Source organism: Platichthys flesus, chromosome 23, assembly GCF_949316205.1.
Source record: "Platichthys flesus chromosome 23, fPlaFle2.1, whole genome shotgun sequence".
NCBI lineage: Eukaryota > Metazoa > Chordata > Actinopteri > Pleuronectiformes > Pleuronectidae > Platichthys > Platichthys flesus.
Window position 1 is genome coordinate 9464818 of NC_084967.1, and position 144179 is coordinate 9608996.

At 42.5% G+C, this 144179-nt stretch overlaps 6 protein-coding genes across 10 annotated transcripts in view; 4 read left to right on the plus strand and 2 right to left on the minus strand.

Annotated features, from left to right (window-relative positions):
* Nucleotides 1–22562: 22562 nt before the first annotated feature.
* fgl2a (fibrinogen-like 2a) lies at nt 22563–33809 on the minus strand. The gene is made up of 5 exons (XM_062383016.1): nt 32977–33809; nt 31982–32186; nt 26579–26798; nt 24739–24909; nt 22563–24650 (listed from the first exon to the last, which is right to left on the minus strand). Exons 1-5 carry the CDS (start codon nt 33571–33573, stop codon nt 24335–24337), a joined length of 1509 nt encoding a protein of 502 aa, XP_062239000.1. The 5' UTR covers nt 33574–33809; the 3' UTR covers nt 22563–24334.
* A 5100-nt stretch (nt 33810–38909) lies between these two features.
* On the plus strand, nt 38910–64516 carry ccdc146 (coiled-coil domain containing 146). The gene is made up of 20 exons (XM_062383372.1): nt 38910–39142; nt 41976–42033; nt 44502–44584; nt 44805–44898; nt 45025–45098; nt 46016–46243; nt 46389–46478; nt 47081–47177; nt 48579–48671; nt 49089–49256; nt 50092–50180; nt 51181–51345; nt 51524–51599; nt 52002–52150; nt 52248–52476; nt 60482–60592; nt 60697–60834; nt 61377–61502; nt 62245–62367; nt 63854–64516. The coding sequence occupies exons 1-20, from the start codon at nt 38910–38912 to the stop codon at nt 64052–64054; spliced, it is 2625 nt and encodes an 874-aa protein (XP_062239356.1). The 3' UTR covers nt 64055–64516.
* A 2212-nt stretch (nt 64517–66728) lies between these two features.
* gsap (gamma-secretase activating protein) lies at nt 66729–103427 on the minus strand. Its single transcript, XM_062382861.1, has 32 exons — nt 103047–103427; nt 102248–102318; nt 93118–93174; nt 92310–92379; nt 91912–91959; nt 91696–91784; nt 91191–91260; nt 90410–90459; nt 89961–90071; nt 89389–89445; nt 89205–89251; nt 88960–89045; nt 88243–88320; nt 88040–88117; nt 87796–87888; nt 87342–87510; nt 86825–86915; nt 84961–85030; nt 84160–84239; nt 83937–84017; nt 83412–83519; nt 83061–83116; nt 81822–81853; nt 80400–80461; nt 78457–78552; nt 73390–73460; nt 73046–73140; nt 72118–72237; nt 70833–70894; nt 69458–69562; nt 68730–68826; nt 66729–68551 (listed from the first exon to the last, which is right to left on the minus strand). Exons 1-32 carry the CDS (start codon nt 103132–103134, stop codon nt 68451–68453), a joined length of 2589 nt encoding a protein of 862 aa, XP_062238845.1. The 5' UTR covers nt 103135–103427; the 3' UTR covers nt 66729–68450.
* A 3289-nt stretch (nt 103428–106716) lies between these two features.
* nampt1 (nicotinamide phosphoribosyltransferase 1) lies at nt 106717–128841 on the plus strand. 2 transcript variants are annotated; one of them, XR_009920091.1, is made up of 12 exons: nt 106717–106872; nt 112164–112320; nt 114862–114965; nt 116224–116352; nt 121258–121416; nt 121873–122009; nt 123922–124147; nt 124245–124364; nt 124470–124610; nt 124929–125063; nt 125180–127227; nt 127272–128841. XR_009920091.1 is itself a non-coding variant. In XM_062382684.1 (11 exons), the coding sequence occupies exons 1-11, from the start codon at nt 106819–106821 to the stop codon at nt 125291–125293; spliced, it is 1476 nt and encodes a 491-aa protein (XP_062238668.1). In that variant the 5' UTR covers nt 106717–106818; the 3' UTR covers nt 125294–128841. The 2 variants fall into 2 exon arrangements, 1 of the variants encoding a protein (XP_062238668.1); XM_062382684.1 differs by having other exon boundaries at nt 125180–128841.
* A 2993-nt stretch (nt 128842–131834) lies between these two features.
* Nucleotides 131835–139066, plus strand: sypl1 (synaptophysin-like 1). The gene is made up of 5 exons (XM_062382866.1): nt 131835–132044; nt 137144–137262; nt 137349–137553; nt 137639–137830; nt 138535–139066. Exons 1-5 carry the CDS (start codon nt 131973–131975, stop codon nt 138664–138666), a joined length of 720 nt encoding a protein of 239 aa, XP_062238850.1. The 5' UTR covers nt 131835–131972; the 3' UTR covers nt 138667–139066.
* A 4141-nt stretch (nt 139067–143207) lies between these two features.
* atxn7l1 (ataxin 7-like 1) overlaps nt 143208–144179 on the plus strand; it is a 26213-nt gene continuing 25241 nt past the window's right edge. The window contains exons 1-2 of one of the 4 annotated variants that reach the window (XM_062382460.1): nt 143208–143512; nt 144009–144077. In XM_062382460.1, the coding sequence (XP_062238444.1) occupies nt 143416–143512; nt 144009–144077 (166 nt within the window). In that variant the 5' untranslated portion in view covers nt 143208–143415. The remainder of the gene's footprint in view (nt 143513–144008; nt 144078–144179) is intronic. The other 3 variants (XM_062382456.1, XM_062382459.1, XM_062382457.1) reach the window with 3 other exon arrangements.

The window sequence follows — 144179 nt, forward strand, 5'->3', positions numbered from 1 at the left end:
GTTCCTGGTGTCCCTGTGCTGGTAAACCGTTGCGTAATTGTTTCCCATTGCACTGCATCTTGCCTATGTTCTCATGAGAAAGTGAATAGTCCCTCATTGGCTGGACATTCCTTATTACTTGTTGCTAACATGAACCAGTCGGCCTCTCTGACACAAAACAGCTCCCGCAGGAGTGGACTTGTCAAGCTAGTGAGGGGCGTCCAGCGTAATCCTGCGGTGCCAGGGGACGGTGATCCCCCGATAACCAGCATACTGCTGCCTCTCCTCTCCTCGGAGAGACACAGCTCCATATTAGGAACGCCACTCTGCCCCGTCTTAAAGGGTTTGTTTACTGTCAAACACTTCAAACTGCTTGAGGGTACTTGCAGCAGAGCAACTGTCCCCGCTGAGGAAGAGGAGGAACTGGGGGGGCTTTCTGCACAGGCTGTAAAACAGTCCGGCTGCCTGTTAACCAGGGGATGTACAGTAGCCTCCAGCACCTCACAAACCTACATGCATCACCTTTACACACCCATCCTGCAAAATGCATGCCTCCCCGGGCACCAGGAGGGGCTGTTATCAATGTGCCAGGCCAGCTGCGGTGCCAGTGGGGAGATGAAGGCTGTCAGCCTTGTTAAAAATGCTTCAAGCACATTCTTTTAAAAGGATCTGATTGATCTTTGAACCCTTTGCATCCTCTTTTAGGGTTTTTTATAGCATCTCTGTTTTAAATAAATGTTTCAATAAATCTTGAATGAAAGTGAAACGTGTCTGCAGATAAAACAGATTCAAAGCATGTTTATTCTTTGTTATAACCTTTAAAAACCAATGTCTGTGCTAGGTCAGACAAGCTAAGCAGACAAATCACTTAGTATCTAAAGCAAGTGCATTGATATGACTGAAAGCCATTGACTTCCTGGGAGGTAGTACATCTATCTAAATGTCTATATAATTTATATGCTTTGGATACTGCCTGTCAGTTACATAACGTAAACACAACAACTGCCCTCTAATTAGGCTCAAGTTGCATTTCCTCCGCTGCTTCCATCCGTCGCCACAGGGAAAACCCGATGTTGAGAATGGTGGCCGCAGTGATTTCCTGCCAATAGATCAAAGGGAGCGACTCCCCAAATCCCATTGGACAAACCGCACAAGTCCTCATTCCTCTACTATCTCTGCCTCGGCTGTCAAGGCCAAACGAATGAGAGCAGACGGGGGGGGGGGGGGGGGGGTAGAATAATCCCTCAAATCAAGTGTTTGTTTCGGTTCAACAGAAGATGTAAGCATCTTCCTACTTTCTATAATTTGTAAGGCCTTGACCTTCTATTAAATTGAATAACTCACTGTTTTTATTTTCCTTTCCCCTGGTTGCTGGCTCCTCCATGTTGGTAGATGGGACATGGAATAGGCCAGTTATAACGATTATGATCATGTATTAATTTAATGTGTGGATTTGGCTGGTTTAACAACTGAGGCTGATGCAGATAATGAAGATATTGAGATTTATATGAATTCAGAGCTTCTTTAATTTTAAGATAGAGATTATGGAAAAGGAAGGAGCAAAGTTGGGGGGTCCGAAACCCACTCTTTAATTAGGTGCATGAATGTTTGATCAGTTATCTCAGCTCCTCTACAGATGCTTGGTTTCTTATTTTCCATGTCTGTCTGTGTTTGGCTTTCTCTCTCGACGTCTGTCCGACTCCCTCCGCGTCCCTCCTCTTCCTCAGTCAGGGTCCCCCTGCTTCTCTGTCTGGCCCCGCTCCAACACAGGCTGAAAACACATTTGAGGAAGCCATGTGCACACAAACACACACTCAAGGACTGTTTAGAGAAACCAGATGACCCCCATACATCCTTCTACGGACGCTATAAACTTAAATCCGCTGAATCAAAGCCCCACACACTGAATCCCTCCTGTTAAAGTCTGTAGCACCGATTCAGTCATTGCACACATCCAAACTATAAATCACTTACACATTAGTTTTCCCCTCATTCGTTATCTTGTATTTTTTCCTCTCACTTTTGTTTCACTTTTTATGTCATCACTGTCTATCTTTTCACGCGTCTGTGTGTGTTTTGTTTGAGTGAGTGTGTGTTTTCCCTTTCTACCCTCTTTCCACTTCATTTGGTGATTTATTTGTTTTGCATAATTCCTCCCTCTCTCGCTTCCTCTCATTATTATTTACTTCTGTGCTTCCCTGAGCCTAACAGGGTAGAAATGAAGGGAACTGGACGAAGGGAATAAAACGATTTATCATTCGACCGTGTCACAATCTGTCAACCTCTGGTGTTGCGTTGCGACACTATGCAGAAATAAACTTTGCAATATATAAATAATAAATAAACACAGACAATAAATTATCATTGCAGGATTGGTCTTGCATCACATAGTAAACTGAATGTTTGTTACAGCCTTTCACTGGGTGTCATGGCAGATTAGAGGCTCATAACATATCCCAACAATGAGCTACATAGAAAAATGCAGGCTGGGTGAAGAAAGACTAAACAGAAAGAGATATTATAAGCTTTTAAGAGACATTAAAGAAGTGTCGAAGAAGAGAATCACCCATCTGTGCTGCGATGACGACAAAACGCTTTAACTGTAACTTTGTTTGGAGGAAGAACAGTTGTTTATCCAAGCTAAAGGGAGAAGTTGGAAGGGAGGTTGTTTGGACACACGTTTTTATCATCGACCGCTGTAATGATTTGTCATCCAGAGTGTTAGAATGAATGAATCCCATCATATAATGTACTGTAGGTCATCTGTCAGAAATATTCATCTTTTGAAAACACCTGGGGACCAGAGACATAACAACAGATGTAACCGTTTTTTTTTACGTTTTAATTGTTACACACATAGACAGCGATTTGGGAAATTTGGGAATTTGCTTGATTTAAGCGTGAGAATAAAAACAATCGGGGCAGACTGCCAGTGTTGTCAGCCGGTTGTGGTTGTTTGTTCTACGTCAGTAAAGCGCATACCTCCCAATCAAGCTGCACCAAGTTTAACACACGTAAGTATGACAGATTTTTTCATCAAGGTCCATGAATCACTTGCTGAGTAATCAGTGAAAAACACCCTGTCTCACAATGTTAAAAAAGTAAAAAAATTACTGGATCTGCCACTTTGCCCCGAAACCAAGCCAACATGTAATGAGATCCTCCTCAGCATGTTAGCTACTTCGTTCAAGAAAATATATTCATAGTTATGAAATCATTGCCTCAATGGTGACAAAACCATTATCAACAAGCTAGTGTCTGTTTTAGCCTCTTTCAGCTCGTTGTTTTGGGTCACTCAAGATTTTTTAAGCAAAAGAGCTCTCATCATCCGACTGATAAAAACTTCATCATATGGTGAATATGAACATTAAACATACATTGAGCACTCGGAATGCTGTATTACTGAATTTAATACAATGCTCTGATCTCTGCTGTACATGCATTGCAATTCATTCATCGTTGTACAACTTTATAATAGATTTATGATTATTCAACTTTGTGTAACTTCTCATCTTGACTGTGATGGATGTGTTGATAGCAACTGTATTTACAAACTGTGAAGTCAATGGTCTGTCCTGCCTCTAATGACCCACTCCTGTTTCTGAGTTATCACCATCACTGCTCGAACCTCCTCTCCCTAATGTGATAAAACAACAACCCAGTGCAAATGTCTTATCTGTCTCCCTGCATGGAGAGAGGCTTCTCTCTCAGGAGCCAAAGGGATCAAATTACACTGAACAGAAACAAGCTTTTTGTTGTAGAAACAGCTTTTGGGGAGTCGAGGGCGGAAAAGAGGATTAAATGCTTAGAAATATCACCACAGGAACCATACACCCTGCCATGTTCTGTAGGGCTGCACTACATAACATCAACCACAATGCCAGTATTTTATTTTAATAATCAAAATTGACCTCCTTGAACTTGAACCAACAACCTGTAGGTCAAATGTCATGCCTGCGTAACAGTTATAACGTTATTTCAGCCCAGAGGCTACGTAGCTCCTCCCTGTGAGGAGTTATCCACCAACGGACATTATCCCGTGCCAACATTATTCCAGGGAAGAGCAGAGTTTTCAGTGCCTGGAAGGAAATACACACGCACTCATGCAAAGAGTTAGGCTGCTTATGCAACTTTGTGTTGAGCTGCCGAGTCAAGAAAGAGGTCCCTTAAAGCAGAGCTGCCGGATATTAAGAGTTTGTTACATGGTTGGGTAGACAGATACCAAACAGAATAAAATGGATTATGGTATTTCGGTTTGTTGCTGTACAATCATCTGTCTTCAGTTATTGTATCTTTTCCCCATCCGGGATGAAGGCTTATATTCAGTCAGTCATAATTAACTCCAAATGTGTCTCTCATTGGAAACAATATGTATTTATTGTCCAATTAAAAATAAAAAGGAAATACTCATATTACTCAAACTAATATTCCATGGAAGTGGAGTTTTTAATGAATCACATTTTCTGAAGAAACAAGGACACTAACGCCAATTGTCTGGTATGTGTTGGGTTTCAAGAACCCTTAAAAGATCCCAGTTAGATTGAGGCTAAGACACAACTGGAATTGATCAGGGTTAAGATAGTGCGTCCTTAGGTTAAGAGGACCTTTGTAGTCATGAATGATGACATGATGATAATTTACGCATGGTTGAGGTTATGGGAGTAAAAAAAACAATGATGAACATCAGTGACACACAGGATGTACGCAGGGCCGATGGGCGATGCAATCAGGCGATGCTTTTAATGTTGTAATTAGGCCATTTCATGAAGACATCAATGCGGCACAAATCTTGACAAATCTGAACAAGCTGTAGATTGTTTTGTCCGACCAATATAAAGTTTAGATTGCGAACATATCTTCATGTAAGGGATTGATCCGTACCTTTCAACCATCAACTCCAAAAGGGAATCATCTGGAGATATCCCTCCAAGCCGTACTCTTCTGTAAAATCCGTCCATGTTTTGTTGAGTTGTTTTGAACACAAACACACATATAGGGGCGAAAACAATACCCGGCTAGGAAGCTACGTCAGCACTCAGGGGTAATAGAAGGTGGCCTTGTGTGTTTGATTGACCTATCACGCTGACCTCCTCCTACCACAGGGTTTGATGCGTCACCTGTGAACAAAGCGTAGCTATAGGACATAATGAGCTGCTTGCACACTGGTTGTATTTTTTGTTACAGGAGGAAAGTTTGGATCTTTTCTGCAGCTACGGCTCAAGGGACGTGTGCAATCTCTAATATCTCATCAGTCTCTATATCTTCAGTACATTTAGTACGCTGAGTAAACCCATATGACAGCATGCTGGAAAGAGAAAAAGTGAAATTAACATCTTGGCAATTTCCTCCAAGCATAAATGCATTGACTGAGGGATCTTTACCCCCTTTGCTGCAGACTGGATTGAATAAAAATCTGAAAAACTTTCCAGTAACTCAGATTGTTTTCATCCCATCATACAGAGCCAATGAAGATTTATCAAATGTATCCAAAAACTGTTTCAGTTTTGGACGTGTGTTCGATGACATCTGTCCCCTACTGGCAGAACTTATGTATTGCTAATGTATTTTATATGTGACCTACAGGATTTGTCTTATTCTTAATTCATTACATACAGATGTGTTCTTTGGCTCTGAATTGTCTTTTATTTGAAATAGTTTCAATCTCCTCAAGGATCCTAAACTTGTGTTCGCCCAAGATCAACAATAAATATCCCTATGTGGTAAATATCTGGTTCCACTGTTTCCAACCTAGTTTTCTGATGTCATGGCCGAATCCATAACAGGAATCGGCCATGAAATGGAAATCATCAACCTGGCCCCTCCAAACAGTTGATTCAATTTAGCTATGTGAGACCTTACGTGAGAATCCAGTAAAACACAAACCTAAACTATCTGTTTGACCTAGTGTGGCACAGTGGATGGAAAATTATGTCTCTTTTTTTCACTAATAAATTAAAAAGAGGGGGGGGGGGGTAGGGTCTCAAAAACTTGGTCTGAAAGTGGGTCAAACCAATCTGTGTCCTATGAGGGAGGAACTATTTTTAGCAATTAACAAATCTTGGGTGTAAAGTCAGCGAGATGCATTGGACCGTCAACAACAATGGTGGTTCCCTGAAGATGTTAACATAGATGCTGCCTGGAGCGTCAGTTACATTTGAACTGAAGAATCTATCTTCTCTAAAAGAAGTGGAAGAAACAGCAATGGAGGCATTTTTTGTAATGTATGAATGTGTTTTGCTCTTTCAACCGTCATTGGCAGACGTCATAGACAGATGGCTCATCCGATTCCCTGCCAAGAAAGCTTTTCGAAAGCTCCTGTCTTTTGTCCAAACAGTCAGTTTCCAAAAGACCTTTCTTCAAACCATCTGGTGCGTCAGGTGCTTATCCGACCTTCTACATCAGAAGAGTCTTTGGATGTCCCTGTTATTGATCGACAGATGGAGGAGGATGATTGAAGAAGGAACAGTGGAGAATAAATCACGTCAAAAGTTCCTCAGGGCCCGAATACTGGGTTCCTTGTTTATTTTTTCAAGTCATATCTTTTAATCATTTGCGTCTCTAAAATGATATATACATCTTTCTTTACGCTTCTTTTACTTCCTCACTTGCTTGTTTCTTTCCTTAGCGCCTGTCTATAATAAGTAATTAGTAATGAGTGAGCTCATGCTGCCTTTCTCTGGTTGTTTCACGTTGATCTGCTCAACCTCAGAGCTTGTCTATTGACGGTTCTCATCGTCCAGACCTTTTAAGTTTGTGGAAATCATTATTATTTTGAAAAAAAAATCCATTCATGTGTGAATTGCTCACTGCACTTTGATGTGTTTTTCTGTTTCCACTTGCGGCCAATTGGAAATAGTGTAATTAGATCTTTTCCCCCAGCTGCCACCATTACCAGCACTTTTCCATCACACTTTCACTCTATATAAAAAAACTATATCTGATTTTGTCCACTCGATTTTAGTTATGTTGCTCAAGTTTTGCATGTTCAATTTCATAAATGTTTGCATAAACCAGAGAATTTGCCATTTACAGTCTGTCTAACATTCAATGTGGTTTTTATCAAAAACACTAAACTAGAATCTGCCAAGGCCCATTGACCATTTTATCACCATATTACATGTTTTGAAATCAGGTGATGTCAGAAATCCTTATAACATTGAGAAAAAAGAAATCCTGGACCGGACCGTTAATCTCGATCTGCTCCAACATTTTATTGCTTCCTCCGAGGGTCATTTCCCCCCCCCTCAACAAAATTGAATGGTAATTGGTTCAGGTTCATAAACACACAAGCTAACAAACAAACCAACAAACAGCAACAGCAAAAAATCCTAACCTCTTTAGCAAAGTTAACAGCTGTCAACTTCAGTGTTCTTAGATGCAGCACCAGGAGAACTTCTATTTGAAAGTTAGTTGTCAAGTTGTCTTTCCAGGCACATCATGTCTATTCTTAGCTACTCCACTGAAGCCGACCCTCAGTCACCAGCCTCCGTCTCCTGATCTCTTCTGCAGCGTCGAGCTGGCTTCGCGAGCAACATTTAAACATCTGTGTAACTGCATGTTTCTTTAATTGGATCTTTAATTGGATCTTTTATTGAGTCTCTAGTTTCTTCTCGAAAGGCTTCAATCTGTGAGTTTTAAGAGGACAACTGCACCATAAACCTCAGCCTCTAATAGGGGCTGTGGTGAGTGTGTCACAGCGCTCTGATGCCGTGCCACTCTGTTAACGTCGCCAGCTGTTTACAGCATCTGTCACACAATAGCACAACGACACGTATACACAAACTCACACAGGTATAGTGGAATGCCCTCAGCTGGGATGAGGGTGTTTCCCCCTCGCTGTTACAAGTACCTTTCAGCTGCTCAACATTAATCACATTTTAAATTGAATTTAGGTGCGTATATGCATATTGGTAAATATATTCATTTAAAAATAAAAATTGCAAGTAGCTAAAAACTAATTGCAGGAGACATCAAAGGGAGGCTATTTATGTGATTCTTACAGTCGACAAATCACCCACCACTGCCGTGAATAGGAGCCTTATTGAAAGCTGACTGTGTCGACAGTAATGGAGCTGGTAAACAGCTCAGTGGATTCAAATGTTAGCCTCAAATTGATTTTATTTAATGCACCAACATTACATTATTTGTGCTGAAGTGTTGCATATTCTCCCAAGAAATAAAATCAACTTCAGCTTTCAGGGCATAAAATATTCTGCGGCCCATGAGAGCTGGTTTTGCCTGCTCTGAAATCCAAAAACGATCAAGTGTAAAGTCGGATATAAACCCGCTCACCATGCAGACAACATGTCATAGGTAGTCAAACCAGTGGTTTGGTGGGATTGGCTGGGTCGGGGAGGATATACCCGTTCAAGCCTTTGTGTCTCTTTCGAAATGGTCACGCTGCTGTGATGCAATCGGATAGACACACTGCCTATGACTCGCAGCCCAAACTCCCAAAATCCCCCACTGAAACCTCAGGAAGACGCCCCTCCTCCCTGTTGCTGGGTCAGGTCATCTAACCCGATCCAACGCCACTGTCCTCCTCAATCCACTCCTGCTCCCTCCTCGGCTTCCTGATCTTAGCGTGAGGAATCTTATCAGCCTGTAGACAGTGAAGTCCGCTGGGGCGGCTCCTCCTCCACATGGAGACCATCATCCATCTTGTCTTCTTGTCACCCTTCCTATGGTTTTTCTTGGCTTTCTTGTTCGTTTTTTTCTGTTCCAAACCGATGTCCTGGGAGTTTTTGGTAGTTCCTCAGGTTTTTCCTCCTCCCTGCTGCGGATGACTTGAAAGATGTGAGGACTTCAGCTGAAACCTGTTTTGAAGAGAGCTTCTCTTTCCTGTTCTGAGCTTCCAACACCTCTCTCCACATTGAGTATAAAAACTCACTTTGTCCACTTGTATTTCAAGCTGTTATAATAACACACACAATCATATTCGGATGTTATCCTTGCCCAGTATTCTTTTCTTGCAGGATTTAAACTTTTGTTCTCTCCTGCTCAGGCCTCTTGCTTCAGCTCATTAAAGAACAAAGATTATATATTTTTTGTTTTATAGCTTGTTGACAGTTTTGCATCATTCACTTCAATGAAATATGTCCCATTCTAATTCAGATTTAACTGCTCTAATCCAGTGTCTTTACCAGGTCAAAGGAATGACTGATTAATAACAAGGCTATCTTTCAAAGCTTCTGTATAAACCCAAAGTCTCCTGTCTTCATTCATCATGTAAAGTAAAGCCGAGAGGCCCCCCTGAGCATCCTGAGCTCCATCAATCCAAGATTTTTGGGCTGTGATTTCAAGCAATCGTCCAAAATGCATTTTTTTCTCCAAATAAATAGTATCACGTCAGGAAGATTTGTTTTTTCATTTATTTATTAATTAACATCTATCATATTTGGCGATAAAGGAAATGCTTGAGCAGCACCTTGAAAAAGTTGTGCTCCAGCTAATATTTGTCCTCACTAACAAATTTACAAGAATACTGTTAGTTACACAATCATGAAAAGTAAATTTACAATACATGTATGCTAGTTTGATTTATATTTTTGTAACCTGATGCTTCATCAACCAACTGTACAACAAATACGAATGAATATAAACAAAATATGATATATGTGTAGCCTGGTGAAAGTTAACCCTTAACTAACCCTTTTCCAAGAGAAATTCTCCTGATCTAAATCTTGGCTCATCTAAGACCTTTGAAAATGTTTAATATCTGGTTGATAACTAAAAATCCATCTTCTCTCTTCAATTCTTGGTGCAAATGTTTGTGATCGATGCTGTATTGTATAGTGTAGGGTTTTGTGAGTGTTATTCTGTTGTGAACACGTCCGCTGAGCACAAAGACGATTTCCCATGAAGGTTCCTATTCTCACTTGAACATCTGCTTTCCAGCACTGACTGGCCGAGTGGTGTTAATGACATGGATGGAGATATATGTGTGTGTGGTATCGACTCTGAAGAGGAGCCAGCCTCACGTCTCGCTGTCTGTTTCGTCTCTGAAGGAAATTTCCGTCTTTTGTTAACTGTCTGACAGCAAGAGATCTTTGCAACTGGAACGCAGACCTCCAAGACTCAACAGTCCCCTAATAAAACCACAGTTAAATTCAATGGACCAGGATTTTGCACCAAATTTACTTAAATCATATATATCAGTTCTCTAAACATGTCAGATTGTTTATCATCAAGTTCCATGAATTATTCTCAGTGGAAATTTCGAAAAAATACCATCTCACAATGTTAAATAAAGTTAAATAGATTCTGGAGCCGGCCCCTGATCCAGATCTACACCAAACGTTTGATAGGTTCTCCCCTGATCCACTCCACACCCCCTCCACCAAGTTTTGCGTAATCCTGGCAACAATCAAATCACGATAAAAAAAGAACCTCCTTGGCGGATATAATAAATCTTGTAACTGAAAAGCTCAGAGCTGACACAATCGATTAATTCAAAGTGGAGCGACAGAAGTTATGCAACTGTTTAGATCAGTTATCAATGGATTCAGAACTCACTCGAGGACCAAAAATACAAATCCTTCTGTGGCTCCAGATTCAGAAATATGAAGATGATCTGTTTTCAAACTTTTTATATTATATCAACTCCAGATCGTTCTTTTTCTTTTTGGTCGAACAAACAAAAGAATCTGAAGATTGAGCTGCGGGAACTCACGCAGAGATTTTTTTTTCCCAAACACTGAACAACTAACCACTACTACACCCGACTGACTGCGGCGGATGCGCTCTGTGCAGGAAGTGTGTAAGGAGCTCCCTGCAGGGTCTTATCGCTGCCACGCCACAGGAGAGGAGCTGATTGATCAAAAGGTGACGATGAGGTCAGAGCCCAAGTTTCCGTGCGTAATGACGAAGAGGAGAGAGGTAGATCTATGCAGAGGAAAGAAAGTGAAGGAATCTACAGTTGTTCTGCAAATATTATTTTGTTATTATGTTCCAACGGAGGCTTGTGTCTCATTATCTGAAGATCTGGTAACAATTTAAAATCACAGAAAGTGGGTGAAAGCTTTATTTTTAAGCAGCTATAAAAATGAATGTCATACTATGAGACAAAAACATCTGTTTGGGTTTGTGAGGCTGTCACCCATCGGAGAACGACAGTGTTACTATAAAGTCCTTTATTTGAGACTAGAGGCCAAAAAGAGCTCAATAAAAGTTCCTGTGATTTAAAAGTTGGACTCTCTCCGCAGGCTCCATGTGTTTCTACAGAAGATCACATCAATAAAGACACAAAAAGGAACTAGTCCCACGCTCTGAAGAATCTCTGGTTTTTCTCTTTCAAGGTTTATTCCGAAATCATTTTGTTGAGTTTGCAAAAAACATAGAAACGCACACGTGCGCACACAGTAAATTCTTCGGAAATCCCCGTCAGAAAGATCAATCTTAAGCCGAATAAACTTTCTACAGCTGTGAAACATTTAGTTCATTGATCCCAAATGAAATTTTACAACTATGAGTATCAATTAAAGATTTAATATGAATATCTTTTGTCCATTTAATTTAAATTAAGACAGTAACAGTATTTTCTTCACTTACTGTTGCTATTAAGCAAAGCCAAGATGTAAGATACATGATATACAATGAATCAATTTGTATATTTAAAGGCGTTCTTTATACTTAAGTGATCCGTTGGGAATTTCAACAACAACACTTACTGTCAGTAATGTTGTGTGCTGCTTGTGTACTAAAAGGAAAATTGCACAATCCACAGCCACTACATGTTCGGGCACTGACCGACATACCACACAGCTGAACGAGGGTTCAAAGGTCAGGAACGTCCGCACCCCGGAGCTGCTTATTTTCATTCCAGGATCTGAGCATCTGCTCCCCTTCACTCATGAACTGAAAGCGTTAGAAGTACTACAGAGCATCAGTGAATAAGAACAAATCTGAGATTTCAAGAATTATGTGGGAATACTAGAGTAAAGCCGCCATTGAGTTAAAAGTCATAATATTACAAGAAGAAAGTTGTTATCTGAGAAAGAAGTCGTAATATTATAAGAATAAAGTCATAGTTGAGAATAAAGTCATAGTTGAGCGGTCATTTCTTTCACATCTTTCAAAGTCCTGATACATAGATAACGTGGTGGTGATGTATCAAAAGATGAAGTATTTAGTTATTATTGGCCCTAATACTCCATCATACAGTAGCTACATTTTTAAACTTCCTCTAACATTGTCCCCATTTGGTTGCAGGTCTCAGCCTCTTCTTTTTAAGAGCTCATTAAACTGACCACATGGATGGTGGAGTCAAGGGGATTTGGGGAAAGAGGACTGGGTCAGTGTGGGGGGTTGGTTTCTAGCTCCAGACTGGAATGACTTCACTGAGACAGACAAAGTGAGTCATGACCTCTTTGAGAAGAGAAGTATATGAACAGATGTAGATACACACACACACTTTTTCTTTTATTTGTTCTTTTAACCCTTTTCTCTTACTTAAAATAGAAAAGGGGGCAATCACATTTTGTCCTTCGTGAATTTAAAGGGTTTCACAGGAGCTTTGTTTTCCTTTAAGGGCACAGACATCTCCTTCACCTCAGCCCTCTCTCTCTCTCTCTCTCTCTATACTCTGTAATTTTGGTTTCTGGGGTGTAGGCTACTCCCCGAGGACTCAAACCGAAAAAGTCTCCGTCCTGCAGAAGCCTTTCCAGCCTGGTGCCGACCACAAGCAGGGAAAAACACAGACACACAAAATAATTTATGGACGAAGCATATCATGCAATGAAAATCAAATGTGCCTTCTTCAAGAGGGCACCGGCGACCATGGAAAAGTATAGTCTGTTCCTGTGGTTTGAGCATTGAGTCAAACAGAAAGCAAAACAAAGGAGAGATGTAGGGATTTTGATATGGATTTGTTTGAATTCTGCAGATTTTATTGTTACAATGACTGTCTGAAAGTCATGAAACTTGGTTATTTTCCTGTTTAAAATGTGCTTTATTTCCAGGTATGATATGTACATTTCAGCCTGACAAAATCCCTATGACTATCAATAATTTATCAATGGTATCAGTTTTGTTTTTCAATACACGTTAAAACAATAATCATGAATAAAAAGTCCACATTTTGCAACATCTGTAGTATTTCTTTCTCAGCTGCACTTTCTGTAATAATCATGTGAAGTTATTGATATTGTTTTTCCTTCCTTTAAATGTCTTTCCTTGATGTTCTGGGTCCGAGCTAATTGATACCCTACTGAAAAACCACATCTTTTATTTTTATAAGAGTTATTACTGTATTATTGTGTGGCCACGCACACGCACGCACACGCACACACACACACACACACACACGCACACGCACACGCACACACACACACACACACATACACATACACATACACATACACATACACATACACATACACACAGACTTATTTCCACAACACTGAACACTAGTTTTCCAAGTGGAAAGAGGAGGCATGGGTTTTTTATTAATAAGCCTGAAATAAAAAGTCTAATTTTCCCCTGTGAGATTTTTCTAGTAATCATTTATAAGCGGTGACGAGTGACAATGTCTAACGTGTGTGTGTGTGTGTGAGAGAGAGAAAGAGACAAATAGACAAATGTAATAAAGAGAAATACATAAGATGGAAAATAAAGCAAAAAAAGCTGGATTAAGTAAAAGTATACGATAGACCCTACAGTAAAGATCAGGCTAGAAGTAGAGAAGGAGAAAAACGACACGGAGAAAGTCTGACGTGGGAGATGATTTGTTTCTGTCGTCCTGACCATCGTTACCAGGAAGGGCAGCGTTTGCAAGGATGTGGCTGTCTGTGGAGCGCTGTGGCTGGGATGAAAGGGAAGGAAGCCAGGCGGCACTGGAGGATCCCTCCCTGGATCTGTGGGGAACACACACACACACAAGCACACTCACACACAGAAACACACTCATACACAGAAACACAAAGCAAGCGTGTATGTAAATGAGAGGAGGCTTTCCTCTCAATCTGGTGATCAGATGAAGTTAATTGTTTCCATCCTACTCAGAGAAATTAAACTACACTCACAACACTTCCTTCCTTCTCTCGTTCCTTTCTTCTTTCTTTCTTTCTCAAAGATGTTAACACCTTCTGGATTGGTGATTAAATCTCCTGTGATGTGAAAACACCTGCACGTGCAATATTCTTGCAAAGAGTTGTTTCTTCTGCTGCAGGAACACAGATGAAAAGCTGGCATCTCTGTGCAGGGGTGGAATACAGAATATTGACTTAACTGATACTGACACAGTACAACAAGTCCTGTGGTTCCCCTACAATATTCAGTTGCAACACATGTCTTAGGGGTTTATTCCATTTCTTCTATTCTTTGTTTTACAATTGCTTGATTCAGTTAATTACTTACACAGAAAAAATTACTTTTAATTTTAATTTTGCGAGATTTTCTTTTTCGTCTTTGCTTTTTGGGAAGTCATGCAGAAGCCAAATATTTAGGGACGGATGGTGTCACTTCTAACAATGCATTATATTCTATAACCTTTGTGTTTTTAAATACAATATAATAACCTGAAACATATAACTGTAGTTTCATTTGAGTCAAATTTGCAATTGATGTATAGACATTTTGGATTTGCACGGCCTGAGGAGGATCCACCTGTTGGAGCCTTCGGTGGGTTGATCCTTACGGGGATTAGTTTAAATCCCACAGTAATATGGACAAAATGTGGAGGTTAAGTAAATCTTCTTTGAAACAATGGTAGCACTTAGATCAACTCTGGTTTAGTCTGAACCAGGTGTTTATGTAACATGAGTCTCAGTGAGGATCAAGTCAAACTGTCCCTGATCTGTTTGTTTGGATCCGACATTTTCTCATGTGACCCGTTTGACCTCTTCTTGGTTCTGTGATGTCGACCACGAGATCCACACAGTTTTGTGGGAAGCAGTAAAATTAGATCCAGGACCATCTCTTCTTTCCTCAGTGGAAACAGCACAGCGGTTGTTATTATTTCATCTAATCCCCCTAGACGTTTGCAGGGTGTCCTTGGATAAGTTCCACCTCAGAGGTCAGGGAAGTTCATGTACCTGCGATCAATTAACCAGCTGCTCCGCCATCTTTTCTGTCTTTTCAAAACACAAGCAAGGAATTATACTCATGTTTGACTTGATAAACAGCCTCTTGCTCGTGGCTCCACTTTGTTTTACTGGTTACAATCCAAAACCATTCATTTGAACAAAGAGTGATTCAGTGGGTTCCAGTAAACTATAATTAGACTGAGCATTTAAGGTGAAAGGCAAAGTTGATTTAGGCTTTTTGCATTAGCATTTAGCCTGCAACGTTTTTCTCCTCTAATGATTTGTAATTGCTCTTTAAAGAGTAATTCCCTATTTATTTCATTCTAGGTTATTAACGTTTCTATGAATTGAGTCTCAACGCCGTGGTTGTTTCAATTGTGACCAGGCGGGAGAAAAATGACTGATCGGAGAGAGAAAAATGTGTTTGGCACAGGCGCGTCCATCTTGGAGGCACAATTGAAACCAAGAACAGAAAATAGCTGTTGTTAAAAGAGAATGTAAACACGATAAAAACTTTCTAAAAGAGCTAAAATAAATGTGGATAATAAAACCTTATTAGTAGTGAAAAGATTTGACTGAGAGTACAGTATACATATATCCCATAGACAGTTTACAATGATGGACGACACATCGATACATGTGCTCGGCCAATCGGGAGTCAGTCCAAGCTGTCAATCACGATGTTACACCCCGTTTTTATAGCATCATATAACTAATAAAAAACCAAACTTACCAGAAAATGAAAGACTTGAAGACACATCAACAACTACCTAAAATGACAGAAACCATTTCTTGGAAGTTTCTATTTGACATGTACTTTTTAATCTTGTCCCTGTCCCATCCACTGACATGGAGAATGCAGAGTTATCGACCTTTACTGCAGCCAGCCACCAGGGGGAGATCGAGAGGATTTGGCTTCACCTTGTGAAGCTGTCACGTCGTCCATCTTTATAGCCGATCGGTGTTGTATCCATGCAACAGTTACATACATGAGCAGCAGCACATGTGCTTCCTTCAGAAGTGTCGAAGGCCACGCGAGCAACAGGCTGCAGCAAAAACCACATCAAATTTAAAGAGAAGATGAGATGCTTTAAAATACTGAGTCAAGCTGAGACCATGGTGAATCCATATGTGTCTGCGTATACTGCACACACAGGTTCTTCAAAACTATATCAGGCAGCATGCTTCCTAACCGCCACAACCCACAAGAATAGCTTCAAAATGACCATGAAATGCTATAAAATTAATCTGTTTAGGTTTTTTATAGCTTCCCTTTCTCATAAAACCTCCCGAAGGAGGAAAGATACGAAACTCATTACTTCACTCCAGAGGCCCGCACTGGCAAATCTCAGCAATCAGAGTCTTCCCATGTCGAAAGTTAGCCAAAGAATTTTCTCCTGAAAAAACACGTTTCTTACAACAACACACACAAATACACTCACAATATTTAAACCAGGTGTTGCTGCCATTTGGCTGAAAGAGATGTCATCCTATTAAAAAGGATTATTAAAGGATGGTAAATGGGCCAAACTAAAATGTCCAAAACATTTTTCTGAAAGGGCTCGATTGGTCGAACGTGTATATCAATCATTAATGGTAGACTCTGGCTCTAAATTACGTCAGCGGCACAAGATGGCAGCGATCGTATCCTGGATATTTTTGCCTATATTAGTGGGAGGAAGTGGGGACGTGCGCCGTCCATCTTTGTTTACAATCCATGGTTCAAACCACATGTTTCTTTCTTTTTTTTTAGTTAGACACACTTCAAAGATCAGCTTTCGTTCCAAATGAGTCAACATATCCCTCAGAAACAGTGCTCAGTTGTCAGGGGCTTACACACATGGCTTCGGTTGACATACAGGCACCGCTGTCTGCTGCATATGGTTTTTGGAGTTCAAGCTGCAGGGGGAAATTCAAGCTGCAGGGGGCCCCGAGAGAAAGATGGTGCCCAGGGGCCCCCCACGTCTGCCCACTGACACACTGTGAAACAATGCCCTGGACTCTCCACAGAAAATGACATCATGGCCTACGGTTTCCCAAAAGCTCTGTAAAAGATGAGTAATTTATGTTTCATAGTTTGATAAAGTTTCATGTTCGGTGGAACTAATTAATACCATCACATGTCCTCTCATCTAATGTTATAAGAACCCCATTCTATTTTTGAACACTGTATGAGGTAAAGATCTCTCGCAGACTTTTATTCTAAGTGCACGGACCATTCAGTCTGAGCTTCTATAAAAGTTGGTTTCAAGGTTTTAAGAGACTTTAAACATCCATTTATAAACTGTCGACTGACGCTTTGTCTGAAGGACAAAGTGGAGACGAGAAATCGTGGCAGCAGATTACGTGTGTGGAAAAATAACTGTGTGTGTGTATTCGTGTGTGTGTCAGTGTTAATTAGAGCATTTGAAAGAGTCTCCCGACCTCCAGCCACACGTGAAACCCAGAAACCCTGGAGGTTAATGTGGGGGGGGGGGGGGGGGGGGGGGGGGGGGGGGGTTGGATGTTGTCAAATTACCCAAGATCCCCTAAAGTTGCGTTTGTTGTGACTACAATACGGTAGGAAAAACAGAGATCCGGACAAGGCTCTGGGGGAGCATGGTAACTTTTTCCGAAAGTCTGGTTAATGCGATGGTGAGCAAACACACACATGCAGGACATACACACACACACACAGATACACTCACAGTCAAGAAAATTGTGTTAGCTCTGCCTACTTTTACATAGTGTTCATAAAAATCCATTCTTGCAGCAAAAACGACCCCTAGAATCTATGATATGATTCATAGTTGCAAAAACACACATGATAATAGCGGGATGTGTGAGTTGTAGCATTCTGTTGCCATCGAATATTTTTCATAGTTAGATTGTGGATATCTTTTTCTGAATACTTGTTGTCTCTCACTGGCTCTCAGTAGTCCCCTTAAATTCAAATTAAGCTGCACCAAATGTCACACACTCAGATATCAGTTCCCTCAATAAGCCTGTTTGTCCCCCCACCAAGACTAATTATGAAATCTGGAAAATGTGAAAAGAAGATCCCTGGATCCGCCTCCTCATCCAAATCCACACCAGAATTTAATGGGTTCCTCCCTTACACACTTCACATCCTTCCTTTTAAGTGTTGTTGAAATCCGTCCAGTAGTTCTAGTGTTGTTTTGGTCATAAACAAACACAATAACCAACGCACATTAAACAAAAACCTTGGCAGTAATTATATTACACTATGAGGATATGGCACCATAAAAGCCAAGCAATTACTTTATTAATAGTTAAAGTACTACAATGAAAATAATCAATCTGCTTACCTATATATTGTAAACATAGTACAGGTTTCGTGGCCTGCTAACTGCCCTGGTGACGGATTAAACAGGCATCAACATCTGTTATAGATTACAGAGCAAACTGTGAACTGCAGCAGAAAAAACTGTGGCTTGACGGGAAGACAAAGTGAAGCTCGGCTTTATTTCACATACAGATGGATGACAAATTAACGGAAAAAACAGAAAACGTCTGCAGGAACAAGATGGCAATGGGCCAATAGGTGTCAGTCACCGAACGGTTTGATGGGAATGAAAGTGATGTAGAACACCCATGGGAATTTCTTTGGAAGAGTGATGTCCGCCGCTCCGATAGAGTTCAGGCTCCAAGGAGCACAAAGACAATGTGAAACTCCTAAACTTCTGGAAGGATTTCAACAAAACCTGGTTGAACGATGTGCATTACTTTATATTCTGTTGCGGATCCAGATCAGGGAATGTCATCTATGATTTTCTAAACTCGTTCTTTAACATTGCAAGATAGGGTCTTTTGCCTTTTTTTGCCTTTATTAAATTTCCCAGAGGATGATTCATGGATTTTGATGAAAAAAAAAGAAATCTGGCAAGTTTAAAGGAATGATAAGGGCGTCTACAATTTGTTCCAGTGTGATTAAATTCAAGGAAACAGTTGGGCATTGGTGGAGATATGGGATATAGTGAGTTTCATTCTAGTTATACATACAGATGGGTGGAAAAAATTAAATGCAAAAATGTCAAATCTGTGGAGAATGTGTTGATCGGTAGGACGTGAGGAGTTCTATGCCTCTGCTCTTCTATTTTTAAAATGATCCTGGTCCTGCAGATCGTACCAGGTTTCCTGTAGTGAAAAGATAAACCAACATCCGAGTACCACACCAACAATGACCGAATTGGCAACAAATAGTAACCTGAAGCAGACAGGCTTTATTTATACTTTCAGCTTCTGTTTTTCATTATTCCCACATACTTCGACAAGTGCCGCTCCAAAAATAGCTGCAAAACCAGGGCTATGTTTTATTTAGCCAAAAATGGTAATACTGGGGACACATCAGGGGCATAGTGCTTTTTAAAAAAGTAACATATCCAGACTGGTGGAGAGGATTCAAGGTTAATTCTGAAAACGGAAACATAATTTCCAAAATGCACAAATGATTTGTTGCAGTAAAAAATTCTAAAGAAATGGTGTGGTAAACATTTGGTTGGTATCATAAACAGGCTTAATAAGAGGGTGTGTTTCTGAAATCAACTGTCTGCTCTCCCCTTTAAGTCCCACTCCTCTCCTAAGTTCAGAAAGGTCAAGTTTGTGTGTGCAAACTGTAGACTGTTTATAAAGACAGATGACCCATCTCCACTTCCTCCCACTATCCAGAGATGAAGCCCAAAATTCCCTTTACGAACGTCTTGTCTTGTAACTTTGAGTTTGTGTGATCAATACTGCCGCCTGCCACCAGGGGGGTGATCAGGACGCGTTGGCTTCTCTTTTGAGGAGCTAGCATGTCGTCCATCTTTGTAGACAAAGCTACAGGCAGTTTGCACATGTGTGCCTTGTCTTTGATCAGTGTGTTTGTGTTTGTTTTGTGAGTTTTTGCAGACAATAATTAGGTAACACTGACAACAGCCTTTGAAGCATGTGACTCTTTGTGCAACAGCCCGTAAACCCCAAGGTAAATCAGGAACATACCTCGACGCAAAACACCGTCTGAAACCTTCTCCCACAATGCATCACTGATAAAGACTCAAGGCTGCAGGAGGGGGGGAGAGAGATTACAGCCGCTTCTCACCCATACAGCATATTTAAGGAGTGACATCACGTCTGCGACACAAAGACCTAAATGCATCTCTACACCTGTCATACACATTATATGCTCACACATGTTGGCACCCACACATATACATCGCTGAGATAACCCAGCCCTGCAGCTGTTGCGGTATTGCGGGGGGGAAGCAATGCCCGGCTCCCAGGGTGCACTGTGGGAAAGAAGCTGACGGGAGAACAGCAGCGTCGCATCACCCCCGTCAGTTTCACCTTGGATTCAGGTCAGTTGGAATCCACGTCCATCTTCAGTGTGTTCAGCCAGATGGACCGTGACGCTGCTCTGCATGGCCAATGGAAGTCAACAGTAATCTGCAATTTAGCGTCATCTTGTGTCCAATCACTGCAAGCGAAGAAGGGATTTTGACCCAATAAGTGCACTTAAAAACAGCTTATACAATATCTTATTATTTTGTTATTGTCAATTTGTTGAGTGCATCCCCTCGTATGTAGGACAGCTACAAGTACAGATCAGGGTAGAACAACAGAAGCTGAGTCATGTGTTCGGTATTATTAATGGTAATGTTCCTAAATCCTTGTGCTTTCAGATCACAATGGCTCCTTCTCCTCCTGGTGGCTCTTAAATCTAAGAGGAGCTTTTCCTTGTTGATGTGGATTTATTTTCTTCTTCCTGATTCAATGGCACCTATAAGGATTTTAAGATGATTTTGTTTTTAGATTAAGTTATGTTTTTTTTGCTCATCGATAAATAGAAATCAATAAATCAATTAATTAATCGATCCATACTTTTTTGTTTCTTCAAACTTTAAGAAGCTGTAACTTGATCCACAATGTTTTAAAGTGCAAGATTTCACTTGAAGTTTCTGGGGAGGGCCTGTTGCGTCGTTTCTATGGGAACCACAACACTCCCGTCACCCAGAGGAATCAGTGCGTTGCTAACTTCAGATGGAATCACAGACTTCAGCTGGAATCACAGACTTCAGCTGGAATCACAGACTTCAGCTTGAATGACAGACTTCAGCTTGATTCACAGACTTCAGCTGGAATCACAGACTTCAGCTTGAATGACAGACTTCAGCTTGATTCACAGACTTCAGCTGGAATCACAGACTTCAGCTTGAAACCACAGACTTCAGCTTGAATCACAGACTTCAGCTGGAATCACAGACTACAGCTTCAGATCCAGTTGAAGTGTTCTAAGTGTGTGGGAGCTGTAGGTTCACAACACGAACACACGGAGGGTTGAAGTCTTGCACGGACTTAAAAGAAGTAAGACTTTTTTTTATTTATTTTAGAATCGTTGTTGTTTGTTTACGTAGCGAACCTATCATGTAGCACTTTAAGCTAGCTGGCGTTATGGCTAGCTTGTGTGATTTTGTGCATGTTTTTATTTCGCAGAGGATAATGTTGGAGCTGTTCGAGCTCATGTTTCATGCACGTGGAGAACTTTGATTGGGAAAATAGTGTTTTTGTGGCAGGAAAACTTCCAAGATGGGCTCTATCAGTCATTTGCAGGTGGAATTATTCAAAAATAATAAACCAATTTTAGCTGCTGCGAATATGACAGACAGTTGCAAGAGCTTTAATTAAAAAATTAAGAATTATTTATTATGAATAAGCCCCCAAAGTTAGTTTGAGCATAGGATTTACCCTGATTTTGACTTCCTTCTCTACTGCTTCAAAATAAAATTACCATCATAAGTAATCCCATTTTAGTATGTTTCTTTTTGTTATTCAAAACCAACTACAACACTGTTAAATTCAAATGAATCGTCCTCATACTGGTTTGGATCCTGTTTAGATAGCAAGTAACAAAGCATTTAAAAGCTCATAAGCATTAATGTAATTTTGCAGCTCATAGTGGAAGTGTTGTAAAATCTAATTCTGCCTGTTCTCTATGTGTGTCAATGAAAAACTATGAATGAATATTGCATATTGCTTCCATCGTGCATCCTGTTTCTGAACTGCATTGCTCTCTCTGGTCTTTCTCTCTAATCATATCCCTCTCTGTGCATCAATTGGTGGGTATAGTGAGTCTATCTGAGAAGCAGGGCAGTAGAGGGGAAGTGAAGGTGAAAGAACAAGAGGAGGAGGAGGAGGAAGAGAAGAGAATGGAGGAGGACATCCCCCTATTGGCCCTTGCACCTGATGCTTCGCTCCCAGAGGAGCAGCCCTCTGTCAGTGCTGATGTTCCTGATAGTCCTGCCTTCCGTTTCCTGGATGAGGTAAGACTCCTGAATGTTGTTAAAACGACGATGGAGGTTTTAAAATGGAACAGAAGCATCGGATTAGATGGCTGCAGCGATTGTATTTAATCTTAATACTGAAATCAGATAAGAAAATATTATAAATGCTTTCAAAAGATTATAAAGTGTGTTAGAGATCTAATGCATCTTTTTACAAACCTATTGCTAATGTATAATTCACAATTTTAATTCACAATTTTAACAAAAGAAAAGTACTGTACGCGGATTTACAATGTTCACCTTGAAACTTAAATTGTTTTTTAATGTTTAAACAAAAGAGAATACATAGAATTTGATGTAATTGCAGGAATTGAGCACTTTTTTATTAAATTGATCATCACATACAGTGTACAGACATTAACTGAACCGGCCCACATTTTCATCTTATGTGAAGTTAGTATGAACTCATTCTTTTGACCTCGTTGACCCATTTGTGATGTGCATGCAGCACCTCGTCCCTCCATAGTCACAGGCAGCCTTTATGCGTCCTGGATACAAGAAGCCAGACACTCCAGAGTTTCTCCTCATGCTAAACGTTTGTATACGTTTATTGAAAGGGGATTTCAATACATAGATGTTTTGAAAGTAGGCAATAGGCGTCATTGTTATTTAAAACTGCAAATGTACACAACCTTGTAGGTGTGACTTTAATTCATTTTTTGGATATAAAAAGTGCATATTATTTTTTTGGCATGACGGTTGAATATGAATGATAGAAAAGATCAAATTTGTACAAAAACAAAGCTCCAAGTACACACGCTATTTACGATGACGAATGGTCACAACAATGCACAGTCTTCATCACTGCTCCAATGTCAACATTCATTAGACTTTATGACCTATATTATAAAAGCTATCATAACCTCACAAAATAAAATAAATACTGTACACATCCTTAAACGTCTCTTCTTACCCCCCACACATCCTTCCCCCCCCATTCACAGTGTGTATAAAATGGATTAAATGATGCTTTACACTTTTCTAACACTAGGCAGCAGTATTGTACAAGTGGTGATTGAGGGAGGATTTTTTTTTTTTTTGGTCTTTTCTTTTTTGAATACATGAAAACTAGTGAATGGCATCAAGAGATGTGCAGTAGTTTAATACACCCAGAGCAATGGGTGGAAAAACAATTACGTCTCCCCCCCCCTCTTGCAGCAGTGTCCTGCTCTGTGGCTGTTGTCGAGCACAATTTACTTAAACATCCATCATGCAGAACGTACTGGGGAATGACCCAATAGAAATTTATCTCAGGCTACATTTTTATACTGGGATGCTTCATACTGAATTGAATGGCGATACATTAGAGAAGCGTCCCAGTGTAATTAAATAAACGGCACAGAAGCTATTCACTTCTTCACTGCTGGTGTTTTTCTTTTATTTTTAACAGTTTGGCTCTGACCCCAGCATGAATAATTTCGGAGCCACTCAAAACTGTATCATCAGCCCTCGTATACCTCACTCGAGTGGCTGCTGTTAATTATGAAACCATTTGGAGTGGAGAAAAAATGATAGCTCATTAGTTTTTACTGGGACTGTGTGCTGCGCTGTGTCCTGGCCGGGGTTTTTATATCTGGGGGAGGCGGCCCAACAGAACCTGGAAATGTCAGCGAAGAAAAGGTGAAAAATCTCTCACGTTAACCCTCCGTGTAATATCACAGCCCCTGTAGGAGTCTGCCCTTTACACTGTGTGGTTCTTTTTATTATTCCATTATCGTTAATAGTCCATTGTCCTTTTATTATTATGATTTTAATCCAGCCTTTTGTTCAAGGCCACACACACACACACTCCAGTAGAAAATAAGTAATGGCACATAAAACACTTTTTTCATCAATTAGTTGTCTTATAACTTCTATAGGGCTATAGCGCTTATAGTCTTTTTTTTCAGTGTGCATGTGTAAATGTGTGCCAATGCAGGACTATGCACATGTGTATGATTCTACTTGTTCTTCCATTTTCTTTGTGTGTTTCCGTCCATCCGTCTGCGTGAACACACTCGTTACCTGGTCCTCTTAAGGAGCGTAGTTCTTTGGCCGTATCATCATCTTGACCGTTTTGAAGGCCTGCCTGTAGTTGGTGGGGTAGTACTCCGTCGACATGTTGTGCCACGTCCCCCAGAAGATCCCGTTCCTCACCCCCTTGTACCGCTTGTGGTAGTACTTCCCGTTGAGGTTGGCGGACATGCAGGCGTCGAACCACCAGCCGGAGCTGTAGTAGGCGCCGCAGTTCCCGGAGGGGTACATGTCGTTGTCACGGTCGGGCGTGGAGAAGAACTTCTGGTCGTGGTTGAAGTGCTTGTTTAAGCTGATGGCGTTTCCGGCAGTTCCACTAAAAACGACAGGTTGATTTATTAGATGTTTTCATCCTTGAATTATTAAATCACACATTGAAACGTGCACAAAATCAAATATTATACCTGTATCCACTGATAGACAGCCGGTAGCGAAGGAACTCATTGGCCACGTAGAACTGGTCGAACTTGGCGTATTCCCGCACACCCTCAAAGTCTTCCAGCTCGATACGCAAAACCATATCTTTGGCTTTTGTTAGCAGGTGCATGTAGTCATTGCCCAACCAGAACTCACCTCTGCAGGAGAGAAGAAGGTAGAGGAAGGAAGGGAAACATAATAATTGGATAGTTTATAATGTGTATACACCTGATTAGAAGCTCGGGAGAGTCCCTCAAACTGGGGCTGCACAATTAATCATAATTAAATCGTCATCTCGAGTCCCACCTATATGCAATCTAATTTCTAAGTGAATATTGTGGGTCAAAGTTCACCAAAGTTGAACTCCATACAAAGCCACGCTGCGGATTTGGTTTGCCACTGCAAGCAAATGTTGATTCGCCTCCCAGTTTGCACTAATTGGAAATGAACAGAAGGCGAAGGTAGGCCACTGGTGCATGCGGTGTGACCGTGCCTAATGCTACATGACCTTTTGTTTCTCCCTCAACCGATGACACTGCGACATTACCTCTGCATAATGCTGAGTAGCAGAAAACCAGCAGTGGAATAAAGGAATAAAAGGGAGAGACGGCAGCAAATGAGAGAGAAAAGTGGAGAATAGTTTGTCCGAGATACAATCAAGTGAATCCAGAAAACAACCCAGCTGATAGTGGGAGAATCAGGATTCCCATATTTGCCAGAATCATGCTGCCCTAACTCAAACTGAATTGGACTTTAATGGAGAGTGCAGGAAAGGGAGTAGTGTGACGGTAAACGAAGGCTGAGAGGAGATGTTATTCTTTCAGTAGGAAGCACAACTACATATCCATATGAGGTAACCATGTTTATCTCCCATACAAAGCTCAATACTACAGTAGAAGAGAGAAAATAAGCTAAGTTATAGTGGAAGTACTGGATATAAAACAAACACAGAGTGAAAAGACTGAGACATATGTTGAAATGTAAAGTTTTAATTTGAGTGATTTAACAAAATCTTTTAACCCGTTAAATAACTTATTGTGGTGCACAGGTTTATTTATCTGTGAAGTGTGTTTGTTTTACTGGTGAAAACAGGCGTGCATCATTAGTCAGTGAGACTGGCCAATCTCAAGTTGTATCAGGTTTGTATCAGTCCAGCACACCCCCATGGCTGCCTGAGGACATGGTAGCTTTTAGCCAGGAGAAGCTATTAGATCAGTCACTTGCAGGTGACGGGTGGGAGAGGTTACAGAATCGTAACTCTGAATCAAAAGCTTAAGCAGAGGTTGTCTTATTGTGAAGTTCTTAGTGGAAAGTTTCCATCACCCGAAACGTGACTTAAGACCTTAGAATAATGGAAGGCATGGCGGCTTCCCACAGAGAAACCTAGCATCTTCTGGCTGGAGTGTAGGTCATAAAGCCTGGCTTCTCCGTATTAGTACGCATCACATACATTTTTTTCAAACATGGTTTCTGTTGCAACTCCGCGAAAGAACGTTTTCATCTGTGTTTGTTTTAGTCTCCAGATTTTGCAAAAGCTACTCAACGGATTTCCATGAAATTTAGTGGAGGGGTGGGGCATGAGCCAAGGAATAACACAAATGCATTTTGTTTTCCCTCTAGTAATGCGGTGTTGATTTCTCAGAAACAAAAATTATAGATCTTTCTGAAGAAAGGGGATATTTAGGGGACTACTACTTATGAGTGCAATTTGGTGAGGTTGAAATAAACATCAAATCAATTTCATAAGTGGAGTTGTGTCACCCATCAATAAGTATGCATAAGACCTATCACATATTTCAGCAAAACTTAATGAATGAAGACCAATACCTGAGGTTGCCGAAGCCCTTCTTGTACTCGGCCCAGGTGCGGTTGAAGCTCACAGACCCATTGAGCCGTTGCTGTATCACAGTCCATCCACCTCCGAAGGACTCCATGTCGCAGTACACGTCAAAGGTCCCGTTGCGGGGATCAGGGGTTATGCGATACACCGCGTTCTTCCTCGTCTCCAGAATGTTGTAGTCTGAACAGTCCCGAGGGGCTAACATGACTGCTGGGCGACAGGGAGAGAAGGAGAGAAGAGGAAGAGGGTACATATAATGGGATTTTTTCACAGGAGAACATTTGATGATGCTTTCACTTTGCTCTGGCATTTTTCTCTGCCCGTCGAAGAGACTTTGATGGAAACAGCCCCGGAGGCAGAGAAAAGCCTGGAAAAGGGAATGAGATGTCCTTTTTTTTGCTCCTAGACTGTTCCCCTTCACTTAACAAAACAATTGCTTGTGTGACTCACACCGAATTTCAGCATGTTGTGAAGCATAAACGTTTGTATCGCTGAATACTGTTTATCAGTATAGTCATTTCATTCCATTCCTTTGCTTCTCAGCAGGCGATCCCTCAGCCAAGAACCATATCGAGGAGTTCGACATGAAAGAACATAAATGAAAGGGCAAGGGGCACTGTCGGAGGATAAAAGTCAGCAAACCTCACTTGTGCTGCACCACAGGTTCATTTCATAGAGCTCCACTAACTTGTGAGAACCCCCCCATCCATTTTTTTTTATACCTTCCCCACTTATTCCTCTGCCTCTTGCTCCTGGGCCCCTGTGCCGCACTGCAGGCCACTGACCAAACCCAAAACCAAGGTCCAAAGGCCGCTGTCAGTTAGCATTTAGGGAACTGAAAGGAACAGACCTGTCAAAACGTGGGAAAGTGTAAAACTGGATTAGAGAGGCGTACCCCCTCCCTGCTCATTCAGCACCTGCGGCCTAAATCATCCTGACACTGGGCAGGCAGCATGTGGACCCCTCCGGAGTCTGACTCTCCCCCAGCGCTGATACAGTTTTGTCAAACTGTTAAATCTGTTCAGGGGTTTAGTTGACTATAACAGCAGAGGGGGGGGGGGCATGAACACAGAGGGCATCAGGTGTCCTGAGGTGTAGGGAGATGTCTAGACCAAATAGTGTTTGTGGAGTGCAAGGCTAGATGTAAAAAGGTGTGAAGTCCACGGTTGCTGTCATTATATAAGCGTCTCCTGTACCTGTCAGGTGCAAAATGGCTGCAGATGGTAAATCACTCCATAAACAGAGCAGTCAGGGAGTTGAGTGTGAGCTTGAAATATGTCCCTGTCAAGTTAGCAGCTTTTTGCTGCACTTGAAATTCAAAGTATTGACCTGCATATTCTGTGTCTCCTTCACTTTTAAGTATCTTGAAGTATCTCTACTTCATTCCTCCATGTCTATCTGACTGGGCTGCCAGTATCCAGAGACAGGCAAGAGCCACCTAACTCACTCACTCACTCTCTCCCTCACTCACTCACTCCCTCTGACACTGGGCTTGACCTAAATAACTCTAATATCAGCCACTCAATGATGCCCAAATGACTGATTGCTGATTGGCTGTTCAACTGTTAAGATGGCTGAGTCAAATTAGAGAGCTGATTGCTTTAAGTGCCTGCTAGCTCTCTCACTTCCTTAACTTCATACGTGCTGGCCTGTTCTCTCCAAAGGAGACCTATTATTTCCTCTGCATTAATATAAAAGTTCTACAAAGTGAAAAAGCTCAAATTGACCTCCTCTACCTTAAAGAAAACACTGCTCCTGAAATGCCCTTTCTGAAATCTGGCTCCTACTTCAGTCAGGAAGAAGAGGCAGGCCCAGAGAAGTCACTTCTGGATTGTGACAGTGGAGTAGGTTCTCGAAGCAGATCCAGTAGATGGCGCTAATGCACCTTGACATTGGTTGCCACCCTCCAATAAGCTGAACAAGGAAGAAGAAGAGTTCTCATAGTAACGCATCTTGGTAATATGATGCCCCACATTTGCCGAATGCACGCCTAGCAGCTTGTCTTTCACGTCCCCTAACAAAGCCTGGGAACCCATTCAATTTCAAAACGTTTTGCTTTGGTTCATGGATTGAACGACTTGCTTGCTCAAAATGGTGTGCAACAGGCTACGAGGTGGGTTTTCTTTTGTTTTGTAAGTGTGTCTGACGTGGCGCTAAATAAATCAATCCTGTAACTCCAATCGTATTTTGAAGTATTAAACATGTATTGAAGATTTCTTCCACAAGAACATCAAGCCTTCTCAGCTGCCATAATTACACTGCTTCTGTATCTCAATCGAGTTTTCAACCCACCACCATTTCCATTCAAATGCATATTTTGTTAGCTTGAAGATAGAACAGAGGCCAACATTTGTGAAGAGGAGCTGCAGCAATACAGTATGAACATTATAACTATGAACCTGAATATGAGCTACTGTCTCCTTTAAAAGCTGATCATTTAGATGACAGTGACAGACATGCCTTCACAGAGCTAGCTTTATCTTGGCCGACTGACCAGAATATGATATTGCTCATTTGACTCTTGACGGAAAAATGATTGACGGAAAGAAAGACAACTGCGTTATCAAGGAGGTGCGCCTTGTGACAACCGGCACTCGTGTGCCATCAGCACCTCTGATGGAAGGAAATGTGTTCGTGAGTGATAGTGTAATCTTTCCCCACAAACATATTTCAAATCTGATACTGCTGTCAGTTTTGATGCAGCGAAACTTTCATCAAGAAACAACACCCATCCTCCAGGAAGTCGTGTGAACACATCGCAGCCGGGCAGCTCCTGACGATGGCCGTGTGTTCTCGTTGTTTATAACTGAGTTAATGTGGCTGACAGTAACATGAAGTGCTGTCCATTCACCTCAAGGCCCAGCAGTCTTGCGGGAGTGAGAGTGAAGATTAGTGCTCGCAGCAGAGAGGCTGAAATGAATGCCCACAGCACCGAGAGCTGCGAGAGATAGAAGCTCCTTGACCAACGTATTATCAGTCCTGCTTGATGGTGAAATTGCAATCCCAAATCGGCCTGTGTTTTATTAGCTACACGTTCCTCAGCTTTTTTTGGCTTTAAATAAAATGGTATAGATAAGAGGATAAAGAGTTAGAAGAATGAATTTTTGGAGTGTCCTTGGATGCCTTTTCTGCACCCGCTATGGGTAAATGCTTTAGAGTTTAGCGCAGCTTAATGAGCTGTACCAGTGTGGCTGTTTTTCGAAAATCCCCTGGCATGTGATTGGCTAACATTTACTTGCCAATGATCCATCCCACCACAGCTTCCATCTAGACGTAAACACACATCTGTCTCATATGACATCTAAAAATGTTAAATCCGTTACTTGCTTGCCTTTCTTACAATAAAAACAGAATTTGATTCATGTGTTCTCTTGCAAATCTCTATTTAACAATTATATTAACTATTCAGCTACAATTTGGCATCTGGGTAGTTTTGTTGAGGAGTCAGGGAAACTATTTAGGCACGAATTACTTCACCGAGCTCTTTGGAAAATTTCGATAAACAACATTGTTTCATTTAAGGCGTATATTCATTCAGCATCTGGTATAAGTTTTTAAAGATTAAGAATGGAGCAAATTCACATGTTTTAAAATAGGAGTTAATCAGTATTTGTTCACAAACAATTTCAGTTTATATCAGTTTTTGTATTTACAAGGAATCGCTCGAGTGAAAATGCATTGTTTATACTCGTATTGTGAAACTACACAGGTCAGACCATTAGACTTTGTCTTTTGTCTACTTCTGTCGGAATCATTTCAGACATCATCAGGTATGATCTCCCTAAATCGTTCAAAGAATTTGCCGGCTCTTGAGCTTAACATGACAGATTGATGTACAAAGACAAGTGCTGCTGACCCTGCGCGCCATCCGTGACTAATGTTGAGAAAGCTGCCGGCATTACTTCTTGTGTTGTTGGCAAGAGATAATGAGAGGTAGTCAAGAGCATGACCTCCAGAGGGAGAGAGGTGGGGGGGGGGGGACGAAAAGGTACCGGGAAAAGGGGATTAAAGAGAGAGGGAGACGGGGCAAGTTGTGGTTAAAGAAGATAAAAAGAAAAATGACATGTAACAGGAAAAGAAGCAGAAATGGGGAGATGAAGAGCAGATGCAGCTTAGGAGAAAGGCAAGAGAAGTGCCATGAAATGAAGGAGAGTCTGAAGGAGAAAGAGGCAAGTTTGGTGGATGGGGGAAAAAAACCCACAGAAGTCCGAAAAGCTTGTATTCCCTTCACACCACTGTCCCTGCTAATCTACTTAGAAATAAGCTCACATCGGTTTCCACATAAAAAGCCCCAGTATGGTGTGACATTCACTCACGCAGTGCAGGGATATTATTCAGTTCCCATCTGAAAAGTGGCCTTCCGCTGCATTTCAGCCATGCTCTCATCCAAATAAGCTTTTACGTCACTGTTAAGTGGACTGTCTGCAAAGCTTAGTTTGGGATCTCTGCTGGTAGGTTTTCGCACCGTTGAGAGATTCCACTCCCTTTTTTTAAAGTTTCATTTTTAAATCCTACGTTGTTCTACTGGAGCCAAGCATCTGTCCCCCTCTCTCTTCTCCCTTTTGAGTTTCTCCATCTGGAGACAAGTGAATGTCAAGGCACTTGACTCAATTATATAAGAGGTAAAATGAATTCTCTTATTGACCCCAGCTCCCATATTGCTTCACTCTTGTCCATCATGACCTCAACCTTAAACTATTTTGTTTTTGTAATTTTTTTTTGCTATGGCTGAAGTGAGTAGACAGGCTCTGCTGTCGTGATGTTACAGACATGGGAAACCTCACTCTCACTAGAGTATTTTTCTTAAGGTGCTGACATGGTTATACAACTCTCTGCAAATATGTAACGCTATTCTTATCGGTAATGGATAAGACTTGTTACAACACGTTTGTTTTTAAGGAGGCCATTGTCAACCTGGACGATTTCATTTTCCATTTCCCAGAAAGAAGGAGCTCGTTGGGTGAAGGTGACCGCCCAGAGTTGGGTTGTTTGTCACTGTGTCCCCTTAGGCATGATTGTACACACTCCATGGCAACCCGAAACCGCTGGATGGTGTGTGACGGGCATTCATTACCATAACAACATCTGTGGTGCATTTGTGGGAAGAGATAAGGAGAGAGAGAGAGCAGGTTGCTTGATCGTGCTCAGAGAGATTACAGAAAAATGCATGAGAGGAGGAGCATTGAGCCGTCTTTGAAATGGCGAAAGATAGCACAGAATAGAAAATAACACAATAGAACACCCAGAAAAGGGGGTGTTCAGAAAGTGAGAGTATATAAATACCTGCGAAGATGGAAGATACATTTAAAGGACATGGCGGGATGGAATAGTAGAAGTAAACATGAGAAAAGAACCCAATGAGAGGGATCTTCTAAGAAAAGCAGGCTTACACGCAGGGGTATTGTGCGAAGGACACCCGGTGGTGCAGGTGGAGCTGAGCTTGTCGATCACCCCAGTGATGTTCTGCACCCGTCCGTCCACCATCGCCTTCACGTTGTCCATGTTGAGCAGGTTGATTCCCTCCATGCGACCCTGCAGGGCCGAGATCTGGCCCCGGGCGTTGCGCAGGCTAGCCGACATCCTGTTCAGCTTCACCTGGGAAGGGGCCAGAGCGGAGGGGGGAGTGGGGGTTAGTGGATTATTTCTGCGCACCGAATACAAAGCAGGTGGATTAAGCGATGTCACCCGTCTCCTCCCCGTTGGTTTTCATGGCAGCCAATTTGAATTTTTCAGAACAGCAACAGAAACGAATCCGCGACGGCGTGATGGTTGGCCGGCCGCCAAAAGTGGCTGCGAGAGTCAACAAGCTTACCAGACAAAGCAGAATTTACTGCCATTGGGTCGGCTTCTAAAGCTGATCACCCCCCCCCACCCCCCAATGCCCTGTTTACAGTACCAGGAATTTTCCCTGGTGAACTGTTGCCAGGTAGGACTTCATGGATCCAGCTTTCCTTCCAGTTGGCTACATTTGAATGGGCATGTTTAGATGACTTTGTGTACACGGTGAGAACATTTTTTTTTCAGTATGATTAGATCAGTGTCACTGTAATCTCCACAAGGCTGACAATGATACTGGTCTATGGGGAATTTGCTCTTCAAAGAAATGTAAAGGAACTGGTGCAGTGCCACTTTTGCCCTTTTTGCACAGACAGTTCTAAAATTATTTTACAGTTAAAAGAACAAATTCTGTTTTCTCTGAGTATCAAACTTGGATCAGGCTGACATAGCATCCACTTAACTTATAGTGACATAAGCAATGAGAATGTAACAGTTCTGAAAAAATGATATCTAAATATTGACCTGGTTTCCTCTTTGCACTGAACCAAGAACAGGCTTCATAACCCAGAATGATTTCATTTAAAGCTGAGACTCAGCTGCCTCTTACCTGCATCTCCTGCATTGAGCTCGGGCTTGGTGTAATTTTCCAAAAAACAGAACCTTGTCCCAGTCCAGCACCATCCACAGTAGCTCCAGGCACCATCCCATCTCCCCTCTCCTCGTGACTCAACCCACCTATCACCTCCTGTCCTGTCAGGTCCAGTCTCACTTCTTCCCCAGCATCCTTCTTCCCTTGATCAGCCTGCTGGTGTCCCGCTGCCCCGCTGCCCCGTGCTCCGCGGCACTCCTGGCACCCGCTCTTCAGCTTGTTCACCACCTCCTTCAAGCTCTGCAGCTCCTTCATTGTCTTCTCCAGCAGCCTGAACTGCTTGGGCAGCTGGATGGTGAGAGGGGGCAAGGTGAGCTGGTATGTGCAGTCCTCGCCCTCCTCTGCCCCGGCTCCGGAGCTCCCGCACTGGCCAGAGGGTCTGAGCTTCATGGGGCAGGAGGTGGGGGTGCCAGAGTCAGATCCCAAAGTGAAAGGTCCTTTCGCGTCCCATCTCTGGTGTGAGTTGACAGGGATATCCGCTGCCTGGCTGATGAGCGGCACCATGGTTGCCGTGAGCAGGAGGCTGGCACAAACGCAAAGCACAGTTGTCCTCATTTTTTCTGCTTCAGATTTGGAGAGGAGAAATATGTGTAAAGTGAAAGTGTGTCCAACTGCCTCTGAAATAAACTCCAGCGAGTGGAACTATGTCTTAAATAGTGTGTGTTGCATGTGTGTGTGTGCGCAGATTATCTGTAGGTATGGAGTATGTGAATGTGTGTCCAGAATCCTATTGGTTTAAGAGTGTGTGTGTGTATAAGCGCAGCCTGCAGGAGGGAGAGAGAGCGCAGGGGAACTGCTGCTGCCTCAGATAGCTGTGTCATTAATATCAGGACGAGTGAGGGAGGGAGGGGGAGAGAGAGCGAGGGAGAGAGAGAGAGAGTGCTGAGTTTTGAGGGGATGGGAGGGGCGGCACTGTTGCGTAATGCAAAACACCATATCAGCAGCATTGTGGAAAAACCACAAAGATGAGGGGAGAGAGGGCGGCAGGTCCTCCGCCTGCACTCGCTGCATGGTGCCTTCCTGCCTCGCGCCCCATTCAGGTCATTTCCCTGAACTGTGGAATGACTCATTACGCAGGAACCATCCACTTTCAGCTGACATTATGTTTTTTTTTTTTGTGGTTGGGCACAACATTTTAAATTCTTTGTATTGACACAACTCCCGATTATGAGGTCCCGTTGAAAACATCTATTTGACTCACCCTCACCAGGAAGTGTCCCTGTCCAAATTATAGTCAGGTGGACACAAATACTGTGAAATCCTCCGGTGTGTGTGTGTGTGTGTGTGTGTGTGTGTGTGTGTGTGTGTGTGTCACAATGATAGTAACAGCCATGTAAGATGCTGAAATGAAAGTTAAACAGCCATAAGTATTTAGCACTTACTGAATGTAATAGTATAGTAATGACAGCTGAGTAATAGTGTAGTACTGACAGAATATGCATTACAGTGTAGTGATGATGAATCCCCGTGTAGTAATGGCTACCCAATACATTATGTTGCAGGTTTGGGTAAATTAAACCAATATAATATGTATTAACAGCAAGATTAAGTTAATGTTTAAACCGAAAAAATAATGTGACAGTCAATTTAATAATTATTCATATTGACTGATGTTAACATCTTCCCATAATGGCCAAAAATTAAGCAATGACTAACGAGTTCTCACGGGTCGATGCCTCATATTGACCAGTGAATAGTCTTGGGTGATCCCATCACAACAACAGCCTATAGGCTTCTGTGGATTACACCCGACTTGCTCAGGATGTTGCAAATTAACCATAAGCTTCATCAGAGACCTACAATAAATCAGTTTTCCCTGATCCACATCCTTGAATACTAAGTGCCTGCAGATACACTCTGTTCTCTGTCCTGATCTGATTTATATTTTCTAACTTAATTCACCTGCGGAGTGCACACCTCACTCTACATAAAAATGAATGCAGCTAGTCCAATTGAGATAAGACTCGATTAGTGCGGGACCCACAGGGAGACCCGTATCAGCCACAATGCCTGGGTTGTGTGAAGAAAGTTTGGATTACACTTTTAGCCTGTTCGTCTGTGGCTTGAACAAAACATGGAAATTTAGTCAGATTTATTAATTGTTGAAATCATAAATTCTTGTTTTTCCAATAAACACAAGCAAAACCATTCCCTTGTTTTTGTATATTATAATGATTTCGTAACTCTTGGTGGTTTTTTCTATTGACATTTTAACTTGTCTGCTCCCGTAAAATCCATTAACGCTTTGCAAATTCGTGAAACTTGTCATAAAAATGCTAAGGCAATGTCCTGAAAATAAATAGTTTCCAGACCTATAGCAACACCATACACTTTGACTCTCTCAATCTAGATGTCACCGTCCTTGGTGTCTTGTTAGAAAGTTGTTGTTTAATTAACTTGGCACTTGATTATGTGCTTGTGGGCCACAGCTATTGTTTCAGTACATAATGTGATTCAGAACCAAGGGTCCTGTAATTGGATTCTTTTCCCGAGGCGTTATAGATGTCTCATGCACATGTCACTTTTCCACAGAAGTGACACAGTTAGGGTAATTGATTTTCATTTCCAGAGGTGGCTCTAAGCCCTGATGGAGGAAAAGGAAATATTAAAGCTGGAGATTCTTGTAACTACGTGATTCAATCTGGCTCCAGGCTCAACTCCAATTCAGAGTGTGTAGACACGCACACACACACAGAGAAAGATGGTTCTCTCCATCGCACAGTGGAATGCAGCGCTGTGGCTCGTGGTGATGGTCATTACTTTTCCCCCTGAGGGCGCAGAGCGTTAAACCCCACAGCTTCTTTTTTGTTGCACACTTCGCATACCAGCTGCACCACACACACACACTCATATATATGTACTGGAAGGTTTTTGTGGTGGAGGAGTGAACTGACAGGTGTGCGTGTCTATGTGCCTGCATAAATATCTCCCGGTGATTGTCTCTATCTCACTTCAAAGATGCTCTGCCACATGTGAGCTGCACACAGCCTCCAACACAGCGAGAGATAAGTCTTGGCAACCGAATTTAAAACCGCTGCAGCTTCAGGCTGCTCCTCTCTGATAAATTCCCAGTGTATGGGAGAGGATGTCTGTCCGGTCACTGGTGCACCATGTGTGTTGCTTAAGACATAATACTGGCATCTTTTAGCCTCAAAATTCCTGGATTCCGCCCCCATTGTATCGGTTCTTCCATGGCCCATACTGCATCCTTCCACCAACCTTTGTGGTAATTCTTATAGTTGTTATTCTAGCTAACTAACAGTAGCACAAATGGACACATTAGAACAAGGTAACTGGGACCAGATGACTCGTAGCATTTCAAAATGTGAGGGATCTAACTACACAAATCATGTAATGCTGGTCAGGTGTTTTTCCTTGTAGTGTTGTGACCTTGGGGGTCGGATAACGCAAACTGGTAGGAAAACATAGGAATAAATAATATTAGCAGGAGGGCTAATCTATACCGTTCACGATATTTATAAACAACTGTCCTTTCAGCCCTTGGAACGTGGTCTTTTGACAACGGCAAGATAAACATTTATAATGGAATAAATAAAAAACATAATCGTCTATCCCTAATGTTTGAAGTTGCGGGGAGATATCAGTCGGCGTGTGTGTCTGTGTAATCAGGGCATTTGTGTGTGTTCAGTGCTGTTAGATTACCTGCTCCAGTCTGTCCTGAGATAGTCCTGCAGCTCTTTGATACAGACATGGCTATCCCTCATTACTCCCCACTTTACCAACCTGGCTCTGCAGATAAGAGGGCAACAACACCTGCCCTCTGTTTCTACAACAGTTACACCTCACAGAGAAATCTCACAACCGCTCTTACAGATCATTTACAGAAAACTTTTTACGCGCTTTATCTTTTTCTTTTGCTCGTTTTTTCTTGTTTTGTCTTTTACCGAGGTTTCACAGCTGTGATCCTTTATTTTTTTTATCATTCAGGCCTAATGGTACTTTTTTTTTAATCTCAAGAAGTGATGTTTCTTATCATTATATATGGGCTATTTTCAATAATTTGTCCTCTCTCCCTTTGAGATTGCAGATAGCTGGAGGTTTGTTTTTTTATGCTGATCGCGATAAGGTGTTCTGATGCTGTGGCTGATAAACGTGTATTCGGCCCAAAGTTGGTTTAAATCCCTTTCTGGGAGTTTTCTGTGGTAGATTGCACTTTGTGTCCTTGGGTCAAGACAGATATAAAGGAGACTTTCTTTCCCCTGAAACAGAAAGTCAGCATATTGGGGCAGAGACGAAGCAATTTTTTGTCAAAGATTGAACCATTATGATATCCAAAACAATTCTAGGGTTCTCTAGGGATTTAGTTTTCAACTCCTTAATTTGATCACAAAACAATATGACACAAAACTGCCTACTGGTCAGAAATGTGTCTGTTTCCCAGCAAAACTGCCCCATTGCATATTTTGGGGAACAGTGGATTTCCACAGAATTTGATATTCTATTAATATAATCGTTTTTCATACAGGCAGCTCTGGGTCAGATCAAACTGTGAAAACTGAGCTGGCACGCTCATGCAGGAAGATTAGTAGCAGACTTAGATGTATGAAGCCAAAGATTTTTGGGATGCTGTAATGTCTGGATTGTTCAGATGTGGAGGATTGACACAAGGAGAATTTCTATAACCCAGCCATGCTTATATGCTAATGAGTTTGGAAACATGCTCAGGGCATGGTCAAAACATATTTGAATGCAAAGTGAACATCGTGGGTCAGAGTTTACTGAAGTTTAACTCCCTGTGAAGCCACTCTGCGATTTCCTTTGCCACAGGATTTAATGGTTTAATGGTTTCTTTCCTGACCCAGGCTGCCATCTATCCTGTGGTTGTTGAGTAATCTTGGCCACAAACAAACAACCAGCAAACAAACTGACAGAGGTGAAAGCATTAAGAAACAAAAGCATATGGAAACGTTATTTGGAGGAGGTAATTATATCGTTTTTAATGCCCATATTATTTGTATTATTACTGGTTTCTGTGCTCCTCAGTTGTTGTCGTTGGGAAAAATCAGCCAGTCCAAAGCTACCAGACTGAAATCCAGCTACAGGCGACTGAGTAACACTCTGAAGAGGTAGGTTTCCCTCTGTTCCTTCATGAAGCAAGTGAATAGGGGCTTGTTTGACTCCAGAGAAAGTACAACACATAAGATCTGTGTTGAAGAATCAAACTGAAGCGTCTTTGAAAAATACTTAAAACCTCCATAACACATCCTGTTTTTCTCCTCTTCCGACTGCTGTAAGAAGTCGGAGGTAGCATCTGTGGAACCAGCCGCCAGCTTCTGAAGGAACTTTTTGATAAACTTGCATTTCTTCTTGTTCAGTTCTTAGAGCCAAAAATGAAATAATAATTTGAACAAAAAAAGGTGGCTTCCAATGTGTAGCAGAGGCTCAAGGTACCAGCACCACGAGCAGCTGTAATAGGCTGAGGTAGCTGTCTGAGACATGCCCCTAGCACTTTTTCTTTTTAAGCTTTATTAAATCCACGAACAATGATTCTCATAATCCCCGCCAAGGCACATAATAGAGGGTATTAAATTAACTTTTGAGACCCCAGTTTCCTGTGAAGACGAGGGGAAAAAATCTGAATGTGCACATTAAATTTAAAACGCTCAGTGCTCATATAGTCTATCAGGAGAATCAGCAGATTTTGGTAAGTTTATATTTATATAGGACCAAGAAGTTTGTTTTAAAGATTTTAAGATGTGTAGTTACATTATTACGATTTGCTCTATAAAGGTTTTTATTGATTATTTAAGTTAGAGGTTTTCAGGACGGAAGAGGCAAAAAATCCAGATTATCTTGGTCAAAAAAGTTATATTAGTTTTACCATCAGTTAGCTTGTAGTGTTTGTACACTGCATACCACACAGGTAAATCATGGTTTCATCTCACAGTGCCCAGGACTGTGAGCTCCAGCGTTTGGGAGAGGCTAAGAGGACTCGTGCCGAGCTGGAGAGGCTACACACTGAGCTGGAGAGAACAGAGGAGCAGAGCATCTCCGTGGAGCCCGAGAGCGAGGTCAAAGAACTGAGGCAGCAGCTCCTGCGGGCATACAACGAGCTGAGGGCTGCCGAGAACACGCAGTACAAGACGCAACTCCGACTGAAGTGGTGAGCCGCGCAGCACACGCCCAACCACTGCAATGTATCGAATCCAAATTAATCCCGAGAGAGGAAGCCTTTAATCGAAACAAAAACGCCCTCTTCGCATGCAGCTTCGTCTTTCTTAGAAACACCAACTACTGACAGGAACCAAGTAACATGAGAATAAGACATCACAGAGAAGTGAAACTAGTGGTGAAGCAGAAGTTGAGTACAGTAAGAGAACATACGTGGGAATGGACACACGCACATAGTAATGACACTGTTTTGCTTAGCCGGCAACATTTTCTTCTTTACTGCTGATGCTGTTTACACCATTGACTGAACATGAAGGTAGACGACATGACCGCTCCCCAAAAGTGAAGCCAAAGCAGCAGAGTAGCTCATAAACCCTACCTCCACCATGTTAGTGGCTTCGACATAATGATAATATCACTTATTTATTCATATAGCACCTTTCAAAACACAGCTACAACGTGCTAAACAAGTTCGAAGGCCAACAATAGGAAACTATTAAAAAGCAATTTGAAGAAAAACACTCAGCGATAGAGAGCATACAGAAATAAAAGTTTTAAAGCACACCGATAAAAAAGTGTTTTTAGGAGAGATTTTTAAGAGGAGAAGGAGTTTGCCAGATGGATCTCCTCTGAGAGATTGTTCCAAAGAGTGGAAGCACTGAAAGAAAGGGGGGCCGGTCCTCAGCCCGGGATTGTGGAATGGCGGGCAGGGCCTTCGCTGAGGACCTCAGGCTACGTCCAGGCACATATGGTGTTCTTAGGCAGTTACATTGAGCTCTCTCAAGTTGTGGGAAGAGGAGAAACAACTGCTCTGTATGATCTGTTTCGGTCAAAGCTGGTGCGCTGATAGGTGCTTCAATCTTTTTCGATCTAACTGCACAGGCAATTTGCTGCGTGTTATCAATTCAGTCACATTTTCTGGTGCCTGGTTTGAATTTGTTATTCGATGCTACAAAAAGAGGCAAAACCCCATGATTGGCAGCTGAGACTGAACCCCAATTTGGTCAAGCATGTGAATCAATGGGACGTCGCCACTGCAGCTACATCCCCCAATCACAACTGTGCAGACTCTACCCCACAAAAGAGATTATCTGCAGCGTTCTTATCCAGGATATTTTGGCTTCTTTTCTGGCTAGTGGGAGGAAGTGGGGACACGTCGTCCATCTTTATTTACAGCCTGTGGTTTACACACTTGAGAGTAACAACAGGAATAAAAACTATTTGAGGTTTTACTGCCTAAATGTTTTTGTGGCAGTAACCACATTTCCTCAGAGTTTCGTCACAAGGGGTTAAAGGTTGATGCACAACCAGTTTCTAATGGATTTTTACATTTCCTGAACGTGTGATGTTGTATTATCCCTTCACCCTGATTAGTGTTTTGACATCTGTTCTGCCTTCCTGCTCCCTGCAGCCGGTTTTCCTCCTCTCTTCTGCCGGTTTTATCTTTTCCCTTCCCTCGAATCACTCAGCACCCCCAGTCAGCGTGTCCAAAGGGTCAAGCACACCCACAGAGCTGGAAAAGAACGCACTCGCTCAAGCGTCTCTCTCCTCTCTGTACACAAACTTAACTTTTCAAGGGCCAAAGGGAGGTTATCGGAACATTGCTAGGCAACGCGGTAACACACGCCGGTGCTTCCCAAAGCGCGCTCGTGTCGAATGGGAGTTGCATAAACAAAACACTTAAAGGAGTAAGTTAAACTGACATTTAAGGGAATGAAACAGTTCAAATGTCGATTTGTGTCGCAGTTAAGATTTCTGTTGAGTTTGAATCCCCAACGATGAGATCATTGCAACTCCCCACACAGTAAACGTCAATGTACGAATTAAACAGACTGTGAAAGGACAGTGATACTGATTACTGATAATGTATGGAAGGAAACTAATACAAGTACAAAGGGCAAGTGTGATCAAAGTTTCGGGGGTTAAAATATTAATGAGTGTGAAAAAGTGAAAATATTATACCCCCTAAATAATTATTGTGGCTCATATTTTTGGTTTTAGCTGCACTGCAATTAAAGGAAAAAACCTTGGAAAGTCAACCACTCGTATCACATCAATTCAGCGGCGTATTGCAAAGATACGATCTAGAGGATACGCTGGTTTTAAGCCTCACACTGAAGCAGAGAGTTGTGGCCGCAGCGGTAATTGAAATATTAAATGGAAACACTTAAGGAGCGTTCCTTGAGAGCATTCGTGTGCGTACATCGTGTGCAAGAGCTGATCGGTGCTGAGTTCTCATCTTCTCCTCGTCTTTTTCTTCTCCTCTTGCTGCCCTTTCTGCCTTTCACACTCTCCAGCCTAATCTCCCCCCCACCCCTCTTTCCGTCTCCCTCCCTTGTCCACATGGCTACCGGTCTGCATATGATCAGCAGATGCTCCCCACTTAAATATGCCTTTTAACATCTTTGCGTCCTTCATCTTGAGCCAAACATGCACAGAGGAATTCCTCAGCGCCTTTTCCAGTGGCATACTTAAGCATCCACGCAGTTTTCTATATATTTCTTTGAATATCCAATATATCGACTTGTCAGCGAGATATGATGAAACAAACAGCAAAATGATATGATGTTTTTTAAAGGTTACAAAGCTGAGCTGAAACTGTTTGATAGAAAGCAGCTCAAGCGGCTCAAAAGAGCTTTTGCCACAGGGAAATAAGAAAATAATACAACGGTTGAACTGTGTGTGGCACTTGACTATGATTCTTTATGTACAGTATGAAAACTCCTTACCTGTGTCTAAAGTTCGTAGCAGCGTCTGACATTTCTATCCGAGTAATCAGATTTTCTTTTTCTCCTCTTACCTCGGCTCACCTCGACGCTGTGCAGTCTGTGGGAGGAGAAGCGCTACCTGGAGAGAGAGAATGAGACTCAGCTGGAACCTGCTGTAAGTTGCACCATCCAGGTCGGGTTTCAGAGATGTGGATTACCGCTGCAATAACTGTCTTCAGAGGGGATAAATATGAGTTTTACTATAAGCCTCCACCCAGGCCTAATCCCTCCATGTGATGACTTGCCATTGGCTCTTTTTTTAAGGGCCCGTTAAAGCAACAAGAAGCCCAAACGTTTTATATTCCACTCTCTCGTCTTCACAAAAATATGATGCATGTGCTAAATAATTTTTTATCCCTCGGAGGGAGGTTTCTCATTCTGTAGGCAAAGCAGGAAAAATCAAGTTAGTCATCATTTAAAGCAACAGATTTACAACGAAAATAATTTATAATAATTTATACATTCACAAATCTTAATAAAACCCCTTTATCCACTTGCTTCTGTTTGAGTCATACACCACAGTTCACTTTATCATGCTGCAGTGCATATTAATACTGTATTACTTTTATTATTCAGAGTGTCAGACATCTACCACAATGTAGAGCCTTTCCAACACTTGGATGGGCAAGACAGTCTCTAGCAGCTGATGAATCAGCGGCGCAAACTCTCAGCGATTGTGTCAGAAGAAGAATACAAACGTAGAACCCGTAAGGCAGGCGGGAGAATGACGTGAACAAATCACCAACGCCGTAAAAATTCAGTGAAATTATTTTCCAGGCGCCAATTAATGTTTGATTACTGTTTGCAACAACAAAACATTCCGAAGGTGCTTGTGCTCTGCTTTCATGCCTCCGGCTGCGAGTGATGGCGTTCATGAGTCAGAGAGGCTCATGGGTAATGACTAGGGACATTTGACAGACTTACCTTCTGCTCACAAAGGAATACATAATCAAATGTGACACAAGAGACAATGTGTATTAATGGTAACCAATGTCTATGACAAACGCTGAGTTGCAGAAATGCTGAATCAAGCTGAAAAATGCAATAGGAGGATGCCACACTGCCAAGACCGAAGGCATGTGATGATTTCAACATGTCCTTGCGTGATGTCACATCCTAAAAGCCTCTGACACCTGTTATAAAACACATACATTTTATTAGTTCAAAAATAGTTTATAGAAGACACTACATTTACCTCTCTGCGGTTATATGCCTCCGACAACCAGTCCAATTTCCGGCCCTTCAGGTGTTCCTGACAAAGTGCATCCACAGTTATATGAGGTCTACACAACCTGTTGATGTCTGTCCATTTATTATCCAATAAAAATAATGAATCAGTTAACCCTTGAGTCCAAGTGACAACTGGCCAAAGTGTGATCTAATTAGAAGGATTCCCTGAACTTGATCCCGAGACAAAGTGTGATCTGTGAGGTCAAGGCAACGTTGATCTTTGACCTTTTACCACCAAATTCAAATCGGTTCATCCTCAAGTCCCAGTGAAGGTTAAAACCTAATCTGAAGAAATTCCTTCAAGAAGTTTTTTGATACATCATTTTCACAAGAATGGGAAAACCAGAAAACATAATGCCTTCAGTCACTGACTGTCAGTGGGGTGGAGGCATAAAATTAGCTCTCCAGTGTCCTGAATGAGCCGAATGTTTTGAATGTGGAAATCAGTTGAAGCATGCAGGAGCTGTCGGAGCCAGAAGTCCCACAACTGCAGAAGAAGCTTAGTATTTCAAAGAGTAGTAGAGTAGGAGGAGGTGAGAGAAGAGAAATGAGAACAGGAACGTCCTGAATAGCTGAAGGTTTTGATGATGAAATTGATTTGCGTATGCTGGGGTTGCAGTCGACCAAAGCCCCCCCAAAAATTAGGACTATAATAAAGAAACCGTAAAACTGGCAGCTGCAACTGCATGACAAGACATGTGGGCAGGAGCCCTCCACTGTGAACTGGTCATATTGAACCGACAGCATTAAGTGTTCTCTTCAGCAGGATGAGCCACACTGAGGGCGGTTGAATTCTTCTTTCTCCCTGTCGCACACAAAAACAAAAACATGCTTGTCATGCGTGATTCATGAACTATGTGTTTCATCGCTGACGTCTCAAATGCATTTCTAATTGTTTTCCCGAGGAGCCATAAACTAAATCTTTACGGCGCATGACACTGAACAAGCTGAATTGATAACGGCTGGTGGAGTTGCAGCTGATTTACTTTAATGGCGACGCTTTGTGAAGTTAAGTCAGCGTAATGCGACAGTGCTGACTGAAAAACACGTGTGTGCGGTGCAGAAAACGATGAGAATTAACATTTTTGCATGAAACTGGATCCGCTCCAAGCACCGCCAAACGGTTTCACCTCAGTGATAGATGCTCAACTTCAGGTTCATCAAATTTAAAATGCAAGTTTGGAGTCGTTTAACGTGGGTCTAAATCAAGTGCTGAATCATTCACCGAAACATGAACCAAACAAATGCGAAGCAAAAGAGCTGATTTGAAGTGTTTCTAAAAGAAAATGTGCAAAGCAAAGACTTCGAAAACCTTGATTACTGATCTAATGTTCATGTTGGTGGGTCGTCCAGGAGCTGGAGAGCAGAATCAAAGCCCTGCAGGATAAAAATGAGGATCTGAGGATAGAGGTGGCTCAGAGACAAGTGGAAGTCAGGTACCTCTCATGACCAAACCTCTTTTCATCCAGTTGGTGTTATTTCCCATGTCTTTTATTTGTTCATTTTAGTTGTTTCCATTGTTTGTGTGCTCTTGCCTGTTTATTACAATGAGAAACCCTGCAAATGATTCCCTTCAGTGCTTTTAATTACCAGTTTTAAGAAGCAGGAACTTGTGTGTGTGTTTGTGTGTGTGTGTGTGTGTGTGTGTGTTGCCAGAAATCTCACTGAAGATGTGGAAACCCATGAAGCTCAGATACTGAGAGAACAGAAAGAGCTGGAGGACCAGAAGGAGATCATAGAGCTCAAAGAGGTTTGTGTGTCTGTGTGTGTGCGTGTGTGCCCCTGACTGACTGAGCATAATTTACAGCACACCAACAATAAAACAACAAAGCATGTTCTTTATTACATTTTTGTGCGTGTCTCTGTGTGTCACCAGGCAGAGAAAGCCCAGCTCATCAGCGTACCTGACCAGATATCAGAGAAGATGAAGAGGAAACACTCCAAGAAGGAGTAAGTGCATTTAATCTATAACTTTACAGAAAATAAAGTGAGCGAGTTCGCTGAGAAAACACTGAAGAGGAAGCACGATAGAAACTAATGGTTTTCTCCTGGAATTGAACAATTATCTGAAAATCAGATCCCAAATCTTCAATTATTCTGTTATCCGTGTTATTATACTGCACTTTTCATAATGTGAGTGTGTGCTGCTAAATAATAATGATAAAATCTTTATTTATAAAGCCCTTCTCAAGGTTATAAAGGACTTTATGGATAACTACAAACAAGTAATTAATACATACAAATTAACATAAGAACAAAAACAGTCACAGAAGAAACAAAACACAAAACGTGAGAGAAATCTGATCCAATATAAATAATTTATAAGGTTTTATTTAAATTATATTTCCTCAGTGAAAACTTTTAATTAGATCTGGGCAAAACTCAAGCTAACTATTCATTTTAATCCTTTCTCTGCAAAGAAAATTCAATATCCAGTTCCATTTGTGGTTCAGTTTCTCCTCTGCAGCCTTGCTTGCGTATAAGTAGAAAAATAATGTTGGCAATCCCTCTCTTTTAATAAAAATGACAACCATATGTGTTAAGCTCCAGTCAAAAGCCCCTTAATCACCAGAGGATAGCTCCACTTGGAGCCGCGCTGCAGTCTCTTTTAATGTTTACTCCAAATTAATACTTGGCTCTGTAGCGATGCAGCGGAGCCGTCTGCATGAGCCATGTGAGCTCCAGTACAACCTGCAATCTAAAATTCACAAAGCTGAGTGGCACCGGGAGGGGGGGTGTTAAAGATGGATGCACACGCTGTTATTTCATAAGATCTGCACTACTACAAAGCTTGTGTGATGATTAAACTCTGTGTTGTGCTTCTTTTGTCTTTATAATACTCTGTCCCTCTCCTCCAAACACGCCAGAGCCGCTCTGAAGGAAATAGAAGCCCTGAACGCCGTGATCTCCGAATCGGAGCAGCAAGTGCAGGAGGTGGAAGTACGAAACCGATCCCTCAGGAGGAGGAGGGAGGAGGTGGTGCAGAAGCTGGAGGCTCTCCAGGCCCAAGTCGAAGCCAGTCAGAGAGAGTGCAGACAGCTGCTGAAAGAACAGGAAGTCAGCAGGGAGGAGGAGGTGGAATTCATTGGGACCAGGTACAGAACTATTAAAACAGCCAAAAGTGGATTACATGGAGAGGGCGTCTTAAAAAGGACGAATGTGGATATATGAATATATTAAGATGGAAACACAGTGGTTGAGATGTTTTCAAATGAGCTGCTGTGTGTTTTGTGTCACCAGAGGTATCCTGGAAATGAAGCTACAGAACGTCATGTGTGACAGAAAGCTCCTGTTCGAGAGCCAGTCTGTGCAGCTCCAGGAGAAAAATAGGTAGAGAATGGAAACTGAGCTCAATGACACATGTAAATGAGTATCCACATATTCATACACATGTGAATTTGAAATTTACAGAAGGACACATGTAGTGCGTATATCTAGAATGTATGTATTTAGATCAGATACATCGGGGTCGATGTCTGGAATCTACAACAACACCTGTTTGTATTATTTTACATTAGCACAGTACAGATGCCTGTTTTCTTCATAATTATTTCTGAAGTTTTTTAGATCCAGTCATGCACCCGCATCCGCACCCTTAATGGAATCTGCTCCAGAGGTTAATGGATTCTTCCTCAGCCTATGCGCCAGACCTCCACCGAGTTTCAATAAATTGGGTTCAGTAGTTTTTGCATAATAACTGGCAGACCGATAAACATCAATGCAAACATAACCTCCTCGACATAGGTGTATACTCCAAAGCATTTCTTCAGCTACTTTCTTGCCACAGTTAAAAAACCTGATATCATAACAAGAATTGCTCATCTATATAATGAGCCAAGTTTGACAGAGTGAACTTCAGCCGGTTGGTGCCGCATACGCAACCTTCTGATGATGATAAATATTTAAAATGGTGTCTGTGTTTTTCCCTTCAGGCAGATGCAAGCCCTCAAGAGGATGGAGCACGCGTTGACCATGGCCACGGAGCAGCTAGCACACGTGCAATCGATCCACAGCGAGCTGCAGGCCCAGGTGAATTGTGGGTCGGTGCTTTCAATGTCAGCAGGAGAAACCTCTGCTCCGATTTGGAGCGGTGAAACGACATGCATCCAAATTCTCCCTCACAACATTAAACACACACCCCTCATGGTTTTTGAGTGTGGGGACATTTTTTGAATAATGTCACAGAGCCAATAAAAAGCACATTAAGTGTTTAATCTGTATTACGCAGGGAGCATTTTGGTTTCTCCGGCTTCCTGTAGTTTTACTGATGTTCAAAGTTTTTACAAAGAAAAGTGGAAACAGAGACGAACAGAGCGAGCGGGGTACGGGAAACGCATCAGCACATGTCACAAGCACATAAACAGTATGGAAGGAATCCATTATGACACATTGGGGGATTGACACACACGTAGGACACTTTGAAAACAAAGCAGTTGCGCAACAGGATTTATTCATTAATCTGCCAATCATTAAATAAACATTAATATAACTGTTCAGACGAGGATTGAAAAGTCTCCAGTGCAAGTCAAATAAGATGTGACTGATGGGTTTAGTATTTACCCCAAAGTCCACACATTCTTTACTGAGGTAGAATAACAGAAACTAATAAAGCACAATGTTTGTTTTGCTGCTACAAAGCTTCATATCGAACAGAATATGATTTTTGTATTTTTAAAGATTGTGTGGATTGTGTTATCGTGAACAGTAATAAAGCAAATTCACTTTCATTTTATGAAAAAAGCTCTGCACACAACTTCCAGCACACAATCAATACAAAGTGATGTTGCAGGACTGTTTGAGGAGGACTCACTAATGACAAGGACATATTCTGAAGTAGCTCAGGATCAGTAACGTTTAGAACAGGCACCGCACTAGTATAACATGTACTTTACATAACTGCAAAAAGCCCTTAAAACCGTTTCATGTAGTTGCCCCCCCCCCATCTTCCTTGGACTAACAATCTTTAAATATGGAGCACTGTAGCTCATACTTCTGAACACGAGGCCTGGCAACCCTGCGGAGAGGTGCAATCCTGCACGCCCGGAGGCATTCAATTTTCATAAGCTCCTGTGAACACTTTTAGTGTCGCTGGATCTAAGGGCTATCAGAAAGGCCTCAGGGAACCTCTGATATATAGTATTAATTATTTTGCGGCCAGTGTTTTAATGTGGGATTGAATATGCACTGACCGAATTTATTATGAAGTCTGGTAATCTTTGTACCGACTCCTTGCGGCCCCTTCACTTTCACATCCCCCAGATTGCGAAAGTCTAAAGAACTGTAATCAGGGAAACAATTGATGCTAATGTATTTTACGCGCTTTGTCTAAGAGTCTGGAGGGAACCGCGGCAGATGTTCAGATCTCCTCTTGCTTCGCTGGAAAGCCCGAGCGCACGTTTGATGTTTATTTTCTGAATTGAACCTTCCAAGTTAGACGCTGTTCCCAGAAGAGAGGCCGGCGCTCGGCAGAGGATGGAGCTTCAGAAGGAGGTGGACTCTCTTAAAGTCGGCTTTGAAAAACAGGTGAGAAACAATGTGTGTGGGGTCGACTCGGTACCATTAGCAGCTCCATTAACAGTCGACAGCAGTAGCCACCTAACAAGAGAAGCCTGTAGTGTTTCTTTCTTTCTTTTTTACACTACACAAAGAAGTGAATAAACCATATTTCAGTTTTAAAGTACTTTAATGTCTCTAAACGTTTTGTTATTGTTTGAATGTTTTATGTTTGTTCTTTTTGGTATATTTCATATTTGGAGTCTTATCTTCCAAGTTTAATGATCCCTACAGGGAAAATGCTGGACTTTGCACCAAAAAGGTTTCAGTATTCATCCTCTTCTTTCTAAAGAGACTTTTAGTCCATATTCCAGTCTCTCACTGCATCGAGTAAACCCTTCAGTTCTATCCAAAAGAGAACATTCTTAAATGTGTTCCCTCATCCAGCTCTCCGTGGCAGAGGAGGAGAGCCAGAAGAAGCGGCAGTACGGGATGATCCAGGAGCTGCTGCAGGAGTCGAACCTCCTCAGAGAGGAACTCCACCACCTCAGATGTCTCACCAAGATCAAAGTTGAGGAGAGGGGCCAGAAGCACCGCGAACTGCTCAGGGCCGAGGTGCAACACAACACACACACAAACCTAACACACCATCAGGAATTCTATGTATATCCAGCTATGACGTCTCCATTAGTGTGTGGTTATTAACACATGCACACACAGATGTATATGTCACAGACCAGGACATTTTGGTTATGAGAAAAAAATGCCCCTTGGCAGAAATGACTCTTTAAGAGATCCTGTCTTCCTACTGATATCAAAACCTCTTTCCAATCCACTTCACTTGTGACCGAGGATTGATTGAGTCTTTTATCTGATCAAATGATTTGGATATGAAGATGAATGACAAGTGATCACTGTCAAGAACTGACTGCTGAATGACAGGAGGGAGAACATTTGCAGCTCACAGGGGATTGGCTTATGGCAAGTGTGGAGCTCAGAGGCAGCAGGGACAGTGCATTTGATATAAGAACACCGTCTTCCTGACTGAACTAAACACTTTGCTTAATTTGGGTGTAACAAGTTTCCAATACTGATACCAGCCAGTACGTTTACACTCCAACAAACCCTTTTGAAATAGACATTTAAATTAAAATCAATTTGCATCTGTTTATTCTCCAAAATAAAAGTTTTTGTTTCAGTAAACATAAACACATATACCAATATGTTCGTGACAATCTCATATCAGCCAGCCGCCAAATCAATCAGGCTTCAACCAGGACGGCTCGATCGCCATTTGAATTTGTTTGTTCATTTATTCGGTGTCGGAACAGAAGCTCCCACATCATTTCAAAAGAGATGTGCTCCCACAAATTGAAGGAGGACGCTTGCGAGTACACACACGCAAATGGACATGATGAAACTGTGGTTGTGTTTGTGTAACTCTCCGCAGCGACTGCACCAGCTCATCCAGTACGAGCTGCGAGAGAAAGACCTGATCATCATGGACCACAACAAGCTGAATACTCTGCTGCAGCGCAGGTGTTATTTCCTCCTCTGTTTCTTTCACCTGCCACCTTCATTAGGTGTGTGTGTGTGTGTGTGTGTGTGTGGTGAGGAGAGGATTTTGATAACAGAGAAGCTTCTAAGCTGTTAATAGCAGGCATTAGAGAAACCTCTGTCACTGTCTTCTTATTGTAGTTTTTTTGCATTGTGGTGATTCATCTTGAAACTTCACAGCTCGATTCAAGATCTCTAAGTTAATTCCAGTTTCAGCAGATGTACAGATGGTGTTTCTGCATCTTAACTTAAATACGCCGAGAGTCTTAGCGGTCGGTCTGCATCGCTGAAATTGAATTCCTATACAAGGAATATTGACGTAACCAATTCTTCAACCGATTATTGATTCTGTAGTTGTGGTTTCCTCCCCCGGGCGATTCAGCAGCTGGGATCACAATTATCTCAGACGTCTGCACATGTTGTCTGGGTAGAAAACCAAAACGGACTAATTGGTCATACTTCAGTGTTCAGACTTGGACCGATGCCTCTGGCACCACCCAGAAAACCCAAGCAGAAACTCGCACAGTGCGATGTTACGAACGGATGAGGCTGCACCCGACACTAAATCTGCAAAAACGCACCCGCGTCTGGCAAAACAGGACATGGATGGTTCAATATTTTGGTTCCTCTCATTGTTCAGTCACATCGTGTAAATTTAGGAATAAGGAAAGTCTCACACTAGTTGAGTGTATTTGCGTCTTGCATGAATATTGTGTAAATATGACATTTCTCCCAATGTTATCATTCTTTAGTTCATATTTTAACACCTTAATGTAACATTGTATTTTCAACTGTCATTGGCTAAAGATGCAAACCCTGCGGTATATAGATTGTACAGGACCTAGCTTGATGTTAACAAAGAGAATAAAGCCGCCTGTTTCACAGCTTCTGATCTTGACAGCAGCCACAAGCCAGACTTTGTAACGCAGACGCTTCATCGCTTCATCGGTGTTTTTCTTTCTTTTTTTTTTACCCCTGTCAGAATATCACAGTATTCTAAACTGTGCGACATGTTTACGGAGGAGAAGAACAAGTACGTCAAGCTGAAGCAGCTCGCCTCGCAGTCGTTCACCGAGCTGACGGAGCAGCTCAGGGTCCTGGAGAACGAGACGGAGATCCAGCACACCATCGCCGTCAACAAGGACAGGTGCGTGCACGTGCGTGTTTCCTCGAGGGAGTGAACAAACATCACGTACGCACAATCGCATCCAGAAAGTCTCGAAACAAAAAGCTTCATCTGTAAAAGTCATCATCTCTTGTTTGTTTCACAAGCGCATTTGCTACCACTGAAGCTTTGCTTGTCTGCATTTACGTCTCCATCCCAGATTCCTCACAAAGGCTCGTATGAAGCTCTCCAACTGCTCCAAAATGAGGGACAAGCTGCGCAATGACATCTCCAAGGTCCACACAGACACACACACACACACAAACACACACACACAGAGATAGAGATGTGATCAGTCAGCACACACTGACGGGAAGCTGGCTGGGCCTCCTCTGTGCCATAAGCCAGTATCACAAATTTAGCAGTTTATATAAACAGATTAAATATATCACAGAGGGTGATGTGATTCACGGAGCCCAGAGCTCGACACAATCGGCCTGTAGATGAGTTGTTTTTGACTGGGTTCCCGATTTGCAATCCGAGCCCTGAAACCTTGTTTTCCACCACCGCACACACCCAGCTTCCTCTGTGTTTGTGAACTTTTCGTGTCATTTACAGTGGAATTCCTTGTTTGGCTTTTGAAGTTAAAATCATAAATGTGCATCGGAATGTTTTTTTTTTAACGTAATTTCCCTCAGGTTGCATGGAAGCACCATCAGATCAGTCAGGATGGTGACGACCACAAACTGGAGCTGGCGAAACTCACCCAAATGATCAACCTCCAGGAGCAGGCACTTCTGGAGATCACCAAGAACCATGAGACGGCTGTGCAGTGTCGCAATTGTCTGTAGGTTACAAACTTGACAATCTCACAATTTTACTTTTATGAGGATCCAATAATAATGTTTGATACTTGTGTGTGTGTATCTGTTTGTCACGTCCAGTGGCATCCAGCTGCTGGAGCACGAGGAGGTGTTGTTCAACTACCGCGGGAAGGTGAACGTCCAGGAGGCGGCCATCGGTAACGGCAACGTGGCGCTGGAGACGTTGGAGAGGGAAATGAAAGATCTGCAGTTGGCCATCAGTGAGGAGAAGAGACAGATTGAGCTGAAGAAGAAGGAGGTGCCCCTGAATAGAAAGCTGGAGGGAGAGATCACCGTGCTGCAGATAGAGGTCAGAGAACTCGGACCTTTGCTCTCGTGCACATCACACAAAGACACAAGCTGTGGTCAGCGGAAGGTCAAGGGGGATATTTGTGTAACTGTATCTCAATGTTTCTGTACACATTTACAAATCTGAATATGCACACGCGGAGTGAATAACGGCTACACAACTCTCCACACACCCAAACAATATATTAAAGAACAGTGACAAAAAATAAGCAACGAAAGAAGTCATCCCACCTAACATTTAGACCCGCAAGCTAATTTGCAAAAAAGTGTAGGTGGTCGGATGAGGGTGGGTAATTCATTTACATTTTTTAACTGAAATCTATCATTAAAAATTATATTATACGTAAATATATATTTAAACGTATATATATTATATAGTAAACAGTGATGACAGTGACAGGCTCCCAACACCCACTTTCCCGTTGTCTATCGATGAACACACTTCTTCTTTCTGAAAACGAACACTTTGCTTGATGTGGCTTTGCTAAGGCAGCTCCCAAACCTTGGCAGATTGGACCTTTAATAAACTGCTGTCCACATTTCCCAAATGTCCAATCTTAGCATTCCGTCTGCAATCTGTCTGATGTGTCAATTAAATAGTTTTCCCGGTGTGATTATAAAATTTTCCCTGAAATGGCAGATGTGTGTATCGGCAAAGTTGTCCTTGGAATCTTGAGAGAACATGGCCAACAGTGCCTCGGGCGACTGTCCAGGCAGTAGTGTGTGTGTGTGTGTGTGTGTGTGAGAGAGTGTTGCATTTCATTTAATATAAAAAAAAAAGATCATTCTAGACATTTATGTGATTTATATGATGTCGGAGAATCCTCATAGGATCTCAGTAGGCAGAGGATTGTGTGAACTTGTGAGTCGTATGTGTCTGAGGTGTATCTTAGCTAAGATCTCCAAAAAGAACAGTTGAGAAGGAGCTTTTCGATTCATGCAAATACTTTTAAAGCTTCATCTCATAAGCAAACTCTTGAAAAAACTTTCTCAAAATATTGAATTTATTCACTTTTCCTTTACTCTGTAAGCTGACTTTGATATTTACTAAAGCGGTCAGTTTCTCAGCCTGGCTTATCGGAGCCGATCCCCTCCCGCCGTGCTGCTGAGGTGAACCGAGTGAGGATGCACACACTCAGAAGTTTGAACAGAAAGACAGACACCGATATTTTCTGTCCCTGACGAACTCGTGCAGCAGGAGGATGAGAAAGAGGAGGAAGATGAAAAACTTCAAACAAGCGCACGTTGCACACGTTTCACAGGAAACAGATTCAGACTCATGAATAAATAACACAAAAACACAAACATGTTCAAGGGAACTCTGCGTTGCAAAGAGAATGACAGACATAGAAGGAGAGAGAGAGAGAGAGATTCAAGCGATGCACACACACACACGCACTCAAAGTTTTCCCAGCCAGCGGGGGTGTCGAGGGACTGGGTGTGTGTTGTTGCTCTGGATCAGAGCGATCAGAGCTTCTCACTCGCTGCTGGACCAGACTTTTCTCATCTGAGTCTTGTGCTCTGTTGGATGAACACAGTGCTGGAACATGCTTCACCATGTGCTGCTCTTCTGAATAACGCCCCTGTCCCTTTTCTCCATCTGTTTACTCCTTCTGCTGTTTATCATTTGCAACAACGGTGGCCTGGTGAGGCCATTTCTATTCTTCTCCTTGGTTCTTTCTCTCATCATTAGCTCTTAACCCTGTTTTGTCCTCATCTTATTCTGACCGTTCCTTCTTTCCTTGTCCCCTCAAGGCATTCTCAAGGTTTTTGTGTTTCCTTCGGTGTAACTTTATCTGCCCATCCCTGTTTCCAGTACATTTTCTCTCAGCTATTATCCTTTTTATTTCTTTCCCGTCGACTGACCTCGTATTTGGCAGTACATTCGGTAAATTCATTTCCTATTTTCATAAGTTTGTTCACCACTTTCAGTTCCAAAACTGAAATATATCTCAGCAACTAGTGGTTGGATAGCCACAATTCAGACATGTGTGGTCCCCAGAGGATGAACCCCGCTGACTGGTGACTTGACTTTTCATGCAGCACCGTCAGCAGGTCACAGTTTCCACCTATCCAGTGAAATGTGTCAACTCTGGCTTCACATTTTTTTCCTGACATTCTTTTCTTTGATCCCCCAAAAATGATTTTAATGCCACCATGAGTTTGGTCCTATGGGTGCAAATGCATTGCTATTTAAGCAACATGCCTGCTGGACGGAAAAATGACATCAGTCTACTCAGGGTATACGATTGGGCCATTAGTCCTGTTTTAATACACATGATGCAAAATCTGGAACTTTCTAATGATTAACCACTTCCACCCCTTCTAAGTGTATTAGTCCATTTATCTTTTCTTCCATCCATCCATTCATTCCATACCTCTCCCTCTCCGTCGTGTGCAAAAGGCAAATCATTTTCTAAATCGCCATTTTCCCCTCTCGCAGCAATCAAGCTCCTCTCTGTACAGAAAGTGACTCACGGGGGTCTCAGCCTACTGCAGGAGACCTGGCAGCTCGAGTCATTTCCCCCCCCCCGAATTCATTTTCTATGCGAAACTCAATCTCCACGCAAACTGCCTCGCCGCTGATTTATCCTATAGTGTGTATTTGTATTCATCTGTGAGCAGTTTATCTGTTCATTGCAGAAGAATCCCCCCCCCCTCGCCCCCTTCCCTTTTGATGGGATATTTTGACAAAGATAGATCGGGCCATCTGTGACACTATTGAAGTTCAATATACTCTGAGGCTTTCATTTGCAATGAGGAATTTTAATTGCGGCAAAATAAACAGAGGTTGGTGTTGGATTCTGAATTTACTACTTGTTTATGAGCTGCTGGCTCGTCGTCATCGCACGCACGCACACACACACACACACACACACACACACACACACACACACACACACACAGGCACACATACAGGTACACACACCGAGCTCAGTCCTGTTACAATAACACCCTCGCAGCTACATCTGACTATCGTTGAACAGCCTTCTAATGGCGAACTCGACTTCAGTATCCCAAAGACACAGACAGCGATGCAGTGTATTTATGGAGCGCTCACACAGTGTCAGTCACGGAGGGAGATTTATTTCAGGGTGGGGCTGATGACATTCGGCTCTGTCCCTACAGTGGTGAGTCACATCGCTCGGCTGTCTGTCTCTTAAATCTTGGTCCTGACCTGTCTGGAACTTATTACTATGGGGAAGTCCACCGTGAGCCGCGTCTTGATGGACAGCTTGTGTGATGAATGTGAGAGAGGAGGCAGACAAAAAGCAAGATCATTTAAAGTCATTTAGCACCTGAATCACTCAAAACAAAGCCAGCACCTGACTTGTGTTCTCTCCACTATAGTTTGACATTGACACCAACATTAATCCGTTAACCAATCCCACGTGTCTCCAATATTCTTATGTAGAATTCAAGTTCAATACATGTATTTTAACATCTAAGTATAGATTCAATTCAGATTTAGTGCAACCTCCCATAACCTGATATGATTCTTTTTTTACCTTCTGCTTTCAATTCCTAACCCATTTTTGAGGAAGTGCTCTATAAATAAGGTCATTACTTATCATTATTACACTGTTAAATATGCAGTGGTCCGTCTATTATGTGGCTTTTTAAAGCCGTCATGTTAACCACGAACTGAGCTGAGATTATGTTAATGGCATGCAAATTTCATTCTGCCCTGATGCTGTCATATATACAATGGTTTACACCATTCATGAGCCGGGACAGCAGCTGCTCTTTGTGACTGTCAGATGAACAAAACAGAGACGCAGGCAGGGACACTGACACAGAGACAGATGAATTCAAAGGGAAAAGACAAACACATGCGCATGTGAACAGAGGAAGGAGGAGGACGAGGATAAAAATGTTAAAAGTGAAGGCAATAAAGACAGAGAGAGAGAGATGGAAAAAAAGACAGATTGAGGAGCGGAGGGGGGGAAGAGAAGATAGACGTGCTGTATATACATCCATCATCTGAGGTTTGAATGGCTTTGGGTGGCTACGCATGAAGGTGGAACACAGATCAATCAGATTCAGAAGCACTGGGCACACACTCATCTCCTGTGGATATTTGCAGATTTTTTACGTCTGGAAAAAGTTCATCTTCATTTAAAGCTTTGAAGTTCATAAAAATGCCTTTGAAACAGTGACGTTTGTTTTGACTGAATTGAACCATTCATCAATTATTACCTGTTTATCCCTCAAGGTCAAAGTCAAACTGAAATTAATTAATTGCAGCATTTGTTATGACTTGTGCACAGAATTTTAAATAGCAAAATGAAGAAAATTATGTTTTACTAATACTCCATACCAATACTCCCACGTTTTCTATGTGGGGTGGTCACTTCCAGAAAAAGATGACGTTAGCCGTTGCTTAGTCTCACCTGTGACTTGAGAACTTTCTCTCCTTGAATCAGTCAAAAGTCCCAGCACGTTTCCTGCATTACAGTCTGATCATTTGCCATCAACACAACTGGACCAAAAAAGATATACATCTCTGTCAATCTTGACTTTTCATCCCGTTTTTATATCATCAAATAACATATAAATAAACCAAGACCTTGACAAAACTTCAGTGTAACAGGAACTTCCTGCCAGAAACCAACTTTTCCTTTCAGAAACCAACTTTGCGAAGAATTTGATCTGTAGTTTTAAGTTTGGTCCATGTCCCATCAGCAAACATGGAGAAGGCGGGACTTATGAACTATACCGCCGCCAACCACTTGGTGGCGATTGAGAATCTTTACATACAGTCTATTGGTTAGCCTACTAACTTTCACTTCCTAACTGGAAATGAACTTTTAACAACACTAAAAGTTATAGGGACATTAGTGCAGCTTTATAAGATCAAATGAAGCAGAAGAGAAAATGCCTAGCCTCAACCACGGTATCATATTTTGAAGTTGGGTGACCTTAGGTGGTTAGATGACCTTCATTTGTTCATTCAGCCTTAATTGGAAAAAAAATGTCTATGTTTCTTAATTTTGACTTCGAATTCACCCCTTGCATCACGTTCTCACGCCATGAGCAGGATCCTCTTCTCTGAGTCAAATTCTCTGTGAAAACTGCAGACAACCTTGATCCCAGTTGATCGGCTCCAATTCCTGCTTCTCAGCGTCTCTCGTCTCCCCAGCTCTGTCTTTCATGTCTGATTCTACATTCGATCTCTCATTCCTTTTTCTCACTCTGGGCTTCATGCTGTCTTCCCTTTGCTCCTCTCCACTTCATCTTCCTTAGTCTGTCAGTCTTTTGTCAGCCTCCGATCCGCTCTCATCTCCTCAGTCTATGAGCTCAGTGTTTCTGCCTCTCAAGTTCTCTTTTTAATGTCATGCCGAGCCTCCGTGCTCCGAGCCTGACAAACACCTTTCGTTTAATCACATGGCAGCCATACTATCCAGTTAGAAGTCCAGTCATGTGATGTTGAGCGAGCAGAATCTTTTTTTAACCGGCTCAACACTTTTAGTCCGTCTGATCAAGACCCGCTGTCTGTTTGCGTAAGCGCGGCTTCATTAGTCTCTTCCGCGGCGGGGGGGGGGGGGGGGGGGGGGGGGGGGGAATGGGATTCATCACTTTGTTCCACGCCGCTCTGGAATGGCGGGAAGCTGCTGTTTCATAACGCAGGTCATGCCGGGTCAGACCGCCCGTGTGCAGCAGTTTTTCGCATGCTGTTTTTCACGTGAACGCACCCCCCCGCCCCCCCCCCCCCCTTCCTTCCTCTCTCTTTACAGTCTGCCGTCTAACCAATCGCTTCCTCTTCACCTAAATTTGTTTCCCTTCGCTGGCACTATTAATATTTCCTCTGTCATTTGATTTGCGTTTTATTTCCTTCATTCTATTTTCTGCTTAGGTTCCTTTTACGGTCCCTGTCGTGGCTGCTTGATCATCTCGGCTTCATATAGTTTTATATAGAGACCACCTTTGTGTTGTTGTCATTGGGTCCAGTGGGTATTTGCATTCGCGTTGAGATTCTGTCACTGCTTTTAATTGCTCCTTCCTATCAACACTCCTTGCACCTGACTTCTTATTTATCTTCGTCTCAGGATAATAGAATCATTTTTTCATGAAATAGTCTGATCCCATGAAGCTGTGGCTCCATTTAATCTTGATGGTGGTTAAATTATATGGATCATCATTCTGTTTTAGCTAAACTAAAGTGCAGTGTCTGTTTGGAATGGGCTGTCCTGGGTTTATGCTCCGCGGCTACCTCAGAGTTATGCCTTGTGATTAGTGAGTCCACCTCTCACTGTTTTACAATGCACTGTCACTGTGCAGTCAGAGAACTTTGTGTTCATCCTACCTGGATTATCTGCACTGAAGATTTTATAATTGATGTAAGTTTAAATGATTCACTCAACTGCTGTTATTTTTTGACACAATCTTATTCAACCCAGATTTATTCAATGAATCACTTGAGGCTACATGACCTGTTTACACAATGTTTTCTTGGCTGCACCCTTCTATCAGCTGGAAATAGTCTGTGTCTCATTTCCCCGGAACTCCATCCAACATATTTGGTATTCCATAAAAAGTTGTTCTCTGGAATCTCAATGAACTTAACTCAATGATTCAACAACACCCAGGAAACAACCACAAGTTTGTATGGACTGTTCTTCTATGTTGACAATGATATAAAACACAGGAAATCAGAAGATGTAAATATCTGAAGTTTGAATCATTGAGAATTTACGCATTTGTGTTACACAACAAAACCCATTGTGTACTTCATGTCTAGAGAATATGCAGGGGAGCAGACTTTTTCTTAAATATTTTTAAAACTATTTTATTTTCATGTTACGAGCTTGAATTTGTATTCTCTCCTGCCTTCGCTGTGTCACTATCTTTAATTAATGTCTATGATGGTATATTCAGCTTTATATAAACTATTAAGCAATAAATCATGTCAGCTGCAGCATCTCAGTGTCGGCTCAAGGCGCTGTCCTCTCTCCTTCTGTCAACGTCGTCTCTCGTCCTCCCGGCTGCATTTGGTATCCTCTCTCTTTTAACTTTGTGTGTTTTAAGTCGTGCATCCTCTCCTTCGCTGCTTTAAGGGCTGGCACAAAAACAAACAACACCACCATAGTACCTAAGAGGAATCCTGTGGTGTTTTTAAAATTTGGTTTCTCTAATCGCACTTTGCCAGGGACTTGTTACCAAGCAGGGAGTATAGCTCTCATCAATCGGAACCACATTTAGCTGAGAAATGTGTTTTTTGTGAAATCCCCAGTGAAACAAGTATCTTAAAGGCCTGGAGGAGAAGACACAGACAGAAGCACAGCAGTTGTAGATTTCCTGCTTTTATACTTTTATATTGTTTACTCATTCATTTGCGTGAAGTGTGTTGTCCTGGGGGAAATTAGTGCATTATCTTCATTACTTGACAGTGACTCAATCGGTATTTGGGTATTAAATTTATATATATAGAAAGTTCCACATATATTGACTAAATTCACAAAAACTAATTTTCTTTAACTAAATACTTGCTTTTTAATATACTTAAAGTATTATGAGTATATGCATGTTCATATGAGAGTAGCGTGCTCTACTACGTCAATCAGGACAGAGACTTAAAGAAAGTATTTCTGATTGAACAATACTTCTCTCACTATTGATTGTTTTTTGAAATTCCCTATAAGTAATGTGAACAAGAATTGTAGAAATGTGGGGCAGCGTACAGCTCACCTGGTGGAGCTGCCGCGGGCCGGGATCGATTCCAGCCTGAGGCCCTTTACTGCATGTCATCCCCCACTCTCTGTGCCCCTCTTTCACCACTAAACTCTGTGTCTGTCCTTCATGTCAAATAAAGGTCATAAAAGATATTTGCTGATATAAGTATTGGAGTAAAAGTGAAATAAACCCGAAAAATATTATTTACTTGATAACAGTGACGAAGTAAATGTACTTCTGCATTTATGGTATTATTGAGTACAATGTACTTCTTTGTGTACTGACTGGAAGTCTAGTCTTTTACTTTGTCTCTGATTTCCTCCATGTCTCAGCTTTCAGAAGCCAGGGACAAGACAATTGAATGTCTGAACCAAACCGTGGCTTACAAAGAATTAAAAGGCAACGACCCGACGTCCAAAGAACTGGTCAGGAAAATGGAGCAGGTACCGGACAACACTGCCAAGATCTCAAGTCTTTCATTCCAAAGGATTCCTAGGATTCTGCAAGGCAACAGTCATTGTGTCTCTTTCCACGTGTGCGTATTTAGCTCAAGGTGAATCTTGCCGAACGCGAGAGGCAGCTGCTGGAGAAGACGCTCCTCGTGGACCAGGTGACCCGTCTGTCGAAGCCGCTCAGCGAGCAGGATGAGAGCTGCCGGCAGGACCGACTCTCGCTGGGGAAGAAGGTAGACGACAAGATCCTCTCGCGCACAGACAGAGACAAAGCTTTTAATGCTGCACAGACACAAACAAACATAAGCCCCGGCACAGATTAACACACGGATGTTATAGCGTTCACCGGTTTATACACAGTCTAGGGTTTTACCTCTCTTTCTCTCAAACACAAACACACTTGCACATTTTGTGAGGAGCATGTGCGGCCCATGTGAGGAGCATGCAGAGCGAGCGTTTAGTTCACCGAGCATTAGAACTTCCTCCACTTGCTTGTCTCTCTCTCTCTCTCTCTCTCGCACGCGCTCTCTCTCTCGCTCTCTTGCTCTCTCGCTCTCTCTCTCTAAAGCTCCTTCTCTTGCACAAACTATAAAAAAGCCTGTGGAACAAGGTTCATTCCATGTAACTCAGGGCAAATCTGCCTCAACAGTTATGTGTAACAAAACAAAAGGAAAACCAGTTTACAAGGGGGAGTATCTAAACGAATCAATATGAGATTCCCCTAATGTGTGTGTCTGTTTGTGTGTGTTTGTGTGCGTGTGTTTTCGACCTCCAGCTCAACGAGATCCGAGCTCAGGTAATCGAAGCCACCCACCGACTGATGGCCGTGTCTGCCGAACTTTCCATGAAGCAAGCTGCTGCTTTGTCTCAACAGCAGGAGATCACAGAGAGAGAGCTCCAGGTCAGAGGTCACACTGACACGCACACTCTCAGCACAACAACAACGTGACTCTTTGCAACTTTGGACAAGATGAGTTTTCACTGCGTCACATCTTTCACCTCAAACCTGCTTATTTCCACCGAGGTAAACAGAGAGAGAAACTAATATTCCTTCAGTCCTAAATGAAAATGAAGAAAACAAAGAAACTGAACAGGAACAAATCAACGAATAAGAGGTGACGGAGAAGCTTGAATTCAGACACGAGAGATGATTATTCCCTATTTCTGACGGTGTTGGGTTAATGTTCGTTGCATTGGAGAAGACAGATACAGGAATGTTGAGTTTATACAGCTCTCTGTGAACACAGCTTGTTTCTTTCCTAACATGTGCACAGAATGCAGCGAAAGCATTAAAGCCATCGGCTAAAAGAATTATGTAAGCAACACATTTTGAAAGCGTGACGCTGGTTTGGGCAGAAACTCTGTCTTAATAAAATATTTAACTAATAAAAAAAAAATGGGAGGATTCCCCACGTGCCTCGTAAATGTTTCAGATGCCGTGTATTAATAACCTGGAGAGTCCCGGCAGCTGATGTGCCGACGCCGTTGTAGAAAATGCAGAGGCACAACTATCGTCCAAATTCTGACACTAATTCGAACATCTGCTTTTTTCGGGCGCAGTCAGACCCGAGTCGAGCCAGGAGGGCGCAGGGTGGACGGAGTGACGGGAATACAAAGTGAACGTCTCTCAATCATTCTTCCAGATGGACATGTGCCAGCGGCGGCAGGAGCAGGGCCTGCCACCGTGCCCTGAGATGGAGGAGGAGTGGAGGCGGATGCTCCGGAACAAGAGGAGGCGGCAGAGGGACAAAGAGGAGAGAGAGAAGGTAAAGGATCGCACACAAAGATCCTGGCGGTCAGGAGGCCATTAAAGCACCGAGGGGGCGAGAGTAGAAGACACAGTGACCAAGAGATAAGAAAAGAAAGAGCGGAGGGACACCAGAATCGATTTGGAGTCTGAGGAACAAAAGACACACACAGACTGAGAGGAGGGAGTAAAAACTATTAACACCCACAAGAGCCCAGACAGGGAACTGAAGTGTGCACATCACAGGGACATGAAGGGCAGATACACTGACAAACAGAAGTGGAAGCTGTCCTCACAAGAGCAGCACAAACACAGGGATCAGTGGCGTCTGAGTCCAGCTGTCTCCAGCTTGTCTGCGCTCACACTCATCGCTACTTTCTCACCCGATTCACATCTGCGGCCTGCATTTTCTTTTTACTCTTTTTATGTATCCTTCGTTTTAATGTTTTCTCATAAGAGGAATCTGTTTTTGTACATATTGTTTATTTTGTTCCTGCCGTTATTGCTTGTTCTTCTGTGCACTCTTCAGATCACATGCCAGCAGATAAACTGTTCATACGCATGAGGGGAATCAGCTCTTTGAAGCCTCTGTGACATTTCGGCTCAGTCCGTTTCCATGATGTAGTCAAATGAAAGTTAAAGGGCGGAGTGCCGCCCGGTCCACACTAACGCGGCTATGAAGAGATTTGAACAAATTCCTTTGGAAAGTGCAGATTTAAAAACTCTAGGTCGTTTTACAAGTTAGAAGCTAAATTTAGCATCATTGCACGGCTGACAGTCACAGATGTGTGTCTCGCCAAATTTGACGTGGAACCACAGCATTCGTTTCTGGTAGTTGACGGATCTTTGATGTAGATTGTACCGCCCCCTACTGGCCCGATCTGCTTTATGAGCATTTTCGTGTCGATAAATATATTTTGTAAAAAAGAATATAGAGGCGTGTTGACAGAGAGCTAAAATATTAGTTTGAAGGCAAATGACAATTTGACCCATCAGCCTCATGGATGCAACAACTGTCAGCGTTCATATAATTCAAGTATAGTTCTACTACTGGTCTTTATTTTATTCATATAATTTAAAAACCTTAGTCCTTGAACTAAAATTATAACTTAATTCCTCCTGTTGTGTTCCAGTCTCCTGCGTCTCATCACCTGTCAGTGAGTTAAATGAAAATATGCAGTGACGGTGTCTCGATGGTGTAAAGCGCCGTGTCTCTCTGTGATCGCTCTAATATGTATTTTCACTGATGGGCGTTTATATGAAAAAGAAAGATTCATGGATCAAATTTTAAACAGCCTTGAGATCCCGAGTGCCACTGTTCAGCGATGCCCTTGCACTCGTCTTTAAAAAATTGTGGGAAGTAATTATTCCATTTGCGTGATTAAAATTCAGGGAAATTGAATTTTAACTATTTAGTTGAAGGTCGAGCGGACTTGCATCAAATATTAAAACCTGCCTTTGGTGTGTGTGTGTGCGTGTGTGTGTGTATGTCTGTGCGAGCGCAGCTGGCTCAAGAAGAAGAGTGGAACCAGTTGCCAAATGGAGAGTTCACCACAGCTGAGAGCCGTCCCAACGCGTACATCCCCGAGACCGACTCGCTCCCTCTGCCCAGACCCTACGGAGCCCAGCCGCCGTTCAAGCCCTCGCAGCCAGGGGGCAACATGAGGCACATCCGCAAACCAACGCTCAAACCCATCGAGATGTAAGAAACAATATGTGCACCTTCAGGAAGGAGATATACTTGCTGTGAACTACGCACACATATCATGGCTGCACTAATTTCATTAAAGTGTCCCTGGGAGATATCTAATTTTTACTCAGGGGAAATTAGGAAATCAAGAATCTAACGTTTTAAATATATTTTCTAGTGGATTTGGCAAATCAATAAATGTGTATCTGCACCTCCCTGCTCCTCGTGTGTGTTTTCACCCTCAACTCACCACTGCTGTTTCCTCTTGTTTGTGTACTTGACGACTGCATCTGGTTATAATTTAGTTCCCTTTTAGTTTTTTTTTACATTTCCTGGTAAGAGTTTACTGCAGTCTGCTAACAGTAACACTTAGTCCAGTGAAAAACAGGAAACGTGGGAGATTGAATTGTCTCACTACCTTTCTTCTTCATTCCACAAATGTCTACGGGTTCCTTGTTGTTGTCCCTCGCTCTTGTAATCTTGCGGCCGATGAATAAACGGCAACGTGTCTAAGCTCTTAATGTCTGGGACCATGAATTTAAATATGGAGAGGAACACAAGGCTATAAAGAGCAGAGAGAATGACAAAGAGAGCAGAATGAAGAAAAAGGGAGTTGTGATGGAAAATGGAAGTTGAGGACGGGTTGGAGAGTACAGAGTGAAGACAGAAAAGTCTCCCAGGGGATCACAGCTTGTGAGCATGTGTGACACTGACGTTATGCACCGTGGCTGATTCTGAAGTTAACGGTTTGAATAGTTGAGATAATTAGCTCAAGCTTAAAGGATGAGCAGTTTAAGTTATGCACCAAAAGAAATGGATAAATCATCGGAAGAAAATTAAGATTAATTGACGCCTTAAAATGAAATTATTAACAGTTAAATAGTTCATGTAACGGGTAGCTAGCTAAACGTCGGAAGCAGTGAGTTAATTTGTGAAAAAGTAATGAGTAAAACCATTGACAAGATGGACGACATGACAGCTGCCCAAAAGTAAAGCCAAAGTGTTTCTGTCCCCACCTGGTGGCTAGCTGCAGTACATGTTATAAAGCTGGTCTCCTCCATGTAAGTGGATTGGACAGGGCCATACCAAAAACAGATAAATGCATTTAAATATATATTTCCTCTAGTTGATGTTCTTTATCACACTGATGTTCAAGTGCTCATTTTTTTGTATGTTTGTTATTATTTACTTTTATGTTACAGCTGTAGAACTGACCCGCGATTGGTCAAGCACGTGTATCGGATCCATCCCCCGATCCCTAGCGCTCATAAAGTTTTTACCACCCACACAGACGGCCAGACCTCCTAGCTTCAGCTGCAGTCGTGCGTTTACGATGCAGTGCTCGAACTTCTCTGTCACTCCAAAGTCAGTGGACCTGTCACTCAGATTCTGAGCGGCCGTCATGCATGTGCACGTGCACGCCTGCTGCCTCCATGGTTAATTCTGTGAGAACCACCGCAAAGGAAGAGGCAAAAAGAAAACTGGATTCTCCGATTTATTCATATTCTCTCCAAAATTTTTGCGGAATCCTGTTAACTAACAAATATAAAAAAAAAAGATTTAAGATTAAGATGCATTGATTATTCCCAAACACATGCACAGACATGCAAAGGCACACTCATGCAGGTAGGGAAATTTAACCTCTGCTTTTGACCCATCTGGTGCAGGACACACAGAGCAGTGAGAGACCATGTACGGCGCCCGGGGAGCAGATGTTGGGGGAGTAAGGTGCCTTGCTCAGGGGCACTAGACAGGGTAGGGAGAATCCTCTTGGATTTTTGGACAGATCAATCCAGGTTCGTCTTTTGTTGTCTCTCCGTGGAGTCGAACCAGAGACGAACCAGAGACCTTCTCTGCCCATAGTCCAAGTTTCTGCCACTAGACCAACGCCTCTCCATAGCAGAGGTTATTATTAGCGATTCTTCCCAGTAATGATTTAACAGTTGAATGAACACTTGACAGTGATGGTGGAGGAGTTGTTAAGCTCGTCTGACAGAGATGAGTCAGACAGAAACATTAGGAAACCATCAGTTTGCTCCGTGTTGTGCCAGGTTTTGTGATTCGCAGTGTTTGGGTCAACTTCTCCGAGAGTTTTCGAGAAGGCGGCGGCGGCGGCGGCTTTGACTTCTGATTTCCCAGCCAACCTTGTCCACCCAGCGGCGTGATGTGTGTGTGTGATGATCCATGGCAGGCTGATGGCGAGAGCTGTCAGATTAATTTAACCCCCTGATTGTGCTTATTAGCCGGCTACATAACACCGGCTGCATACCAAAGAGCGGAGGAGGAGATGGAGCGCAGAACGAGCGATTAGGAGGAATTCCCTTCCAGACAAATGATGTGAAGTGAAGGGGGAGTCGCTCAAGGTGGATACTGTGAGTGTGTTCAAAAGCATGATGGGTGTGTTCCTCCCTAAATGTGACGTGTGTGTGTGATGACTGGTGCTGAGATGATTTCCTGAGTTTAGTGTAAATCTGTCCGAAGCACTCAAACATGAACATGACAGCTCACTTCCTGTTCCGCAGAGCTTTTCAGGCTACGAAATATACGACTGCAAACTCCCATCTTTTCCTAACTCGAACTCGAGGCTCCACTTCTTCGAGGTTCAAAGGAAATTCATCGGAAAAAACGAGTGAACCGAACTGTTCCCATGTTTTTGGCAATAACAGAAAGGGGAAAAAAACAAAGAAAGCTTTGAGAAAAAAAAATCTATTTATTCACATTTCATCGTACAAAACGTTTCTTTTTGTGTAAACATAAGAAACATGAGGTTTTCCCCCCCGAGAGGATTGTTATGTAATTTCTCAAATGAAAGCATGACATGAGATCGAAGAAATGTCTGGTATTTACTCTTGTGTGGGGGTGCAGGGCAACCGCACAAACACACACACACTTCGAACACATCCCACACAAGTACATTACCGCTCCATCCCAGGAATGTCTCCACTTACAGTTAGAGCTGAGTCGTGATCTATGGCACAAGTTTGCGCAATACGAACCAGATGTCTGAGCGGGCGTGTGTGCGTGGTGAGTGAACTCTATTTTTGTTTGATTCCGTGGTTTGCAGATCATTTTCTGGTTGATTTAGCATTGTGACGTCGTCATAGAGCAACATCAAGCTTGAGTTTGCTAACGTTAGCCACAGGTTGTATCAGAGCATGTAGCACTTCCACAGCGGCTCAACTTTTTATTTGTAAGAGTAAAAACGTGTCACTTTATCCTCTAAAGGTAAAATAATCCCATAAGATAAACTTTGTACAGTTGCTTGTGTACGAAATGCTGTATTTTGTTATAAACACATTTATATTTTATCCAATTTATAGCATTTTTTTTTTTACAAAGAAAGTGTTGACTCTTCTTTTAAAGTTAAAATGTCTAACTTTAAAATCTGAATTTAACGAGTTGTGGAAGATCTTCGTCAGCGAAAGTTATCGTATAGTAGTTAAACATCTCTCTAACATAAGGTCTGTTGTACTGAACTGAAACGGGGATTAGCACGAGCATTAGCATCAAACATTCTAAACTACACGTAGCCCTTATCGTCCTTATGACAGCCAGCGACAAGTGTGAATTTCCCTTAATATCTCACACATATACCTGATATTAAATGTTATTTTTGGTTAAAGTATCAACACTTGAAAATCCTTTACATTTGGAATAAAGTAATAACCATCATATTAGCAGTTAAGGCTCGATTGTACATTCAGTTCACGATATTAAAAAGTAACACAACGACTAAATCTCACTTATTTCCTGTAGAGAATCCGTTTAACTCAGATTTAATGCGACGTATCAAGGCACCGGGGACACAAAGCTTTTGTCGGTGTGTAATCAAGTTGATTGGCTGCGGAGGCGTTAGAGGAAACACGGGAGGACAAACAAGTGTGTATGATTTCTAAACGCCGAGCGCAGGATTTGACATTGATGTCCATAAATTGAGTGTGACGCGGTGGAGAAGTGTGCGACTCACTGGAGAGAACAGTCGCTGCCACGGATATCGAGTTCGTATAAATAGCTGCCAGCGTTTTTATGAATTTGAATGAATATTTCGACTGAAGATTTGACTGTGTTCCCTTGTGTTTTAATGGTTTTGGTCCTGTTCATACTGTCCCTCACGCACCACCAGGACTGTTTTTTCATCCTCCATTTCCCCCCCACTCCATCCATCTATCCCCTCCGCCCCGCCCTAATTTGTCATCAACCAGCCCGAGCTTGTTTACGAGCGCTCTGCCTTTCAATCTCTCCGTTCATCCTTCACTCCTGGCCCTCCACCAGCCACCCATCTGTTACTTGTCCTCGAGGCCCAGTCGATGATGACTGTGCTCTCGAACGCATTTTCCCCCTCATCTGTTTCTCCCAAGATCCATCCATCCATCCGCTGTCCCTCCCCCCTCCCTCCCCAACCTCCGCCTTCTTCACTTTTCCTCGAAGCCCATCTGTATCAGAGTCTGCTTCAGCGCCGTTTCCTCCACGAAGCTGGCGTCCACGTTCTCCTGCTCCTCGAACGGGTTCAGAGCTGCAACACGGGACGAGGAGGAGATTGGAGCTTATTATAGAAGCTACGGCAGCAGATGTAAACACACACAGAATACACACACACTCTGTGTTAATTCCTCCGGAGACGTCTGTATCCGCACCAGGAAGGATATACACTCACAGATATATACACACACACAGAGACACACATACACTACCTTGTTCCTCTATATCCGTGAGTATTCTTGCCAGGTAGGTAAGAGGCAGAAACTCGGGTGTGAGACCGGGCTTATCTCCGCCGGTGAATGCAAATCCCTGAGGACGAAGGAGAAACACAAAGACACAAGTTTTCTGCACAGTCGAGACAAATCTGCACCAAATCCATGAACTTGTCGCGTAAACTCGATTATTTTTTTAACTTCAACAAAGCTGGTTTCAGATTTAACGATTGAGGCCTTTAATTCATCGCACAAAATAGCTTTGTATATTTAGCTTCATGCTATGTGGACAGTAAGGGACACTGTTTTTAAACCATAGACTGTAAACAAAGATGGAGGACGTGACGGCAAAGTGAAGCCAAAGCATTGCCTCCTCCATGTTAGTGAGTGGGACATGTCTAAACTTAAAAGTCAAAGTACACGTAAAATAAATGAATAAATGACAAATTCATGTTTTTGTCAGTAAGTTTGGTTTTAATTATTAGTTATTTGATGCAATAAAGATGGTGACCTCATTGACAGCCGTGACTGACAGCTGAACAGTTTATTGACTCTGGCTCCAAATGCGCAAGATGGCAGAGTTCGCAGCCAGGATATTTTGGCTTCATTTCTGAATAATTAATTAAAGGGTCTGAACAATTTAGCATTTTACGTGGGGGGGAGGGGTCATGTACAACCTGTTCAATAGAAAAGCCCATGTTTTAGGATTTCAGGTGTGTGTGTGTTACCTTGTTTTTGTTGCGTTTCTCCAGCAGAGTCCTGACGTACTCTCTGGAGATCGAGGCTGAACTGACGGGATGATCCCACATATGGTGGATCCTCTGCTCCATAGGCTGACACACACACACACACACAAACACACACATACACACACACACACACATACACACACAGAGGAGTTTACATTTTACGCATGTAGCTCATGTTGGCATAAAAAACATGTTCCCTGGGGGATGTGAACATCTGGGCTTTTCTGTGTCGCCAACTGGAACTGGCAACCATCCCTGTAGAGCCAACTGCTAATGACGGATTCCAGAAAAAACCTTCAGTGTTGTGAGAGGAACAACACGAGTGGATCCAGAGCTGCTGAAACACTCTGTTCAAGTTCATAGGAGCAAAAATCGTCTACTTGCATGAGGATTAAGACTCAGTAACTCTACTCTTTCATACACACACTAATACACTGCATAATCAGGACTTATTGTAATTAGTATAGTAGTAGTAGTATAAGAGTTTTGGTGTAGTATTATGACTATGAGTAAACAAGCAGGGATTTGTGTTTTTAAGCATCTGTGTATCACTTCAATAAATTCGAAAGAATTCAAACATTTACGCCTAGAAAGCTGAGAGAGCACCATCAACATAGAGGGATCTATAAATCTTTAAATCTCTTGTTCCCCTATACATCGTGACTGAGCTGCACCAGGTTCATCCATAAATCCATCTGTGAGTTTGTGTTTAAAGTCGTGCCTACGTTCTTAGCAACAAATAATTCATAATGTTCCAGTAAACTTAACGTCTAAGCTGTGAATAACAACTGGTTAGTGTGTGTTTGTGCTTGTGTGTGTGATCGTGTTTAGTCTCGTGTGATGTCTCTTTCCCTGACTGCAAAACTTACCAAACAAATGTCTGACAGGACGGAAACAGAACGGAGACACTAAACAAAAAACTAAACACTACAACATTCTCTGATCACACACACACAAACACACACACAAAAGTGCTATACTGTCTCCCCACAGGAACAACAGCTCCATCCTGAACACACACACATACACACTTACCAGCTAATAACACAGGTTATTTGTGATTGGCTTGAGGCAGATGAGACTCAAAATAACTTGCACCAGAATGGGAAGTTTGGGGAGAGAACTGTTCAAGGAAAGATGGAACCCCCCCCCCCCGCACTTACAGACAGGATGATATTAGCCACATACATTATTTTTACTTCCATCCGTCCAAGCTGAGAAACTCACTCTGGACAGGGACCTGTCCTCCAGGTCGTCTCTGTCCTCCAGGCTTGTTCTGGTATATACTGCAAAACTTCTCTCCTCACCCTGCATTAGAAATGTCCCCCACAAACACACACACGTATGGAAGTACCTCAGGTAGTCTCTTAAGAATGCTGAGCTTGAGTCTCTCGTTGACGTCACTGTTGTCAAGGTCTAAGCAAAAAGAAAACAGAGAAGAAAATTGAAAAATACCGACGAAGCAAACACTGATTCTTCTTTCCAGAAAGACTGTATGGTCAAATAAGATTAGGTAGTGGTGAGCAGAGGCAGTTTGTAAACCTCTTCCTGTTACAACAGTTCCTCCAAATGCTTCTGCTAATAGTATATCTATTGTGACTGGTAACCATGAACAGAACAACATTGGAAGGATGCTTCACTTTGATAGAAAACAGACCTTTTATCACAGATCTTTTGTTGATCAAGGCAAAAATAATCGCTGTGTCCCAATTCAGAGGACTCCTCCTTCTAAAGCTACACTTCAAGACCGATTGCGTCCCAGTAGCGCGACTCATCTTTCCCATTTCAAAAGGCTCCTTCAAATGTGGCCAACAAATGTGTCCTTCAATTCCCGGCCAATGAAGCATCCAAGGGCCAAACTGGTGACACAGAGAGGACGTGCTCCCTCTAATATCAGCTCTAATCCTTGTGTTCTCACTCCCCCTGTATTAGGACGCAGCTCATGGTCCAGTGCTTCGGTGGCATGCGTGTTTGTTGTGTTGCAGTGAGAAAAAGAAAACGGGCCCCGCGGTCCTTTGATCTCGGCCGACTCCACGTGTTCCACAGATAAAGTGATCTCATCGGCCTCAGCTACTTTTTCCTGTTTCTTGCGCAAATCAGGAAAAACTAATTGTAGATGTTGACAATTAGCTTTGGTTTGATTTCACTGCTTTAAACAAAGGACATGTGAGGAGTGAATCAGGAGTCTGCACCCAGGCTGCAGGCGACCGATGGGCTTGAGAAGAACTGGAACACGAGAACATGATTGTGTTGTTTTGCAATGAGGCAAAAAGAACAAGCCCAGCCTAATACGCTAAGCCCCCAAAGATTGGACTTTGAAGTTTGAAACCATTTGGACTCTGGCCCTTACATTCACTTATTCTCTTCATGAGAAAGATCAACAACAAGATCAAGAGCAACAAGCAAAGCCAGATATTTTGTTTATTTTTACATGAGTGCCCAGTCTCAGGGTTTGGACATGGACAAAGCACATCCTAGTCAGTGTGACCTCCAACCCCTCTGGGCCAATGACAAATAAAGAAAAATACACTCACACTGGCTGAATGAAAGAAAAAGACAGATTTCCCATTCACTGACAAACCTTGCTAACAAACACACAACTTATCAGTGTGTGTTTGGTTATCTGTGTGTTAATGTACCTGTCATGAGCCGAGACAAAAAGGTTTCGGTGAGCTGCAGGAAGCCGTGATCGATGTACTGCAGGAACGTGTGATGAGGGAGGCAACGCACGGCCAACACGGCCACAAGGGTGTGGAAGCCTGGAAACAGAAACAGAAAGAAGAGACTTCAGTTTTTTTAGTTTATAAAGATGGACTGCGTGAAACTAAACTTTGTGGAAAAACATTAACACTTGAACCAACATCAATGTGATAAGATCAACCTTAAAGAAACTTAAAAGTGTTTATCCCTTCTGCTAACATGGAGGAGGCAGGGTGTATGCTCTATACTGCAGCCAGGACCAAGATGGCTATGGAGATGTTTTGGCTTCACTTTGGGTAGCTGACATGTCGTCCATCTTTAAATTCAGTCTGTGGCACGACGCCGTTCCCTACTTGGTTATATACACTAAACATGACATTCAAAAAAAGCCACTAAAAAAGTAATTAATTATGAAATGTAAACCTGACAGCAGTGTGTTAGTCATCTGTTGCACTGCAAAGGTTTCAATGCTTCCTGTTGTTTCAACAGACCCACTCACACATTCATCCCTGCAGCTTCACTGTTGCCAATGTGCTGCCTTGCTTCAGGGCATTTCTCTTTCCCTGTCTCGCTCCCGGACAGTTTAGGATTCAAACCCACAACCTGTTACTCGTAAAATCATGGGGATTGTGCAACGGGGGGGGGGGGTCACTGGCAAATTAATTCAAATGATTTAAAATGGATTCACACTTGGCTTTACTCTGTGTCTGCACTATGCTAATGTTTAACATATTTTTGGTTACATTAGTGCAGGCGAGAGTGTGTCGGTGCAGACACGCATTGTTATTCCGGGGGAGACGGAGACAGACTGGATTATGACAACTGAAAGCATGTGTGTGTGTGTGTGTGTGTGTGTGTGTATCATACCAGGTGGGAGTGGCAGGCAGAGCCCCCTGGTGGCTTCCAGGATGCGAAACATGAAGTGAAGCACGGACCACTCGGCTGGACTGCCCTGCTTCCTCCTGGAAAACTCACACACATAAACACACACGTCCAAATGCAGACGGGGAAAGTTGCCTAATGTCACTGCACACGTGAAGCGGGGTCGTCCACGGTTTGCCCATGTGGACCCACATGCACGGCGGGGAGCGTCGGGGGGGGGGAGTGGAGCACACATGCGTGAAGGTGAACCCGCACATTCTGTCAGCGCTTCACACGTTACATTAGTCACGACTTTGAAGGAGACAAACTGACGAGGCAGGAGTACTCACAAGCACAGAGCACGAGGGCCGAGCTTGAACTTCAGCCAGACTGACTCCAGCATGTGTCTGACGAGCTCCAGCTAAACACACACACGCACACACACACACACACACACACACACACACACACACACACAAAAGTTAGTGCTTACGGAGGGAGATGCTCAATTAGATTCAAATGAAACACTTTCTTCGAACTGCAGCTTGAGTCAGGGGTCTGGAAATTTTGCACAACACATGCACTTCAGACTCTTTTCGATTTTCTCTGGGAGATGAACACTTGCTCGATGATCAGTTTCCTCACTTCCCTTTTTGTTTTTTTACTACTTCCCATTTTCATTTCCACTGAACAAGAGCATTGAAGTGGGAACACACACACACAAACACACACTTACACACACACACACACACACACACACACACACACACACACAAATACTCCCGCTCCAGCACATCATTTCAACACACATCGGACAGCATCCGGAATCAGTGGAATGCACTTGACTCATCTGAAGTGTGCCCAGTGCATGCTAAAAACACACACACACACAAACAAACACACACACACACAAACAGACACACACACACAGACATACACACACTCCCATCTTTCCACGAATGACCACTCTCTCGTCTCCTGTTGAATAACAGGAAGGCGACCTGCCTCATTCACATCCTGAGCGCCGGTGGGAAACCCTCCAGCAGCCGTGTCCTCCTGTGACCCCCGGGCGGGAGTTTGAATCGGGCGCAGGCTTTCAATTAACTTTATGTAATGGATGTGAGGTGTTGGAGACAAATGTCATAATAGGCTCCTCGTTTTTTTTTGTCTTTCACTTCAGCAAGATCTTAAAAAATGGCATCTTTCAGACCCATTGGAACCCCAGGCCCCCCCCAGGCAAGAGGGATCTTGTCATGAGTCGTCCCCTTTGTTGAACCTTTGTTTTATAGATTCGGATTTTTTTGTTGGACTCAGTTGGACTTAACCTTTTTTTGAGCAGGCCAGTTTCGTTTGGATACCACTGCTTACCAGTCCACCTAACTCATAAGTCTTAAAGATGTTTTTAGTTTAACACACATGGGGTTTGAGACCAGACCTTCCCCTAAGAAAGCGTAATACCTAAATGATTGACATTCAGCTAAAATTACAAAGCTTTTGTCACAAAGCTAGTGGCACTGGGCCTCGTTCTTTGCCAGTTGCCATTTTATAAATTATTTGCAAACTTGGTGTGAATATTACATGTGTTTTTTCCACTCTGTTACCTTTCGGACACTCCTGCATGCCTGTTGCGAGAATGTGCAGAGCAAAAGCGGTGTCTTTCAAGTTTATGCTGAATCCTCCCTGGCCGCTGAACAAAGTAAAATATTTATGGAAGTGTTAATGGTCACCGAAGCGGGTAGGAATCATCCCGGGGCCTGCTGATGGTCAATCTCACATGACAGGCGGGCAGGGAGAGCGGGGCAAAGAGTGCTGTCTTGTTCTTTTCGATGCCATTAGGTTTAAAATTTAAAAAACCTAGTGTGAATCCTGTGATTTAGTGATCAGTACTAACTATAGGAAGCTCACCTGCACTCACAGTTATCTCTCTTAGGGGTTTGGGGATGATAGAGGATGGCAGAACTGAGAAGTTGTTTTAAAGGGGATGGTTTCTTGGTCACTTTAGTTTACAGGGGAGGGAATCTGTCAACATCAAATTTAACTGGCTTCTCACATAATTGTTGTTGCTTTGGGATCAGCCATTCCTGGGAAACCCTGTCTCGGTTTTGGGGCCCCTGGCAATTGCCTGCTTTCCCTACACCCTGTTGCGACGGCCCTGCTAATGAGTGAAGCCGACTTGGTTGAGAAAAGTCTCACGTTGGACTGAAGCCGGCCCGCTATAGTCTTCACTTGTTCCTGTTTAATTGTTTGACCCTAAAGAAAGCGGTGTTTGGTCAATACCCGCTCGTCTTTTTAATCAGGCAGTCACAATAAATCAGTTCAGGCTTTGTAACTTTACACCTTAACAAAGCAATGTGCCTTGCATTTTATGGGAATCCATTCGGTCTCGGGTGGTCAGTGGTGACCTGCCCTTTGTCCCAAGGAAACAGAGAGGGGGGGGGAATTCTAAATTCAGACATCTCCTATTGGCGGCTTCTGTAAACACCACAAATATCAGAAACTGCTCAAACAGCTCTTCCGCTGGCGTGCTAATGGGATCATATAAATTATTCAAAAGTCTAATTTCTTTCTTGCCCAGCTAACACCTCCTGTGCTTGCTGCTGATGTAATCCAAGCCCCTGACAATCAGCAAATAGGGGAAAAAGATGTTTTTGTGCTGGGAAAAAAACAAGCGGCTTAAAGCCACAGATGAATCATGTGCAGTAATCCCTGTGTGGTTTCTATTACAATAAAAATCTAGGATCAGCGATTTGTCTTAATGAACCTGACAAAGACACTGCATTTGTTTGGTGTGGGTCCCCTGCTGGAAAAAAAAAGTTGAAGAACCTTGGGTATATATAGAATAACTTTTCTGCTGCACAATTAAAACTATTCCTGCCAATTGCAGGTCATTGCAAGTGGTTCATATTCATATATAAGTTGGTTTTTCTTGGCTCTGACATTGGCTGCGTTATTTAAGAAAAGGCATGCGTCTCAGTTTTCTGTATCGGCTGCGACGGCAAATAAATACATCTGACAATAATGTACAATGGAGCTGTAATCTATCACAGCAGGAGTTGCCCGGCTCTGTAGAGCTGTAATCTCCTTCACCTCACAACTCCTCACCTGTGTCATCTCGACCATTCGTCTCAATAAAGCGCCGACAAGACTTTTCTTTGCAGAAGAGTCGACCCGCTTTGAAACCCGATACGACCCTGAGCTTTCAAAGTATGAGTCAGCCTGATGCTAGTTCAACCCCGCTGGTGAGTTACTCAACTGTTCTTCGACTGAGTGAAACATCCGTGACGGCCGTTCCTAAAAAACTTTTTCACTCTTCCTCCGAGTGGAACAGATTCAGTAATCGCCTCGTTGCGGGTTAACAAACAACAAAACGGTTCCAGATTCGCACATTTCTTTTACTTTCACTCTGAGTCTGAAGGTTAAAATCACCCGGGCCATCGACTGATCCAGCTGTGAGCAGGGACTTTCATTTTCAATTCCATAAAGTCCCAAAACGTCAAAGCTTTTCTATTTACTCCCAGCTTTACCCTTGACCTGATTTGATACCGTTGTGTTGACATTTGCTGTATGTCTGCTTTCAGGGACACGTAGCTGGGAAGGGATTTACCTCCCGGGAATACTAATGGCTGACTTTACAGCAGCGAGAGCCTCTGTATGGCGCTGAGTGGTGACATCCCTCGACTTGGTTATGTAGATCCCACCTGCCTCTCTGTGGGAGGATAATACTGAGGGTGTGGGTTTGGTCTGAAGTGTTGGGCATGCAGAATTAGGTGATATTTATATATATGTGTATTTAAATATATGTGAATTAATCTAGAAATTAATTGTTTTTGTGCTTTCTATAGTGACGTTCATGCTGCCTTAACAAAATGTTGTGTTCACAAACAACGCGGAAAAACTTGATAAAGCCTCTGACCTAAAACTTATCTCTAAAAGCCCTTCCAGATTTCTTTCAATTGCCTTCAGCTGTAACAAACACTTTCCAATAGGCAAAACATGACCACATTTCTTAATTGGGGTAATGAAGTTCTTGAAATAAGTTGTTTTGCACATTTTGGTCACTTCCTGTTTTATTTTGTAGTCATCGTTATCTCTCGTTTCACTTCCTGTCTGTTTCCCCACCCCCCTGTTGATCACCTGCCCTTCACTGTGTCCACCTGTGTCTTTTAAGCTCATGTACTAAAACCCTGTGTTTCCTGTCCTTCCTCTTGTCAGTTTGTGTCAGCAGCACTTCCTGGTGTCATCTCTTTAGACAGTAAAGACTGTTTTTATGAACTTTGACCCGTGTCTGAGGTCATCGACTCCTAACCTGTGTCCCAGTTTAACAGTTATCGTTCCCAAACTTTTCAATGATGTAGATCTTTGCTCTGAACCCAGCAGCCAGCACGGCACAAATCATTTTTGAAAACCTTAAGGCTTTATACATTTGTCTGGGAGCGTAAAGAAACCTCAGCAAACAAATAGGCATCTTTTCTTAAATGAAAACACTGTTCACTTCCTCTGATAGAGTCCTAACAGACGTTTCTGTTTGAGTCAGCAATTTTTTTGCAGGTTTGAACTTTTAAGGCTTAAATTGTTCCAAACGCCTCATGTGGAAGGAAATACATTCACCACTTATGTTAGATCTAATGCAAGGGGCTGGATATGAGAATCACTGGGGGCTCATGGGCTACACAGAATACATGTTCACTAATTGCCAAGAATTAATTACATGTGAAGCCTCAGAGGGAGAAGACAGAGAATCAGGTTGAACAGGAGCGGATCAAGTCGAGGCTGATAAGATATAAAGAAGTCGGCCTGGTTCTCAGGCTGTTGAGGCCATAGACATTTTCAAAAGGGCCGTATCTGACCAGCAGGCCACTAGTTGAACTAACGGATCCAGACTGAATCGAAATAGAAACTCTGTCGAACTCCTCGATGCTCGTGGCTGAACAGTCACATCAGGATGTGCAGAGAGATCTGAGTAGAAGAAAATCCACCCCGAAACTGAAAGTAATGGGCGATGGCAAAAATAGGATTTGGAGAAGCGGGGAGGGGAATACCTCTCGCCGCCCACACACGAGTCCCCAGGTGCAGCTAACCGCTCGCTGGATACACAAAGCAAGGTCACACATCTTAACAAAAGAGCCGATGTTTGTTTTGGAGGACTGAAGTGGCGACCTAATGCCTCCCAGCAACCTTTTCTAAACTTAAAGAGCACGTACATCCCATCTGTGAGCTCTGTCGAACCAGTCAGAGGGAAACAGTGGGACAATCGCTGTGAGTGCCACTATTCCATCCCAGAAAAAAAAGAGGAAGAGCAAATATTAAATAAATAACTGTGAGAGCTACGCAGCTTGAAAAGAATCGTGTTCAGAGGGAAGTACGGAGCTCCTCGTCCTCTTTTTATCTTTTTTATGACAAACACACGTGGTACCCACCAGTTTGGCTACGTAGCAGACAACCAGCGAGTCTATCTTCTTCTTCCCCAGGCGAGGCAAGTGTCTGTTGAGATGCTCTCGAAGCTTGTCAACCGTCTGCAATGCAAAACAACAACACACACACAGTGATTATTTCCTGTGAGTGTGTGTGTGAGTGTGCGTGCTGGGGCTCAGAACAAACCCTTGTGTACGTGTTTTGTGCGTACTTTGTTGTGCACTCAACGAATGTCAAATTGAGTTCACCTAAGTTTATTCCCCCACTCGACTACAGCGTCCCCAACAATGGATTAAACCATGGAGGAGCAGAGGGGTGAGGAGCGGGGGTGAGGGAGAGTCCTGTTGATGTGAGAGGTGGGAAATCTACAGAGGAGAAGTGAAGATCCACGCACGGTGCCAAGTTCACAGAATGATTTGATACCCTTCCGGGAGAGGAGGAAGAAGCGGACGCGGAGGAAGCGGGGAAGGGAGCGAGCGGCGAAAAAAGCGGGAGAGAGGAAAGAAGAGGAAAGAGAGTGATGGAGTAAAGAGAGGGAGAGACAGGAGCAGAGGGTTACTCTAATAATAGCTGAGCGACTGCCACCATCTCCACTGAACTCCATTACACTGCAGCTATCTGCCGCTTCACAAACTGTGCTGAGCGCAGGGAAAACTGGAGGTTATGAAATTGTCCATCAAACACAGTCGGTAAAAAAAAAAAAATACAGGGCCGGGACCTTAAGATGCCCCTGTTTTTTTTCTATTGTGTCGACTCATGTGAAGCGTAACACCTTAAGAGATGACTATGGCGGGAAATAATCAACGGTCAGCATTTCACAATGGATGTTTAGCGGCGTGTTTATCGGTTTTAAAAACGAATCCATCTCCTGCAGCTCTAAAACCGTTGAATATCAAAGGTCCAGGATGCTTTTACTGTGAAGCCTGATAGCCTCTTCTACTACGTCTCAATCACTTCACAGTTTTTGATGGTGGAGAGAAAATTCACACAAGGTGCTTGTTCACATTTATTCATTGTAAAAAAAGATCTGACATCAAAGCCTCTAGGAACACTCGAAAGCTGCTGATAAACAATCCAGGCAGCGGCTGATTCGTTTGATTCTTTTCTATTCTGCTCCTGCTGCTTGGTTTTGACTTTTTGATTGTCAGGAAGTTCAGTGTTGTCTCTTTAGCGAGCTGCAGGATCCTGCTTTTGAAGCATCCGCATGTGTTTTTTTGTCAGGAGCGACTCACGGACTGATCCTTTCTAATGATCCTTTCCGTTGGATCCAACCATTCGACTGTAAATAAAGATGGACAACACTATCCAGAAATACAGATTTCATACCAACATTGGAGATCATGTTTTCAGCCCTGTCCGTTTGTTTGTTTGTGAACTGGATGACGCAAAATCTAAAGAACTGATTTTCACGAAACCTGGTGGAGAGGTGGGTCATCATCTGAGGGAGAACTCATAAACTTTTTCACTTTCTGTATAATTTTTCTGACATTCTCAACAAATTCCAGATAACTAATATGTGGAACTTGGTGAAAAAAATAAGAACTATACAGGGAAGTGGTGTATGCAATTTACTGGGCCCTGATTGAATTCAAGGGGAGAGCTGGGCCTTTGCAGAGGTCTACGCTCCGCTGAGTAACTCGGTACAACCGGGAATTCGTTTTGACTTAATTAAATGCTGAGATATACTCAGGGCCTGATACATTTTCTGTTACTGTTGCATAAGGTAATTAAAACCAAATTCAATGAGTTTAGTAGCAGCGCTGTCGACTCTGTCATCAAACTACTGTCTGAAATTGTCTTGGGATGCTTTCTCACCTCTTCTCTCTAATTTGCTATCTCAAAAGTGCTTCTGACCAAATGTGTGAATGTGAGTGTGTGTATGTGTGTGTGTGTGTGTGTGTGTGTGTGTGTGTGTCTGTGAATGTACTGCAGCTTAGCACTCTCTCACCAGGCCGATGAGCACCCTCTGTTGATGGTCCTCCTCCTGGAAAAGGGGCACCAGCTTCTTATCTGGAAGACACGAGGCAATGGAGAAAGACAGTGTGCACATAAAAGAGACGTATGAAGACAACCTTGATGCCGCAGCTCGGTGAGGACTGAAGATCACAGGGAGTCTGAGGTGTGTCGGAGCAGTAGCATCATCAAACAGTTGAAATGGAAGAATCCCCCAAAAAATCCTGACTTGTTTATTACTTTGATAAAAAGAGATAGGAACGAATCTAAGACATTTATAGATTCTTCTGGGTGGGGAAGGGTGCTTTAAAAATACAGGCCAAAGCTCAGGGGGTTATGCCGCCGCGATCCTGCTGAGGTATGTGGATGACACAGAGAGGGGGAGAGGGAGAGAGAGAGGGAGAGAGAGAGAGAGAGAGAGAGAGAGAGAGAGAGAGAGAGAGAGAGAGAGCTGCAGATGGTTACTTTTAGATGAATTATTAGAAACTCACACACCGACACATCTTTTGATCGCACATGCAAGACGCAGGCCTGTGATGTTCTTTAGTGTCGCACTTTAATATGTCCCAGATATAAATAGAGCAAGGAGGGTGCAGTGGACTGACAGGCCGTGCCGGCGGATTCATTATATGCTCGTTAGCAAAATCAGAATCAATTGCTTCCAATTATAATTTAAAAAACCCTTTTGGTGGAGATCTGGAGTTTGAGGCCCTATTTAGGGATCAGCTCCCCTGAAAAAAGTCACCATGTTGTTGATCCACTGACAGTACAAAGCGTCTTTAATACAAAATGTGCCGATTTTCAAAAAAACAATATTTCTTCTGCCCTCCGGTGAGGCAGCAGCTTCTTGCATGAGCGCTCTCGTCTGTGTGTAAAGGTCGTCGCATATGAAAGTGATCAACACGTAGGTTTTTCAGAGTAAGAGCAAAGGGAGGCTGACGGTGCATGAGATCATGCATGTGCGTGAAATGAGGTAAGGGAAGGTCCCGAGTTGCGTCTCCACACAAAACAGCTGCAGCAGAGTCACGAGAGAGACGGACATAAAAAGAGAGGGGAAGGAAGAACCTCAATCCCCGCTGTTATATAAGAGTATACTTTTTCACCTCTCCTCTTTTTTGTATTCTCCCCCTCCACCCCCTTCCTCTTTTCTCCCTCGCTTCACCTCTTCTTCTCCTCAGCCTCTCCCTCCAAGATATATTAGTGTGGCGATTCGGTTCAGCTGAATTCTCCAGTGGGCATGAAGAATGCGACCCTCAGAAGAGACGCACAAACCCAAACACTTTCACACACAATTTCCAGCTCCATTACGGTCCCAAGGTTTTGTTATTTATTCTCACTACTCCCATTTTTGTTTTGTTTATGCGCCTGTATGTGTTGCATCTATAGAATTATGTCGGTGGATGTTCGGCCGTCTTACCGAGACACCAGGTATCCACCACGGACAGAACCCTGGAAAACAAGCAAAGGAGGTTTGTGTGAAAACAGTCACTCAAATGTGGTGTCTAACTGTTGTTTATGCTGCAAACCGATGCAGTTGGGAGTAAAAAAATGAATATATCAACATATATAAGCAAAATAGTTTTTAAGCAGGTGCCGGAGTTTGGCCTGAAGGAAGAGAAGCTAATTATAATCCCCTCGCAATACAGGACAAGAGTTGTTTTCATCAGTGCTGCGTTCAGGTACGTGCCCGTCATCGAGTCACTTATCACAAACTGCTGAGGGGGCCGTGGTTGTTCTCTCGTTGTTAATTCAGAGTGGATATTTTATGTTCAAAGAGAGGAATGTGAGGGCAGCAAAAATGTCACTTGTGCCAGTAAAAGGGACGGCGCTGGGCTTTAAAATGGGGAAGTGGAAGACAAGTCAATTTGATAGAAAGCGAACTGTGACATTTATATCACAAGCAGACGGGCAACTGACATTTCTGTTGTTTACACCCACTCTGCTTATAGAAAGACTCAAGGCTCCCTACAGGTCATTCAAATTATGGAACAAGTTTTATTTTGTTTCAAGGGAGCATAAATCAATTTACCATTATTAAGACAAATCAAGGATTTTAACTAATGTTTCAACTGTCAATGTTTAAGGAAAATAATTATGCATTTTTTTCCATGAACACGTATTTATGAGACATTTAACATTTAAATATCCAGATAGTATAGTTCTTTCTGGTCTTTACATGGGATTTATTGACCACAAGAAAAATGTTGAATTACACCAGTTATGTCTTTAAAAGAGGAATAAATCTGAGTGTGCGCCGAGTCAGTTTTAACTACAGCTGTTTTAGGCGTCTGGGTAATTTACAAGGATGTGGTGGAGCAGCAGTTCTGCAGCTATTGTCAGTTTATGAGAGTGAACATTTTATATGTTGTCAGACCTGATTCTGACAGCCACGTATAAGTTGATTGGCCGATCAACCCCAAGCTTAAAAATACATCTCAACCTTAAGTACGATTAAACCTTTGTTAATGCAGTTGACGGCTTTTCAAGGTTTAAAAATATGATGCTATAGACGAAATTATGTAATTTTCACCAACACTGGAACAGATTGCAGAAGTGCAGTCACGTTTTCCCTCCCTCCAGTTTCACGACTGTGTGTATCTGTGTGTATCCGTTTGGTAAGTTTCCTTAACAAAGCTCCAGTGGGGGGCAGACCTACTTCTTTGTGTTCTCCTCGATGTGACTCATGTGGCTGGATGGTCTCCTCTCGAACCTCTGAAACGACCAACAGCGCGATATGTGAGGATGGGAGACATAATATACAGACACATACTCACACACACACACACACACACACACACACACACACACACACACACACACACACACACACACACACACACACAAACACACACACAGACACACACACACAGACGTTATCTTGTCCCTCACGTCAACTTGCAACTAGCAAATCATTTCAGGCGATCAGACTTCCAATAAAGAAGTGATGATTATATTATATCATATGTTTATACATGAGATGTTTCAGTTGACACACACACACACTCACCAGTTTATCCCAGTCGGCCTGTATGTGTGAGGCTCTGTATCTGGTGTTGGGAACAGCGTCAAGATATTTTGTCCTCTCCGTGTTCCACTGCAGCTCGGTCCAGAAACCCTGGAGACACACACACACACACACACACACACAAACACACACACACAGACACACACATAAACAAGCAGATCAAAGTGACAAAACAAGGACACTGCCGGAAAACAACAGAAGAATAATTGCATCTGTGCTGCACTCGAGCAGAACCAGCAAATATAAAATCACACTGTTTTGCATCTAAATGTCTTTCTAATGCCTGAATACAATGCACTTCTGTGATTGTCCCGCAAAACGCACCTTAAACCTGTGAAACATGTTACACAACACATGCGTTGTCTCGATTTAATCTGCACGCTGAAGATTTATTTACTGCTTATGATATTCGAGCAGAACAGCGGGTCATAGTTAGACTCTTATACATATTGAAACGAGAACTTTTATTATAATAAATGTGTTTTTTTTAAAGGAACATGTAGTTACCTTCCCTTTTATGACAGACTCAATATGCAGCTCAGTGGCACACACAACACCAGGGATCTCCAGCAGACACACTGGCACCTCCTAGAACACAGGAAGACAGATGTAGTGTGTGTGTGTCTGTGTGTGTCTGCGTGTGTGTGTCTTCTTTGCGTTCCTATCCACACGTATACAGATTTGCCTTTGTGCAAGTGAAGACATATGTGTTTGTGTGTGTCTGTGGTACCTTCTTGTCGAATACAGAGGAGTATGGCAGGACTTTATCCAGGCTAAGAGACTTCTCATAGCTTATTCTGTACAGGGAGGCTGCATGTGTGTGTGTGTGTTAGTGTGTGAGTGTGTATGGTGCATGTGGGGGTGAGAGATAGAGAGAAACAAACAGTCAGAGGGAGCGTCCTCCTTTTAAACACACTTGAGTTTTAAATATACATACAAGACAAATGAGGCTCTCCAGTTCATGTCCCACCGTTATGACTGTGATATATCAGCGAGCACAGGTTACGGATGCATCATTAATTAGGTCAACATCATTGACTTCATGCACTGAACAGAAACATGAACACGACCTCTGCATCTCGGAAGGAAGCTAAAGTCGTTACTGCCGCACCGATAAAATGCTAATTTATGCAGCAAGGTGCTAATGTGATCATTTCCTCTCCGGCTGACGACTGTTTACCCACATGTGAGAAATTAGCATCAAGCACTGTTCTCCTTATTTTACTTTAACAGACACGCTGGGACAAACGTACCCGAGCTCTCCAAAAAAAAAGCAAATCTATTTTCTGACTCTTCAGACCCGCGTGGGGGAGCCCGGCACAGTCGTGCAAGAGGGAGATTGAAGAGCCAAACAATTCAGGGTTTTGCAAGGACAAAAATGAGTGCAGTCTAGGAACCATGAAGAGGAAGGAGGAATAAAAAGTAGAGAGAGAGAGAGAGAGAGAGAGAGAGAGAGAGAGAGAGAGAGAGAGAGAGAAGGTGAAGGACTAATAGTGTGATTTGCATCTCCCGTGTTTTACCTGCCACTCACCTAGAATGAACTCCTGGATCTGGTCAAAGGATTCAAAGGCATTTATGTGGTCACACAGCCATTCGATAATCTAGAGGGACCACAGAGGTGAGTTAAAATGACTTCATCATCCTTCATTTAAAAGCAAATTGAAGGGAAATATTTACTTTTAAGAGTGGTACTTTCTACAGCCACATATCTTTAGACGAATATCTTGTTTGCAATACCAATGATAACAGCTCCAGCTCCTGATAACACATTTTTTTTGGGGGGGGATGATACAGCCTCAGCTGTGCACTGTGCTCGGCTTACATTACAGAAATATGAAATATTAATGATGCGCTCAGAGATAGACCCAGCAAATCTTCCAGCCACGGCGTGTCAGAGTGAAAACTCATTTTCTGCCGCCCCTTCCTCTGCAGTTTGAGGAAAAAATACAGCGAGTCTCTGCCACGGGTCAGACTCGGAGCAGAAGTATTAAAACATAACAATAGCTATTACACGAAGAGGAACAAAGGAGAAGTAAAGGTAGGAGTTGAAAGACTTTCGCATGGTGTTCTTTCCAAATTACAAACTTCTACTGAACAAATGTTAACAGGCAATCACCTGTGGTAGAGCAGCTGACTCATTAACAGACCCGACGGAGAATACAAAAAGTTCCGTGTGGTCTGATATCCCAGCGCTCGCTGCAATAATGAAGCCGGTGACTCATTTAACCTCTGAAGAAAGAACTTATTAGAATCTATCAGAGCAGCTGGAACATCTTAATTTAGGTGAAGCACTAATAGAGGCTGAGTCATCGTTCAGCGCCGAGCCCAAACAAAATATCTGTTCCTTTTTCTCTCCGTCGTTCTCCCACTCCGTTTGATCTCGTTCCACTTGTCGTCTCCGCTAAGCTCATCTTTTATTTCGCTCGCTCTTCTCTCTTTCCTTCGCCGTCATGTCCCTCCATCTGCTCTCTCCCAACTCAACCAAATTTACACAGAAGTGCAGAGAAACATGGACGTTCTCATGTGACTAGCTGCATTCTCTCTTTTTTTTAAGACTTCTTCAACTCAAAGAGATCTCAGACCTGGTATGAACCTCTGTGATCCGTTCACAAGTAGTCAGCGCTCGGTACAGGCTCCTGAGATCTGGTCTCCTGGGTCTCTGACTGCATTTGGCCACATTCTTTTTCACCATGTGAACTCAAATGCCTCCTGGGTCACGTATGAAGGAGGACCTACTCGACTCACAACCTCTGACGCTAACTAAAGTATTTCTACACCACTCTGTCCATAGGTTGATTTGATTTTCTTCACTGCCTCAATATCAACACTGTCCGCCACAAAATAATTTCAATTTTTTTCAAAAAGGGTAAATAGAGATTTCAAGGGACTTTGGGGGGCCTCTGCCAAAAGGGAGGTCCTTTAAGGTGGTCCTACACAATTCTTGTGGCGGTCTCTGGGGGCCCTTCCCAAAGCAATTGCCTGCTTGACCTACTCTGTGGCAGCGCCCCTGCTCCCTCTGTCCTCCGCTCGTGCCGACACACACAGACACACACATTTATATTGGACACATTTGTAGGTTAAAACTGGGTACAACATCATTTTGTCTTTGCTAACACCACTGATGTATCTGTTCCTTTGTATATAGAGCACAGAAGTGAGATCCGCTCACAAAAGGTCACAGGAGACACTTTCAGGACGCATTTGAACACCAGGTGTGAACAGACAAATTTAGCGCTGCCCACTTGCGACCGGATCACTTGGGTGATGTTCACACCAGCTCTGACACTGAGTTGTATAAAAAAAATTGTTGTGGGCTCAGAGGATGTGCAGAGACCTTCACTGTTTCAGTAAATTTGCATTAAATGTCAATATTCCTCTCCTGGCTTCATCTGTACCTTCAGCTCCAGGTTTGGGTCGTTTCCCATGTAAACCAGCAGGCAGTGGAGGGCGGCCAGGTGCTGGGGGGGAGCCCGACTGCTGGGACACCTTGGATGGAGGTGACATATCATGAATACACCTTTATGCAACATAGGCATATACAAGCAGGGAGGCAGATGCAGAGGCAGACAGCCAACAGTCAGGTGCCGCACAGTGATATATGTGCAGCTCTAAAAAGGTGGACTATAGCTTGAAAACGAATGAATACATGAATAAATGAAGTCGTTTAAAAATGTCTCAGAGCTGCATTGTTATTGCGCAAAGTGGTTCAGTCCATGGTGCGTGCTGGCAAAGGGTCAAGAAGTTAAATATATTTTCAGGAAGGCTCGGCAGGTGTAGGCGCATGAAAATGACCTGTCAGAAAATAGCTTCCCACCTGTCCGCCTTCCTGCCTAGTGCCTACATATATTCTCCTACGCTCTCTCTCTATATAAATATGTGTATATAGGGTGCTTTAACTTCCAACAAACTCACCTGGAAGACGCATGTGATCGCAGGATCTGCAGCAGGTAGGCGGGGCTGAGCTCAGCACTGTAGATCCTCCCACTGGCCACATCCAGCAGACTCCCACACGGCTCCTCCTCTGTGTGCAACACTGTGATGTCAGCTGACTGACACTGCAGGCCCAGGTCAGCATCGTGACCTTAGGGGTTGCACAGACAGGGAATAGCACATGGATTAAAATTGGATTTATAATAGGGCCACCTGTTTTTTCTGAGAACAGACAGCAACTGGGACAAATGTGTCAAAAGGTGTGGAAATGTCCAAAAATGCAAGATCTAAATTTGTAGAGGTTCCCTTTTTTTTTATATAAAATAAAAACATATAGAGAAGAAATCTGAGCATGTACTGTAGCTGAGAAATAGAGAAAACACAATAAACTGTCACCATGAGCTCAGACATGACTCGTACAAAAGCCTGGTCTTACCAGAGAGGAAGAGCGAGTGACAGAGCATCTCCTCCTGCCGGGTGTTGATACAGTGGAGGAAATGATCCTGCAGATACACCAGCATGTAGTAACCTACATACAAAAATAACACAACATCACTTGTCTGCCTGTGTGCTGTACGCACACCAGACACCATGACGATACACACACTTGGCTTACTTTATGATGGTGTGTGTGTGTGTGTGCGTGTGTGTGTGTGTTAAGTTTCAGTGTGTTCACTGACCCATGGGGATGATTAGAGGATGGAGCCTCGTGGCTTCCTGCTCGCCGCTCAGAGATACTCTGAACGTCTTGCTGCAGTCTGCGGAAAAAAGCAAGAAATCTGTGGCCCTGTGCTCAGGATAAAGAACGTCACAGTGACAAAGTAAAGGAGATGGCAGGAGATTATTCTGAATAGACAACAACAAATAATACACACACACACACCTTTGTGAACTAAAACCACCGTGTACATCAGCTCCTGTTTGTCTGTTTGAGGCTGGCTGTAGCACACACACATGCTTCCTAGAGATAAACCAAAGGACAGAGCAGTTAAGGACACAGTCAGGGAACTTCCATGACAACATTCATGATAGTAGCTGCAAAATTGCATTGGTTGTGTTGTGTTTTAATGGAGAATCACAATTTAATATATAACATTACAATTTTGAAAGTGCATCAATGATTGATAGGAGGGAAATTACAGAAATTTTGATTTTAGGGTTGGAAATCACAAAATCAGGAAAGATTTTAATCAAACACAAGCCGGCAAGAACCAATTTAACCTAGTGATTTTATGATTTAAGCAATTAATGTTTTAGATAATATATATTGTTCTAATGTCAACATGTAAATGTATTGTATAATCAATATGTTGGATTTGTGGAAAAATGGTAACAGTGTCAAGCACCTCATTTAGTAGTAAAACACTTCCAACAATCATGTTATCATTGTGATGGATTTCCTGATCAGTTTCTGACGTATGACAATTACTTACTTTCTTTTGTTTTTACATAAAGAAATAAAAAACACATAAAAAAACATTAGTTTTAAATACTAATAATAACTCAAGTAACTAGAAAACTACTGTTTCTGTGCGAGTGAGAGGATGTATACGTGATACCCATTATTCATGCAGTGTGTGTATGTGTGTGGATGTGTTACCTATTCTGTTTGTGAACACCTCCATGCTAACGAGCTCCTGTTCTGGTCTCTCTGTGTGATAGTGGTCGAAGCCCAGGCCTACAAACCTGCCAGCAACACACACACACACACACAAACAAACACACAAACACACACAAACACACAAATAAGTACACTCAAAATGTATGTGTATGTGTAAAGCAAACTAATGAGTTGCAGTGAACAGGACGTGTAGAGGAATTAAGGAGTCGTAGCTGTTTCCTTACTTGACTGTGGGGAAAGGATTAGCAGGCAACTCTAATGGGAGCTCCATCTGTTGGACAGGGACATAGAGCAAACACAAACATTAAGAAAGAACAAGTAACACCAGAAGAAACACAGTGATCAGGGCAGCAAGATAAGTATATATGTGAAGTATATTATATATAAAAAGACATGGCATTGACTTACCACAGTTTCACAGTTATGGTTGGGGTAGAATTGAACACATCGCAGCAGGAACTTGTCCTATCAAAGACAACATGTGAGATTGTGTCAAATGAGCAACTTGTGTATCTGAGTTGTTCAGTGAGTTAACGTGTTTATGTATATATATTTATGAATATATGATAGTGTGGTCATTTAGATCTGCCTGTGTTTTAGAGACTGTATATGAAGCTGGAGGACTTGTCTCCACATCTTCACACTATACAGAAATTATGCAGAAATGTCCTGGATACACACGCGGCCATCTTGGCCTAGTGACGTCTTTAGGAGTCACACTAGCTCGATCAATCACAAGTCAGTCTAAACTGTCATCATGACCTAGTACCCCAGGTCCCCGGCATCAAATAACTAATTAAAACCTAACATGACAGAAACCATCGTTGAGAATAAGTTTACTTTGCCTTTTACGTTTGTTCCACATCCCATGCACTACCACGGAGGAGGCAGGGTTCAGCCAGCCACCAGGGAGCGATTGACACACTTCAGCTTCACACGACCTCCATCTTTATATACAGTCTAACGTGTGTCATTGTCACCTTGTGTGTGAGATAGTAGAGTCTTTGTGTGTGTCCGTCCCACTGGACCCAAATTAAGTCCTCCACTATCCTCTCCGCCGTTCTGACCAGACGATCCGGATTCGCCATCACCTGTATCCACGCAAACAAGTTCACACTCAGCTTTGCTTATCCTGAATTCTCACTGCGCCGCTCCCCCCAGGAGGGCGAGACATGGCGTATAGTTTATAGTCTGAGAATGAGGTCGGATATACTATTTTGCACTGGGTTATGTAAATACATTCAAACTGTTTTACTTATTAATTTTTAGATAGGCGGACGCCTGAAAAGAATTTATGCCTCTTAAAAATGCATGAACCCAACAGCAATGAACAAAATATCCATGTAATTTATAGTTAAGCTGAGGCAACTATCCAGACATCTCCTTCGAATAGGAGAAAGAGGAGGCAGGCGGGTGAATGTGGACTCACCACTCTGTAACCCTCCTGTTTGGTCAGCAGAATGTGGTACAGCTCAACATCTGAAACACACAGAGGATCACAGTATGTCTGACTACAGCTCCTGAATGTGCAATGTGATGTGATCCCCTGAGAATTAATAGAAGTAAGGATCCCCCCCCCCCCCCCCCCTGCTGCGTTTGTATGTTGGTTGTTTTACATGTGTGTTTGTGACCAAGATTACACAAGAGAAACCAAACAGATTTCCACAAGACTTGGCAGAAGGATGGGATATATCGGCCAAGAAAGAGCCCATTGAATTTGGGCGCGAATCCAGACAAAGAGGTGGACTCAGGATTTCGAGATTAGACATTGGCATTATTTAACAGTTTTGTTGATTTCTCAGGGAATAATTAATTTATCTTGATGAAAAAGAAAATATCTATAGCTGCTTTCAGACATGCATCTAAATCCAGGAGTTGTTGTAAGAACACCAATGTCGGGATCAGTTGCTCTAGAACTTTTCCTACCTCCAAAGAAAATGAAAACAGACAGACGTGGAACTGGAGAACTAAAAATATCTCATCTTTCGTTTATTTTGTGCGGAAACCTCCGAATGGTTACAGTATTATCGTCAATGCAAAAATAAACTCTAAGGCTGAGTCAGAAGCTTCTTCTTGACCATTATCAATGTGATGTGAACAAAAACACAGAGCAAAGGTTATACTTCATGTCCTGCCTCCTATATGCTCTACCGAGAGGGAATTAAACTTGAAAAATTTAGTCTTGACAAGCATAAGGACAAAAAACTCACATCCATCCTCCGTCAGCAGCAGCAGGTGACTCTCCGGCACTGATCTCCTGCTGGCGTCCTGGTGGAGGAACTGGGGAAAGCCACAGGGAAACACAAGTCATCAGCTGACTGAGTGGTTATCGACACTCACCATCATTCTCGGTGAATCTGTAAACGTGTGGTTTGGCAAAACTGTGGGCAACAAACACAAACAGTGAAGAAATTCCGAGTTTACAGCCAAAGTAGTTTATAATACAGATCCTCATATTACCTCTGTTGATAAAATTACATACACAGATCCGCCACAATATTAAAGACAGTAACCTCTTTTAATGTTGAAGCGAATGAGAGAAGGAACGGTGACTACAGGCCAGGGCACTTCAAGCAAAGCTTATAAAATAAATACTCTATTGCACTTTGTCGCTGTAAGCTGCGACGCTCCATAACTGCAATGTCAGCTTGTGGCTGCAGTAAAACCTGCAAGAAAGCAGCCAAGACAGCACACACACACACACACACTCTCTACCTGAACTTTGACCCTGCAGTCCACTGCCTTGAGGACCTTAGTGTTGTTGATGGGATGGATCTCAATCAGGAGTGTGAGACACTTGGATACTGCAAACACAGTTATAAAGGCGAGATGGAAAAACGCTTGCGAGTGGATTTAAAGACACCTTTTAAAGAGCCAAACGGTTTTATGTTCTGGAAATGAAATCGAGAGAAATGAGATCTGGGCTGTTACTTGGTCTGAGGCGCTCTTCTCCTCTGGTATTCTGTGCCAAGCTGACAGCTGAGAGAGAGAAAGAGAAGAAGAAAAGGAAAAATGAAAGTCGAGGTTGAGACGTGACTTAATATTCACATATTTCCCACAGAGACAACAACAGCTTCTATTAAATCAGTTTTTGTTTTTTTTCTAGACAAGGCTTTGGCACCTCCACAGTCATTAATCTACACTCAAACTGTGTCCCTCCACTTGGTCTCCAGCGTCCCCCATAGTGCAGGATAGTAATGTTGTAGAAACGCTCCTGTGCTGCTCCCCAGACACTGACGCTTATACTTGAGTTCGGGCCAAGAAACGCGGGGGTGTTAACAATTGTCTATTGCAGAGAATTCATTATCGTGTACATTACAGAGGCTCACCTAGCAGCGTCTCCTCCTTGTTCACGGAACAGCTGCTGACACACACCTGCTTGTCAAATGAGTAGAGGAGCTGTTGCGGGGAGAAAAAACACAGCAGCATGTGAATGAGTGCAGGGATACAGCAGCAGCAGCACACACACACACACACACACTCATACACACACTAAAACACACACACACACACACACACACAAACACAAACACAAACACACACACACACACACACACACACACACACAATAGGGCTTCCATTGACTACTTGACACTTTGCATCATTGTAGACTAGTCGTTGATCAGTGGGTTTAGCATGGTGCACGGGCACATATCTATGCAGCAGGGGGCGCTGTTGTTATTGACAAGCAGTGGAGATGCTGGTCTAAATAACGTGGTTTAGGGGGCTAAAGCTGGCAGTAAGAGCAAAAGCCAGATAAAAACATTTAGATGCTTGGCTAAAATCAAAAGTGTTGAAATAAAAAATTGCTGTTACCGCTTACAGCTACTGCTAGCTGTAGCAAAGTCAGCGTGGAGAAGCGTCAATAGCGTGGACAACAGTTGGAAGAATTATCCAATCGTGCAATCCAAGACCACGAAACATCTTTCTGACACACATCGATAAGACTCTGAAAGAATATAGGTCTCCTATGATTAGTCGACTACTTTTGGGTAGTTGACTAGTCCTAAAATTGAGGTTGTGAATGGCCAAACACATACACACACACAGACACACAGACACACACACACACACACACACACACACACAAACACACACACACACACACACGCACACACATATCCATACATACAATACCTTGTTCTGTTTAGTGTCAGAGTCGTACTTCCCAATCCTGGTGGTCCCCGTTGATCCCTGTCCGAACACAAGAGAAGAGAGTCTTCTATTTAAGTCATGAGTCGCCTCCACGTTCTCTGTTCCTCTTTCAAAATGAATGCGCTGTCGATGTCTTCTAAAACAGACTCAATGGCAGCATCTACACGTCTCAGCTCTCCAGCGGCAGGCATGTTTGTTGAAAACAAATTCAACCCAAGGGCACTCTGATGACGTGGTTGATTACGTTACCGTTGATCATCTGTCCATCATCTATAAAGCCCACCCTGACAATCTGATTGGCCCGGTCGGGCATAACCTCTCCCCAACGGAGCGACTCCAGACCGAACTTCCCGACCTCAAATGTTGTGGGCAGGGCTAAGTTCGTCTGGCATCCAGGCTACGAAATAAGAACAGAGGATGATAAACTGAAATATTCTGATTAGGGCCCGAGCACCGAACGGTGGGAGGCCCCATTGAAATTTAAAGATTTTTCTAGAAATGCTCAAAAAGGAAATTCAAGGTCTATGGATATTTTTGTATTCTGGAGTAATTTGAATTGGGTGTGGAAAAATGGCTCAACAGCGCCCCCTGGAAATAGCCTCTAGGTTTCCCTTTGACCGATCTTCACCAAAAGTGGAACACAGGTGTATCGCGACCAGTCAGAAATAAAAGTCTCAAAGGGCATTATGAAAAACACCATGGGAGCCGGCCATTTTCCATATAGTGGCCATCTTGACCATTTTCACCATTTTTACTTTGACATACTTGTCCCAGGGCTTTCATCATATCAACTTCAAATTAAGATGAGTGTCATCCCAACAAGATGGAGATAAAAATTTATTTAAAGATCTATTTGTCATCACACCGTGTGACAGTGGCGTGGCGTCAAAGTTTGATGAAACGCCTTCAAAACACGAGGTTCTGTATCTCGGACCCCCACGGCCAAATCAAGTCCAAACTAGACATGTAAGACAAGTGTCCCGGCCTGATGACATCTACACAGAAATTATGACTTATAAACAAAGCGCCCCCTGGTGATTACAGGAAGTGACATGTTTTATACTTTGATGAACTGCTCCTGGCTGCTTTACGATATACAGCTCAAAGGAGCTCAGTCAAGTCATTGGATCAAGGTCAGAATTGTGACATTTCCTCAAACCGTGTAAACATTGATGTGTGGCGAAGGATGGTCCTTCGCCAAAGGAGACGATGTTGTTATAACTCCACTCTGCATTGTCCTATCACTACCAAACTTCTGTCTCCTGATTAGAGTCCAAGCCTGAACAGCTCTATGTTTCAATATGGAGCCCCAAAGTAAACAACAGACTAAAGTAAACAACAGAGTAAAGTAAACAACAGGCTTTGATCTGTTTGTGATGATGACTCTGAGAGGACGAGCAGATCAAAGAGCAGCTGAGATTCACTGTGTCGTCTCCGGTTAGTCCATTCTGGAAACTCGAGGTCAACGCATCAGGAGAAGTTTGAAGTCGTTTACAAATATCAAAGTAACACTTCAGAGTGATATTCACACAATAAAAGATAGATAAACGACATTCGCAGCAGCGGTGAACACTCTTCACATTAAGAGTCCGCATGGAGGCGGGTTTCATCTGTCAAATAAATGAGAGGACATTTTAATAGAGTTTCCACTAAAACGCTCATCATCCAAATTTCAAGTTAATCATAAACCACCTGGCAGCGTTAAAAACTACATAAAACCCAGAACTCTTAAGTGCTACCTGTGTGTGTGTGTGTGTGAGACAGTGCCTCATTTTTTTTAATTAATCAGACCAAAAACATATTAGCTCATCGTATGTGTCCTCGGCATTAAACACACAAATAATCGAATTCTATGCAACTGTGCCTCACAATCCATTAACGTGCTCAGCCTCTGATTTCATCTCCTGGAGCTACATCCTCCATTTCATTTGTGAATGCTCACAGCCGCAGCTTAAAACCACAGCGCCACCTACTGGCTACAGGAAGTGAAGCGTTTATCCTTTACCGACCGCAACAGACTGGAAATTGCCTGGTCTCGGCCCCGGGTTTTTCTGTCAATTAATTATTGTCTAAAGAATTGAGAAAACAGATTATTTGAAAAACAGAGATATGATGGAGCCTCAAATCTCGCTCTGCCTCCTCCATCGTAGAAATTTAAAGGGCTCTCGTTTGTCCCGGGTCAGATTCATCATTTTGAAAAAACGTGTGCATTTCTATCTATAGTTATGAGGCCAAATTTTGGTCCAATACCATAATTATGAGGACATTTTGTCTGTTCCTCACAAATTCAAAGGACTGTTTGAAGGTTAAGATTTGGTTTTAAGGTTAGGGCTAGATTTAGGTTTAGGTTAAGACCCGAACCGACTCATTTACCAGCTCTGTCCGCAAAAACTAAAACCTGAGAGCCCGTCCTGTGTGGACTCGTGGTGTAGATGGCAATGTTGATAGTGGGGAGTAAAAATTCAATATACCAATATATTGGCAAATATATATATGAACATTAGAATAGATAGCTAAATATAAATAAGACTTTGTATGTAACATTTTTGCATATTTAAGACTTTTCCAACCAGCGGTAATTGTGGATTCACAGTTTTATTTCATTGTCTTAAACAATGTGAGACAAAAGATTTATTTTACATTTTCACTGATTTCACAGAGAGTTATTCATGGCTCTTGATGAGAATAATAAAACATTTAGGGGACTGGTGGAATCCATGATTATTAATCTAGATTTATGCATTTTGTGATGAAATATGACTAGTGAAAGGAAACATGTAAAAATAAAGAAATCAAGGAAAAAATGGAATGTCCCGGCGCCTTCAACCCGCAGACGCCCTTTAGACTCCAACCCGCGGCCATTTATGCACGTCCTCCCCACTTCTCTCTCCTTCCCTTTTCACAACTAAGCCTATGTCCTATAAAAAAATCAATAAAGGTTATAAAAAGACCCAAAAATACATGTAAAGTAAAAGGACTCACTAAGATCACAAACAGATTAAAGATACATTCAATGTTCTATATATTGAAGGCTCATGCCCTTGATCTAAAAGGTTCCATTGATGGGTCCTTCATAGCAAAATAAGACGAAAGGGATAAACTTCTACTTAATCAGAAATCTGTCCAGTATAATTATAACTTTCTATTTCAAGCTAATAGATTATAACCAGTCATGAACGGCTTTTTTCACCAAAACGTGGCGACTATTCAAGACCCAGCAACGATTCTGCAGAACTCTTATTGTATGTCTGGTCAGATAAGCTACCTCATAGACCTGCTGGCCAAGGAGAATGCAAACCTCAGAACAGAGTACAACTGGAGGATCCAACTGGGCCAAGAGTTGGAGGAGCTCAAACGAGAGCTGTTTCAACAAAAAAAGCTGAAGGAAATGTCCATGAACCGAGAAAAGAAAACAGGACAAGAGCTGGAGCTGTTACAAAAGTACAGCAATCCAGAAGCACTCAGCGCCACAAAGATTGCCTCTCAGGTAAATAACACCATCCAGAGGAAGAACATGAAAGATCTTCAGAAAGATTACGAGGAGCTGAAGGTGGCATACATCATGAACCAGGAGAAGTTCAACACTGAGTTCCAGGAGGAGAAGACTAAAAATAACCATCTCCAAGAAGAGTTGGAGGATCTCAAAGCTTCTCATCACAAGGTCTGTCAAAGTCATACAACCAACCTGGAGAAGTTGAAAACCGAGCTCCAGGAGGAGAAGAAGAAGAAGAACGATCTCATAGAAGAGCTGGAGAAGCTAGAAGCTTCTTTTCATGAGGTCTACCAACATCATACAACCAACCAGGAGAAGTTCAACAGTGAGCTCCAGGAGGAGAAGAGGATGAAGAACAATCTCCAAGAAGAGCTTGAGAAGCTCAAAGCTTCTTATCATGAGGTCTGTCAAAGACATGCAAACAACGAGGAGAAGTTCAACAGTGAGCTCAAGGAGGAGAAGAAGAAGAAGAGCACTATCCAAGAACAGTTGGAGAGGCTCAAAGCTTCTTATCACAAGGTCTGTCAAAGACATGCAAACAACAAGGAGAAGTTGAAAACCGAGCTCAAAGAGGAAAAGAAGAAGAACAACAATCTCCAAGAAGAGCTGGAGGCGCTCAAAACTTCTCATCACGAGGTCTGTCAAAGTCATGCAAACAACCAGGAGGTGTTCAACAGCGATCTCCAAGAGGAGAAGATGAAAAAGAACATTGTCCAAAAAGAGCTGGAGAACCTCAAAGCTTCTTATAACGAGGTCTGTCAAAGTCAAACAACCAACCTGGAGAAGTTGAAAACCAAGCTCCAGGAGGAGAAGAAGAAGTATAACGATTTCCAGGAAGAGCTGGAGAATCTTGAAGCTTCTTTTCACGAGGTCTACGAAAGTCATACAACCAACCCAGAGGAGGTCAACAGTGAGCTCCAGGACGAGAAGAGGATGAAGAGCTCTTTCCAAGAAGAGTTGGAGAGTCTCGTCTCTTATCGTCACAAGGTTTGCAATAGTAATGCAACCAATCAGGAGAAGTTCAACACTGAGCTCCAGGACGAGAAGAAGATGAAGAACGATCTCCAAGAAGAGCTGGAGAAGCTCAAAGCTTCTCATCACAAGGTCTGCCTAAGTCATGCAACCAATCAGGAGAAGTTGAAAATCGAGCTCAAGGAGGAGAAGAAGAAAAATAACGATTTCCAGGAAGAGCTGGAGAAGCTCAAAGCTTCTCATCACGAGGTCTGCCACAGTCATGCAACCAATCAGGAGAAGTTGAAAACCGAGCTCAAGGAGGAGAAGAAGAAAAATAACGATTTCCAGGAAGAGCTGGAGAAGCTTGAAGCTTCTTTTCACGAGGTTTACGAAATTCATACAACCAACCAGGAGGAGGTCAACAGTGAGCTCCAGGAGGAGAAGATGATGAAGAGCTTTCTCCAAGAAGAGCTGGAGAATCTCGCCGATTCTTGTCACGAGGTCTGCCATAGTTATGCAACCTATCAGGAGACGCTCAACACCGAGCTCCAGGAGGAGAAGAAGAACGATCTCCAAGAAGAGCTGGAGAAACTCAAAGCTTCTTATCACGAGGTCTGCCAAAGTCATGCAACCAACATGAAGGAGTTGAAAACCGAGCTCCAGGAGGAGATGAAGAAAAAGAACGATCTCCAAGAAGAGCTGGAGAAGTTCAGGGTTACTTGTGATGAGGTCTTCCAATGCTATAAACCTTATGTTTTCCAGAACTGAGCTCACTCTCCAATGGTCTCCCTGATCCCTAACCCAAGGAGACTGCAACATTGTGTGGTTGTGAAGGAGGCAGAAGAAGTCAGCTGCGCCAACATCCTGCAGCAACTGAGCTGACTTTACCTTCTTCACCTTCTGTGAGGACTGTCAAGGTTAATGGAGGGATTTACAATTTGTTTTCAAACCATCATAAAAAACAATAATGTCCTCACAATGAAAGTATCGCACCAAATAAAACGATAAAAAACAAAATGTCTTGCTCATGTTGATGTATTTAAGATAAGGTAATATAAAGTGTACCTGAATTTATCCTCTGTAGAGGAAATTCACAAATGACACAGCAGCACAAGAAAGTGTCTTAGATACGTCCTCCTGCAGAGCCGGAGAACGGTTCCAGATGTTCACATGCAAGAGTCATGGAACCACAGTTTAGGCCGGTGCATGCACCACCAGTTTGGTTCTCTTGGTTTTCCAGGTATGCAAATGTCAGACTCTATATATATCACATTTTATTCTCTTCTATTATATGTTTGTGGGTATAGATTTTTTTACATTGATTACGTTTACACATATCCCTACATTAAATACACACATGCAAATACAAATATACAGACACTGATATCTATATCTATATCTACATAGATATAGATAGCGTTTTAAATTTTTATTTATACCGATTTTGTTTGTTTTTCAAGGAAACATAAACTTGAAGAATTTTTGTTGACCTTTGTTTGGGCACAGCCATGGAAATCTGAGTGGAGATATAGAGTGCTACTTAAAGCTGCTCACTATAGCACCAGTATATTTATTTGTCTGTAATAGAGTGCTGGAATTAATGTTCTGCCTTGATGATGATAGAATGAATACTAGATGTTCAGTTCACTTCTCTTAGTGGGTTTGGAACTCGTGCATGCACAGGTCTAAAATGGTGGAGAACAGGGACTCTCCATCTCTGCAGGTGGATGTTAATAAAGAAAGTAGCAGCTCAAGTGGAAAATATAGTGAGACAAAAATATGAGTAAATATAGAAATATAAACAAAAGTAGGGATAATTATATATATACACAAGGCTATTTTAAAAAAATAAAAAGGCAATATGGAGCTGGGATGAGAGTTGTGTTCATGTGCAATTTGTCCATTCTTTGGGCCCGAGGTGCGGGGGGGACGATCCTCTTAAAGGTGACATTAAAAACACCGGGCCCAAGACGTCTGCAGCACTGGGACGCTCCGTCTTGGGCACAGGGACGATGCGAGATGTCTTCCAGATCCTGGGCATCCTCAGCGAGAGGTTGTGTAGATGTATAAACACACCTGACAGCTATAAACACACTTGACAGCTGCTCCACACACACCTTGTTGTCCGGACCTCTAGTCTTATTCATCCTGGTTTTGGTGAGCTGTCATCTCACCTGGCTGGTCTCGAGTTTCGGGGTGGTTTGGGGCTGGTGGGGGACAGACTGGGGGAGGTGACAGTAACTACGATGGCGGCTGTAAACTACAGATATTGTTTGTCCATCTTGTTTTTGAGTCATACCCCATGAGGACTGAAAGGAGACGGGACTTGTATCTCCATCTTATCTCTATCCTCAGATTTCTCACCATCCTTGCTGCTTGTGATCCTTGTCTCCTAACTGCCCCCGATAGCAGATTCGACGCAAAAAACTCCGGCACGGAAATCAAGACTCGCACTTTCTACACAAATTAACCGAAATAAGTAGCCTGACGTTGTCAGACTCACAATTCTAGTCAGAATGTGAGTCTGAGACCGCTCCATTGGGCTGTGATTATGGGGCGTGTTTCAACTGACCAGGAAATAAAATTCCTCTTCGCTCAATTGGATAGACCTACAACCAATCAGGGCAACGTAGTATGTGACGTATGTTAAGCAACGCATTGTGAGTTATTTACTAACGCCGGGTTCACACAGGGCGCTGAAGCGATGCCGAAGCGACGCTTCAGCACAGCGCCAAGCCTTAAATTACAGCTGGCTCCCATCCACTCCCATGTTAAAACTTTGTGCGGTGTGTTTGAAGTCCCCTTCTGTTGTCCTGGAGTTTTAATTTGACCAATGACATTATTAAATGTCCCCCTCTGCCCATCCACTATAGCCACACGAGCAGGGATACAGATAAAAAGAGAGGGGGGGGGGGGCCTACGTATTCTCCACATAGGCTTGAGTGGAGAATACGTAATTTACCCTCGACACCCGACATTTAACGGAGCAAACAGCGAAGTTCTTCAACATGGATGACATTAAATTAATAATTGAAGTGGAGAAGTACAGTGAGTTGTATGATCCTTAGAACATGTTTTATAAAGACAACACCAAGAAAGACACATGTTGGGACGCTGTTGCTTAATGTTGGAGCAACAAGTAAGTATATGCTTTTAATCTACTGGATCAACGGGTGATATTATTAGCGCTGCCCGGCGGTTCAGCGTCGCTTCAGTGTCCGGTGTGAACAGCCAAGCACCGGCGCGATAGGGATTTGGCTGTCCATTACCTTGGCCAACCCTGCACGTAATCCTGACCTTGTTCACTTCAAATCCGGCAATTTACCCCCCCCAAAAATTTACCCCCCCCCAAAAAAGTGCTCAGTTCAGGGGACTTTAAAATAAAAGCGAGTCTCTTCTCTTCCGAAACCCCGGCCCACAGCCAGGCATGCATGAAATTGTAAACCTTGCACTTAAGAAAAAGAGATTATTTTATCTTTGCAGGCTGCACACTGTCTTTAACCTCCTAAACCCACAGACTCTTCGGCGGGTCCATCATTAAAAATTGATCTTGTGCAGAGAAACGCGGTTCAACACACAGAACTTTAATTGAAAATTCTTCTGAGGATCCAGAGGTTTCTAAAAATACCTAAATAAAAGACGATGACGAAGGTATAAGGGAATATAGAATATTTTTGGGGTTTTGAAAAGGATTGGTGAAAAAAAAAACATTTGAATATTTGATTATTTCTTACTATAGGAGACACATTCAGAGCATGTTACACTCATTATATCCAAATTCAAGGGATATTGCTTTGGAATAACTTCATTCAGTTTGTCTTATCAGTGTTCCAGCGTTTTCCTCTCCATGATTCCTTGTGTGTGTTACAAAGCTAAATCGTTGCCTGTGTGTTTCTTTTGGATACCACTGCCCATCTGTCACAATAAAGACTTGCGGGGAGAAGTCGGAATTTGGGTCCTCGCATTTCTCGAGTGTAACACACTTGAGTTTCGAAACCAAACCTTCCCCCAAGAAACACATGCTACATTCTAGTCTTTGACCAAATCTCCAAAACTGTGAAGCTTTCAGCAGGAAGATAGTTGTATTGGGCCTTGTTGCGTTGTTTCGTTACCAATAAGTGATTTGTTAATTTTTTAAACAAACCAAATTTTCACCCGGATTGAAATGAACATCACTCTGGGTTTTTCGTTAGATGATTGACTTTTGGAGCTGATCAGTCGGGGTGGGGGGCGACACCCCTGCATTAGAGAGCTGTATGCTTGCTGCTTGAACATGCACAGTGAGAGCAATATCTTCATTTATATTATATCTTGCCTGCCTGCCTGCCTGGCGAAGACAGTAAAATGCTCATCCCTTAACTCTACTGCATCCTTCTGCCAAGATTCATGGTAATCTGTTTGGTAGTTTTTGTGTAATCTTGCTTTCAAACAAACAAACAAACGCAGGGGCGAAAACCTAACATCCTTGGTGGAGGTAACAACAAACATGATGTTTACACTGTGCACGATAAGTGCCTCTTTCATGTAAATAGTGAAATGAAGAGACAGTGAAAAGGAGCTTGTAATCCAGCTGGCGCACTGAATTAATATGGATTAGGGTAATCACACACACTTATATGCAGTGCAGGAAACTCCTAACAAGCCGTGCCTTCATTGTGGACTTACCTTCCAAGAGTAAAGGATGCCTCCATCACTCTCAATGTTCAGGATGCAAGGATCCACTGCGTCAGAGTATTCTGCACACAGCATCATAAGAACTTCATCTGAATACATTTCAAACCCTAAAGGAGTTCTCCATGTATTATTATTACATCCCCACATGTATTGTGTGTGTAAAAAAGTAATTAAACAAGTAATAAATACTTTATTAACTATTAATAGTTGGTTTTTAACACATATATAAACAAATTTATTTTTCTTCTTAACAGTTAAGAGGTCAAGGAAAATCACAGCTAGTCATCAGTTAGTGATCTATCGCCCAAAAAACTTGAAGGCAATATTAATAATAATGATAACAATAAATAATCACACACACACACAAACACTTACCCCCACACACACACACACACACACACATTATGATTACAGGTGAATGACAGTATTGTATAAACTGCTTTGACTCCATGAGATTAGTGAAGCTGCTGCAGGAGAATGTGAATGTTTGACTCATTTGTAGAACAAGGGTGTGAAAGGTGAACAGCGCCACCTAGTGCTGACCACGTAAACACCTGTAACTCCTCCATAAATCCATATTTTCCTTGAAGCTACTTTAGCTTTTGATTCCCACGCGGATTATTATGTTTTTTCAATAATCACAACAGTAAATTAGAGCTTGAATAGAAACACGAGTGGATAATAAATTGTAAACTCACATTGAATTCATTAAAAAAACACTTTTGAAGTTGTTTGGGTACAGGTTGGTTTTAAGCTAGCGCCGTTAGCTAGTTGCTAATGACAGCCTTACCTGTCACCCGGCAGACAGACGCCTCCTTCCTGCGGAGATCGAGCTCCACATCCCGGTGCAGGTCGAACCGACGCGTCAGCTGCAGCATCGCTCCCCCGTCCAGTCCACCTGCTCCCCCGGGCTCCTCGCACTGACACACCGGCTGGTTCGAGCAACAACTTCCTCCGCGGAGTCATGTGAGCGAAAGTCCCGTCAGCAGCATGAGGAGGACAAGCAGCAGCAGGTAAACTCACTGTGATCCAATGTCCACTTCTTCCTCTTCACAACTATAACTAGCCTGCTTTTAGTTACATGTTGCATTGCCTGGCAAAACCTTAAAGGAAGCTCCTCCCTCCGCACACCCAGCCCGAGGAGAGTCGCTGCCACTGGCCGAGGAGAGCGTGACTCCAGCGGCTTGGAATCTCTCACCACCCCGCTGCCACCATCCAGGCTCCGTCAGGCACTTCACACCTACATGTTATGGCTCTTATATATAAATTGTAACATGTGCAGTTGGTTGACAGAACCATTAATCAATACTAATAAGTAATTGATATATACACCAGACTCAATGATCTAATTTGCAATAATACTTTAATATCTATAGTCATATGATCAAAATATATTTTCATTTGCATTGATTCTGTACTTTAGTTTGAGATTCTACTGTTTCATTGCTGCTTAGTAATGCTCAGTGCTTAATTTTGTTACCTCGCATGTACCTCATGTTTATGAATGGCAATAATTGAATCTTTAACATACAGTCTATAATAATCAAATGTATGCGTATAGCACCTTTCATACGAGAAATGCAGCTCAAAGTGCTTTACATTCAAATATAGATCAAAATAAAAACATGTTAAAATGTGATTCAATAAATGGCAGCAATGACTAGTTACCTACTTATTGTTATAACTAGAGTAATAACTATATCCTCCTGTATGCTGTGCCTTTCTGCCCTATCTAGTGAGCTCCAACATGAACGTGTTGTAATCAAATAACAATAGAGCAAAGGTTTGATATACATGGGTATACTCTCAAAAATGTCTTCCTAATGATATGAGCCTATGTGGTTTCAGAAAGATTAGTATTTTATTGACAAACCTGATCTCCCTTCCTACCTTTTGAGACAAGGGTGACTAACTGATGAAGTGGTTTTCTTTAACCTCTTCACAATGTAAGTGCAAGAGTAGGTGTATTTATGTTAAAACCTCTATAAGCTATTTATTAGTTGTTAAATGATTTGGAATTTTGTCCCAGGAATTACGCAGAGTACAATCTTCTGATGCCTTAATGCCTCTACACACACTGTGGCTACACATACACACACACACACACATATTAGGAATTAATTGTGTTGGTGCATGGACTTAGGTGACCTCGGCAAAGCTCTGAGGTCTAATCAACCGTGACAAATTAAAGTACCTGTATTAATGAGTTAATACAGGCAATCAACAAATCTGCAGTGTTCCTCTGACCCCCACAGTAGCTGCTGAGGTACTGACAGCCCGTGAATTAATGTATTCACACAGTAACTTTCCCCTCAGTGACCTGAGAAGTTTCTCCTCTGATGAAGCAGCAGTAGTTTCCTGAGCAATACTGCCCCCCTCTGCTGAGAATGAAAAGTGCACGTAATGTGACTCAGTGCTTTTCAGGACCTCAGAGGAAAATATGGAACAGAAATCTCTTATACTATATTCATACCGTACTGTATACCGTACTGTACTTAAATGTGCTGTACCATACTGAATATATGTAATGTAACGTACTGTACTGTTATGTACTGTACTGTACAATACCATACCATAACGTACTATACTTTTATAAACTGCACTGTATCGTACTGCACTGTACTGCACCATAACGTACTATAGCATACTTTACTGAACTGTATTATAGCGTACTATTCTGTACCATACTCTACTGTACTGTATTGTATCAAACTGTACTGTATTGTATCAAACTGTACTGTACTACATACTGTCCTCTATTACTTGTAAAACATCTGTGATGTGGTATAATAGCAGTGTTATAAGTGTTATATTGGTATTCTTAATATTTCTTACTATTTAGTTTACAATTACAGACTATAGTTAATCAACCATAATTTAATACAATCTATCTACAGTAAAGATTAACAATTGCATGCATTGTATTATAGCATAAACATATACGTTGTAGTACAATGCACATAATGCATTTTTTACAAACTTACTTATATTTTATATTTGCATATCGTTTGGTTTTGCCACTGTTGAGGTAGGCGCCACCCATGTCTGTCCAAAGCAAAACCGAAAGTGCAGATGAGTCTTAGTCATTCGATCTACTGTGATAAGATGAATTTACACTCTCAGGGCCTTTAAAGTACATTTCACAGTTCACTGTGAGCTTGTATGCATTGATTAAATGATAAATATAACAGAGGCTGTTGTGGAAGCACAAAACAACATTGTATGCAGAAAAAATGCAGTTGAGCAGCCTTTTTTTTCTGATGGTTAGGTTGGGACAGAGAGGAAGTGGAAGAGAACAATGCTTCATTTGAGAAGGTGTGCCAAGACTCAAATGAAAGAATCTCAATGTTTAAAAAGATGCATCAAAACATAACCAAAAGGGAAATGGTCACAGGAACTGCCTCTCAGCTAGAATGGAATAACAATGACTGTTATATAAGAGGTATTCTCCCACACCATTAGTGTAGATTTATTGTGTTAAACGTGCAAGAAGAGTCGGAGAAGCCAAGGCGTTACTCTTTATACTTAGCATTAAGAAAGGAATGTGTAAAACAAAACAAACAAAATGATGTGAAGTAACAAAATATAATATAAAACTAAAGTCCAAAAATATAAAAGTAACTTTTCAATAAGGCTGTCAAATATGTGTAGTAGAAAATGAAATGTGTATCAAAAGAAGAATAGAATGACACAGACACACACACAATAATTTGTCCATCTTCTTTTTTTGATTAGTTTCACATGGGATTGAGCAGGTGGTGTGGCCTAGAGGGTAGAGTGGCTGTTCTTCAACAAGAAGGTTCCTGGTTCAATCCACACCCTTCCCCACATGCATGGCCAAGTGTCCTTGACAAGATATTGAACCCCTAAAATTGGCAAGACTTCAACCACCTATTAATTTCACATTATCTTTCGCTGTAAATTTAAACTCAAAAATGTATTAATAAATAATATATATCTATAAAAAATTGAATTGAATTAATGAATAAAATTACAACAACAATTAATATTATAATAACAATAGGGCCTAATTTTCTGTCAGTGCTCGGGCCCTAATGAAGTTATGAACTTAGGTTTTTTTAAATAGTTAGATAGAAATGTGTTAAACAAAATAAAATAAATGAAAATAAAATGAATGATGGTATGATCTTAAATTTTGTTAAATAACTTAGTTGAATACACTTCAAAGTTGATATAATATAACACATGTTTAACGTCTTATGAAGAATTCTTTATTTGAGATCCTTTATAATAAAAACGTAAAAATACGTTTTGCACGAGTGGTGTCTTCTTTGTGTTGGGTGACTCATCTTCCTCATTACACACGATCTCTGATCTAGCCCGCTGCGCTGATTGGTTGACTGCGCTTCTAAGCAGAGAACAGAGCAGAGCGCAGTTTCTGTGACGGATGTTCTGTAACGTCATATCGCGCCTCCTCTCCCCCCGCCCGGTTACCTCCCCTCGTCCTTCCCCCCTCACGAGCGACTCTTCTCGTGCTGGAGTCTCCCGCACCACACCGCTCACTGACAGCTGCGACTGACTCACCACCGCAGGGGGAAAAGATGGAGCACAGAGACAACGGCTTCAACATCTTGCTGGCCACCGACTCCTACAAGGTACCGTGCGCATGGCGGCTGCGGGCCGAGGTGGGGGGGAGATAGGGGAGAGGGGAGCGGGCAGGCGCATTAAAAATCATGCCGATTCAAGGTGGTTTAATCGTAAGTCCCAAGGCCACCACACCGCTCGCTGTGGTCGGTCACCGCAGGCCGAATGGGCTGGAGGAGGAGAGGGGCTGGAGTGCGGGAGGCGGGGTACCACATCCAGGAAGCAAGCATCCCCTCCCCGCGTAGGCTAACCGAGCCAGGAGCGCTCGTTCTCCCGGAGCCAGCCGGTGCCTCACCGGTGGTGTTCGGCTAGCTGAATTAGCTACCTCGCTAGCTCCTCAGCGGGCGCTTAAAGCAGACGGGGGGAATGATATAAATGCTAATATTAGCCACAGGTTAGCTAAGTGGTGTCGGTAGCCCGGTGAATTGCACATGGGTCGAGGTGTCATTCCAGAGACCGGCCAGGCGTCCTGTTAGCCCGGGTTGAGCTAGCTGCTTCTCGCGATCATGCGTCACTGAGAGGAGAAAACCCCCGTAATTTAAAATGAGTCTCCGTCATTTTATCTTATATTTACAAAATCAGGGCCTTTTTAAATTAACAGTTTGATTTCAAAGTAAATATAGAAAAAGGTTTTGACTAATGTACCACAAATCCCGTTGCTAATTGGCGATGCACGCAGGAGAAATACATTATCTTCTAGTCCCGGTGATGGTGGGAGACCCTCGCAGAGGTGAATTATGTAACATTGAAAGTGAAAGTATCTGAGCGAGAACGAAATAAATGATCTTTGCACTTTAAGCCGGGTGTCAGTTAAAGATGAGCAACGTTGCAATGTGTGTGCAAAGGTTTCACAGGATGCCATATAAATGTTAAATGAAAGAGCCGAATCGAAACATAACCGAAAGTGGTTTGGTCACAGGAACCCCCGCCTTTAGGAGGAATGGACAAATTCTCAACAGTGGAAAGAGATTACATCCACTCCTCAAAAGGGTGGAAGCAAAGGTGTGGAGTTCAGGTTTTATTTCTGTGTTCTCTAACTAGAAACAGGTCCCTTATGACACCACATTTAAAATCCCCACATCTGGGATTTGATACGTGTGTGTATATTTATTGTGTTAGTTCCGATACGAGTCAAGGACACCAAGGAGTTATACTTTAATATCTACATGATGTCTCTTCAACTAGAAGATCCGATACCACCACCAAGGACCAGCAGTCCCCCTGTGAAGCCATTTCAATTCACTGGTTCCAGATCTTGTATTTCCACTTACTAATTAAAATCTGTCTCCTCAACATGACTGATTGAGTTCATCATCCAAACCGCACTGTGTCCAAACTGCACCCTTCCACCAAGTTCCATGGAAATTTGTTGTTATTGCATAACCCCGTTGACTAAAAGACAAACATATACAAAGACATAATGTCCTTGGTGGTGGGTCATATGCTCTTGCTCTCTGCTAAAAAATCTCAATTCAAGCATAAAATAGATTTTGTAAGGAGCACATAACAGTTCTTTCAGTTGCGTGACAATTTAATTAAAAAAATTATTGCACATCTGAATTTCACTCGGTTTCAGTTTTCATTTCTTGGAAGAGATTAATTATGGTTTCACTATCATGTTGTTTCAGTCATATTTATCCTTTCTATTCCCATTGTAGGAAGAATTTCTGTTCTTTGTGTTCTTGTGAAGTCAGAGTTAAACCCCTCTGGCACTGCACGCAGTGTTAATTGTGAGAAGTCGCTGTCGGTTTGTATTGGGTAAAGAAAAGGGCCTTAACTCCCTGTGGGTGTGTACTTGTCTAAAATATATTATATAAAAATAACTGATGGTTTATAACTGAAGGGATATTGCTGGTGTTGTTTACCCATTTGTTGTTACCTTGGTTGCAATTTGATGCATTAGCTAATACCATCGTAGGTAATCGTATATGCAAATTAAATTTAAATGTCAACATTGAGTGGAACAAGATGTCTTTTCAAGGCTTTTACGCAGAAAAGATGATATGTTGTACCAATAATTACAATTTTGCCTGTAGCTACAATTTATCATCAGATCTGTGCAGACCTGTCATGAATTGCCCAACCTCTGCACATGGGATTTTGATTTTTTTTTAAAGATTTAAATGGTATAAACCTTATAACCTTATTAAATTGTACCTTTTCTTGTTATTGCAATAGAAAACAATTTAATATCAAGCTCAATCATTTACTACAACAAATAGTGCAAAGTTATATCCAAGTTTTGTTTTTGATCCGCTTGGCCATAGTGGCTATTTTAAAGTTCATGAATAAAGGAGAACAAATAGAATACCTGGTCATGATTTTTCCCATTTTAGAAACATAGAATAAGGTTGTATGGATCTTTTCTGAGTTCTTTATAAATGACCTGCCCCTTAATGTCCCATAAACTCTTCTCCGAAGGCTTCATCAGTTCCTGCTGGGAATATAAAAAGTAAAGCAGAACTTTCAGGTTAAGGGTTCTAAAGAAGTCACAGTGCACAGTAAAATCAGTGTTAAAAACTATTTGAGGTGACTCGGATCAGATTTCACGACGTGCCTTTGCCCGGCCAAGTTCACCTGTGTTGCCATGCCGGGCTAGAGTTACCGTTATGGTCTCAATGCACGGCCACCTGAGTCACACAAAAGACCAACTAAACAGTCAGACAACATACCACGGTTTACTTTGTGTGTGCTGGCCAACTGTTTTCTTTGCCTGGGGTGTTTATCTTAACATGCGTGTTTGTGTGTGACAACCTTCTGTAGGGAGATGAGCAATGCCAGCAAAGCAACTGACGGACTCGCAGACCCACCAGATGCAAAAACAAGCTACACCTGAATGTCTTTGAGTCTCATCTGTTTGGATAAAAAAAAAATGACACCTATTGTGTGGAAACAAGCACACATTGTTGGGTTTGAACACACTACCCTGTGTCATATGTCACTACAGTGAGTAAGCATGAAGGGGTCAAGGACTTTATGGGAAAGCCTTTCTCAATGAGCAGAATTGCGAAAGCGAAGGTTGACCCTGTGACATTTAGGTAATGAGATGGCTCCATTAAGGATTTTGCCACACGAGCAGCTGCTGCATGCGTCAGATGTTGTCCTGATTGGAAAGACGGTCAGCCCCTTAAAATGTCCTGTAGTGGCCACATTAGGTTTTATTCCTTGTTTCTTCCTTGACACAACCTCTTATGTTCGAGACACAGAAGGAAGGGTGGAGGAATAAATGCTGACTCTTATTTCAACACTCTGGACTTCTCTAAAGAGCTGCTGAGTGTTTTGTGTTTGTGATTTCCGTCATTGTATTACCCTCTGAATAAGGTCTGAATCGACATGGTTTTAAAGTGCAGCCTCCAGGAAGGAAGTTGGTTTAATATTTCATTTATTAAAAAAAGCTAGGATTTCACACATTACACTGCATCGGCTAAGATCAGATTTAACTGAATTGAAGACTTATTAATATGTGCAGCCTTCATGACTGGTCTTAATCTGCTAATAAAATTTTGTCCATGCTAGACAATGGATGCATTTCCAACTGAAGTATGACTGAACTGCTGGAAGTGAAAGTATATAATCAGGACCACATACTGTATAATTTATAATCAGATATACATTATGATTTACATTCTATTGACTGGCAGTATTCGATAATAGATTAATTATATCCTTATCCTTGAACGATTGCGATCAGATGATGGGGTTGTGAATTTAATACAGTGTTTGTGTGTACACATCAGTATGCACACACACATGGTCCGGCCTAGTGTCATGTTGTGTGCCTCAACTCTATTTTGAGTTCTCAAATGCCCAAGATGAAAGGACAGAGACGGGTCAAGGAAATCGAGCAGTTCATTGACATTTATCCTCTCCTCTTCTCTTTTAATTAAATTAAAATGTTCACCCTCTAGTTTTCAAGGTTCTGGTCAAATGAAGGATGAGCCCATGACCTGTATTATACCTTGTATTTTCCTTTTCTCTGGAGGAAACTGTTAAATCACTTAATTCTTTTTCATATCCGATATTTTGCTTCTACAAGAACAGCACGTATAAGATCCGGTGTATCCAGTGACTTTTATCAAGGCTAATATTGGCTTATATAACTATAATGACAGTTACCTTTGTTACTAACACGCTGTGTTGAGTCACCAACCTAGCCACAGTCCAATGTTGCCTGCCCCTCATTTCTCCACTCCACTAATGCCATGATAGATGAGTTCAGGGGATATAAGCGGTTCTGTGATGAGGGTTAAATCCTCAAATGCCCCAATGTACTCCGTGAAAATCACTGGATTCATCTGGGATTTAATCGACGGGTGAGCGGAGGCAGCTGACGTGCACCTTTTTCTTTTGTTTGTGTGGAAAGCCTGTCTGGACAGGTCTCACACAATTACTGTTTTATTTTAAATGTAAGTTCATATCAGTCAGTTAGATGAGGAGATTACTACTGAAACCAGTATTTTCAGAATAATGACACTCCATCAGGACAAAGGAGAACGTTTCTGTGGGCAAATTCAGACTCTGATTGTGACATGTTAGCATTCTTTGATTTGACACAATAGGTCTGAGTCATGTGTCCTTTGCTGAACTGTAATGTTTGCTGCAATGACAAATAAAATGCCACAACAGCATTTCCCCTTAAACTTTGTGTCGTAGCTCTGAATAACTGTGTCCGTTCAGAGCAGTTACGTTTGAATCGCTCTTTTGAAATGTTTTATTATTTCCTATGCATCCCCAGAACTGATCCGACATCATTCAAAACCATTTCCAAATGACTCTTCTATATGGCATGGAGCAATCGAGAAATGGGATGTGTGATGTAATCTTAAAGGCATTTCACCATCTATGCAAGATATTTCTTTTGAACATTGAAAGGTTGACGCTGCATTGTGTTACTCACAAGACTACTAATCCTGTTGTGTTTTGTACTGCTAAGATACCACAAATATTAGTGTGAGGCATAGACTGCATATAATGAAGGTCGTTATGGTGGCTCACCAAAAGTGAAGCAAAAGCATCTCAATCGCCCCCTGGTGGCTGACCCCAGGTCAGGTCCTTAATTAGTTATTAGATGCTATAAAGGTGAATTACCTTTATTGACAGCTGAGACTTACTCGCGATTGGTCGAGCGTGTGTATTGATCAGACCGCGATGCCACTGGCTCGAGGCTCATCTATTTAATAACAGACCCTGATTAATCTCTTGTGTACCTAGCTTCACCTGGTATGTGTGTATGGTCATTTTGTAACATTATCTTCATAAGGCTAACCTTTCCACCCTTGCATCTTGTTCTCCATCTCTCCAGGTAACGCATTACAAACAGTACCCTCCCAACACGAGTAAAGTGTACTCCTACTTCGAGTGCCGTGAGACGAGGACAGACCCCGCCAAGAGCAGAAAAGTCAAATATGACAAAACCGTCTTCTACGGCCTGCAGTACATCCTCTTTAAATACCTGAAAGGTGAGTTCTTGGATTTAAATGTCCAGAAAAGTTTTAACATCCTGGAATGTGCTGTGTAAGCGATTGAATTAAAGCGTCCTTGCGGAGGACACTGACGCTTTGACCTCCATCCCAGCAGGAGCTCCACTGGCTGCCAGACTTAATGACTGGGCAGCTTGTAGGCTTGACAATAAGGAGACACTCCCCTCCGCTGCCCACTGTTCAGGGTGTTTGTGTAAATAAAAAAGTGTTTCCACTCAACTTAATGCTCAATTTGACAAATTTAATTAGTTTTCTATTAGTTAGTTATTAGTTTTAGCTTTTTCACTGTTTTCAGTAAGTTTCATTTTTTAATCATGGCATATAACTGGCAATTTTTCACTAAATGTAGATAGAGAGTCGACACAACAAGCTTTATGGAGCCTTTTGTGATTCTTTATTGCTCCCTGTGGTACAGATTTATCTTTTTGTCTCTCCCCTCTCCAGAGCCAGGTCAGAGAACAGGGTCAGCGTGCGCCGAGCTCCTCGAGATTTAGGCAGTGCTCAAGGACACCTCAGCAGGGAGGGTGCTTGGCATTGTGTCCGCTGCAAAAGTCCTTTTTTACTCACTTGAAACATGAGGTTAAAATGTGCTCTACAATGATAGGACTTTACAGAGCGTAGCACAAAGCCAAAGGTTACCAAGAAAAAAAAAAGAGTAATTGGGAAGAGAGCAAAATAAGGCAAAATACTAATAAACTCTGCAAACTAATTAACTCAAGTTAGTAAAGGTGGATCTTGACGTTTGTTAGTGTGATTCTAAGGGGCGTGAGAGAGAGTGGGAGCAATGGAGAATGAAGGAGTTGAAAGAAAGAAAGAATGCCTCTCCCTCACGTCCCCTAAGAGGATTTCATGGTGCTGTGGCAGAGGTGCGGGGGAGATGTGAAGAGGCAGGGTAACAGAGGGAGAGGAGACAAAAGCACAGCTGCTCTTTAACCGTTCGGGGAGAAACGCAAGCTGTCTGCGCAGAGCGTCCCTCTGAGCTCACTGATGAGGACAACTATTAAAGATGTGTCCTTGATCCTCAAACTTGCGGAAAGCTAAAGTTTGCAGCAGGATTCTTTTAGGGTTTCGTCAGAGGGTGAACTTAAATCCTCTCCAACTGACCTCTCCTTGCACAAAGAAAGCGCCATAGTGAAAGCAGGACGTCTGGTAACAACAACCGTATTATAAGAAGCTTCTGAAGAGTTTACAGAAAGGCTCAGATTCAATAGTTTCACATTCTTTCACTGGCCGAGAGTGGGCAGGTGGTTAATGAATGTAAAAAAAGTTATTGAAGAAAGACAATAATTCCAATTTTTTTATATTTTATATTCTGAGTTTTTTAAGAAGACCTCTCATGTTGGGACTGTAAATATGGAGCTAAAGCCAGCTGCTGCTTCTCTTTGTTTGGGAATAACAGGTTTTTCCTTAAGGGCTCAAGTTGAAGTTGCATGTTGCAGCTGAAAACCCTTGTCTCACCCTCCCCTTCCAACAAGAAAGAACCTGTGGCAGCCTTCAATTGTCATAAAAATTCAAAAGGTGTTTGTCTGTCTGGGCTACTGTAAAGAAAAACATTGCTGCCTCCGTAGGGAGAACCTGCTCCCAATGTTAATATTTAGTATTTAGTGTCTGGAGGGCTTCTGCTTAACGTCCCGAGTTAATGTCCTGTAATAATCAAACCTGTTTTTGTGGATGATCACATTGTTCGCCTGACAAAACACATCAGTTGAGACGAGACTTGCCGCCAATGTGTGTGAACTATAATTTTCTCATCTTCCCGTCTGACGCTGTGACGCGATTGGCTGCACATGACAACGTTTGTTTAGTCCCTAGATTACGAGTCAGCTGATTGAGTTACTTGAGCAACTTTATTCACATCTCGCTCTCTCATTCGTCTCGCAGCTATTTCCTGTGATAGGCTGTTGTTTGATAGAGTTGCTACCTGATTTATTTCTGCAGTACATGCTGTTTTCATTTGTCATGAATTTCTTTCCTCTGTGGTAGAAGACCATGTTATCACTTCAGAAATTGCTGCTGGTTAAACCTAGTCAGGTTGAACAAACTCGAGTAACAGATGGACACAAACACTCCCAAGCAGTATAGTGAAGTTACAAAAAAACGTACTGTAGAAAGAAAAATACCATAGATACCCATGTCATTTTTAGTCCTGAAAAAGAGATGGCCTGAACTTTTTAAGCCTATTTAAAAACTTAGTCAAATGCAGTTTCCTCTCTAAGAAGCCATCTCTTCTGTATCATTGTTTTAAGTTTTATCATGTGTAATGTATAATGAAAAAACCCTGAAGAAGATTGGAGACTACTCTCCACCTTGTACATTTCTACATCTGGCAGTTTGTCCTGTGTAATAGTCTAGAAACTGGGGCAAACTGGAAATGGCGTATGTGTGTGTCCTCATTAAGACAAAAGTGTTGTCAGCATGGACCGGATGATTCCAATTGAATTACAGGACAGTAGAGACACATTCCAGTTCCTTCACTCTCAATTGTTGACCATCTCCTCCTTCCTCCTTTCTCCCATGTAGGAAAGGTTGTGACTCCGGCGAAGATCCAGGAGGCGAAGGAGGTTTACAGAGAACACTTCCAGGATGATGTTTTCAACGAGAAAGGCTGGAATTACATTTTGGAGGTAAAAGATTGTTAAAAGGGTCTAGAAAAAGATGACGCTCTGCCTTTCCACAAAAACTTTTCATGCCTATCTGCGAGTCGAGTCCTTGTTAGAGAGGCTTGTTTGAAAGGAGTGTGTTTATTGAGGATAAAGGAGATAGTAGCTATGGTAAGGTTTACACGTGAAACATCCTGAAGGTTACATATTGTTCTTGATAAACACAACATTTACATAGAGCAAGCTTGCAGTGTGATTACTGGCTAATTGAATTTGCTTCAGATTAGTTTTTAAGGTGAACATGTCATGAGGGTCACATTCAGGAGTTGTTAAGTTTAGCCAAAGGTAAAAAAAAATCTGTATATTGTTCGAGGCTTGTTTGGCTGTGAAAACCATTTTGTGAAAGAGAATCTTAAGGTGTACTGAAAGCCAGCATGCTAAAATAATTCACATTTTGACCATAGCTTGTACTGTACAGGGTTGCCATGGCAGTCTTGTCAGGCACATTCGGATTATATAACTTCGGCCCACTGGCCTCACCGCCTGTTTCATTGATTATAGACATAAAACCTATTTGTGTATCCCTGTTAGAGCCCACATTAATATGATCAGGATGTTGAGACTTTGGCGGTGAGGGACTGTAATAATGTTTTCAGATGTTTTAATGGTCCACTGGGTCAAAGAGAGAGCAAGTGAGTGAGCATAAGACCCTTGATGCAGATCGATGTGCACTCTACAATGAAGCAACAGTAATTTGATTATGGGAAGTGCACTGTCACACTCTGGGTTATTTATAACTTTTCTTGTCAAATGTCTGGCGTAATCTGTAACACCAGGGTTGTCATGAATTTACTATCCAGTGGGAAAGTTTCCACACAGTTGCATCCCTACTGCTGTGGTCGTCCATTAGAAGAGAGAACTCCCTAAACATTCAGTAAAATAAAGGTCAGATTAATCTGATCTGAGAAATGGGATAATTGAGAGCTTCTGTTTCAGCACCATGGAGAGAGCACAGCGCTCTGTTCTGACAGTATTTCTGACAGTGAGGAAAAGTGTAAATATTGCTTTTTTTAATATTGTGTTAATTCATAGCATTGTTGTCAATATCTGCTGTCAACAGTCTTTATGTACAAATCAGTCTTTCACATGTGGAACTGTCTATGAACAAGCACAATAATGTTCCTCAGTCTTGAAGGTGCTATGTATTGTAATATGAACTATGTCTAGCGTCCGTCTGACTGTGAATGGGACAGTTGTGAATTTCCTGTCTCTGTGTTTACAGAAATACAATGGACACCTGCCCATCGAAATCAAGGCGGTGCCAGAGGGCAGTGTGATTCCCCGAGGCAACGTCTTGTTCACCGTGGAGAGCACAGATCCTGAGTGCTACTGGCTCACTAACTGGGTGGAGGTGAGTTTTGTTTTGTTTTGTTTATCCTCCAGGCCCAGAGTGACACAACATACATGTGTATTGTTCTGTCAGGGTCCCTCTGCGCATTAGGCCCATTATTTTAGGAAGGACCTTTTTTGTGTTGTACTTAATCACTCAATTTTACAATGTTTTTGTCATGTTATTGCTGAACCATTCCATTTAATGGTATCTGTCTCCAGTTGTGGATTAGCCTTGTCAGATTATAAGCAGTGGTAAATTTCCCAACCCTATACCCTTTTATAACAGTTACAATTTTAATGTGCTGGTATTTCTACTAAAGCAAAATCGCTAAGCTTATTAGTAGGATTTAATGTTTTTTTATTATTGATGATATTAGCCCCTTTTATTACATCAGACACTTAACCGTTTTTTAAAAGCCATAAACTATTTAGGTTGGCAGTAGGCCCGATGACACAGCGTAATTATCATCTCGCTGAATTACTGTCCTGTCATGGTTACCGCTTAATCAGCGCTCGCCGACGCAGCAGCAAAGAAATTCATACAGTACATTACAAGATCACAGTCTGATGCATGAACAATCCTTGTGCGGTTATTGAAGTGAAAAATAATAATTTAGGTCCTAAATCATCGCCTCCCTGGTGATATTCTGTGTCCCAAGGTGTCACATCTCTGAAATGATGCCAGGCGCATTAAACAGTTTGTCGTGGCATTAAAACTGTAGCAGACTGTAAAATTCAACAGGGTTTTCCTTTCTGTTTTTTTTTCTATTGGCCTTTCTCTTTCATGGCAGACATTTTAAAGTGCAACTGTCACAGATTCAGATACAGATTTTAAATAATGACATTAATCAACACAGCCATCTTTAATGTTGTTTGTGGCGAGTCCAAATGTCCGCTGTGAACAGGGCTTGAACGATATGTTTGCGCAACAGCTTTGAGATAAATATGTTGGGTGCGTCAGAAACTTTGCCCAATCAGCAGTGACTTATACAAACTTTGCCTATTGAGAAGCCAGTGCACACAATGGAATCCAGATTCTCTACAAAGGGGCAGCTGCTGCTTGTTGTTCACAACCATCTAAGATGTTGGAGGCATAAACCCCCTGTTATCTACCACCAAGATTTCGTACACAAGATCATCAAGACTGGGCTTCACATCTGCCATGGTGGCAGTCCTTATCACAGCAGAGTGTTCAATGCACCTCACTTTGTGTTTAAATAATCATTTTGCTTGTTTTCTCCAGGCTGAGTGCAGCTCTCGTGTTGTTAGGGGACGCTCCAGACTATCTGCAAAGTGTGCATCATGCTAATCTGGGTTAGCGTGATAGCACATGATGTTAGGGAGCAGTGTTTTCTGTGGGGGGAGAGGAGCTCCCTTTTAATGTGGACTCTGAGCTTTTTTTTACCTTAACTTAAACAAAAGCCTATATAACACACTAGATGACAGAAACTGATCATGTCCCCTTTGGACAGAGTCAGGCGAGCTGATTTCTTCTAACCTTCTGTTATTGTCTGCTTCGTATCGACTGGGCAAACATGGCTTCATTGTGTCATTTACCAGTGGCCAAGAAAGCAAATAAGCTTACTTCAAACGAAGCCGAACTATGTCTGGAATCGCCATATTGATCCGTGAAGACAAACATTTAAAACACACAAACACTGCAGTTAAGTGGACAGTGATAATTTTAAGCAAGCACTGTGCAGGTTTCACTCCATGTTCCTCAGGACAAACATTACACTGATCTAATGCACAGCACGTTCCCTGGGATCATAAACTTAACGCTGCATGAACAGACTGTCGACAGTGACTCCGCAGGACTAAATCCATTTACCATGTGCAGTAACCGCTCTATTTGACTCAGGCTTTCTTTGTCTCTCTTTCTCCAGCCCTGTTCATAGATATCCTGTTTGACTTCTCCCACAGATGAAGTATTTCTTAGAATATAATTAGCATGATGGCTCTGGGGTCCTTTTCAAAAACTTTTAAATGCACTTAGATTAGGATTGAATGGGTCTTAACTTTTTGAGGCATGTCATCGCAAAAATTAAAAATCAAAACGTGATTACCCAAAAATGCAAAGTCACTCATCTTCTCACTTCTAAGCCGATGTTGAAGCTAGTAAACAAACATGCGTCTATGAAGCAAACTGAGCTGCGTCGAAAGTATTTCAAACTTGGGACAGAGAGGATCAATGAGTTTGATTCTGACTTACATCTGTGAGTTTACTTTGAACCAGTATTCTTTCACATTTGGAGTGTATCAGCCGACTCAGCATTATTTTATACATACAGGAAATTGCCTTGGTGTGGTTGTAGCACTGTGCATAAAACATAAAAGAAAAATTGACATAAAAGTCCATGCTGCATCTACAGTGGAACAGATGTGAAAGTCTTGCAGACACATTTTTAAGTAATTTCAAATAAGCCTAGAGTTTACTGACTCTGAATACATATGGATGCTCAATGTGACGCACACACTTTCAACTATAATGCTTAATACACCACTAAGATGGAGGACTGCCCAGACACGGGTCACCCACAGCCAAGAGCTCCGTGACAGTACACACACACACACACACACACACACACACACACACACACACACACACACACACACGCACTTAAACTGCCCTGATAAATTTGGACACACACACACACACTTAGGCAGTCTCCACGGCTGATATAAATACATCCATGAACTCGCACACATACACACAGTCATCCTTCCCGGCTGATGTAAAATTAGCCGTAGCATTCAGCCTGCTGTCCTTGGGCTGTGTCATTAGGTCAGTTTCTCCTTCTTTTTCTCCCTCTCCCTCTTTTCTTTTATTTGTAATTTTTTTTCTCCATAATACTTTCTCCCATTTTCTGCATCTCTTGCGTTTAACTACTTTCCTCTGTCGTCCCTCATCTACCTCCATTTTGTTCTGGTATGATGACCGGTGAGCTATGCTGGCACGCAAGTGTGCCCTTAAGTGTGTGTGTTTGTGTGTGCGCAAACACACATTCCTCTCTACTGTTGTTTTTATAGTCCTGTCCCATTTGACCATCATTCCGAAACTGTCATATGATGATCACCATTTGTATTTTAAACTACATACATCCCTTTATCATTTCAACTTATTGAGATGATTATTTTGGTGGAAATTGAACTTCAGGACGACATAGTGTTATATTACATGTTAAATGTTATGACATATACTCACGAAAAGGTCGAAATTCAGATGAAGGTGTGTGTGTGTGTGTGTGTGTGTGTGTGTGTGTGTGTGTGTGTGTGTGTGTGTGTGTGTGTGTGTGTGTGTGTGTGTGTGTGTGTGTGTGTGTGTGTGTGTGTGTGTGTGTGTGTGTGTGTGTGTGTGTGTGTGTGTGTGTGTGTGTGTGTGTGTGTGTGTGTGTGTGTGTGTGTGTGTGTGTGTGTGTGTGTGTGTGTGTGTGTGTGTGTGTGTGTGTGTGTGTGTGTGTGTGTGTGGACACTGGCCTTGCTCTGGCAGTCACATGAGTCCATATTATGGTTTAGATTATGATTAGTCAAAGGGGGCATGTGACCTGCTCAGGGTTACAGGGTGAAAACACACGCTGCATAGTATTAGTCGTCGAATCAAAGCCAATTTGTTTTAATTCACAATTTGTTAAAGCCCTGGGGGAGGGAGGAGACATGGCTGGTCATCTTGGTGTCACGCTTGACTTTATGATAACGAGATTCGATACACATGGTTTTGACAAAGACCTATTGTTCACACACTGTTTCATATGAGAAGTGAAATGTTTCAAACACAGTAAACTATGGCGTTCACGACGACTGAATTTTAGTTGTTGTCAACTATTCCCAAGAAGTAGTCGATTAATCACGGGACAAATGTTTTTCCTAACCCATAATGTCTTTGAGAGAGAGAGAGAGAGAGAGAGGTTGGTGGTAGTAAACGTTCTCTATTATGTGCGTACTGCACCTCGTAGATGGGTTACTTTGATTTCTCGGGAAGTGCACAACTGACGCACCAAGTATATTCGAGGCAGCCATGATGGGCATGTGTAGGTGAAAGCAAATATATCTCCGGCTTTAAGGTCAGGCGTTACAACTCAGCCTATGAATTGTCAATTACTTTTCAACACCAGCACCCTCTGCTGCATATCTGCTGTAGATGCACTGTCGCTATTGTATTACTACACCATGCAAATATCACATTTGAACGACTAGTTTGCAACGATGCACCGTGTTGACAAGTGGTTTTGATTGTCAACTTGTTGAGTTGTCTGCTAAACTCCGTTAACTACATAGTGTCTCTTTTTTTCAAATTGGTGACACTGTTAATTTCTCTAACATTACTACTGCATCTTATACTTGAGATGAATTTTCAAAATGTCGTGTCTTAGTTTAGAAAGTGGTACAGAACAAAACATAGCCAGACTGTCACAGACACGTTTTGTATGCTCTGAGTTGTGTATTTATCAAATTTTGCAGGTGTTGGTGGCGAGCACAGATAAGCCGCTTGTTTTCATATTGAAATGTATTACTCTGGTCCAGAGTTGACATGCGGCACAGAGGAATGTTGTTTTCCCAGATTTTGTCTTGTGTGAAAGCTCAGCCGCCTTTTGATCCCACTGAGCCTGTTGGTTTGGGGTTTTAGGACCAGTTGAACACTGGGAAAGCAGGACAGTCGGACCAGACATTCACTTGTTCATTCATCACTGAAAACAAAACTTTGACGGCATGTTTAGCTCATTTAGAAATGAAACTTAAAGCAACACTATGCAACTTTGTTTACCATAAAATAGCAGCTTCAAAATGACTTATGATACTACACTGACTTTGAATAGGGAGAATGGTGTCTCTCTCATTCCCACGCTGGTTCCTGCTTGATTTAACTTATGTACAATCTTTTTTAAAGCAGGATGAGACTTCATTTCTTCTGTTATCTTTCCATCAGACAATCCTGGTTCAGATCTGGTATCCCATCACTGTGGCAACCAACTCCAGAGAGCAGAAGAAGATCCTGGCCAAGTACCTCTTAGAGACGTCTGGGAACCTGGAAAAACTCATGTATAAACTACATGACTTTGGCTACAGGGGCGTCTCATCCCAGGAGGTAACATTATATACTAAATGCAGTAATCAATAATGTTGGGGCATTTTATTTCTTACCTTGACTGTGTTTTTTTAAGTAGACCAACCACTACTGAAGACAAAATAAATGTAGAGCATGAAATGTCCTTTTTGATTTGGGAAAAGGTTCCTGAGAACAGTATCAAAGTCTCTTACACAGTTTGCTGAGTCGTGCAGATGCAATTTTTGACAAAAGAGCTTCAAGATTTCACATATCACTTTTAAGACCTTAAAAAATAGTAGTTTGTTTAAACAATCCCAACTTAGAGTCCATTTACTGGCTTTACCCGGAACTTTTAAACCAAATCACTCAGAAACAGAGCAATAAAAAATACTAAATGTTGTTATAAACCACTTATAGTTTTGAATATAATAACCAAAATTCAAAAAATGAGTTATGGGACATCTTTGCTATAACCCCTCCCCCTCCTGTTTGCAGACTGCAGGCATAGGGGCCTCCGCCCATCTGGTCAACTTCAAGGGCACAGACACGGTTGCGGGCATCGGAGTCATTAAGAAGTTCTACGGCACCAAGGACCCCGTGCCAGGCTTCTCAGTGCCTGCTGCAGAACACAGGTACACTCACACACAAACAAACACACACAAGTCAATGTTTTTTAAATGTTTTTGTGGCTTATTGAGGCTTCGTCCTTGCTAGGAGACAGAACATCTCCCTGCATCGCCTACTTTCTTCAGCTGTCATGTATTTCCTGGCTTCCACAGAAGTTGTAGTGGCACCGTTCTCAGTTTGATGTAGGGCAGTAGTACGCCACCCACTAAAATGATCACACCAGTTGTGTGGGACCTCTGAGTAAAGATGGCCGCCTGCCAGAGTGCTCATCTCGCTCAAACGGGATAATCAAAGTTTATCCCGAGACTTAAAAAATGAACTGAGGCTGCTGAATTCCTGTGCGCAATGTTAATTACCAGCTTAGGCTCTGTATTCACATATTCCCAGGGAGTACCAGAGGTTGCCGTCGACCGGTTTTGGCTTGACTCATCTCGCAGCCTTGCCCCCGGCGAGATTGGCCACATTTTGGCCGAGAGCCAGCTGTGGGAGCAGACTCGTTCATCCTCGAGCCAAACGGTTTCAAAATAGAAAGCTCGCTTCGAACAAATACCAAGCGGAGCGATGATGTGCCCGGCATTTGGCTGAGGTCGGTGTTAATTTGCTCCTCTGATTAGAGCTCGGTCGCCCTCGCTCATCATCTGCTTCGTCTAACTCAGTTTGTGAATGGGGGTTGTGATTGGCCAGACGGGGGGGGGGGGTCATTGGCTGCAGCCCTTACGTGCTCATCCCTCACATGCCTCTGGTGTTTTATGGCACTGATCCATTTATCCTGCACACACGCACACTTTCATCTTTTCGCTTCTCCCTCACAACCGGGGCAGTTACTGCTGCTCCAGCGCGCCATTCTCTCCCGCACAAGTGCATTGTGGGATGGTAGCAGCGGTCGTCACAGTTACCCGTTATGTAATGGCCCCCCTCGGTTTCCGCCTCAGTGGGAGGGGAGGAGCCACGGTGAAATTCCACTGTGATGTCAATGTAGGAGGGAGAGAAAGGGAGGGAGGATACCGCTGCAGAGGTGTGTCGCCTTCAGAGCTCTTGTGGAAAATGTTCAATGTAATACAGTCTTATGACGAAAAATCTGAACCTGTACAAATAGATTATTTTGAATGTTTACTTTAACAAAAGCAGAAGCACAATTCCAGCTGCCATCAGATTTATCAAATCAAATAGTCCTGTCTTTCTTCATTGTGTTAATGTGATTCTTTTTAACTCTGTTCCTCTTGCTCTGATGCTTTACAGAATAACAGCAAACCATAAACATCTTGTTTTTGAATTGGTTGAACCAAAACTGTTGAAGTTATTGAAAGTGTCTGATTAATCTAAGACTAAAACCCGGAGTGCATCGCCCTCTTCTGGACAATCTGTGGCATTATCGTTTGACGGAGATGATATCTTTAACCGACCTCTTCTGTCACTCACTTTCTCTTTTGCTTCCATCGTCAGCCTTCCAGAGAGATTACTTATCCATCATTTCTGTTAATTACTGTGTTTTTCTTTTCTTAACCTCTGTCCCTCTCACTTGTTTTTCATTTTTCCACTTCAGTTTCTTCTCTACATATGCACATGCTGTTTTAATTCTCACTAATTTCATTCTCTATACTTTTAGTAAATATGTCTATACAATGGCCTATAAACTGATTAGCCATCAATCAACACCTAAGACCACCTAAGAAAAAAACGGATTCTGAAAACAAGCATCAATAACCTGACGTTCTTATGAAGAGTTTAAAGAATTGGGAACAGTTAATATCTTTAAAAAACCTTCTGCAGGCTCAGAGTGCTGAAAGACAAACCAACTTCCCATGATGCATTTCTAGGGTTACCAAGCACAACAATGACACCAGCCCTGTTGCAGTATTTTAAGAGAAATGATGTTAGACTGAAAAGCAAACGGTCTCTCTGTCATTGTCTCCGCAGCACCATCACAGCGTGGGGAAAGGACCATGAGAAAGACGCCTTCGAGCACATCATCACGCAGTTTCCCAACGTGCCCGTGTCCATAGTCAGCGACAGCTATGACATCTACAATGCCTGCGAGAAGATCTGGGGAGAAGACCTGCGGAGTCTGATAGTGAAGCGCAGCGCGGATGCTCCGTTGGTCGTTCGACCAGACTCAGGAGACCCACTCGATACGGTTCTGAAGGTGAGCTTGTGTGACCTTCTTATCTTTTAACTAGCATTTGAACTTTCTTCCCCCGTCTCTTTACCAACGTCCTCTTCCTCTCTTCTGCTTGTGTCAGGTTTTGGAGATCCTGGGTAAAAAGTTCCCCCCAACAGAGAACTCCAAAGGTTTTAAGGTTCTCCCTCCGTACATCAGAGTCATACAAGGAGACGGAGTTGACATCAACACACTGCAAGAGGTAGAGACACGTGCACGTTTCCACCCGACACCAGATGGTGAAAAGGTTTAAAATGAGACGTAAACACACGTCAGCTTGTTTTTAAATGTGCATATTCTTTCACAGATCGTTGAGGGTATGAAGCAGCACAGGTGGTCCATCGAGAACATTTCCTTCGGCTCCGGAGGGGCTCTGCTGCAGAAACTGACCAGAGATCTGCTCAACTGCTCCTTCAAATGCAGCTACGTGGTCACCAATGGACTCGGGGTGAGGACACACACACTTGAATTATAAGCTGTACAAAATGCATGTTATGTTTTAGTGCCATTTTGTAATCGTGAGGTGTTTTACAGGGTCTGTAATAAGCTAAAACTAAATTATAAGATTGTAGGTCTTTAATACGTTAAGGTAGATCTTAATTATGTTGAAGTTCATTAACCACTTTATGTAACATGTTCTTAAGAAGTCCTAAATTGAACTTATTGAAACTAGCAGACAAGCTGGTTTTAAGAGGACAGTTAACAGTTGATGGTTTGAAATCCCTTCTCCTTCAATGAGGATTTGTTTGATGTCTTGTGACAAAAGGTGAACGTGTTCAAGGATCCAGTGGCAGACCCCAACAAGAGGTCAAAGAAAGGTCGTCTGTCTCTGCACCGAACGCAGAGCGGAGACTTTGTCACCCTGGAGGAGGGCAAGGGCGACCTGGAGGAGTACGGCGTGGTAAGTTCGATACCCCACTGGATACATGGAATTCATTTTCAACAGCACCGACTCTCCGTTTCACTCACGTTTTCTCTTTTCTTCTTTTCACTTCCTGTTCTCCCCTCCGACCTCAGGACCTGCTGCACACAGTCTTCCAGAACGGGAAAATTGTGAAGACGTACACATTCGATGAAGTCAGAGACAATGCTAAGCTCAAGGAGAAGGAGCTTGAAGAGCTGCTGTACTGAACAGCACCTCCAGGCCCAAACACCAATCCCACCCTAAACCCAATACAACCCCCCGCCCCATCCAACCCTTTCACCTTCTGGCCTCCGTCGTCACCCAAGAAAAATTGAGGTAGCGTGCACTGCAATTAGCGCCCCCCCCCCCCCCCCCCCCCCCCCCCCCCCCCCACACACACACACACACACTCCCAAAGCGCCGAAAACCCCCTGAACAATTTGAGGAACTTAACCCCTTTGTTCCGAAAATGCTGTTGATTGGTTCCCCGGTGGAGGGGGAGGGGTTTGTCAAATTCTTGATTAGCGGCGAACCCCCGTATATGTATGAGATGTTAAAGTCGAGAGAGGAAAATGTGTGTGAGGTACACTAAGTGATCTGATTTCGATGACAAGCCGCAGGTTCACGTCTCCATGCGGCTGCTGCCGTACAGATTGTGAGGAGGCCGCCGATGACGTGTCGGCAGACTTTTCCCTGCGTCGACACGAAAGCCAATAAAGTAAGATTGTAGTTTTTCTTTCTGGAATGAGCAGCTGCATGAGCGGTGAGCGCACGGCGAGCCAAGTCTTAGAATGTTCCTGACTGAAAAATAAATCCACACCCACATCAACGACCTCGTCCCGTGTATAGAATTATTTAGAAAATAAATCCATGTCTGAATCTACTTAGCTTTGTCTTTAATGTGAAGGATGCAGAGGATGGTCATGAAATATAACGGTGCACCTTAACACCATCTTACCGATCACTTAAGTCTGGCCACACTGAGTGCGTGTGCGGCACTGATCTGCTGCGTCCCGCTCACATCTGTTGAGAATCTCTGATGTGACTACTCTATTTCCCACTAATAAAAGTCCCCTATACATACTCGGATAAATGCCAGGTCCTGCAACAATACCAATAAAAACCTTAAAACAAATGAATAGCTTCAAACATCAGAAAAGTCTTTGAAATGGGAACAGGAAGTGCGACAGATATTTAAGTTTGTGACATATGAGACGAAAGATCATTTTCATTGTCCATTTAGCTGTGAACGGCGAAAATAGGAGTCGACCCCCCCCCCCCCCCAAACCATCTTGGACACTGAGATGGAGGAGAGACATTTGTGACGCGCACATCAGCCCCCTTCGTATCCAGTGTGGCCCGAGTGTTAGACTGTACGGATGATGAAGGAATCCACCATCTCGCTTTTAATCAACGGTTGCGGTCAAATTTCCACAAGGCCAAGATAAAGTATTACATGAGTATTTTGTTCCCTTCAGTCTGCCTCCTAACATGTTACTGGTGCATGTCCACAGTTCTATAAATGATCATCCGCTGCCCTTCAGTTCACTCACGTCACGAAGGCTCAAATCCATTTTAGTGGAATCATCCCGACTCCTCAGTAAGGCCACCTCGAAGTGAAGCTCTCGAATTTCAGAGGCAAATGTGTAACCAATGGATAAAATGGCTCCAAACTAAAAAGAGACAAATTCTAGAAAAGTTTGGCCAATGCCCCCAAATCTCTACAAACACAAAGATTGAATTTTCAATAACGAGGAAGAGCGAAACCTTTCCGATGGGGGGGGGGGGGGGGGTCTTCATGATGCTGAATGCTCTTGAAGTCTATACTGTATAACACTTAAGAGCCGATGTGCGAGGAAAAATAAACTTACATTGCAGAACTCGTCTTCACTGCAATGAAGAGGATTTATCTAAGTGTTAATTGAAGATTACATGTGTGGTGCCTCGTGGGGGTGAAATGTGTGTTAAATGTTGGCTCTGATATGTGTGTGTGATTGGATCTCTGTGTGTGTGTGTACTTTCTTCCTTTTAAAGGATAGTGTAGTATTCCTTTATGCAAATGTACTCATTGAAACAGGCGAGCAGAGGACGCTCTTCCTTTCACTTTGACAGTCATTTATTTTGAAAGGAAGCACAGCGTTGTGACAAACGAGTAGTGGGTGTGTTTGTTTGGTTTTCCTTCGGGTTTATATAAAACCAAACCAGAGGCAGGAAAGTGAGACTCACAACGACATGAACCAGCAGTGCGTTGAGAGCAGAGTTGCTGATTATCACAAATAACTCTAGAGAAACTAACACAGATTAGTGGGGCCGTGTGGATGTGCACGACGACACCACTTTCACTCCATTTTTAATGCCTTTTATTTTGGAGTTAATCTCTGAGCGTTTCAGCTTCCTGCTCAGTGCACCTCAGTGGGGCGTCACTCCGGTTTGCAGGAGTGTTGAGTCACGTCGCTGAGTCATGAGTGAGGAGCCGGGGACATCACAACAAACTCATGTTTTTGTTCGAAGGCCAATCTCGAGCTGTGGTTAGAGGAAATAAAAAGGCGGCAAAATAATGCATCACTTGTTGTTTGAGGGACGTCAGTGTCGATTTGGGTCCGGGCTGAAATATCTCACCAGCTACTGGAAGAAGTGGCAAGAAGGTTTATTCATGTTACCCAGAGGATGAATCCTGTCGACACTTGTTATCCTCAGGTTTTTAGCAAATCATAGCAACAGGTGTTTGGTGAATTGTTTTGAAATTTGGCAATGGTGTTCTTTTAAGATTTAATTTAGCACCAACATAAGTTTATTACCATTTACCGGCAAAACTAATGACGTTCCCATGTGCCCCACTACGCTTTTGTTTAGTGTTAACCATAATCTGTATATAAAGATGGACGACGCGTCCCAACTTCCTCCCACTATCCAGAAATTTTGCCCAAATATTAGACAATTATTACCATCAAATATGAGGGTTCTCCCTGCTGGACACTGGCATTGTTCGGGTTCTATAATCTTTAGCTCGGACCCAGAAGAAACCTGTGATGTCACCGACTCCCGCCTCTCGCTGCCGCCTCAGACCAACATGCTCAAATTCAGACAAGCTGGTAAACGCCATCGTTCCAGTTTTTTTATTTTGTTTATATTTTACCTTTCCACAGCTGTTATCTGTCGAACCCTTTTGTTATCCAGTTGTCCATATCTTTTTCCAACAACGGGGTGCGTTTCAGTAAAACCTTGGTTTTACTATTTTGATACTGTCTCGGTTCTTACCTCAAGAATTTTTTTATTTTGTATGACAGAAGGAGAAGATTACACGTGCTCGACCAATGGCAGACAACATCCTACTTAACAAACTAACATACTGCCCTCTCGCGTGTACATACAACAGCTCGATGTACAGGATGCAGAGAGGAGAGGTTAGCGAGACGACCTCACCAGATAATATTATTATTGTTATTATATTATTTTTGTCTGAATGGCCATTTTGTACCAACGGAAAATGTTCAAAACTGCTCGACTGAACTGGCAGTGTGACTGTTGATTTTGTCACTGTAAAGCTAATGGCTTCTGCCGGTTTGTGCGGTGTGTGACGTCCTGTGTGAATGCCTCATGTGTAACAGATGAAAAAGTGTTTGTGAAAACTTCTCTTTAATTTATTGTTGTTTCACTTGTATGTATATGTTGGTTGTCCCAAATTCTCTCCCAACACAACTGATATTTTAACTAACATAAGTTGCTTTATTGTCAACGATACACTGATTAAAGACGCCACCCTCTCAGTTTGAAACTGTTGTTTTGTCTGTTTGTATACAGGACTCATTTAATTATTATATCACTCCTTCAGTTTGGCGTTCTTCAGTTCATATACCTGATGTGTTTTTCTTTCCTCTAGTGTGTTATATTATAATTTTTTTGTGTGTGTAGAACTTGTGCAAAGTTAAAATCATAACTCGTTCAACTCATATTTCTGCATCTCACGGGACATCTCAGTGCCAAACGTTTTTGGAAACGTGAACTCTTTGTTAAACTAAACATTTAAAGATCTGTGCTTTTCCCAATATTTCTTAGAAAGTTCCCTGGAAAGAACCAAGTAAGTTGGTACTGGGGTCAATGGGAACTACTCATAAATATATGCTCGATTTAATTCCTAATTATCACTTTATTATTATACATTTCATTACTGATTATTCAATGATTACGATGCTAGACTGCAGATACATTTTGTACAAGTTAACCTGACCTGCTGTACACTGACCTACAGTCTATGGCACTGACCCTGGATTAGGCTGCTATTGAACTGGAATGAATTAAATGCTAGTGCACTGATTTAAACCTGAGATTAGTTTTCAATCGCACATTTATTTCCAGGAATGTAAAGAGGTAGAAAAAAGCATCACCAACATTCAGCATCTTTTCAGTTTGAGCCTACTAACTAAAAAGAATATCTGAAAGTTCTTCAGGAAATCCTGGTAGTTAAAATTGAATGAAAATGTAACTTTTTAAAGTATCTCCTTTTGACCACCAGAGGGCAGTGACTGTTAAATGTTAACTACATCATTTGTCACAAGTTGGTTTTAATGAATCTTTAACCCCCTCAAAAATTTGAATGTTAAACATGAAAATCATATTAATATCAGCCAAACCTCTTAATTATTTATTAGGAAGGGATAAGTGAACAGTGCCATTCAGGGTCCTGTCAAACATATGACAGGGTCTCAAACCTTCCGGTGAGGAGAACCGATGGGGGAATATTTAATCAAAAGCTGGATTTAATTTACACTTCTGCCCAATAAATGTTAGCTTGACAAATTAAAGTGCAGTAAAATACTTGTGCTCCTGTTTGTCAATAAGTCATCATAAAGTAAAGTGTCAAAAAGTCAACAAAAATGTCAAAGTATAGTAAAGTATTGTCAGTTAGATAAGAAGGAGCTTTAGCCGGAAAGCTAACGTGGGTATTATATCATCATGGCTTCTGATGGCGCCAACTACCTGTTAACAAATTGTGCAATTTATTGTAATGTGAGGCATCAACAGCTAATGTAGCTTCTGTTTATTGATTATAAACCAAGAAACTGTTATTAACCAGATAATACAATTTTTTCTTGTTCGTTATACAACCAATAAAATCATCCATTTAAATAATGACTATAGCAACTACTATTAAAAATGCATTCATATTTGTTTGTGCGTTTTTTTTACTGCAATTAACCAAAAGAGGATGGGGTTATTTGAACTGATTTCATATGTGGGAATTATTAACGGAGCCCAAAGTCCTTCTACGGAGATGTCTCCAGTGGCGAAAAGGATTTTGTTCCTTGTTGACGATGATGCTACTGCAGCGTCGGGGAGATCTGCTGGCACCAAAAAGAAAAGGAAAGTCAAGCACGGCAAAGGGCCTGAGGAGAAGAAAGCTTGTGGAGAGGTGACTCAGCCTGCTCTCCCTCCTCAAGAGCTCATGAGGATTTGCCTGTCCAATAAAAGGCTGGAGAAATGGTGCCACATGCCCTTCTTTGCCACCACTGTGACCGGCTGCTTCGTCCGGGCAGTTTTTGATGCCAGCGTCAGTGACCCACCTTTCTGTGTTGCTGAAATTGTGTCTGTGATGAAGACGAAGAATGACAACCAGTTTGGATCAAGACATACATGAGTTAGGGTTAGGGTTAGGGTTATAGTATTAGACGATTGGTTTTGTTTCTTAATATGTCTGAATGTGTCACTTGATTTACACTTTAAATAAATGATGTTAACATATCGTTGTGATTCCTTCTGTGGTGTACTCTGACAACTGCAAGTCTCCAAGAAGTAATTATTGGTCCCAAAAACTCCAGTACCAGACGGACTGTACTTCATATGAAGAGCAAAGTTATCTTAGTTTATTCAACACTCAAGAGTCTTTACTGTCATATATAGTAAAACAGACAATCCTCCAAATACAAATAAATAAAATATCAACTTATTAATAATGATTTAAAATATGATTTACCTCTGTTCTCAAACTCATCGTGCAAGACAGTGTTGGTTTTACTTCACGTCAAACACACCCAGAGGATGAAATGTACCATGGGCTGGTTCTATTTAAAACTCGTGGCTACAATCTGGTCTCTTGAATTGAACCTCCATCTTTCTTTTTCTTTCTTTCTTGGGTTTAAAGAATTTTTGGAATCCGGGGTTTCGAGAGTCATGAGACCCAGACTGCAGCAGCAGCAGAAGGAGCAGGAGTGGAGGGGCTTTTGTTTCACAGGAACTGCACACTCAGCACCCAGGAGGCAGCGGATGGATCCAATAAAAACGCAGTAGGACATTTCCGACGCGCAATTTCTGTTGCTCAGGAAGAACCGAGTGAACTGCGAGTGTCGTGTGTGTTGTTCAGGCTTTTGCAAGGATAAAAAAAAAAAAACGTTCTCGCACAAATCTGTAGTACATATCAGATAATGTAACTGTTGCGTTCTGCATCATTTCCCCCGAGTCACCAAAAGCAGCGCGTAATTTGGCACACTTTTACGCTCTTTATCCGCTTCGTCGCCTGCGTAATTACGCATCACGAAGCGGCGCACAAGGACCTCGATCGTTTTCAGGGCCACACTGCAAAAAAAAAAACCGCGTCCACCTTAACTCATCGTTTTCTGCATCCACATCCGCTCCGTAAAGCTGCTGCTGCTGTGCGTAAAGCTGCGTTTCCAGTAAATAGGCGGGTTCAGACTTTGATGCACAGTTTAATCGACTTTCTTGGACTGTAAAACTCCCCATTTTCAAAATCTCGGTGTGGTAATTTCTTGCAGCGTTCGCAAAAGAGGACCCACGTCATTCTGTGAGACAACGCCCCCTTTTTTTCTTCCTCCCCTGCGCCTGGCTGGAGCTCAACATCCTCCCGTTTTTTGGAACAACTGGATAAAAGGAGTTTAAAGCAGGAGCGCTAGCATGATGACCGGGTTCAGGCTCAACTTGTCGCCGCTGAAGGAGCCGCTGGGCTTCGTCAAACTGGTGGAGTGGGTGAGTTAGATGTACATAAGTGTGTGTGGGTCTGTGAAAAGGGAGAGAGAAAGTGTGTGTGTGTGTCATAACCAGAGGACAGGGAGGTTCAGTCCTTTTCCTCGCTCCTTGGACTTTCCCCTTCTCTTCCTGGCGTTGGTTCACCCTCGAGAAAAAAACGAGAAAAAAACTCTTAATCTGTTTCAGGAGGAATTTTTCTTCAAAAAAGTATATTTTCAAACCCAAGAACTTCATCACACAGTCATAGAATGACACATGAACTTCTCTTTGTGCTTTACTTCCATCTTCACCTTGGAGATTTGGCTAAATGTGTAATCTTAAAGTGAAATGTTTGGATCTAACTCATGTATTCCACATGAATTAGTATCTAACACAACAATAACGGTGACAGACATTCCTCACACACTTTAAATCTATATATCTAAGGTTTAAAGTGACACATGAACTTAGTATTTTGCAGAAGAGTTGGTTTAAGTGAGGAAAACCAAACCAAGAATACGTCCACCATGACAGTAATTATTGTTTTTCTTGCACATACTTTTTAGTTCCTTCTTCTATTTGCATCCTCACAAACTTTAAATTGAGATTTTGAAGGTTGAAAGTGACAAATAAAGTTTGTCTGGTGAAGACAAGTTGGTTACAGTGAGAGAAACCAAACCGAAATGGGTCAATGGTAATTTACTTTTCATTACGGAAGATTTCCCCCCTTTAGTTGTCTTCCTCACACACTTTAAATTGGGATCTGTAAGGTTTAAAGTGACACATAAACTTTGAGGAAGAGGAGTTGTATAGTGAGGGAAATAAAAAATTGTCCTTTGTGTATTTTTGGTCATTAAAGTTAATTTTCCTTCTTCTATTTGTTTCCTCACACACTTTAAATTGAGGGGTTTATAGATTGAAAGTGAAACTTTTTGTCACTAACCCAAAGTGAGCTGAGTGCAGAGCTCTGCCCTTCACAGCACACAGTTAGAGATTAATACATCTTTCACCAATAATTTACTTCACTGCAGACAAGTGAAATATGTTTGTTCCACTCGTACACACACTTGTTGACACACACTCGTGCATCATGGAACAGTTACTTATTGAAAGTCCAGTGACCAGCTCTGCTCCAAATAACTGGGTCAGAGGAATCGAGTGAGGGCAATGCAGCTCTGCTAGTTTCTCTCAGCTGGTCTATTTTCTTGTAACACACACACACACACACTCACACATGCAACAACGACCAGTCATCTGACTCAGGACAAGGCTTTGTGTGTGTGCCCTGTGTTTGTGCTTGTGTGTTGTTGGCCTTACATAACCCTTATTAAACACAACATATTTTGTTATTCACGAGGGACTGAATGATTAATGGTGTGCTTGGACCGGCTCAGTTGTTGCTGGGAGCTTCCTCTGTGCTGTAACACCAGAGTCTTCCTCACCCACACAACAGCACTAATGACCACAGGAAACATTACTGAAAAGGCCCCGGACGTTTTGAGGCATCAGCACGACGAGGCTGATGAGCAGAAGCTGAACAAACCCTCATTTACTCAACAATCAAATATCACTGACTGAATTTTGAATGTAGATCAGTATCCAAATAATGATGCAATCAAAAGAAACAAACATTACCTTGTTAAAGAAAGTGAAAAACAAATTCGTGGATCTCACCCTGATCTGGATCCCATACTCATCCTTCAGACAGGTTTCATGGTTAATCAGTCTAGTCGTTTTTGTGTAGTTCTGCCAATTGATAGACAAACAATCTCAGGCAAAAACGTACAATTTCTCAAAAATCCGCACATAATTATCTCGTTAATTCAGCTTCCATTTGGTTTTCGGTTGTCTGATATGATACCGAACTGTTCTGTGCACAAAAAAAATGAACGGGAGAAGCAATCAGCATGTTAATAGATGACGAAAAAAGATCGAGAGTAATAAAAACAAACAGATATACCTCTAAGCATTTTGAAGTATTAATCAGACCCTTTATGGCCCCTGATTTACAAAAAGGAATCTGCAACTTGACAGCGAGAGGGTATATTTTTATCTCATATCACATAACTCGGCCTGAACACTCGTTTAGATATGATCTTGAACAGGAAGGAGGGTTTAGGAGAAATAAACGGCTGCTCCGGTCACTCGACGTGCTGAATAATGATGATGAAGCTGTTTCTCTGGTTCTTTTCTCCACTCGTGACGATGTCGTGTCCCCTCGGCCAAAGGAGCCAGAGCCAGATTTGCGAGGGAAACCCGGGGGTTACATTGTCGGCGCATGTTCTGGTGGCTTTGACGGAGGGGGGATCGGGCCGGACTGACCTGGACTCAGTGACCTCTGATGATATTCATTTATTTTTGCAGCTTAAATCAGATAACAGGCACCACTCTGTTCACTCCTCGTTGTGTGCATCTCATACAAGGACCTGTGCTTCTGCTGCATGTTTTCCAGTGCTTCTTGCCATGTGTGCAAGGTGATGACGCCGTCACGCAGCTTAATTTGTATCTGGCGGCCTCGGGAATGTTCCCAGATTGGAACGCAGGAGGAGTTTGCAGATGTCGCCGTGTCTGCAGAGCGAGGACAAACAGCGATACTGTGAACTTGACAAAACGCATCCCAGAATTCATGCTGTCGAAATATGAGAGCATAAAAGAAAATAAGGTTAAATGCTGACGCGTGGGGTTTGGTGCAGGCCGGCTGTTCCATTCGTTCGGAGTCTGGGAAGGGAATTTGAGAGAAGAAGCTGAGTGTGTGTGTGTTTGTGTGCGTGTAGCCAGAGAAACAGGAAGTGGCAGCCAGTGACATCTGGAGAAACATGTGGGGAGAGGCCTTAAGGTGTGTGTGTGTGAGTGAGTGGGTGGGTAGCAGATGAACAGTGTGTGTATGTGTGTGCACATGTGGGTCTCTAAATCTTAATGGGTTGTAAGCACTTTTAATTTACGTGTTTGTGTGTGTGATACTTTTGCGCTGATCAAACTGAACTGAAGAGGTCAGTAAAAAGAGTGTTATTTTTAAATTGTGGTTTGGTTTTGTGTGTCTGGACAGATTATGGTGTGTGTTCTTATAGGGTTCAACGTGCAGAACAGAGGTGATCGTGAATTTAAAGCTGCTTTAGCCGTTACTCTCGTATCGATAATGGATGATTTGAAAGGGAGGTCACTCATGTCGATAGATCCAAGAGAGAATTCCTAACTCTGCAATTCTGTAACCGCAATTCTGTAACCGCACCAAACAGCAGGCTATGGTTCAGGAGGTGGAGCGGGTCGCCGATTAGACAGAAGGTCGGTGGCTCGATCACCAGCTCCTCCAGTCTGCGTGCCAACGCGTCCTTGGACAAGACACCGGACCCTAAACTGCCCCTATTGGCCCACATATGAACTACATGTGAAAGGGAAAATCACACATCATTCACATGCGATTAAAAAAGCTTTGTGCCTTGGTAGATTTGCAAATAAGACAACATTTGTTGGCATGTTTAAAATAGATCTTACAAAGTTTATGTGGCAACTTTTGAAGGCGAATACTCTTCCTTAGTTTATAGATAAAACAATTTAAGCAGGTTTAAGATGCTCTCCGGGAAACAAGGATATTAAGACACGACTGTAATGATGACTCCATATTCCTCTAATGGAATTTTATTTTAATCCAACAGCTGTTGAGACAAACCAGATGTTTGAGGAGTTACGATGTGCCGAGACGTGAAACTGTGAAACTATGTCCGCGACGACCACGAGTGGAACTATGTGACGGCAGAGTTCATGGAGAAAAATCCTTTATTCCAATGTTGGTGTTAAGGTTTAAAGGGGACATATTATGAAAATTCCACTTTTGTAGTGTGTAGTACACATTAATTTGTGTATCTGGCATGTCTACCGTCCCAAAAACTCAGGAAAAACACAACTCCCGCGATTTGTTGTGGTTCCTCTATGTCAGAAACGATACGCTAGAGTGCGTCGAATGGGATTACGACCGAAATAAACGTCAAAGTCACACCATGCCCATGTTGGGAGTCTCGCTACGTGGCCTTGGACGAGTGAGCTAACGCTAGCCGGGCTCCACCGGCCCGGTTAGCTCCCTTGGGGCTCCCCGGCTAGCGTTAGCTCGCAAGCTAACCGGGCCGGTGGAGCCTGGTTAGCGTTAGCTCGCTTCTGCTACCCATCAGACATTTAAGTTTCCGCATAAACAAGGGACCCCTGGGACACCTCTAAACGTTGACTCAACAGTGTGGAAGGATGCTGCTGCTGCGCCAGCTCAAGCTCCCACTGCTCCCACTGCTCCCACTGCGGGGCTGCGCTGGGGAGCTGGGGCTCTCGCAGCCAGGCTCACCGGGGGTGAGGGGGGCGCGGCACTCAAAACAGGTCAATCTGAGCAGGGCTGTTTTAGACAGGGTAAAAAGGTGCTGTTTTAAATGATCATTGTGGTATTTTGACCAAAATATGTTACAGACATTTCATTAAGACCCGAAGAAACCATATCAACTGTGGTTAAAATGGGCATAATATGTCCCCTTAAAAAGACAGATTCCCATGTCAGATGATCTTCACCCATGATGGTGGTATATCAGTGAGAGTCTGGACGAGCTTCACACCCGGAGAATTATACGATCAGTGTTTCTGCTGCTGCAGTCTGAGAGTTAAACCGAAGGGAAGAATTTAGCCTGTGTTGGTTTGAAGGGGAGTATCAGTGTCACATGGTCGAGACCCTGATGCTTCTGTGGCCCTGCAAGAAAGAAGTCAACACACCGATTACAGCGTTAGTCCCCGTTTGAAATTAACTGATCAAATTTCTAGATCAGTCAAATTATGTCATCGTGTGCAAAATGATATTGTTTGTCAAAAAATATACCTGGTTTTATCTTCACGTAATAAAAAGTCCATAACTCTTGAAAATCTTTTACATAAACAGCACTGAAGAAATATCCAGAAAACTAAATAAGTTCAGTATCGTTTAATAACAGTCTTTTTGCTTTTTAGGTTTAATAGAAAGAATATTTAAAATCTACAGTATCTCATGTTTTCAGTTTTCTTGTATTCCCCCCCCCAGAGCTGAACAGTGTTTTCTCGCTCCTCTCAACCATCTCCCCCCTCATCTCTCGACTCTCTCGTGTCTGTCCAAACAGCTCACGGCCATATTTGCTTTTGGAAGCTGCGGCGGCTTCTCGGGGAAGAACATCGTCTCCCTGTTCTGCGGCGACGGCAGCAACGAAACGCTCACGGCCAACTTCCACTACCCGTTCAGGTGAGGATCACCTCGACGTCGCTCAGATAAGAGAACGCAACGGTAAGCCATCATGTTAACCCGCCTCCATCTTGTGCTGCGGTCAGGTTGAGCCAGTTCCCGCTCGTTGAGGGAAACAGCACCATTTGCAACCGCTCCGTCACGACCACCCACTTGGTCGGAGACTCCGCGTCCTCGGCGGAGTTCTTCGTGGGCATCGCCACCGTCTGTTTCCTGTACAGCATGGTGGCCCTGCTGGTTTATTTAGGCTACATGCACGTCTACAAGGACTCTGACTTTGGACCCATTTTCGTGAGTATTGATCTTATCGTTTTTTTGTTCTGGAGGATCTGCGGGGCCCCCCCCTAACTGAGCTCTCCATCCTGTCCGTTCCCAGGACTTTGTTGTCACGGCGGTCCTCGTCTTCCTGTGGCTGGTGTGTTCCTCCGCCTGGGCCAAGGGCCTGCAGAACGTGAAGGACGCCACGGACACGGACGGCATCAGCGCCACGCTGGGGCTCTGCAGGGGCAGCAACATCACCTGCGAGGTCACAGACTTCGCCAACCTGCGAACCCTCAACATCTCTGTGGTGAGACAGAAAAACAGAGAAGGAGATACCATGCAGACCTTGTACACACACCCAAACCTATATAACACAGTAGAGGAAAGAAAACATGAAAAACCATCATATGTCTCCTTTAAGGTTTTTTTGTTACACTTACGCCAAACTCTTTCCGAAATGTGGAAATCCATCAATTTCATGCAGCAAAGTCTGTTCACACATCAGCTGTATGAATCCTCTGGAGGGAGCTGTGTGACAAACGGACTTAACTCGATGTCACGCTATGAACTCCACTGTCATTCATCTCTATTCAAACACATCTGAGTGATGAATTCATTAGTGTCAGCAATTTTCAAGCTCCTTGCTTCGCTCTGATCTATGAATCCAAACATTTGGCCAGCGGACAAGTTATTCCTACTAAATAAAAAAATAAGAGGCTCGGGACCCCCGCTCCTTTTGATGTAATATGACACTAACGGGCAGCAAGCAGCCTGACTCACAGTCATGCGACACTGAGCGAAAGCACTTTCATTTTCTTCATGCACTTTTGGCGTGCGCTGCAAAACACTTTCTGTATCACAAGGCCAAAGCTAATTTATTGAACTGAAGTTCAATGGAGGCTAATGCTACCAAAGCACACGTCTAAAAACAGATAGTCAAATACTCAATTAAAAAAAGTATTTATTCTCTTGTGAATGTATTATCACATATTTCTCCTTTCTGTCTTCCAGGTGTTCGGTTACCTCAACATGTTCGTGTGGGCAGGGAACGCCTGGTTCGTCTACAAGGAGACTCGCTGGCACTCTCAGAAATTCTCTTCCCAGTCCGGACCAGGAAGGCAACAGGTCCCCGCTCCCATCTAACGCACAAGTCACGTACAGCGATGCACAATACACAAATACTAACACTCAAAGACACAACAATTGACACGCACGCACACACCAGTCACACACATTCGAAAATATACATGAGCTATACACGTATGGACAAATGTGCATGCAGACATAAATACACTTACGTACATGCATAACATTCTCTGTGACTGTGATATAGACAGACACAGGATTTGGTAGGTAAAGGTGCTACATGTAAGTATTGTAGTTTAAAACATTTAGAAAGTAAAGAAAAGGATCAACTCATTTTAAAGAAATAAGAGTTTTGATTCGAGGGATGTCCACTGGTTAGCATGCTAACTAGACAGTCACCGCCAGATAGGAAAGATAGCATCGTACCAGTGGCTTAAAATCATTGTTTTTTGGGGGGGGGGGGTGGGGTGGGGGGGGGGGGGTATCATATGTGAGTCGCATCCAAGTAAAAACAATAACAATGGTCCATATTCCCGTAGATCATCATCACAAGCAATTAGTAAACACAGACATACATAGGATCAATATTTTAATATAGCGCCACCTTAAGGGCAAGAAGCCACATTCTGCCTTAAAGAAAAAAATGATAAGAGATTAAAGTTATTGGCAAATCAAGGAAGGAAGTTTGGTGCTGACTTTTCTTCTAGACTGTTTAGTGAATAGCAATGGAGCCATAGTAAACGCTTACATACAGCACCTCTATGTCTTCACATGTGCCTTTATTTTTTACCACATACTATAGATATAATAATGCAAATAGGGAGAATTGTGCCTTGTTCCAACTAGTCCAAGGCGGTTTCTCATGCTTTAGGAAGCGACACGTGCTCAGACGATGATCTATAGCTCGTCTTTATGAAGTGAGGGCTTCTTACTTCTCTGGTTATTATACTTGACTACATGCTGTTTAATGTAAGGTACTTTGAACTCTAATGTCATCGCCACAATAAGGACAATGTGATGAAGGTTTTCAGGGTAACACAGAGGCTGGTAATGTTCAAATTATTTTTTACCATTCAACCATTTCAGATCATTGAAATTCACAAATATTTCCTAAATTAAAGGCTGTGAAATGTAGTCATACACTTGCCTTGGTGTTAAATCCTGTTGTTTTGCACTTGTTGTATATTTTTAGATACCAAAGCACTTGTGTATGTAGAGAGTGACTCACTCATGTTCATTCATTCTTTGCTTTTCATTCATTGGAGTCCTGTTTGCCACATCAGTGGTTATCAGGCATGAAAAGACCAAACTAGGATTATTCATTTACAAAAGTAATGTACGGATGTTGTCTAGTACATTGATCTGGTGAATGTATAAAAGCTTTTATTCTGAAATGCTTTGCCTCTGTAAGGTAAATCAATACGTTCAAGCAGACTTGTTACATTTTTAAGCTTTAAGATGCATGAATTGTCCTCCAGTCCAAATATGAAGGAGGTTATTTGAACATTTAGTGTTTTTCTTTTCACAACATGTTTAATGCACCTGATTGGTGTTTTAAAAAAATGTATACCGTCCTCGGAATGCACAGGGAGAGTGTTATGTCATAAGGAAAACTTGACTGAGAGTTATTTTGTTCACATGTCACTGTGTATCTGGCAAAGTTAGACAATTGAAAAAAAATCCTGTGATGGCTTTGTTGTATTAAGTGTGCACCTTGATGTCGGTTGCCATCCGCCAAAAAAAACAACAAAGAAGTTTGTTAATTTGTTGCTTCTATGTTGAAAGTTGTTATGACTTCCTCCTTCATTTTTACTCTAATTTCATCCGTCTCTTCTTTCCTTTTTTCCAAAGTAACATTCTCTTTTTGTGTTGATGTTAAATCGATCACGTCTTTTTTTTTTTTATTGTCTAGTTTCTTTAAATCTGTCGGGAGACACGAAAAGTGAGCTTGTGTTTCCGTTTTTTACACATTTATTTTTCCTATTCAGTGTACGTAGATGGTTAGAATGAGTCGTTTATATTTTATTTTTGATCTGTTTCCTCTCTAGTGAAACTGTAAGTTGGACGGTGTCGCTGATTCTGTGAAGGACAAACGTAAATGTATCAGTGTGTAACTGTGTGTGCGTGTGTGTGTGTGTGTGTGTGGTGTACTGGTTATGCTGCTGCACTTTTGTAATCATCACTCAACACGCTCTTAGCTTTGTCAATGATTCCGATGACTTTAATGGAGACCTCTTGTGCTCGTCATTCTCTCAAACTGGGTGCACCGGGAGTGTTTTTCCAGCAGCACCAAAAAAAACAACTGTAACTCTCCGTACAAATGCTGCCCGCTCTTCCTCCCTCCTCTCGGCCCAGAGCCCCCTCTGCTGTGGACTGGGGGATCTGGAGCCCTGCACTTTGTTTACAATCACTAAAAAAACAATGCAACCTACAAGAGGACTGGGAAAGACTGAGAAAGCATAATAGATCTCCTTTAAACTGCCTTATCCAAGAGAGACACATACACTCTGTGACATGACCAATTTCAATGTACATTTGTTTTTTTCAATAAAAAAGTATGATTTTTTCATAAATCCCTGTAGTGGTCCTCTTATTCATCTGCAAATCTTTGTGTGTGGTTGTGTGTGTGTGGTTGTCAGAATGACTGTGGTTCCCAAACTAGGGGTCAGGATCCCCTGGGTGGGGGTCACAAGATGATTTCCAGATTTCAAATACAATTTAACATAATACATTTTTGCCACATTTGTCTCTAAAGCTAAAGTTATACTGTCTGTCTGTCCGTGTGACAGCTTCAGCTACAGAGGTTCAGTTGACATGATTCACTCTGGTTGTTTGTGAAATTGAAGGTTTGAAAACATGGGAAGCTTCGAATCATCCGTGACCCGTAAACATCGTTTTGACCACGAAGAGAGAGAAACATTGTGCCCAGTGTTTCCCTGGTTCCCTCTGCGTCTCTCTGACTTGTCCTGTGAAATCAGTGATCGCACTGTGATGGACACAAACGCAACATTGTGGTCGAGATATTCTGTGTGTGTGTGTGTGTGTGTGTGTGTGTGTGTGTGTGTGTGTGTGTGTGTGTGTGTGTGTGTGTGTGTGTGTGTGTGCGTGTGCGTGTGCGTGTGTGAAATGGGGACAGGACAAAAGTATTTAACGTGTGCTGGTGTCTGTCTGAGAAACCTCAGGATAGTACTGAATCTGTTACAAAGTGTGTCTGCATGAGAGATCATATTAACCCTTCATCAGTTTATTTCAAGTTACATAATAATTTATATAGAGTTCAAATGTTGTCTTCCTTGACAACATGTCAAGACTTGCACTCATCTACATTCAGGGACATCTCTAAGAACTTTACTTGAATAAAATCGGAGACGTATCTTTCTTAGCTTTTAGCTGCGTCTTCTTTAGTGCTTCACTCAATTTTGAAGCTGAGATAAAGAAACCTCACACAACTGTGCCACAGAACTACTGTGTTGAATTTTGTAATGGTGGATTGAAGTGATGATTTAACATGACGTGTCTCGAACTTAGATTCTATGTCTCGAACAGGGAATTTGCACCATGAGACGCAGCTTCTTTATTCAGCCACAAGAGGTCAATGTAGTGCCATCGTCTCGACCCACTGGTCCACTGGGAGAGGCCAAACATTGATGGACAACTTTCTGTTCAAGAAACAGGCTAACAGGGAGAATTCATGTGGATTTTATGGTTTTCAAAGATTCTGTTACTTTGGTCACCATATAGCCTCATATTGTGGGGCGGCTGTGGCTGTGGGGTAAAGCAGCCGTCCTCCAATCAGATGGTCTGCAGCTCGATCCCAGTCTTCCCCATCACACAGAGCCACCATCTGAGGGAACATAAAAGCAGCCATCCAGCTCTGAATCTCACTTTCAGGTGGGTATTAGGAAGGAGCATTTCACGCTCAGGCTCAAGGCTCAAGTATTATCAGCATATGATTTAACTGAGAAGAGGTTTTACAATAATTATCATTATATTACATTACATTTCATTTAGCCGACACTTTTATCCAAAGCGACTTACAATAAGTGCATTCAACCCCAAGGGTACAGACCCAGGACGACAAGAATCCAGAAAGTACAAATTCTTCAAAATAAAGCAAAACTACAAAGTGCTATAAGTAAGTGCCATTTAAGTGCGACTAAAGTGTTTAGTTTTTTTTTTTCATTCAAGTTATAGTCGGATCTGTATATCCTCTGTGCCTTTTAAAATACGTCAACACACATCCATCAATTTTAACACTCAAAGGCAATATTTATAACATTGACCCACAACCTCCATCACCCGAGCTTGACATATGATATCAATCTAGACTCAAACAATCTTCCTACAATATGTTCTTTATCTGCTTGGGTCTCCTCTCAGCACAGTTAGCAAGCTGCTCTCAAGGTCCTGAATTGCATACAAAGCCTCATCGAGATGCTCTATGTATTTTATCAAGTGCAGGATACATTTAATTAAATTTTTTCCATTTCTTTTTTCTTAACTATTTTTATTTATTTATTTAAAATTAAAAAGTGCCTGTCAGTTCCTGTCAGTGCTCGGGTCCCATAATCATATCCTCTTGCAATAAAGTGAACTTTCCCTCTGAGGCTCAACAACCCCTCAACTCTCCGAGCGTGGCCGAACCGAACCGAGGTTCACCGAGAACGACGTCAGCGTGTCTCGTTCTTTCGTTTTTCGCGTGCGGGAGAGAGAGAGAGAGAGAGTGAGTGAGAGAGAGAGGGAGGGAGAGAGAGAGAGAGAGAGAGAGGACGGCTCCGAGCGAAGCAACAAGAAGGAAGAAGAGCAATGGCGACACTGGATCGCCCGACACCGAGTCCGGACAGCTTCCTGTGCGAGCCCTGGTCCTCGTTCGTCGGCGCGGCTGCTTCACGTGTCGTTGTCAGTAAGTTCGCCGCCGCCGCCGTTGTTGCTGTTGTTATTGTTGTTATTGTTGTGGTGGCGGACAAAGTGTCGGGGAAGTGCGTGGACCGACAACTGTCTGTGATTGAGTTGAGTGGCGCTGCTCCTCCTCCGCCTACAGACGCACGAACAGGCAGCGTCAAAGTAACTGTCACAAATATCACCGACTGGACCCGGTTAACGGGCTGCAGCCGCCGCAGCACAGACTCGGCTGACACCACCGACACCGTCCGCGGTCACGTTCGCCTCCACCGTGCCCTGCTGCAAGTTAGTTAGCCCTGACAGCTCCACTGGATCCAGCCACACACACACAGGCAGAGGCTAGCAGAGCTAATGCTAAGCGTGTAGCCAGCCCCCCGCCCCCCCCTTCAGACCCAGCGTGGCTCCACGCGTGGCCCCCAAAGTTGTTGTTGTTGTGGCCAATGCTCGGTGTTTGTAAAGCGGATGATTTTCTTTTTGCCCCCCCCCATCGCACGCAGACTCGAGCCCCGACGACAGAGACGAAGAGTTCCCCCGCCTCAGAGAAGCTGCTCCGCTCCGCCAACCAGGTGAGGAAGTTACATGGGACACAACTGGTGGGTCCAGGGTGACTGGGGGGTGGTGCTGCTGGTCCTGCTGGTGCTGCTGGTTCACGTGCAGGATATTTGTAT

Bases quoted from the DNA above. Each gene is read 5' to 3' on its own strand.
- fgl2a (XM_062383016.1), bottom strand. From the start codon at position 33,573: ATGAGGACAACTGTGCTTTGCGTTTGTGCCAGCCTCCTGCTCACGGCA. The intron at 32,187-32,976 runs GTAAGAGGCAGC...GCCCCTTCCCAG, and splicing joins GCTCAATGCAGGAGATGCAG to GTGAAGCTGAACAGGATGTC. The intron at 24,651-24,738 runs GTATAATATTTG...TGTCGTTTTTAG, and splicing joins CTGTCTATCAGTGGATACAG to TGGAACTGCCGGAAACGCCA.
- ccdc146 (XM_062383372.1), top strand. From the start codon at position 38,910: ATGGTTTCATCTCACAGTGCCCAGGACTGTGAGCTCCAGCGTTTGGGA. The intron at 42,034-44,501 runs GTAAGTTGCACC...TGGGTCGTCCAG, and splicing joins AGACTCAGCTGGAACCTGCT to GAGCTGGAGAGCAGAATCAA. The intron at 52,151-52,247 runs GTAGGTTACAAA...TGTCACGTCCAG, and splicing joins GTGCAGTGTCGCAATTGTCT to TGGCATCCAGCTGCTGGAGC.
- gsap (XM_062382861.1), bottom strand. From the start codon at position 103,134: ATGCTGCAGCTGACGCGTCGGTTCGACCTGCACCGGGATGTGGAGCTC. The intron at 87,511-87,795 runs GTAAGACCAGGC...GCAACCCCTAAG, and splicing joins TCACTCGCTCTTCCTCTCTG to GTCACGATGCTGACCTGGGC. The intron at 85,031-86,824 runs GTACAGATGAAG...TGGTCCCTCTAG, and splicing joins ACCCAAACCTGGAGCTGAAG to ATTATCGAATGGCTGTGTGA.
- nampt1 (XM_062382684.1), top strand. From the start codon at position 106,819: ATGGAGCACAGAGACAACGGCTTCAACATCTTGCTGGCCACCGACTCC. The intron at 114,966-116,223 runs GTAAAAGATTGT...CTGTGTTTACAG, and splicing joins GCTGGAATTACATTTTGGAG to AAATACAATGGACACCTGCC. The intron at 124,148-124,244 runs GTGAGCTTGTGT...TGCTTGTGTCAG, and splicing joins CACTCGATACGGTTCTGAAG to GTTTTGGAGATCCTGGGTAA.
- sypl1 (XM_062382866.1), top strand. From the start codon at position 131,973: ATGATGACCGGGTTCAGGCTCAACTTGTCGCCGCTGAAGGAGCCGCTG. The intron at 137,263-137,348 runs GTGAGGATCACC...TGCTGCGGTCAG, and splicing joins AACTTCCACTACCCGTTCAG to GTTGAGCCAGTTCCCGCTCG. The intron at 137,554-137,638 runs GTGAGTATTGAT...GTCCGTTCCCAG, and splicing joins CTGACTTTGGACCCATTTTC to GACTTTGTTGTCACGGCGGT.